General features: G+C 41.2%; 1 long non-coding RNA gene across 1 annotated transcript; it reads left to right on the forward strand.

The window, feature by feature from the left end:
• The first annotated feature begins 56,128 nt into the window (after nucleotides 1-56,128).
• On the forward strand, nucleotides 56,129-111,776 carry LOC134809520 (uncharacterized). The gene is made up of 2 exons (XR_010155448.1): nucleotides 56,129-56,192; nucleotides 109,850-111,776. It is a non-coding gene; the product is annotated as an uncharacterized LOC134809520 (long non-coding RNA).
• Nucleotides 111,777-144,179: the final 32,403 nt, after the last annotated feature.

Raw genomic sequence — 144,179 nt, forward strand, 5'->3', positions numbered from 1 at the left:
CTTTAGGAAAGTCCAAACTAAGATGTCTATCGAAAGGAGAAAAAGGAAGCTCCACAAGAAGCAGGAATTGATGATTCTGATAGCTATGAAAATGACTGATTAGACAAAGTTAAAAGGGGCAAAGGCTGAATCCGGTGAGTCTGGGACTCTTTGTAAGTCCTTCCCCACGCCCCCCCAACAATCACTTTGCTGAAAAAGAGGGCTTCTATGTTTATTAGATATTTATAAAGAAGGTTATAATAATATTTTTGACATGTGGATATATGACACCTAACAGATTTCCCAGCACATAGTAGGTACACAGAGTACTTGCTGAATTCAAGAGTACAGAGCCCCAAGTCAGATTTGTTTTTTCTATTACATCCCGTCAGTCATTTAAACACATGAATTATTATTACATCCATTCTCCACTTCCACCCTTCATCTTGAACTGTCTGGCTGATTTTTTTTTTCCCTCTCCAAATGTGGGTCTTTGTATTCACTTGTATTGACCCTTTTCTTGTTAGATTTACCCAAATTTCTAGTTACTGAGGTTCTTTTGGCTACTATTACTGTCATCTCATTCTTGCATTCTGCTCACTTCACATTCCCCATATTTTCCCTCAGGACACCATCTCAGTCCTCACCTAAGGCATTGGTATAGCTCTTAACTAGGCAGGAGCAATGTTAAGAACCAGAACAGAAAATCATGTGAACTATGCCACTACTTCCTTTTATCTTAGGGGTGTTAGATAGCCAAGGAACAGAAAACTGCTCAAACTATCTTAAGCACAGGAGGGCTGATTTTAAGCACTCTGGGAAACTTCTTGCACTTTGATTTTTCTCTACCATCTGGGTCCTTGTTGTTTCTTTGCTTTGGCAATGGCTGCATTTGCCTCCCCCTGCAGACTTGTAAATCTGCTCATTCACTGAGGCTCACAATGAGCCACTGTGGGTGCCCTCATGGAGTTCCCTCACACTCCAGGACCACCTGGCCTTCCAGCTCAGCCCTCCACATTCACATACTCTTGGGATTGGCCCAGTTTGATACAAATGTCCACATCTATTCCAACTATCTGTGGCTAAAGGCAATATCGTATTGTATATTGAGCTGCCCCTTCAAGAATGTGAGTGGGACAATTTCTCCATGTTGGCATATAGAAGAGAAGAAAACAATTGTGCATATCTAGAGTCCTCCAAGGCCAAAAATACCTCTGTGGTTAAGAGAGCTTTAATAGGGTAGATTTTGGAGACAGCATCATTTCAAGGCCTCATGACTTCTGGGTAGGCCTGCTATGTGGTTCCTACAGAAGACACAGCCTTGTCCATCCAGATGTCTGTTGGAAGCTTACTTTCACTGGGAAGGCTTTTATTTATTCATTACTAGGAAAACCCAACAATTTCCTATGGTCCATTCTGATTTTAATTAGAATATTAATCAGCTGTACCCAGCACAACTTTGGCTAAAAATCCACAATGCAATATACTAAAATTCCCAGGAACAGAGCCAATTTAATTTGTATTAGATATTTTGCCCCAGGATAGCATTAGGGACTTATTATTGCATGTCTTATGTAGCTATTATTATTATAAATGTGCATATTGTGCAAATTAAAATCACATTTCATTCAGGGCAAAGCTCTCTGTTTGTTTGAGTCCCAGTGACTGCTTCCCTGTTCTTAAAGGAATTAAGTGCTTGCAACACCTGTCATGGTAGATCTCACAGGGAACTCCTCGGACACTGTGCCGCTTATCACTTCATGAAGGATGTAGTTTAACCACTGATGCAGTGGCTGTACTCAGGGCATAGAAGAGTAGCAGATAATGACCCTCACTGTATCTTTGTTCAAAAAGCTTTCAGCACCCAGAATAATATATGATAAATATTATGATGGGGAGGTGCAGAATGCTAAGATACATTTGGTGGGGTCCCTAGCCTTGTCTAGATGTCAGAAAAGGCCTCCTGAAAGACGGGATATGTGAGCCAAGACCTGATGACTGAGTAGGAGTTAAACAAGGGAAGAGAGTGTGGTGTATGGGAGGAATGAATAAAAGTTCAGTATGGCTGCACTATAGAGGGTGGGGTGGGGATGGGCAAAATCAGGACTGGAGCTCTGGGGTAGTGTCTGTAATGGAGAAGTTGAAGGCATGGTAAGGAATTTAAATTCTACCATGAGGAAAGGAAACCAGTGAAGCTTTTAGTAGAGGAGTGAGATATGAGATTTGCATTTTAGTAGGATCCTGCTGGCTAAGATGCGGAGCATGAGTTGAAAGGAATTAACAATAGAAGCAGAGATGGTAGTTAGGAAATTATTTTCATGATGCAAGCAGGAGCAGATGATGGCCCGGACTATGAAAGTGGCCATAGAAATGGAGAGAAGTGGATGGATAGAGAGATGTTTAGGAGGTGGAACTAATAGGTGGTGATGATTGGTTAGCTGTGAGGTGGAGAGATAGAAGGGAGAATTCCACGTTTTTTTGAAACATTTTGGTGCATGATGGTGCCCTTTATTGAGATGAGAAATGTTGGAAGAGAGAAGCATTGTGGCGGGAGGAAAGGTGGTAAGTTCAAAATTGGACATGCTGAGTTTGAAGGCCTGGAACACAGGCAGATGACACTGTCTTGGAGGTGGTTACATATATGGGTCTGCCCCTCAGAAAGAGACCTGGCTGAGAATAAAGAATGAGGAGTCTCAACACAAGGAAGGTCTTTGAAGTCATGAATTTCACTGGAATATCCCAGAGCATGTCACATGAAAAGAGAAGTCCCAAGATAGAGCTCTGAGCAAGAAACATCCTAAGGGTGGAGGAAAAGGAGCATGTGAAGTAGACTAAGGAGGAGTGACAAGAGTGGCCCTGGAGGGAAAGCAGGAAGTACTGGTGCCACCTAAGCTCAGGAAAATGTGTAATGGAACTGCAGGCATAGTCAACAGTCTCAAATGCTACTGAGGACACAAACAAGATGGTTCCCAGAGGAACTGAACTCAATTCCCTATGTCTGTCTATGACCCCAGTGTCCAGAGTAGCCAACAGTTTTAGCCCTGATTTGCTGTTGCATATTTACATTCTGCTTATCTTTTTTTTAAAGCTTAAGTGTATCTTCATAATTTAAAGAATTTTATGCAGCATCAATAGGTGTTCAGTGTAGTGGGTAGGTTTCCTCTTGAACTCTTTCTGTCATTTTGATTAGAAATCTTTATCCAGAAATATATAATCATGGCTTTTCTGTACTCACTGTTATCAACACCACATGAGTGTGTATTTATTTATATCTTCCTTTAAAATTGTGGTTTTAAAATGTGATTTCTGGACTAAAATCATCAGTGTCACCTGATGTGGTTGGCGGAATTCTAAGATGGCCCCAAGACTGCTGACTCCCTGGTGTACATCCCGTTTAATCTCTTCTCTAATCTATTCTCTTTGAATGTGAGTGGGACTTGTGAATATGATGGCATATTACTCCCATGATTGTATTATAAGAAGAAGGAATTTTGCAAATGTACTTAAGGTTCCTAGTCAGTTCACTTTGAGTTGATCAGAAGGGAGAGTATTTAGGCTGGGCCCTTCTTGAAAGAATAGATTTAAAGCATACAAGAAATTTCTTCTGCAGGTCTCAAGATAAAGAAAATTGCCTTATTGTGAGAGGCCTTTGGAGGGCTATATAGCAAAGACATGAAGGTGACTTCTAGTCCCTGGCTAACAGACAACAAGAAAACAGGGCCCTAAATCCTATACCCTCAAGAAATTGAATTTTGTCAACAGCCACCACGAGAGCTTGGAAGAGGACCCTAACTTCCAGAATGGAATGTAGCTCAGAGCCATCTTGACTTCAGCCCAGTGAGAACTTGAACAAAGAAACTAGCTTGGACTTCTGACTCATAGAACCGTGAGATGACAAAGGTGCTAAATTTGTGGTGCCGTTACTCAGCAATAGCAAACTAATATACCTGGGAAGTTGTTAGAAATGCAAATTCTGGGCCCCTTCCCAGACCTACTGAACTCTGGGGGAGGGGGAGTGTCTACAAACTGGGTTTTAACAAGCCTTCCAGATGATTCTGATTTTTATTAAAGCTCAAGAGTTGCTGTTTCACACAGTCTTCTAAGTGCTAGATTTGGTTTCCAGGCTACAGATCTTAACTGGATGTCATGGCAATGATTAATAATATAGTATAATAATCATTTATGAATTACCTTACATATGAAGCACTTTCAAAGACATTATCGTATAGACTCCTGCATCCTTTAACTCTTACAAGATTGTCACAGTTCCATTTTATGAAAAGAAAGCTGAGGCAGAGCTGGCATTGAATTCAAATTTTGGATTTGTTGAAGTGGTATTAGAATTAAATCTTGCATTGGGCAACACAGCCCTTATTAGTCATCTGTTGGATTCTGGAACATTTTATAATGTATCAGTCAAAAAATTAATTTGTGAAGTAGAAAAAACTTGTGCTAGATTCGTGTGACCCTTGGAGATCACCCAGTATTTTCTTCCTTGGGTTTATCAGACAGCAGAAGTAAGCTTCCCTCCAAGATAGACCAGGAACTGCATTCACTTTCCACTCATGCACACTCATTAATGATTCCCCTCCATTCTTATAATGGGGCACCTGGCTGGTGGTAAAACCACAGTCATGTCTCCTGGGCCAGGGGTGGTGGCTGGGAGCAAGATGGCAGTGATGAAAATCTGAGGAGCTCACTTGCTTAGAGACCGGAGTCCAGGCTGCTTATGCCTTCAGTAACCCATCTTTAGAATGCGTGCAGTTTGTGTTCTCACTCATAAGTGGGAGTTGAACAATGAGAACGCATGGACACAGGAAGGGGAACATCACACACCAGGGCCTGTTGGGGGGTGGGGAGCAAAGGGGAGGGAGAGCATTAGGACAAATACCTAATGCATGTGGGACTTAAAACCTAGATGACAGGTTGATAGGTGCAGCAAACCACCATGGCACATGTATACCTATGTAACAAACCTGCATGTTCTGCACATGTATTCCAGAACTTAAAGTAAAATAAAAATTAAAAAAAAGAATGCATGCAGTGTGATATTTTCAGAGGTAGATGCTGTGGTGGAAGTCAGGCTGTTTTTTGATTAACGTAAGTAAAAATAATCCCCTCTGTGCACTCTAGTAGTTTCTGGGAGGCTCAGCCTGACTGCACTTGTGATATAGTAACCCTGACACTCATACTCATGCAGACCCACACCAGCCACCACAAAGGCTGCATGTTTAGCAGTCTGGCCATTGATTAGAGATCGCTGGACTGAGAGTTCTGCCTGGTAATGTCAGTTCATTTGTGGCAACCCCCTATTATCCCAAACATCAAAACCACTGAATGCAATGATTCTTATGAAGTGCAATTATTTTGGTAAACTAATTAAAAAGCCATAAGAAAGGAGAGAGAGAGAGGGTGAGAGAAGCTGGGATGGGGGATAGGATACAGAGATAGTGAGAAAAAATAAACTGAGCTGAGGGCCACCAAGTGACTGCCTTTGGCAGGGAGATGGTCCTATGGTTTCACAGTGTGAGTTAGAACTGATAGTTTTCACAGGAGGGGAGTTTAGCAGAAATACAGAATTTGATTCAAAACATATCAAAGAGAACTACGGACTCTTGTCTCAGGCATTAGGACATACCACTGCCCTGAACAACAGTCCTGAGTAAACACCTACCATGTGGGATAAATATTTGAGAATACCTGTTTATGTGCATTGTTGAGCTGGCATGGAAAGTGGGGCTCCTCAAAGGCCAAAGCAGCATGAAAAAAGGAACTAAAAGGGGTTGAGCAAGCACTAAACCTGGCCTTCGCTCAGGCTTTTTCGGAATACACACACAGACCTTGGTGGTTGTAGGAGCACAGGAACTGGCTGACAAGGCCTGGGTCCAAGCCAGGTGGGCTGTCTTGTACAAGGCCTCACCGTAACACTGGGACATCAAAAGTCTACACCTTCAAAGTCAGGATGCATGAGAAGTGAATCTGCCATGTCCAACAACTCTCTAGAGATGTACTGTCCCATATAAGAGCTACTAGCCATGGGTGGCTATTGAATATTTGAAATGTGCCTGTGATTGAGGAACTGAATATTTAATTTTACTTAGTTTAATTTAACTTTGAATAGTCACATGTGGCTCCTGGGTATCCTGTTGGACAGCACAGAGCTACAGGGCATACTAAGAGCCCCCAGAGAACTTTAGGAAATTCTTTAGGTCGCACAGGTGGTGTTAGGGTCTTGGTCATGTCTGCTGACATGGTTACATAACATCCCACACTTGTCTGAGAGTGTGGACCAGCAGGCAGGGAGTTCACCTGCCACTCCTGCTCCTTGGGCTTCAGGGAAGAGAGTTCCAGAAGGGCATGGCAATCTCAGGTGGGATGGGGGTGGGTGCATGGAGAGACCATCTTAGTAAAGGGCTGTGGGGCCATGTGGGGCCACTCTGGGGGAATGTTTTCTGCTGCTAGCAAGGAACACCAGCAAATCCCATCTTGGGTGGCTCTGCTCCCTACACTCGCACTTGTCACTCCCGGTCATAAACCCACTCCTCCTGGGGAAGGTTCACCATGTGCTCCCTGCTGGGTTCATTGTAAGTGATCAGAGGGGTAGTGCCATGGCTAGTTCACACAGCACTAAGTGGTGAGCACTAAGACAGGACCCACGGCCAGGTCTGTGAGCACACCCAGACCTAAATGTAAAACACAAAACTATGAAACTCCTAGAAGTTAACATTGGAGAAAATCTACATGACCTTGGGTTTGGTGATGACATTTTAGATACAACACCAAAGTCAGATCCATGAAAGAAGGAACTGATAAGCTGCACATCATTAAAAAAATTCTTTTCTGCCCAAGACACTGTCATCATAATAAAAAAAACAAGCCACAGGCTGGGAAGAATATATTTGCAAAAGACATATCTGCTAAAGGACTGTTATCCAAAATATACAAATAACTCTTAAAGCTCAACAATAAGAAAACAACTTGATTAAAAAATAGACTAAAGATCTGAACAGACACCTCACCAAAGAAGATTTACAGATGGCAAATAAACATGTGAAAAGATGACCCACATCATATGTCATCAGGGAAAGGAAAATTAAAACAAAAATGAGATATCACTACAAATGTATTAGAATGGCCAAAATCCAAAACATTGACAACATCCAGTACTGGTGAGGATGTGGAGCAACAGACAGGAGCTCCCACTACTTGCTGGTGGGAATGCAAAATGAGACAGCTTCTTTGGAAGACAGTTTGGCAGTTTCTTATAAAAATAAACATGCTTTTACCATAGGATCCAGCAACTGTTCTCCTTGATATTTATCCAAAAGAGTTGAAAAGTTATGTCCACACAAAAACCTGCACATGGACATTTATTGAAGCTTTATTTGTACTTGCCAAAAATTGGAAGCAACCAAGATATTCTTCAGTAGGTGAATGGATAAATTATGATACATCCAGACAGTGGAATATTATTCAACACTAAAAAGAAATGAGCTATCAAGGCATGAAAGGACACGGAGGAAAAAAATGCATGTCACTAAGTGAAAGAAACTGGTCTGAAAATGCTCTAAACTGTATGATTCCAACTATATGACATTTTGGAAAAAGAAAAACTATGGAGATGGTAAAAAGGTCTGTGGTTCCCAGGAGTTAGCAGGGAAAAAGGGATGAATAGGTGGGGCACAGAGGATTTTTAAAGTAGTGAAATTATTCTATGTGATACTACAATGGTGGATGCATGCCATATGTTTATTCAAACCCATGTACGCCACCAAGAATGACCCCTAATGTAAACTGTGGACTTAGGGTGATACTAATGTGTCAGTGCAGGTTCAACAATGGTAACTAATGTACTACTCTGCTGAGGGATGTTGATAATAGAGAAGGCTTTGCATTTATAGGGGCAGGGGATATATGAGAAATCTCTGTACTTTTCATTTAATTTTGTTGTGAACCTAAAACTACTCTTTAAAAATGTCCATTAAAAAGTGCCAGTTTTAATTATTTTTGACAGTGTGTTATTAATATTTACAAATTGAAACTTCCATGCTGTTCAGGGACAAATCAGAGTGTAAGGAAAGCATGAAAGCATCTCATTCTTTTAAAGACAATGACATAGAACCAATACCAGAACTTATACCTGAACTCGTATATGCATGCGTAGAAGCAGAGAGTATATGGAAAATCTCTGTATCTTCCACTGTAAACCTAAAATTTCTCTAAAATAAAATTGATTAAAATTAACTCAAAATGGGTCATAGATTTAAATGCAAGAAATAAAACTATAAAACTTTTAGAAGAGAACACAGGAGAAAATATTTGGCACCTATAATTTGGTAACTAATTCTTAGACACAATACCTAACATATGATCTATAAAAGAAATAAATAAATTAGATGTCATCAAAATTTTAACTTCTGCTCTCTGAAAGATCCTGTTAGCAGATGAAAAGGCAGCAACATGAAGAAAATACTTGTAAACCACATATATGACAAAGGACTCCTATAAAATATATTTAAAATCTCTCAAAACTCAACAGTAAAATCACAAACAATCCCATTAAAAAATGGGCAAAAGGCATGAAGAGACATTTCACTGAGAAGAATATACAGATGGCAAATAAGTACATGAAAAGATGTTCAATACAACTATCCATTAGGGAAATGCAAATTAAAATCACGATGAGATATCATTATGCAACTATTAGAAGAGCTAAAATAAAAAATAGTGACTATCAAGACTGGCAAGGATGCAGAGAAACTCATAAATTGCTGGTGGAAATGTAAAATGGTACAGCCAATCTGGAAAATATTTGGCAGATTCTTAAGAACTAAACTTACACTTACAGAACAACCCAGCAATCACACTCCTGGGCATTTACCCCAGAAAAATGAGACTTATGTCCATATAAAAACCAGAACATGAATGTTCATTGCCATTTTATTTGTAATAGCTGAAACCAGGAAACAACCAAAATATCATTCAACGTGTGAAAGGCTAAACAAACTGCAGTACATCCATACCATGAAATACTAACCATTGATAAAAAGAAACAAACTATTGATACACACAACTTGGATGGATCTCAAGGGTATTATGTTGAGTGAAAAAAGCCAATCCCAAAAGGTCACATACTGTATGATTCCATTTATATAACATTCTTGAAATGACAAAATTATAGAGAAGGAGAACAAATTAGTGGTTGTCAGGGGTTAGAAATGATGAGTGGGAGGAGGTGGGTATGATTATGAAGGGTTAGCATGAGGGATATCTCTGTGGTAATGGAATAATACAAAAATTTATACATGTAATAAAATGATATAGAACTATATATACACACTGTACCAATGTCAGTTTCCTGGTTGTGATAATGTACTATAGTTATACAGCAACTAACCATTAGGAGAAATTGAGTGAAGGGTTCATAGAACCTCTCTGTATTACTTTTGCAACTTCCTCTGAATCTATATCAAAATAGTTTTAAAAATGAAAAAAGTAAAACACTGTATCGTATGAGTTTATATTGATACTGTCAATTCAAATTTAGGATTACAGAGTAAATTTCACTGATCTGACATCTGTGTCTCCTTTCCCCGATACTGAATATCCTGATTCTCAATGACACTGTCATAATTACCCATTTTCTTTCTTTTTCTTTTTCCCACAATATGTATGTATCCAACAGACTCAGAATAATAATACCAATACCTCCACCAACAGGTGATTATTGAAAACAACTGAAGAATTATCTTGCAGTTATTTCTGTCTTTAGGGAGTATCCTACTAGAGATGTACAGGTAATTTAGAATCACTTAGAATATTTTCTCTTTGGAGGCTATGCTACCAATGGCTATATATCTTTGTTCATCTGTTTAATTTTGCTTTTGATTTTAAGAATTGCTTTTTAAAGATTCAATTTTGTTCTGCAACTATGTAAATTTTCACATGGTTTCAAGTGAAATCCTCAAGACTAGATATATTCAAAGAGGCCTACATTTTATCCCTTTTATCCACATCTATCTATAGGCAATCATGTAAAAATTGTATGGTTTTTTCTTCTATTTTAAAATATTCATCTTCAAGGATGGCTTAACATATGCAAATCAATAAATGTGATTCACCACATAAGCAGAATTAAAAACAAAAGCCATGTGATCATCTCAGTAGATGTAGAAAAAGAATCTGACAAAATCCAACATCCCTTCATGATAAAAACCCTCAACAAAATAGGCATTGAAGGAGCATACCTCAAAATAATAAGAGCCATCTATGACAAATCCACAATCAACATCATACTGAATGGGCAAAAGCTGAAAGCATTCCCTCTAAGAACTGGAACAAGACGAGGATGTCCACTCTTACCACTTCTATTCCACATGGTACTGGAAGTCCTAGCCAAAGCAATCAGGCAAGAGAAATAAATAAAAGCATCCAAATAGGAAAAGAGGAAGTCAAATTATGCCTTTTCACTGATGATATGATTGTATATTTAGAAAACTCTGAAGATTCCACCAAAAGATTCCTAGGCCTGATAAATGACTTCAGCAAAGTCTGAAGATACAAAATCAATGTACAAAAATCAGTTGCATTTCTATACACCAATAATGTTCAAGCTGAGAACCAAATCAAGAATGCAATCCCATTTACAATAGCCACGCACAAAAATACCTTGGAATATATCTAACCAAGGAGGTGAAAGATCTCTGTAAGGAGAATTACAAATCACTGCTGAAAGAAGTCATAGACAAAACAAACAAATGGAAAAGCATTCCATGCTCATGGATAGGCAGAATCAATATTGTTAAAATGTTCACACTGCCCAATGCAATCTACAGATTCAATGCTATTCATATCAAATTACCAATGTTATTTTTTACAGAACTAGAAAAAATTATTCTAAAATTCACACAGGACCAAAAAGGAGCCCAAATAGACAAGGCAATCGTAAATAAAAAGAATAAAGCTGGAGGCATCACAACTTCATTGCATTACACAACCTCAAACTATACTACAAGGCTACAGTAGCCAGAACAGCATGGTACTGGTACAAAAATAGACACATAGACCAATAGAACAGAATACAGACCATTGAAAACAAGCTGCACACCTACAACCAACTGATCTTTGACAATTCAACAAAAATAAATAATGGGGTAAGTATACTGTATTCAATAAATGGTATGGGGGAAACTGGCTAACCATATGCAGAAGACTGAAACTGGACCCCTACCTCTCATCATAAACAAAAATTAACTAAAGACAGATTAAAGACTTAAATGTAAGACCCTGAAACAATAAAAATCCTAGAAGAAAACCTAGGAAATATCCTTCTAGACATTGACCTAGACAAATAATTTATGACTAAGTCCTCAAAAGCAATTGCAATGAAAACAAAAATTGACAAGTGAGACCTGATTAAACTGAAGAGCTTCTGCCCAGCAAAATAAACTATCAACAGAGTAAACAGACAACCTACAGAATGAGAAAAATATTTGCAAATTATGCATTCAACAAAGGACTCATATCCAGAATCTATAAAGAACTTAAACAAATCAAGAACAAAAAACCCATTAAAAAGTGGTCAAAATACATAAACAGACACTTATCAAAAGAAGACATACAAGCAGACAACAAACATATCAAAAGATGCTCAACATCACTAATCATCGGGGAGATGCAAATCAAAACCATAATGAGATTTGGTTTTGATCACACCAGTTAGATGGCTATTATTAAAAAGTCAGAAAATAACAGATGTTGGCGAGGTTGAAGAGAAAAGGGAACACATATACACTGTTGGTGGGAATGCAAATAAGTCTAGATACTATGAAAAGCAGTTTGGAGATTTCCCAAAAAACTAACAGTAGAATTATCATTTGACCCATCAACCTCATTACTGGGTATATATTGAAAGGAAAATAAATCTACCAAAAAGACACCTGCACTCATATGTTCATTGCAGCACCGTTCCCAATAGCAAAGACATAGAGTCAAACTAGGGGCCCATTAATGGTGGATCAGATAAAAAAATGTGATATGTACACAGCATGGAATACTACACAGCCATAAGAAAGAATGGAATCACGTCCTTTGCAGCAACATGGATGCAACTGAAGGCCATTATCCTAAGCAAATTAACACAGGAGCAAAAAACCAAATACCACATGTTCTCACTTATAGGTGGAGGCTAAACACACGTACATAAAGATGGGGGTAATAAACACTGGAGATTCCAAAAGAGGGAAGGGATGGGGCAAGGGTTATAAAACTACCTATTGGATACTATGTTTACTACTTGGGCAATGGGATTATTAGAAGCCCAAACCTCAGCATCACACAATATAACCATGTAACAAACCTGCACATTTACTCCTTGAATCTAAAATAAAATAAAAATGCATCTTATTTATATGGATATGCATATATGTTTATATCTTTATGTCTACCACTTTTTAGGAATGATACAAACTTCACTACATTGAAATTGTTATTCAAATATTTATCCCGACAATGGCTTCTTTATACCACGCAGAACTATTCCTTGTTGACAGCTGCATAACACTGTTGTTTGGATGTACCAAATTTACTCAATAAGTTTTGTATTGATAGTTGTTTACACTGTTTCCAGTTATCTGCAGTTGTAAATTACATGGCAGCAAATAGTCATTTGCGTGTATCTTTTCTTACTTTTGCCAGTGTAACCTTGGCATACATACCTAGAAGTGGGATTGCTGGACTAAACAGTAATTTTTATAGATATATCGACTACTTTTGATTTGTCAAAACGAAAACCCAATGAAACACTAAGGTGGAATGTGGAACTCCACTTTCTGTGGAATTTAATTCTGTGAGAATGACCATGAATTTGTACATCCTTGGTTCTTCTTCAGGGTAGTGGAACGCTCCTGTAGTGTGGATCACAGGGTCATCACTGTGAGATTGGGAAGGTGAGGCTTCTGCCTGCCCCACTCCCAGCTCCTGGATGGTTTCTGGACAGTGAGCTGAATCAGGTGAATATCCATGGTGGTGCCAAGCAAGATCTCAAGTCATCCCTAGGACCTCCTCTGATCTCTGGCCTCCTGGGGAAGTCTCAGCACCATCTTTGTGCTGCTCTTTAACCATCTTTTGATGTTACAGGACCTCTCTGAGTCCCAGGCATCACACTTATTCAATCTTCCCACCCTAGGAAATGAATGCTTATGACAGCCAAAGTAAAAAGCAAAGGCTACTTTTTAAATTATTACTATCAAAACACAATTTAACATTTGAAGCTATTTACAAGGAATACCTTAATGGCAACGCAAGAGCAAACCTGGTTTGTCCACTCCCAAGTCTGTTCTCTGAAGCAATTAAACTGAGACAGCTTGAGGTTGTGGAGGAAACCCCAGTGTCTGGGACAAAACCTGGAGGGCTTTGGGAAAATTGTCCAGCCTATCTGGGCTTCAGATTTCTTATCTGTAAAATGAGGACTTGGGGCCAACTCCAAATTCTGTAATATTAAGATTTAGCAATTTTGGAATATGGACTGTAGAAGTGGAGTGGGACAAAGTGGGTGGAAGGGATGTGCATTAAACATTCTGTAAAAAAGTTAGGGCTAAAGAAAGTACCAAGATTTGCTGCTGTCAGAGAATCTTCAATTAAGCATTGCTTCCACTTTTGCTTATTTTCTTCTCCAGTGCTTTGTAATCCTCTCCAGCCAATTTACAAAATTCCCCTCTATGCTCTGGGGAGGATTATATTTCAATAGGAGCAACATTTGATTATCTGGAAGAGCTTAGCAGGGACCAGTGGCCACCACTGGTGACAGTGGCTAATGAAAGACCCCGGCAGACAGCATGTGATCACAGACGAGTATTATGTGTCTGTGCGTCCATCCTTAGTTAAATCAAAGGGTCCAATTTGGTCTGCTGAACAAACATATTTGTGGAGGCTTATTGAACACAAAATTAATTTAGGAGACATTAATCTAAAGAAACTCAACTGACAGCAACAGTAATGGTGTTTAATGGAAGACAAAGTGAAAAAAAAAAAAAAAGAGCCAGGCCTGCCACATTCTTTCCCTTTGTTGAGAAAATATAAGTATCCCCAGGGCTTTAATAGACTCTAATCCTTTCTCTTGAACAATTTGGCCTCTGAATAGACCAAGTGAGCAAAATAGGATCCCGAAGAATGCACAATCTCAGGGAGAAATGTCCTGAAGTCATGCTGGTTTTGGAATGAGAAGCAGTCTGCCCACCAGTGCACCTTCTCTTTCTACTCTTGCTTTCTTGCATATGTTTGAGTTGGGATTTATTTACATTAGTCTATGCCCTGGCTTCTCACAGTGTGGTTCACAGACCAACACTACCAGTATCACTTGGGAGCTTGTTAGAAACGCAGACTCTCAGGCCCTGCCCCAGACCTGCTGAATTAGAATCTACATTTTAGCCTGATTCCCAAGTGATTTCTAAGCACTTTAGAGTTTGAGAAGCCTTGTTTCCTAAAGTTTTCTCCTTGAAGAGAAATTGAAACAATCTAACTTCTGATAATGCAGAAAACCAAGAACTGTCTGATAATTTTCCCATCTACATTTATGACTAACTAAAGACTTGTGCAGAAAACTTGAAAAAAATAGTGGAGAAGCACAAAGGAAAACACAATCACCTGTAATCTTGTGAACCCAATGTAACTATGATTAACATTTTAGGGTGTGTCCTTCCAGTCTTTGTTCAATATATGCTTATGTATTATTTTTAAATACAAAAGGTAATCCCTCGTTCATTGATTGGGGATATCGTAATGAACAAGACTGGTAAAGTTCATGGGGAAGCCAATATGAAAGCAGATGAGACATAACCAGTACTGTACCCTGGACAGGCCCCATCCTGCTTCCTTTTCCCAATCTCTGCTTTCTTGACCCCTATATCCTTGTATTTGACCCATAGTTCCAGAGAGGCAGTAATGATTTCCCCTAATTGGCTGTTATTGCCCTTCCTCTCATTCACTCTCCTTGTAATTCTTCTTTCTTTAGGTTTTGTTAATTATAAGATTAGCTAACATTTACTGGGTACTTACAAAGTGCCAGGTGCTGTTCTAAGTGCTTTGCATGTATGATCTCCAATCCTTGCAACAATTCTATCAGGTACTGTTATTAACATTCGCATTTTACAGTTTAGGAAACTATCCAAGGTCACCCAGATAGTAACTGGCAATCAATCTCCAGGGCCAGAGCCAGCATTGAGCTGATACACTGATTCATGCTAGAGTGTTGATGAATAATAACTAATATGTATTTCATCTTGGCATTTAATAGGCAACTGCTAGAGACCAGACCATTTAATCCAAAAGAATGAACCTCTGATTCTGATATTTTAGAAAGAGAGGATGGTCATTGAGGTGAAAAGATGGTAGAAGAGGATCTTTCATGTATACCCTATTTCGTATCATTTAATTTTCATGATCTTATTGCTTTCTTTTGGTTAAATGGGGAACCCCCAAAAAGAAGCTTTTTTGGAAATTTAGCCTCTTGCAACATTGCCCATTTTAAATTCCCAGCCATACAAATGTTTGCCCAGAAGCCTCCTACTCATCCTTCAAGACTCAGCACCAAAACTTCCTGCTCCTTGAAGTCTTTCCTGCATTACCCAGGCTGAGCAGACCTTTCTCTCTCTGTTGTAACATGCTCTTACCACTTCCTAGTGCTAGAATTCTGAGTATGTCACTTGGTCTTTCCAAGGCTCAGTCCCCTCATCTGTAAGATGGTGATAAACACGGGGTGTATATGATAGGACCGTGGTGAAGGGCTGCAGAAGATATGCACAGTTCCATGACCAACATGCAGAAAACATCCAGTAATGGTGTCTCTTGTGTCCATCTCATAGTGCAGCCTTTTATCTTATTTGCATGTCTATCTTCCGTCTTTGACTGTTTCAGAAACAAGAACTATGTCTTACTCATTTTTGTATCTCTAGGAACTAGTAGAGACCCAGAATTGGTATTCCATGAATAAAAGCAATAGTTGGAAAAAAAAAGAATCAGGCAAACAATGTTACTAGGCAAGAAGTTATATGTTAATAGGAAAGAAATTAAGACAAGTATTTTATTTATGATGACATCTCATGCTCTAGGGCATACAGGTACAGGAGGACACTGTTTATACAGGGTATGAGTAAATATTTTACATGTTTCTAAAAGTTTGACTTAAAAATCCTGATTAAGTAAATGTCCATTGATCTTGCCTCTCCCTTCATATTTGTGGCCATAGTGAGTGGTTTGGTATATTAGTCAGTGTCAGTCTTTGTAATTAGGTTTAAGGAGGATTTGTCATTAGTTTAGGAGTAATTTAAGCTGATCAGTGAATTGAAAAATACCTAGGAAAGAAAGTTAAAAGGATCCAGTACCAACTGATAGTAGAAGAAAAAAGCTTCAGAGCAAGTTATTACTAAGATGATAGAAAAACTGTGTGTGTGTGTGTGTGTGTGTGTACACAGAGAATAGTTTTATACATCCTAAATTACATTTGCATTGATTTGGGTATAGAGTCACCTCAATTCTTTACCATAGACAAAGTGAGAGTACTCTGGTAGTTTGGGGCTCTAGATTTGCTAAAAGGGCTTTAGAATTGATATAAGGAATTTAAATTTAAATAAAGAAGGATCTTTTGAGACCATGTTGAACTATGTTACCTTATTCCTAGGTTATAGAGAAAGGCCTAGTGGTAGCCTCTACCTGAATCTATTTTTTTAAATATGAGTTTTTTGCTCTAAAAAAAATCCTGGTTAATGAATTTCTTTGGGAATTTTATGCAATTTTATGAACAGAAAACAACTACAAGTGACTTCCACAAATTTCCTAGCTTAGTATTAGCAAAGGAAGACTATTATTAGAAAAACAAAGAATAACAATGGCTTGGAACAATTTTAGACCCCTTAAGATTAAATAATAGCAATACTTACTATAATTATATTAAGATTGAATTTCTCCAAAAGGCTCAATAATAATTATCTCCCAGCTTCTGATTGAGCTCTTTGGCCTCTTCTGACTGACAGCAGAGCTTGAAATGGAGAACTTTCCCTCCAGATGGCCACTCTGACATAGCATCTGCAGCCTCTGAAAGTTGGGTTCATGCCCATTGCCCCAAATTTTGTTAAAAAGGAAGTGTTCTTGGCTTGCAGCTAAACTGCATGCTTAAGCTTTGTTTCTTTTTAATTTGTTTTTCCTCTTAGTAGAACATTATTTCTTCTGTTGGCCATAGTCCTGAATGACCAACGGGACATGAAAGATGTTTTGTAAATGCTACCTAGGCTAGATCAACATGGTTACCTCACTTTCCAGTCAGTGTAACCAAGATCCTCCCAACACTCTCAGCCACTATCTGGTGTTCCTAGATGTCCTGAAGGGGAGAGAGGAGAGAGACACAGGCCAAGTTAACTGCAGAAAATGCATAGGTTCCAGATCATCGCTCTGTCAGAGGACTGTCATTCTGGGTCTCATGTTTGGGCTTTTGATAGAGTAGGAGAACAAAACTCATTGAATCATTAATTTATGCTTTGAAGCAGTGAACACTGCATTCCTACTTTGTTCTAGACTTTGATCCAGTTGCTGGAGATATAAATGTACACAAAGACACAGCCCCTTCTCAGAATGAGCAAAAGGGCAAATTGTGACAAGCAGACATGTAAAAACGTATCTGTGGCATAGTGTGTTGTAGTAAGAGAGATATGTAACAGGGGAGCTCCCAGTCTCGCTTTATGAATGAAAAGATAGCAATGGGGAAGTGGCCATTTTCACAGTCAGCCCTCTACTGTCTTCTCTGGGAGTTGGCTCCTGTTCTGTTCTGGTCTAAAGTGTAATTCTTTATCTATTTGTCTATCATTTATTCATCACCCATCCATTCATTTAACAAACATTAAATAACTACCAAGTGTCAGGCACCTTCACAGTTTTCAGGAATATAAATATGAGTTCCTCTTCTCAGAGATTCTATAAGTAGATAAGCAGAAAAACCTTTAGAATGGAATGTGACAAGTGCACTGTTAGGGATGTGTGCATACGAGAGGGCCTGGTGATTAAATCTTTAAAGGCTGCATGGAAAGGGATTGATCTGCTGAGGCTATTGGGTAGGGTTGAGAAGTCTGGACTTGCTCCATTTGCATAATGGCGACTCACTGGGTGAGTGACATAGGCAGAGAAGGCCATTTGAATCACTTTCAGTTGAATAACATACATAACATTTTCTGGTGCAGCATGTATGGTCAGAGATAGAATTTCAAAACAGATGTTTTCCAAAAATGGTATGATATGGTGATAAGATGTTTTATAATTAGCAGAACCCATGTATGTTTCAGGTATTTTCATCTGTAATTACCTTGCAAATCCTGGGGCATTGGTTAAGGAAAGATTTGTTTTCGTCATGACATACCAGCATTACAGATGTGACTCACTGAGATAAACTCTCAAACGGGGTATACCTGGCCTCTACCTTGTGAGGCAATGAGAGATTGGGGTAGGAATGGGCCTCTAAATGAGTGTTGGAGGCTCCTTGACCTGGCTTTCATTCTCAGATCTACCACCTTACTTGGGCAAGTTTCTTACACTTTCTAGTCTTTAGTTTTTCTACTTGTAAAATTGAGAACAGAATAACACCCATCTCATAGGTTTGTATTTAAGAATTAATAAAATAATTCAGGTTACAATGGGTTTTTCAGTAGCGGTTGAAGGTTTAAGTGAAAGTAATTAGGAAGAGAACTTAAGAAAAGATTTTTGGTTTTATGAAAGAAGACAGGCAATTATATATATATATAGATATATATATTTTCCTAAATGAGTCTCTGATTTGAAAGTCCACACTTCAAATACACAACCTTCTATTTTGTTCCATTGTTCAGTCTATCTATTCATTCATTCTTGATTTAATAAATATAGATTTACAGCACATTTAATATTTGATAGAGCAAAGCCCTGTCAATAGTCTTCTTTTGTGAATATTTTCACTCCCCTTACATATTTGGTTTCCCAGATGAGCTTGGGATCATTTTGTCAGTTTGTGAAAAGTTTATCTAGGAATTTTGGTTGACAGTGGTTCACTTTACAGATTTTGGGAGAATGGACAGCTTTTACTCTTCTCGTTTGAGAACATGGTATACCCGTCCACATATTTCTATGTTTTTTTATAGTTTTCATCTTATAGGTCTTGTACATATTTGTTGAATTTATTCATATGTATCATATATAAATGTGAGAGATCTCATTTTGTATTGCATTTTCTAAGTGCATTTGATTTTTATTCTTGGTATGTAAGAAACCTGCCAACTTTCTGCATTTACTTTGTAAATGATCACTTTATTGAATTTGTTTATTATTTTCAACAGTTTTTCAGTTAATTGTATTTGGTTTTTGAGGAATGCAATGACAGTATCTGCAAATAATGGTAAACTTGCTTTCTCATTTAGAATATTAATGTGTCTTATTTTACTTTTTAGTTATTTTATTGTTTAACCTATTTATATTGTTTGGGACTCTAATCAATGCTTATGTTTCACCATTAAGCAGGATACAAGCTATTGGATTTGTTTATGTATATAGTATTAATTGTTTTGATTTTTTTTTTTTTTTTTTGAGATGGAGTCTCGCTGTCCCCCATGTTGGACTGCAGTGGCGCGATCTTGGCTCACTGCAAGCTCCACCTCCTGGGTTCACGCCATTCTCCTGCCTCAGCCTCCTGAGTAGCTGGGACTACAGGCGTCCGCCACCATGCCTGGCTAATTTTTTGTATTTTTAGTAGAGACGGGGTTTCACCGTGTTAGCCAGGATGGTCTTAATCTCCTGACCTCGTGATCGGCCCACCTCAGCCTCCAACTGTTTTGAACTTTTAAAAAATCTGGATGTTATGCTTTTTTGAAATATCTCAAGAAGGCCACATGGTTTCCCTCTTTCGTTTAATGTGAAGAAATATATTGCTAGATTTCCTAATTTTGAATTAACTTAAAATACTCTCAGATTATATTGCTAATATTATGTTTGACTTTTCATGGATATTTACCAATCCTGGAGTGTTTTTAAAAAAATTATCATGGACAAATTCTGATATTGGCACTATATCAGTGTCTTTAAAAGAATAGAGATGCTTTCCTTCTTTCCTTCCTTATTCTCTGATGTGGCCTAAAGAGCATATGAGGTTTGATTTAGAAATAACTCTCCCCTGAAACAATTTAATTCTGGCACTTTTTTGAGTGGTGGTTTCTTTCTGACAATTTCCCCAGTTTTGATCTGTGGAGATAGAAGAAAATGAATTATTTTCAGCTTCTCTTATCAAAGGGAGTTGTCAATTATCACTCCAGCCATTAACTGAACCCTAGAATTGGCTTTTCTGGGAAGCTATTTCCTTTTCTTATGAGAAAACATCCAAGGGGCATCTACAGCCATGTCAGGTGCCTCTCAGAGCTGCGGGATGGCAACTTGGAGTACCAAATGCAGGGGTTTGGTTACTTTATTCCCTAGGACAAGACTTCGTTGAGAAGAGAAAGCGAAGCAGAGACTAGGGCTGGAGCTTCAAATCTCACCCCTCCTTTGCTCTCCCTGCTCCCTGCCTTTAGGAACCCTGTCGCTGGTTGGGTAAAATCTGCATAATTTGCACAAATGTTTCCAAATGCCTCCTAAACATCTCCTAATGGAAATCTGACAGGCCGAAGCCTCACCTCTCCCCTTGCCCTCCAAACCTCCTGTATTCTTTGATCAATTAATGACAATTCCACGTACTCAATTTCCCACATCAAGAACTTAAGCTTTGTCCAGGACGATTCCTTCTTTTTCACCTATCCCATTTGATTTGTTGACAAAGGCTGCAATTCCATCTCCTCAACATCTCTCAGATCTATTTCTTTCTTTCTCTGCCAAACACAGATGCTTTAGTTCAGATCCTTCAATCTGGTTGCCTCATTATTGCAATAGCCTTGTCATCAGTGTCTGACTCCAGTCTTCCTCTCCTATGTACTCCCACTCCCCAAATCTTCCTCGACCTGTCTACCAGAATGAGCTTTTAAAAAATGATTTTGATATTTCTCAAAGTACTATATAGAGTTAAAAATATCAAATAAAGTCTACAGTCACTGGTCTGTATTTTTTAAAAATAAAAAAAGCTTTGAAACGGATTTTTTGATACTTCTGGCACCAAAGCTCATTCTGGTGGCAAAACTTGACCTAAATTTAGTTTCATTGCAAAAATATTGCATTGAATACAGCATGCTTCCCCACACCTTGATGGGAGTAAGTATGATGAGTATGTGCATGACATTCCCTCTTAGAAATCAGAAAATGTTAGAATTCTGAACTACATTTGGCTCTATGGATTCAAGATTGTGGATTGTGCATGTGTAGTATGAATCCTCCGCCCTCATTCCACTCCCCAGGGGCAACTCTTTAAATGCTTTTAGCTTTTAAAAATTATATTTCTTTCTTTATTTCAAATAACATGCTTAGCTTCATATCTTGATTTATAATTTTGGACATTTTAGTGTGTTGACTTCCTATTATAATTTATGAAGATTTGGTCATCTTACATCTTTTCCAACTGTATTAGTTTGCTAGGGATGCCATAACAAAGTACCATAGACTAGGTGGCTTAAACAACAGAAATTTATTTCCTTACAATTCTGGAGGCTAGGAGTCCAAGATCAATGTCTTAGCAGGGTTGGTTTCATTCTGAGGCCTTTCTCCTTGGCTTGTAGATGGCCATCTTCTTTCGATGTCGTCATATGGTTTTCTCCTGTATGTTTCTTTGTTCTAATCTCCTCTTTTTGTAAGGACAACAGTCACTGGATGAGGACCTACCATCATGACCTCATTTAACCTTAATTATTAATACCTCTTTCAAAACCCTATCTCCAAATAGTCACATTCTGAGGTTCTTAGGGTTAGGACTTCAAAGTATGAATTTTGGACACGATTCAGCCCATGACACCAACTATGCCTCTCCCTATTTGGTCGTCTATGTGCTTATCAAAATTTTGGTTTATTCAATAGTCAAAGCTTATATTCTTAGGGGTACAAATATTGTTCATTGCAGAATACAGTAGGGCATTGTATTTCCTTTCTTATTTTTTTCCTAGAGTTAATAATTGTCCCTTTTTCCATTTGCTAGCCTTTGTCTGTGCATATCTTTAATTTTTTTCTCAGATGCTTCATCAGATCTGTCAGTGTATTAAGATGATTTTCCCAATAGTTGGAGGTATAAGAAAGAACAACCAAAGAACAAGTATTGGTTCTATTTGTATGCTCCTCCTGAAATGGTCATTCTCTGATATTGCTGCATAACTGTGATTCTTTTTTTGGATCCACTCTTTCTTGGGTTCCATGTTTTCCTTTTTCTTCATTTTCGACCTCATTTTTAAAAAGTACATTTGTGGTAGCTTTCTTAGAAAAGGCATGGGATATAAGTTATTAGGCTCCTTGCATTAATGAAAATTATTTTATACTAACACATGATTGCCCAGGCATAGAATTCCAGATTGAGAATAATTTCTCCTCAAATGTTTGCAGCGTAGTCCTCCTGCGTCTTCTATGTTTCACTGTGGCCTTTGCAAATACCTATTTATATTCTCCCTGAATGCTTTGGAATCTTCACTTTATCCTTGAGACTCTGACATTTTACAATAACACCCTGTATAATGAATCTTTTTTCATTTATCATGGTAGGCTGTTGGTGGACCTTTCATTTGTTTGCTTGTTTTTCAGTTCTGCTTATTTCTTTAATTATTTCTTTGACGATTTCTATTTTCTGTTTTCTCTTTCTGTAACTCCTTATTCAAATGTTGGACCTTCTAGTAAGATTCTTTAATATTCTTTTCTCTTTTCTACCTTTGTGTTCGTGTTCTGCCTTCAGAGAGATTTTTAAATGCATATTGCTTAATTCCTCCAAAGTATGTCTGTTTCCTCTAAGCACCTACTTTCTGTTGGTTTTGTTCTTTCTCATGTTGTGGGATTTTGTCAACATTTCTTGATCCTTGGGGGATGAGTATATAACTAAGAGTAAGACACCCAAGGGATGAAGGAACTGATTGAGTGTTTAGGTAAACTGTTGGTGCGTGTTGTGAATAGTATAAGATAGTGGCTTTATTGTAAGATAGCTAGGAACCCTGAAATGTCAGTATCTAGTGATCTTTTCCTTTGAGGCATTCAGTTTCTCAAAAACAGTATTCACCTCTTGCCTGGGGTTTATAAATGAATAATTAGGGAAGGGTGTGTATGTGTGCCGGGGGAGGGAGACTGGAAATAGAAAATAGTTTTCAGAATATAGGTTTTTGTTTTTTTTTTTTCAACTTATCCACCTGTTTGTAGCCATGTGTCACATTTCTGGGCCTCCTCCCTTCTTGAGATCTTGAACTCTGAAACCCTTGACTTTAATTCATTCAAAGACCAAACTCCCTTCTCCTTGGATGGGATAGAGGACCAGAAGCATAACTTTATTGTTTACAGATTTTTTCCTCTGCAGATACCTTCTCTGGTAGCTTCGTTTGGACTCCCAACTCAATGACCAGTCCTGTAATGACTTCATTTTCTTAAATAATTTGTTGATATTCTGCTGATATCTCTCTTTCCTTTATGAGTCTGTATATTTAAAAATCTTTTACAAAGGAGTAACAGAAAGAACAGGAGATGCACACATGTGATAAAGACTTTGGATTAAATTGGAGGTCCCACCAGAAGAGTGATCTTTGTGGATGACACCAAACAGATAAGTGGCATAATCATATTTTCATTTTAGAATGTTAGATTTGTAGACCCTTAGGTAGACAGGCAACTCTCAGTCACCTCTCTACTAACTGCTTTCTGATTTGCAAAAATTTGTTGAAATGCGTGTCTCTTTTAGTGGCTCTGTGCAGCTTTTAAAATAAAGTCCAAGCTTCTTTAATCATCAGCCCCTGTCTACACCTCTTCCCTTGCAGTAGTCTGTGCCCTTCTTTTGCTTACCGTGGTATTCATTGGATGCCTCTCTTGCTTAACAAAATGTATTATTGGTTCTCCTCTATTGTCTCCTTACTTTTTTGTGAGCTTCATAAGGACTGAAATTAGCTTCTGTTTGACTTTTGATCCCTGGGTTAGTACCCGATATATTAAAGGAGCTCAATAATGTTTGTTGAATAAATGATAACAAAGCTACTATAACCTTCCTTCTTAAGCTGGTCACCACAGATGCAGGCCTTGAGACAAAGATTGGTATGCAGGTGATTTGTTAAGAAACTGCTTCCAGTAGAACTAGTGTGGGAATGGGAAAGAAAGACAGGGAAGGGAGGGAAGTTAGTAAGGGGTGGAATGTTAGGCAAAGACAGCAGCTACAGCCTAATCCTATAGGGGAACTCTGAAGTGTAAATTATCTCTCAGAGTTTGTCCAAACTTGAGGCAAAGGAGCTAAGTTTATGTAGTCCAGCACTGTCGGTCATGGCTAAGGTCTGATCTGGGATAGAGTAACCAACCACCTTAGTTGGTCCAGGACTATCCTGGCTTTAGGACTGAAAGTCCCATGGCCCAGGAAACCCCTCAGTCTGGGGAAAGCCTGGACATGTTGTAACTGAAATACTTGCAGCTATCTGCTTGTGGGAAAAATGGTATCAGGAGCCCAAGGAAAGTCCTTAGAAGAGAGAAACAGCTGCAGTCATTAGATGCTGTGTTAGGAAGAATAATGGCTCTGAAACCTGTCCACATCTAATCCCGGGAACCTGTGCATTATCTTAATGGATAGCTTGAGTCCAGGAGTTCAAGACCAGCCTGGGCAACATGATGAAATACCATATCTACGAAAAGTACAAAAAATTAGCTGGGTGTGGTGATGCACACTTATAGTCCCAGCTACCTCAGAGGCTGAGGTGGGAGGATCACCTGAGCTGGGGAGGTTGAGGCTGCAGTGAGCTGTGATCATGCCACTGCACTACAGCCTGGGTGACAGAGTGGAACCCTGTCCCCCCCCCCCAAAAAAAAGACCTTGCAGATGTGATTAAACTAAGAATCTTGAGATAGAGAGATCATCCTGGGTTATCTAGGTGGGTTCAATGCAATCACAAAGTCATTATATGAGAAAGAGGGAGGTGGATGAGTCAGAGAAGATGATATGATGACAGAAGCAGAGGTCAGAGTGATTTGATTGCTGGCTTTGAAGATGGAAAGGGACTGTAGGCAGCCTCTAGAAGCTGGAAAAGACAAGGAAATGGGTTCTCTCCTAGATCCTCTAGAAGGAATGTAGCCCTGCCAACACCTTGATTTTAGCCCCATGGGACCCATTTGGGACTTCTGATTTCCAGAACTGTTAGATAATAAGTTTATGTTATTTTAAACCACTAAGAAGGTGGTGGCCGGGTGCGGTGGCTCACGCCTGTAATCCCAGCAGTTTGAGAGGCCAAGGCGGGTGGATCACCTGAGGTCAGGAGTTCGAGACCAGCCTGGCCAACATGGTGAAACCCCGTCTCTATTGAAAATACAAAAATTAGCCAGACGTGGTTGTGGGCGCTTGTAGTCCCAGCTACTCAGGAGACTGAGGCACGAGAAGCACTTGAACCTGGGAGGCAGAGGTTGCAGTGAGCTGAGATCATGCCACTGCACTCCAGCCTGGGAGACAGAGTGAGACTCTGTCTAAAAAAAAAAAGGAAAAGAAAAAGAAGGTGGCAATTTGTTACAGAAGCAATAGGACAAATACAAAGGCAAAGGCTCATTGAAGCTGGGGGAGATGAACAGAGACTCAGTAAAAGGGATCTGAGGGGGATCTGGGCAGTGTCCCAACAATACTTGTTCCCTCCAAATCAGAAAACTCCATCAGAGAGACAAAGCTTTCAATATTGACTACTGATTTAAAGTTTTGGCTCTCTGATGGGGTTTTCTGATTTGGAAGATCAGAAGTTGGCCATCAAACTAGGGAACTATAGCATAGAGATTAAGCCATGGGATCCGGAGTTTGATTCCCATTGAGTAAGTCTTGACTTTCGGCATTTTTAAACTCTGTGAACTTGGCATGTTACCAAAGCCTCTCTGAACCTTAGTGCTTCATTTGTAAAACTGAGATAATAACAAAACTCAAAAGGTATTCTAAGGATTAAATGAATATGCTTGTAAAGTTCCTGGCATACAGTAAAATCTCAATGCAGATATTACTGGTAGCACAGTGGGATCCTGTCTCTATTTAAATGTTACATTCTAAAGACAGTATAAGGTAAAAATCAAGATTGGTGAATATCAGGGATTAAAATCATTTAACTTGCTCAGAAGGTACAGTATGCAGGGTTTAGTGTTCACAACCTTGTAAATATATACATATGAGGGTTTACTCCTCACCACCATAGAAACTTCATAATACTGAGTCCAAGTGCAAAACAATGTTACAGTATTTTCAATTACCTAGAAGAGGGAGGGAGTTGTTGAACTGTGCAATGGTTTACTCTTTAGCATTTGTTTCAGTCCATGGTTTATTTAAAGGGTGACTTTCACCTTCATTTGAATTTGCTCTTTTTCTGGGATCTTTGTTAAGCCCAGCAAAGTCACCCATTGTACCTGTGCCTGCCTTCTCTTCCCAAGGTTACCTGGGGGTATTTTTCCAGCCTTTTGATATGCTAAGCAGTCATAATTGGAGAGAGTTTAATAAACAACCATTAAGTTGCTCTTAGAAGTGTTCAAATTGGTCTAACTAGCAACTATCTAATAATTAATGAAGACCAGCTGTAACTATAAAGCCATTTAGTGACCCAGATCAGTTTCTGCCAGATCCAGAAACAGCCCTACAAACCCCCTTCTGTTATCAAGGTGGCAACTGTTAAGGTGGGCGATTACCTGGGGTCTTTTATTCATTTCCATTAGACAGCAGGGGCTGAAACTCAAGTCAGCTGATGTGAAATCTTTTAAACAGCTCTTCAAGGAGGTCAAAGCCATTGATTATATTAGGGGGTAGGACTCATCTAGAGGTCGGGTATCTGGTCAGTTCTGTCCTCCCCATCTCCCCGACCCAGGTCACACAACACAGAGCTGTTGGACATCCTAGCAGGGCTTTCCTCTATATTTCAAGTATGCTGCTGGTTTGAGCTGACTCTTTTAAAACTTGGAGCTTTTCCCCCCTGGGTGAAATGGTGAGAGAGAAGGGGAGGAAGCCAGGGGGGAGGAGAAGGAAGTCCTTGGCTGAGCTGCCTGGTGCTTGGTGAGGAAGGGAGTGGGTGTGGGCGAGCTTGCTTCACTCTGAGGCCCTGCCAGCTCCTGGAAACGCTGCTGCTGTTTCTGAAAACCCTCCCTGAGGACGACCAGTTAAAACAACAAAAAACATCAATCAAACCTTATGGGGTTATTTTAAGGCCAAAGGGAAAGTAGATGAAAAAGGAGGTGGGCAGGAGTGGGAACTCGACCCACCTCCTTCCATCCCCGCTCCCAGAGCCTCAGTTCATAGCTCTTTACTCCCTCCCCATGCCTCCCCATTCCCATCTGCATCGACTGTGCTGGAACCTGGCTCACCCCCCTTGTTCTCCAGATGAACTGCCTTGTCTCTGCCTTGCCTTAGGCGGGGCCTTTGGGGATTGAGCTGTGTTTCTCTTCACTGTGTGTTGAACTTGGCAGGTGCAGGCGCATCTCATTCCAAGTCAAACTACCACCTTTCAGAAAGGAGGGCTGGGCCTGGAATCCATGGCTTGGGAAGGGCCCTGTATACAACCACTGACCGTTGGAAGTGAATATTGTCCTTCTCCACCACCCGTGCCAGGCCTGCCACTGGTCATGACTGGGAAGGGAAGAAACAGGCATTTGGGGCTGAAGGTCACCCTCCCGCTGACCTATCAGAGGAACCTGGAGGTTCTGTGGGCAGTAAGAGTGGGGTCAGCTTCCCGGCCAGAAGTTCAAGTAGCCCTAGCGAGTCATCTGTTGCTTTAGACAAATAAGTGGTTATTGGCCATGCTGATGCCACTTTGGCACATACCTGAGTGTGCAGAGCCAGTTTAAGAATGAGGTCTTGTTTCCCAAGAACCAACCCTCCTGCCGGAAATGTCTGGAAAGACAATGAGTGCATTCAGGAAGTTTTTTTCCCTTTTCCCATGGTTCCCTGCAGCTGTCATGGGAACTGTTGCTCCCATGCAGAGAAGCTGCTCAGCAAGGACTGGAGAGGCCAGCCTGCAGATCAGAGAAGCAGAGAGACCTCCAGACAGTTTCTCATTTGAAAATTGTTTCCAGAGGGTGAGGTCTCTTGTCCACTCCAACAGTGTCAATGACTCTCTGATAGGTCAGAGTAGAGGTCTAGATGTCAGCCCCACCACCTGCTGTCTGTGTGACTCAGGGAAAGGACCTAGCCTCTCTCTGCCACAGTTTCCTCACCTATGAAATGGGAATATTGCCTCCACATAAGTGTGAAGGTCAGAGGTGGTAACTGTTGGAAAGTGTTTACTTGGCTGATATTTTAATCATCCCTTGTTCCAATGTCACAGAATTTTCACATTCTCTCTTCAGCTTCATAATAGTCTCATGAGGTAGGAAGGGGAAGGGTGGTGTAAAAGTAATTACATTTTGTTTTAAAGTTTGAAGGGCTTTGCCAATGGAAATGATCATATTGGCAGCTCACATGTGGCACAGAGAAAATGACCCCAGCAGTTTTTGTGCCCATGTTGGGTATGTTTTCTATTTTTCTGGTAATCTTACTATGAAACAAAAAACTCCAGTATAGGTAGATAAGGTTGTGCATTTTTCAAGACTCTCCAGGGCTACCAAGGATGAGTGACCTGGTGTAGGGCAAAGAAGTCCTCTCTACCAGTGCTATCCAGTAGACAGATGATGTAAGACACTATAAAAGATAATATGAAAACACTATAAAGACAATATAATTAAAATAATGTAATTTTAGTTTTATATTTTCTTGCAGAATTTTAATTTTAAATTTTCTTGTAGAAACATCAAAAAAATTCTTAAACGGTAAAATTAATTTTTATAATATATATTTTTAATTCCATTATATTAAAAGTATTACCATTTCAACATGTAACAATATAAAAATTATTAGATACTTTATATTCTTTTTTCTTACCAAGTCTTTGAACTCCTGTGTGTATTTCACACTTACAGCACACCTCAATTCCAATGCTAAAAAATAATCATTGGAATTCTTAATTGCATTTCAGTTTCACAAACTTGATAGTTGCCAGAATGGATTCATATTCTCAAGTGGTTCCACATATACTTAAAAGTTTTACAGTAATGGAATCACATATCAGATTTTAAATATATATTTACATTAATTAAAATTAATAGAATTTGAACTTCGGTTCCTCAGTCACTCTAGTGACATTTCAAGTGCTTAATAAGGACAGAGCAGGAGAAGTATCAGCTAGGCTGTTTTTTTTGTTTACTTGTATTTCAGTACTTAGAATTATCTTCAATAACTGTTTCTTTGCAGGAATGTTTTTAATATTCATCTAAAACTAGCCAGTATACTCAGCCTATCCACTTAACCGGTCACACTGCAAGGCAGCATGAATAATGGAGTTCCACTGCCAGCCTCTGCATACTGTGAACGAGTCAAGCCACAGAGCCCGAGTGACATGTGGCTGACATAGTGACTGAGGGAGACCTCCAGTGTCAATTCATATATTAAATAAAGTATTAATTTCTGTCCTTTTTTGATAAACAGAAGTGGATGATCTAACATTCTCTTCCCATACACCTATGGATCACCTTTGTACACCATACTTGAAAGATCATGCTTGGAACCCTACCGCTGTGGTTGCTTCAACCTTTCTCTGAGCTGGGGCTTTAGTCCTAGACTTTCAGGGGATAAGTAGTGTGTATTCTGGGCCATTTTCCTTCTGACCTCCTCTCTTCCTCCCACAGTTCCTTGGTTGTTTTTTTAAGCACTATGTAATACATTCATTTATTGGGTTTTGTCTTCAGATTTTTTTTTTTTTTTTTAAGAGACAGAGTCTTGCTCTGTATCCCAGGCTGGAGTGCAGTGGTGTGATCATAGCTCACTGCAGCCTTGAATTCCTGGGCTCAAGGGATCCTCTTGCCTCAGCCTCTGAAGTAGCTGGGACTACAGGCTAACACCACCAAGCCTGGCTAATTTTAAATTTTTTTTGTAGAGATAGGGTCTAGTTATGCTGCCCAGGCTGGCCTTGAACTCTTGGCCTCAAGCAGTCTTCCCAGCTTGGCTTCCTAAATTTCTGGGACTACAGGTGTGAACCATCATGCCTGGCCTGACTTTTTATTAACTGTCATCTACAACAAAAGCAAAGAAAAACAACAAAATATTTCCAACAGAAGTCCCCAAAAGATGGCCAAGTTTTCACTTTAGAATTTGACCTAATTTTGTTCTTTGAGGATAAATTGTACAGTAGTTTTCCCCTGTCACTCATATTTGCCTAAACACTTTGGCACTCGAATAGGATACCATCATGGGAACTTGTGCTTATGTTTCCAGTATTTGTAGTATTCATTGTGAGTTCCTACAACCCCCGTATTTTTGGGAGTAGAAGTTCCCTCCTCTTTGTGCATGGACTATTTGTTATTGTATCTGTTCAGAGTTCAGTGCTTTGGCAGGGCTGGCCTCCCTGTGTCTTTGCTTAGCAGCATCACCCTGGCTTGGTTCTGGGTGGTCCATTTCTTCTCCAGATTCTCTAAGGGTCCCTCCCCACTCCCACCACTTTTATTTTTCCTTCTTTAGCTATTTTGCTTAAGTCATCTGAGGTGGAATTTTTGGAGTCCTTGGCTTTTTGTGGTATTTTAACACTTATGACCTAAGGCAGGAGGAGCTGCATTTTCAGCTCTTTTCTTCTCTCCTGCTTCCCTCTTGAGGAGGACCCAGATAAAATTCTCTGAGGGAGAGAAAGGATTCTTGGCAAACTATCAGAACTTTCTTCTTCCTTTTTGTCTCTAATTGTATAAACAGAATATTCCAGAGCCCTGCAATGTTATTTTCCACAAATACCTCATGAAGAATACATTTTGCTAGAGGAAATCTAGAACATTCCTATCCAAGCTCACCTGGGCTTCCAGCATATGGGTGACTTTAGCTTGGCTGCATTGGGCCCTGCTCAGAGGCTGAGGCCTGTCTTGCAAGTTAAATGGCCTAGGTCTTGTTTCCAGATTCCATAATCAGCTTTATTCCACAAACCTCTAACATTATTTTATAAGCCAAGAGGTAACTCCTTAATGCTTCTGCTTATTTTCTCTTCTTAGTTCCTCAATTTAAAATATAATTATTTCCGTAGTTTCAGTTCCAGCTTTATCTTCCCAGGGAAGAAACTCCCAGCTGGGAATGGTTGAGCACCACTTGGCTTTTTTAGAAATTCTCTTTTATAAACACTGGTCCAGGGTCAGGATTTGCACAAATCTTTATGCATAAAGACTCCTCTCTGGCTTAGCTGATGACTCTAGGATTCCCATGATCTACCCCCACGGCCCACCTCCAGTAGTCCTATTGCCAAGAGGCAGAGCAGGGGCAGGGCGGGAGGGTGGCAGTGGAGCCAGGGCAAGGGACTAGAGCATCCGGATTTCCACCAACCATGCATCAACCTCCCATCTGCTTTGTAAAAGGTTTTCTAAGGTTAATTATTAGTATTTAAAAATAGTCATCTTTTTATTTATAAATAAAGGCTATTGCTGCTTTTTGTGATTTGCATAGCAGCCTGTAGCCTACCCACAACAGAAACTGGAGGTGGACCAAGCAAAAGAATAAGTGAACATTTATCTATTCATTTAGCAAATGTTGATCTAGAGGACATGCATGATCTATAATACATATATATAGCAAGATATACTGTGCATACTCGCCATATGTAATATATATACTGTGCACACAATACATATACTGTGCACACCCCCCATATAAAATTGCATATATATAATTGCATATATTATATATGGCATGTGTGCACAGTATATCTTACTAATCTGTATGTATATGTGTGTATATATACAGTATGTATATATATAGTGTGTATGTATATACAGTGTGTATACATATAAAAAAGGATTATCACAATGTATTCATACAAGTCAGTGTGGTGTTATATTTAAGAAAGATAGCATTTGGATAGGAACAGGAAAATCACAGAAGAAACATGAACAGCTAATAAAAGTATAAAAAGATTCAGCTCCACCAATGCACTGTGGATTAAGGAGCTGCCTCAGCTCCAAATCCTCTCTGTTCTTCTCTGTTGTGATGCTGGGGCTGTGATTCTGAAAACTGCATTTCTCCTGTGCTAGCTGGCTCTCAATTAGGTTCAGCCAGAAGGACTGGAAGGTAGAGGAAGGGAGAAGGGATCTGCCCTTTCTTCTGCACTTCCTATTTCTCCCATGTCACCAAGAAACAACAACACTGGCTCCTTTCCCCAGATACTTTCCACATTCCGTCAGCTAACCTTGTCGCATCCCTTAGCAGTGTCTGCCATGTTAGGCAAGGGCTCCTTTTCACATTGGAAGTCCTAGTATTAAAGGCCTCTTCTCCAAGCTCCTGAGCTGTTCAACCATCCAGTCAATGAACCCTGTTCTGTAGTCTAAACCCTGACTCTTAAAGCTTCTAGCTTCCCAGAACCACAAACTTTCCCTTTTGTTTCCCCAGCCTTGAGGGTGAACATGCTTCCTGCAATTGCTACCTTTACCTTACCTCTGACTTTCCTAGGCTTCCAGCATCTACCTACCCAATTACCTACATCAAATCCTTGCTGATAAGATAACTAGTGTTGCTTCTGTTTCCCAGACTAAACAATGGTTAATACAACAACTACTGTAAGAAAAGGCAAAAAACAAACAAACAAACTCAAAAAACAAAAAAACCTCAAACCCTAAAACAACATTGATATCTATATATCCATACTCTCAACACATGCATGGTTGTCAATACCTGAGTTTTGGAAGGCTTATGGCCCCATCCTGTAGGCTGGGGATCTCTCTTTATTTCAGAGATGCAGCCTTGGAGTCTGCAGGGTTCTGCAAATGCAGAACTTGTGCCGAACACATGGTTCTGCCTCTGCCTCTGCCCCGAGAGTCCTCATCTCCGGTCACTGACCCTATGCCTAGATGGGCCTTTCCCTGCAGTTCTGCCAAACTATTTTCACTCCCCTCACTGGAAAGCAACAGAGATTTCACAAACCTTGTCAGTTCCTATGAAAGCAATTTTCAGTGGGACTATGGGGATTGTCTCGCTCCTAGATCAGTGGTCCTACAGTTGGAGCTGTGGACCCTGTCATTTAGTGTTCAGGTGGTGACTTGAAGTCTCACTGTCCTGACTAATACTGACATTTCCAGGACTTAGGGTTCTCAGGGAACATCACAGCCATGTGGCAATTTTCGCAGGTCCCCTAATATGGTATAGAGCTTTGGCAAGGTTTGAAGCACTAGTTCATTTTATTCTTTGGGACAGTCCTATTAGGTAGGTACAGTCATGCATCATGTAATAACAAGAATATTTTCTGAGAAATGCATTTTAAGCAGTTTTTCATTGTTGTGTGAACATCATAAGGGTTTACTTCCACAGACCTAAATGGTACAGCCTACTACACACTTAGGCTATACGGTATAGCCTCTTGTTCCTAGGCTACAAATCTTTATAGCATGGTACTGTGTCCAATACTGTAGACAATTATAACACAATAGGAAGTATTTGTACATTAAAACATATCTAAACATAGAAATGTACAGTAAAAATATGGTACTATAATTTATGGAAACACCTTTTATATGCAATCTATCATTGATTGAAACATAGTTATGCAGCACATGACTGTATTATCTCTATGAAATATGTGAGGTCTGGGACATGGGTTGAGTTGCTTGCCCAAAGCCAGCCTAGATGGTGTGTATCTTCAATAAATAATAATCAACATTACTATTATTTCTATAGAATTTCATCAGAGAAGGCAGGTCCCATCCTACTTCTGTGAAATGGGAAGCCCTGATCCAGTCTAGTAGGCTTGTAGACTATCACCTTCCTACAACAACTGTGTAAAGGTAAAAATAGTGAAGGATCAGGGGAATAAGAGTTTCAGCCAGGTCCTGGGGCCAGGTTGTTACTAGATTTTCTAACCTCGACAACTAAAATACAGTTCATTTTATATTGTTTTATTTTCAAGGGAGTTTTATGAAAAAAATAATGTATTTTTAAACAGGTCCTTTTTTTCAGGTAAAAATGAAGAAAACTGGGATGAGGTGGATATGTAATGCTTTGGACATGGAACTGTGAGTCCTTAGAAGCCAAGTGATCTGAGGCAAGGAATACTTTAAGGGGATGGCTCTGAGGCTGGTTTTGTGGCTCTCCTGACAAGCTGAGTTTTAACCAGCTAGAAATATTCTCTTTAGGGACATCTCTCAGTCACTGGGATCTTAGATTATCCTGATCCCCATTTAACTTTTGAGAGTTTCCTAGTTTACTGCCTCTGAGATCATCTCCCGATTTTGGCTTAGAAACTGGAAATCATCAACTTGACTATCTCCCTACAATCTTCAACCATTCAAGGAATTCCTAAATTAATTTCCAACGTCCTTTTCTTAACATAGAAATTCACTGTAAAGAAGATGCTCTATTTCTTTTTCTTTCCAAGCCAAATTGTATCCAGCTTTATTAAAGATACTTTCCATAAACAATCATGGTATTTCAGGCAGGACATGGGCAGACAATCATGAACAGTATACGACAAATTTTAAACTCCCTTCTATCTGAAAGCCACTATAAAACCCAATGAAGTTTTCGTCTGATGATCTGAACAGGGAAAGTTTAGAGTGAGGGTTGACATTTCACATTTAGCATGTTGTTTAACAACTTTTCACAAGCCGACCCTGAGTTTCAGGAAGTGAAATGAAAATGGCAGAATTTATCTGAAGATCCACAGTCTAGAAATGGAACCACCGCTGTTTTGACAGGTGCCATCTCAGTGGCATCACTGGAAAGTCCAGATTGCCTGACACACTGGTAACCAATGACTGGGGGTCAGGTCCCAACAGATGTCTGGGCTTAAGGGAGTTAAGTCTATGCCGAAGGATGGAAAGGGAGAAGAGGACATAAAAACAAATTTGTTTTTCCATACTACAAGGCTTTTGTGCCAAGGTGACCATCTGTGTCAAAGTCAGGGAATCCCTCCTCCTGGGAGCCAAGAGGAAGTCTCTCAAAACTAGAAGGGAAAGGTGTTTTCCCCACATCAATCCAGCTTTTGGGACATTCTGTTAGTGACATATGCCCCTTCTCCCTAAAACAACACTGAAGTGTTCTGTGTGCTAATAGCATAGCTTTAAAAAAAAAAGTAAAACAAAATTCTGCATTTTTATAAAACTTGATAAAAATAGTATTTCAAGCTGTACAGTCATCAAAAGTACACAGTTATCAAAAATGCACATGCTTCACTTGGCACCTCCAGCACCTTCAGCTTTCTGTGCCTGGTCTGTTTTGGCATCTCCGTTTTCTGCAGGGTTATTCCCCTCCTCGCCAGCATCAGCTTTTCCCTTTTTCCCTTTGGGTATCTTCTCTCCCTTCTTTGCAGGGGCCTTTTTAGGCTTGGGCTCTGGCTTTGGAGGAGCAGGTTTAGCAGAAAACCTCATGGATCTTCTCTGTGGTTCGTCCTTCACCTTGGCTTTATCTCCTTTAGCATCCCCTTCAGCCTTTCTCTTGGGCACGGTGGTGGTGACGATGGTGGTGGGACATAGGCACTGGGCGCGGGATGCAGCAACACACTTGCTTTCGTTGTCCGGGGATCATTCTCACCTCTTCTTCTTCTGAAGATGCTCTCTTTCTTTGATGAGATTCTTCCCTTCAGCCCTTCTCTTCTCTCAAGACCTTCTCTCTTCTGTTCTCTGCCTTAGATGGCATTGCTCTTCTATGGCTAAAGTCTCATAGGGTATAACATCCAACCTCATCACTTGGTAGGATGACCAACTCATCCCAGTTTATCCAGGACTTTCCTGGTTTTAACAATAAAAAAGCTTGTCTCCCAGGGAACCCCTCAGTCCCAGACAAGCCAGGATGGTACTATGATTTGAATATTTATCTTCTCCAAAGTTTACATTGAAATTTAATGTGGCAGTACTTGACAGGTAAGGCCTTTCAGAGGTGATTGGACCTAAAGGTCTCTTCCCTCATGAATGGATTAACCCATTCACGGATTACTGAATTAATAAGTTGTCATTGGAGTGGGGCTGGTGGCTCTATAAGATGAGGAAGAAAGAACTAATCTAGCACATTCATCCCCCTCACCATGAGATGCCCTGCACAGCCCCAGGACTCTTCAGAGAGTCCTCACCAGCAAGGTTTTCACCACTTGTTGTCCCTTGACCTTGAACTGTCCAGGCTCCAGGGCTGGAAGAAATATTTTTTCTTATAAATTACCTAGTTTCTGGTATTATGCTATAAGCAACAGACAATGTACTAAGACAGAAAATTGATACCAAGAAGTGGGGTTGTTGCTGATAACAAATATCTGAAAATGTGGAAGTGGCTTTGGAATTGAGTAATGGGCGGAGGCTGGAAGAATTTGCAGGAGCAGGCTAGAAAAAGCCTAGATTCTTGTGAGGGCTTAGAAGACAAGAAGACTAGGGAAAGTTTGGACCTCCTTAGGGATTGGTTAAGTGGTCCTGACCAGAATGCTGATAGAAATATGGACAGTAAAGGTCATTCTTATGAGGCTTCAGAAGAACCGAGAAACAAGGTATTAGAAACTGGTGTAAAGGCCATCTTTATTATAAACTGGCAAAGAACTTGTGTGCATTGTGTTCATGCCCTAGGGCTTTATGGAATGCAGAACTTAAAAGCCATTCATTAGAATATCTGGTGGAAGAAATATCTAAGCAGCAAAGCATTCAGGCTGCTGCATGGCTGCTTTTAACCCCTCACATTAAACTGTGAGAAGGAAAAAAATGACTTAAAGATAGAATTTATAATCAAAAAGGAAGCAAAATGGAAAGATGTGGAAAACTCTCAGCCTGGCCATGTGAAGAATAAAAAAGTGTTTGGGAGAGAAAACCAAGGGTGTGGCCCAGCAATTTTTTGCTAAGGAGATTAGTACAGAGAGAAGAGATCATCAAAAGAATGGAAGAAGGACTTCAAAGGCATTTCAGAGATTTTCAAGGCTGCCCCTATCATCACAGGCCCAGCAGCCTAGGAGGACAGAATGGTCTGGGAGGTCAGACCCAAGGGTGCCCTCCACGGACTTGCCTCCCAGGATCCCCTTGGGTCTCTGTTCCCTACACTGCAGCACAGTGCTCCTCAGCTACCCCAGTGGTGGCTCAAGTGGCCCCACTATTCTGGAAGGTACAAGTTATAAACCTTCGCAGCATCCACATGGTGTTGATTCTGCAGGTCCATAGAATGCAAAAACTATAGAGATATGGCAGCTTTCACCTAGGTTTCAAAGAGTGTTGCTGAAAGCCTGGGGGGCCAGGCAGAGACTTGTCACAGGGACATAGCTACTGCAGAGATCCCCCATTAGAGCAATGCCTAGTGGAGATGTTGGGTGGGACCTGTCACAGAGAGTCACCACTAGGGCACTGCTTAGTGGAGCTGTGGGGGCCGGGCCATCACTGATACGTCAGAACTGTGGAGTCATCAGTGGCATACAGCACCTGCCTGGGAAAGCTTCAGGCACAAAACTCCAACCCATATGAGCAGCCACATGGGCTACACCCAGCAAAGCCATGAGGATGTGGCTGCCAAGCCCTGTGGGGGACCATATCAGGGCCCTCTGGACTTCCACACTCATAGATAAGAGACTACAACAGGGAGACTATTCAGAGTGATGACCTCATTTAACTGGACTGCTTGGTGAGCTTGGCTTTGGAGTTCTCTCTTTATACATGTGTGCCTGAGGAGGGAAAGATGGACAGGGGGAGAGGCCAAAACTGGGCATTTCTCCACCTAAATGCTTATGGATTCAAGGACCTTGAGAGGCAGACCAGGCCTCTGCTGCATATGTAACCACAGAATATGGGCATCTAGGACCCAATGAGCTCCTGAACAAGGAAGGAAATCCAAGAGATATTCAGGTAATGTTTACAACCCACAGAGAGTGTCCAATTTCTGGCTTCTAAGCCATATGGAACTTCCCAGGAGGGGCCAGTGTAAAGTAGTCAGCAAGCCCTGAACAAGTCACAACTGACTTGGAAACAATCCTGATTGGTCTGCCCTGATTTCTTGTCCAAAACCTTCCTAGGACATTTTCCAGTTGCCTCTGATCTTCCTTGGGATTATTATAAGCCATTTCCTGAGTGATTCACATGCCACTTTCAGTCTCCTTCTCAGTCAGTGCCCAAACTCTTCACTGGGTAGATTTTAAAAATAATAATAAACTTTTGAAGAGCAGTTTTAAGTTCACAGCAAAATTGAACAGGACTTACAGAGCGTTCCCATATACTTCTGTCCCCACACATGCACAGCCTCCCCCACTCTCAACATCCTGCACCACAGTGGTACATTTGTTACAGTTGATAAATCTACCCTTACACCTTATTATCTCCCAAAGTCCATAGTTTTCATTAGGATTCACTGTTGGTGTTGTACATTCTATAGGTTTGGACAAATGTACAATGACATGGATCCACCATTGTAGTATCATATGGAATGGTTTCACTGCCCTAAAAATCCTCTACATTCTGCCTGTTCATCCCTTCCTCCCCTCTAACACCTGGCAACCACTAATCTCTTTGCTGTTTTCATAGTTGCCTTTTCCAGAATGTCATATAGCTGGAGTCATACAGTATGTACACTTTTCAGGTTGGCTTCTTTCACTTAGCGATAATGCATTTAAGTTTCTTCCATGTCTTTTCATGGCTTGATAGCTCATTTCCTTTTAACACTTAACAATATTCCATTGTTCAGATGTACCACAGTTTATCGATCCAGTCACCTACTGAAGGACATCTTGGTTGCTTCTAAGTTTTGGTAATTATTAATAAAGCTACTGTAAACATCTATTTGTAAGTTTTTTTGTGGACATAAGTTTTCAACTCTTTTGGGTATATACCAAGGAGCACGATTAATGGATTCTATGATAAGAGCATGTTTAGTTTTGTAAGAATCTGTCAAACTGTCTTCCAAAGTGGCTGTCCCATTTTGCATTCCCACCAGCAGTGAATGAGAGTTCCTGTTGCTCCACATCTTCACCAGCATCCCGTTCTGGATTTTGTTTTGGATTTTGGCCATTCTAATAGGTGCATAGTGACATTTCACTGTTGTTTTAATTTGCAATTCCCTAGTGACATGATATTGAACATATTTTCATATGCCTACTTGCCATCTGTATATCTTCTTTGGTTAGATGTCTGTTCAGGTCTTTGGCCTATATTTTAATTGGGTTATTCACTTTATTTATGTTTTAAGAGTTCTTTGTTTTATAGAACAGTCCTTTATCATATGTGCCTTTTGCAAATGTTTTCTCCCAGTCTATGACCCATCTTTTGATCCTCTTGATATTGTATTATACAAAGCAGAAGTTTTTAATTTTAATGAAGTTCAGATTTTTAATTCTTTCTTTCACACATCATTCCTTTGTTGCTGTATCTAAAAAGTCATTACCAAACCAATGATCACCTAAATTTTCTCGTATGTTGTCTTCTAGGGGTTTTGTAGTTTTTATTTTTACATTTAGGTCTATGATCCATTTTGAGTTAATACCTGCGAATAGTGTAAGGTCCGTTTTTGGATTCTTTTCTTTTCTTTCTTTTTTTTTTTTTGCATGTAAATGTCCAGTTATTCCAACACCATTTGTTGAAAAAACTATCTTTTCTTCATTGTATTGCCTTTGCCCTTTTGTCAAACATTAGTTGACTGTATTTATCTAGGTATATTTATGGGCTACCTATTTTGTTCCATTGATTTATTTATTCTTTCATCAGTACCACACTGTCTTTATTACTGTACCTTTATAGTAAGTCTTAGAGTAGTGTCAGTACTCCAATTTTGTTGTTCTTCAGGATTACATTAGATATTCTGGGTCTTTTGCTTTTCCACATAAACTTTAGAATTACTTTGTCAATATTCACATAATAACTTGTTGGGATTTTAATTGGAATGGCATTGACTCTATAGATCAAGTTGGGAAGAACTGACAATAACAATAAAGAGTCCTCCTATTCATGAACATAGACTATCTCTCTACTTATTTTGTTCTTTGATTTATTTCAACAGAATTTTAAAGTTTTTCTTATACAGATTTTGTACACGTTTTGTTAGATTTATACCTAAGAATTTCATTTTGGGGAGTGTTAATATAAATGGTAATGTGTTTTTATTTGAAATTCCATTTGTTCATTGATAGTATATAGAAAAGTAGTTGAGTTTTGTTTCTTAGTCATGTATCTTGCAACTTTGTTATAGTGGCTTATTAGGTCCAGGAGTTTACTTGATTCTTTTGGATTTTCTACATAGATGATTATGTCATCTGTGAACAAAGACAGTTTTATTTCTTTCTCCCAATCTGTATACCTTTTATTTCCCTTTCTTGTCTAATTGCTTTAGTTGGGGCTTCCAGTACAATGTTGGAAAGCAGTGGAGAGAGGGGATATCCTTGCCTTACTTCTCATCTTGGCAGGAAAGCTTTGAGTTTGTCACCATTAAGCATGCTATCTAGCTGTAAGTTTTTAAAACAGATAATCCCTATTAAGTTGAGAAAGTTCCCCTTTTATTCTTAGTTTCCTGAGAGTTTTTATGATAAAAGAGTATTTTATTTTGTCAAATGTTTTTTTCTGCACCTATCAATATAATCACGTGATTGTTTTCTTTTAGCCTGTTGATGTAATGGATTACATTAATTGATTTTCAAATGTTGAATCAGCCTTACATGCCTGGAATAAATCCCACTTGGTTGTGTTGTCTTATTCTTCTTTTTATACACTGTTAGATTTGATTTGCTAATTTTTTTTGAGAATGTTTGCATCTATGTTTCAGAGAGATATTGTTCTATACTTTTCTTGTAATAGTTTTGTCTGGTTTTGGTATTAGGGTAATGCTGGCCTCACAAAATGAGTTAGGAAGTATTCCCTCTGCTTCTGTCTTTTGGAAGAGATTGATGTGATAGTTAATACTGAGTGTCAACTTGATTGGATTGAAGGATGAAAGTATTGATCCTGGGTGTGTCTATGAGGGTGTTGCCAAAGGATATTAACATTTGAGTCAGTGGGTGGAGAAGGCAGACCCACCCTTAATCTGGTGGGCACAATCTAATCAGCTGCCAGTGAATATAAAGCAGGCAGAAAAACATGAAAAGGCAAGACTGGCCTAGCCTCCCAGCCTACATGTTTCTCCTGTGGTGGATGATTCCCGTCCTTAAACATCAGACCCCAAGTTATTCAGTTTTGAGACTTGGACTGGCTCCCCTTGCTCCTCAAGCTTGCAGCCTATGGTGGGACCTTGTGATCACATAAGTTATCAGTTAATAAACCCCCTTTTGGAATACTACTTGGCCATAAAAAGGAATGAAATAATGGCATTCTCAGCAACTTGGAATAATGGAATTAGAGACCATTATTCTAAGTGAAGTAGCTCAGGAATGGAAAACCAGACATCGTATGTTCTCCCTCACAGGTGTGAGCTAATCTATGAGGATGCAAAAGCATAAGAATAATACAATGGACTTTGGGGACTTGGGGGAAAGGGTGAGAGGGGGTGAGGGAGAAAAGACTACACATTGGGTACAGTGTACACAGCTTGGGTGATGGGTGCACCAAAATCTCAGAAATTATCACTGAAGAACTTACTAATGTAACGAAACACCACCTGTTTCTCAAAAACCTATGGAAAAAATAAATAATAAAAACATGTTAAAAGATAAATAGCAAACTGGAAAAAATGGTAAACATATTTATAAATCTAAATGAACACTGACTATAAAAACTATTGTAAAACATTAAAAAAAGTCCTTTGAGCATGGCTTCTGCTGCAATCCACAAATTTTGATGTTTATATTTTCATTTAGTTTAAAATATTTAAAAATTTTTAAATCTCTTTTTTGGCCTGCATATTATTTAAAAGTATGTTGTTTAATCTCCAAGTATTTTGGGATTTTCTAGCTATCTTTCTATTATTGATTTCTAATTTAATTCCATTGTGGTCTGAGAACAGACATTGCATAAATGCTATTCTTTTAACCTTGTTAAGGTGTGTTTTATGGCCCAGAGTGTGGTCTATCTTGGTGAACTTTCCATATAAACTTGAGAAGAATGTGTACTCTGCTGTTGTTGGAGGAAGTAGTCTATAAATGTCAATTATATCCAGTTGATTGATAGTGCTGTTGAGTATAACTATGTCTTTACTGATTTTCACTAATTTTCTACCTGCTGAATCTGTTTTTTTTTTTTTTTTTTGGAGACAGAGTTTCACTCTGTTACCAGACTGGAGGGCAGTGGCACAATCTTGGCTAACTGCAACCTCTGACTCCCTGCTTCGAGCAATTCTCCTGCCTCAGCCTCCCAAGTAGCTAGGATTACAGGCACACACCACCACACCAAGCTAATTTTTGTATTTTTAGTAGAGACGTGATTTCACCAAGTTGGCCAGGATGGTCTCGATTTCCTGACCTTGTGATCCACCTGCCTTGGTCTCCCAAAGTGCTGGGATTACAGGAGTGAGCCACCGCCCCCGGCCAGATCTGTTCATTTCTAATAAAGGAGTGCTAAAGTCTCCAACTTTAATAGTGGATTCATCTACTTCTCCTTGCAGTTCTATCAGTTCTTGCCTTATGTATTTTAACACTATGTTGTTAGGCTCATACACATTAAAAATTATGCCTTCTTGGCATATTGACTCCATTTATCATTATGTCCCTCTTTATTCCTCATAAGTTTTCTTGCTCTAAGTCTACTCTGTCTGAAATTAATATAGCCACTCCTGCTTTCTTTTGACTAGTGTTAGCATGGTATATCTTTCTCCATCTTTTGTATGTGTCTTTATAGTTAAAGTGGGTTTCTTGTAGACAACACAGAGTTGGGTCTTGTTTTTGATTCACTCTGGCAATTTCTCTCTTTAAATTGGTATTTTTAGACCATTGACATTTAGAGTGATTATTGGTATAGTTGGGTTAATACCTACAATATTTGTTACTGTTTTCTATTTGTTATCTTTGTTTTATTTCTATTTTTATCCTCCATATTTTTTCTGCCTTTTGTGGTTTTAATTGAGCATTTTATATTATTTCATTTCCCTCACTTTCCTAGCATATCAATTATTTCTTTTATTTTTTTTCAGTTACTGCCTTAGAGTTTGCAATATACATGCACAAGAAACCCAAGTCCATTCTCAAATAACACTATACCACTTCACAGATTGTGCAAGTAACTTATAACAAAATACCTCTAATTCCTCTCTCCTACCCCTTGTATATTGCTATTATTATTTTTTTACTTATGCATAAATCTGTAAGAATAATTAATACATTGTTGCTATTATTTTGAACAAACATCTGTTAGATAAATTGCGAATACGAAAAATAAAAATTTTTATTTTACTTATTTATTCTCTGATGTTACTTATTTATTTATGTAGATCTAAGTTTCTGACGTATATCATTTTCCTTCTTTCCGAAGGACTTCGTTTAACATTTCTTGAAAGGTTTATTGGCAACAAATTCAACTTTTGTTTGCCTAAGAAAATATTTATATCTCTGTCACTTTTGAAGAGTAATTTCACAGGGTATAGAATTTTAGTTTTTTTTCCTTTTGTCCCCTTCTCTCAACATTTTAAGTATTTCACTCAACTGTCTTCTAGCCTGCATGTTTACTAAAAAGAAATCAGATGTAATTCTTTTATTTGCTCTTTTATAGGTCAGTTTTTTTTCCTTTATGGTTTCTTCAAGATTTTTTTCTTTATCTTTGATTTTCTGAAGTTTAAATATGATGTACCTAGGTGTAGTTTTTTTGGCATTTATTCTGCTAGGAGGTGTTCTCTGAGCTTTCTGGATCTGTAGTTTGGTGTCTGACATTAATATGGGGGAAATTCACAGTCATTATTTCCTAAAATATTGCTTCTGTTCCTTTCTTCTGTTATTTTTTCATTACATGTATGTTACGTCCTTTGTAGTTGCCCCACAGTTCCTGAATATTCTGTGCTGGTTTTTTCCCCTACTTTTTTTTTTTTTCTCTTTGCTCTTTGGTTTTGGAAGTTTCTATTATCATATCCTCAAACTGAAAGATTGTTTTCCTCAGCCATGTCCAGTCCACTAATGAGCCCATCAAATGCATATTTCATATTTGTTAGTTTTTTTGATCTCTAGAATTTCTTTTGATTCTTAGAATTTCCATCTCTTTGCCTATATTACCAATCTGTTATGGCATGTTGTCTACATTTGTATTATAGCCCTTAGCATATTAATCTTAATTTTTAAAAATTTCTGGTCTGATAAAGATAGCAACAATTGACACTGGGTACTACTAGAGGGGAAAGGGACAGAGGCAAGGGGGCAAAGGTTGAAAGACTAACTATTGGGTGCTATGCTTTGATATCATTCATACCCCAAACCTTGGCATCATACAATATACCCAGGTAACAAAAACCAGCATAGTACACCCAATTCTAAAATAAAAGTTGAAAATAAATCCTTGATCTGATCATTCCAATATTCCTGCTATATCTGACTCTGATGCTTGTTCAGTCTCTGCAAACTACGTTTTTACCTGTTAGTGTATCTTGTAATCTTTTGTTGAAAGGTGGGCACAATGTACTGTGTAAGAGGCACTTTGGTAAACAGACCCCTTAGTAACCCAGTGGTGAGGTAAGGAGTTGGGGTGGGGGTGTCTTCTATAGTCCTGTGATTAGGTCTCAGTCCTTTATGGGCTTGTGCCCCTGGACTGTGAGCTTCATTATGCTTCTTTGATTTTTTCTCCACTTAGGAGGGACGGGATGGCTAGAGAAGGCTAGGGTAGGGTGTTTCCCTTCCCCCAGATGTGCTAAGCTCTGATAAAGCCCAAAGAGATTTGGCTCTGGTAAAAGAGAGTCTAATCTATTAGACTCAATTTCCTCCAGAGGGAATGCTTTGTTAAGAAGAACAGAATGCTGTGGTGTATTTTTAAATGATTTATTCCCCCCTCCTCGTGTTAGACGCAAAAGGGGATTTTTCTTCAATATTCCCTGTGAGGATCTGATGGAGTATCTGGAGGCAAAACTCACAAAAGTGTGAGGGTCACCCATATGAATGGGTCTTCTCAGAACTGTCCACACTCAGCCTCCAGAAATTTGTCAGTTACAGCTTAGGTTTTCCTACCCCGGTACTGGTTTCTGCAAATGTTTCTATTCATGCATTTCTGCTCCAGGAAGTTGTGATTCTCTCTATCTGCCTGTTTCTCCAGTTTTGGGGGCAGCAATTTGCTCTGTAACCTCACTTCCCTGACAGATATAAGAGTTGTTGATTTTTCAGTTTGTTCAGCTTTTTACATGCTAGAATGGGGTGGAAACTTTTAAGCACCTTACGTGCTGGACTGGAAACCAGAAGTCTCCCTGAGTAGCTTTTTCAGCTCCTTGATAGATTATTTCTAAGCTATGTCTGAAACCCTCCTCCAGGCCCTTCACAGGGAAGCTTCCTGGGTGCTCAGTCCATTCCTCCCTAGCTCTTCATTGTTTGGCCTTAAAACTCAGAGTGGTGAGAGGTTTTGTTTAACCTTTGTCTGATATTTCCCTGATTATTTTCTCTGAGACTGCATTCATGCCAGAAACTGTGTATCTGATGGGTGAAGACTCACTGCAGTTGGAAGAGCCCTTTTGAACAGCAGTGATCTAGTTACTTTTGAATCTCATTGCCAACAGAAAATCTTTGAGACAGTGTGGGGACTGGCACAAAGGCCTGGGAGTCCAGGCTAGATGGGGTGGTTGTGAGCTGGAGGACCAAAGGTCTTCTGAGATCTTTGGACAACTGGGACTGAACCCACCAAATTCCCAGCTGCTTCTTCAACCACTGTTGTTTTAGGTGTTGAATTTCAGTCAGTGTCAGAGACTATACCTCCTTCTGGGTTTCCAGAGAAAGATAATCCACAGCCCTAATCTGAGATGGATAAGATCATGAAATATAGGAGAAAACTGAAAAAAATGAATCAACCTTTTTATGAAAAAAAATTAGATTATGTGTCCCATCAGCTCTTCATGGCCAAGTTCTCCAAGCTGACCTTTGAATGTTCCCATTTGCTTCTATGCATTGATGCTGAAAGGCTAGAGTGAAAGGCTAGCACCCGTCTCACTCCTTTTATTAGACAAGCTGCAAACGTTTATAATGCAAGGATAACATGACATTCTACATTCAATTAACAGAGAGTTGTGGATTTTTTCATGTTATTCACTTTTAAAGTGATAAAAATATTTTGTATGTTTTCTTCACTGAAAAACGGAAAGAAAAGTTTTTTGTACTGTATCCTCAATTGGTATCTCAGTTTGTAATCCTCAGATGAAGACAGTATGGAGTTTTAGACCTCCACTTGCTTGATGTTCCATGGGTGAAGATTCTGTTCCCTGAGGATGGGTGAGGTTCTATCATCAGATCAGAGGCTTAGAACCACTTTCCACAAAGGCCCTAACCCAGAGGAAAGGCTTGACTCAGACGTCTGTGACAGGAAGACAGCATGAATGTTGCTCTCTTGCAGGGATCCTGACCTCCCATAACAATTCAGTTCTTGACCACTGAATCCCTGTGTTTGGGATGATATATTTTTTTTTCCTATTTCCTGTCTTAATTATGTCTCTTTGAGCTAAAATAATTAATTTAGAAAAGTGGGAAGAGGAACAGGAAAACAAAAGTGACCTCAGTTGGGGCTGGGGCTTGGCTCCCTTACCTGGTTGATGGGTCCTTTAATCTGAATACTGGTAGCAACTGGCTCCTCCATAGAAAGAAAGATAAAGGGAGGAGTCCAAACCCCTGAAGAAGTTCCATGATGGAATTGATGCCTCATGGCTCCGTCAAGGAGATGGTTGTCCCTCATCTGAAGGCTGAAGCTAACTGCTGCCTTAGGCAATGGACACTGAGATGTCTTTTGTGTTCTAGAGGGTTCCAAGGTCACATCAGAGAGCAATGGAGTAGTCATAAAGGGTTCCCAAGGGCAGGGCAGGGGAATCCACAGCCCTACCCCTACCATCCACCTTCCTAAGACTCTAGATTCCTCTCCCCTTCTCTGGGCCTTCCTATTTGCCAGCCCTGTCCTCTCCTCACATCACATCTATACCTCAGTGTAATTCTATGTATTTTCCCTACAACCCAGACAACCTAGAAAGCCCTTTACCCTTGGAGATCTGGCTTGGACCCCACCAATTCCACAGTCTTTGACAGTCTGGAGTTTTCCCAGGAATTTTACTAATTCCTAGGCAGTTTTAAAAATGAAGAGGTGTGATACAGATAAAGTGCACATATCTTTAACACACTTTTTTTTTTTTTTTTGCCTCTCGTAGATTTTCGTTTTTTTAGTTTTAATTTTTTTTTTTTTTTTTTTGAGACAGAGTCTCGCTCTGTCACCCAGGCTGGAGTGCAGTGGCACGATCTCGGCTCACTGCAAGCTCTGCCTCCCAGGTTCACACCATTCTCCTGCCTCAGCCTCCCAAGTAGCTAGGACTACAGGTGCCCGCCACCACGCTTGGCTAATTTTTTTGTATTTTTAGTGGAGACAGGGTTTTACCATGTTAGCCAGGATGGTCTCGATCTCTTTTGTTGTTTTTATTTTTACAAATTTATAGGGTACATGAGAAATTTTTTTACTTGTATACACTATGTAGTGATTAAGTCAGGATATTTAGGGTGTCCATTACCTGAGTATAATACATTTTTGTTAAGTGTATTCACTCTACTGTGCTATTAAACATTGAATTTATTCCTTCTATCTTACTGTATGTTTGTACCCTTTCGCCCACTTCTCTTCATCCTCCCCCTTTCCTCTACCCCTACTCACCCTTCCCAGTCTCTGCTATCTATCTTTCCACTCTGTACCTGCATGTGGCCAAATGTTTAGCTCTCACGTATAAGTGAGAACATTCAGCATACAACTTGATGAATTTTCACAAGTGGAATACACCTGTGAGACTAGCACCCAGATCAGGAAACAGTGTATTCCCAGCACCTTGCATGCCTCCCTGGTCTCTACCCCCACACTCTCCCCACATCCACTCCAAGGGTCACAATGTGGCCATCCTCTAATGGCAGGGATTATTGTTGCCAACTAAAGTTTGCAGCCCTTCATGTGTATTAACTCACTGAATCCTCACCATGACCCAGAGATGGTTCCGTAACTGACCTATTTTACAAGGAAGGAAAGTGAGGAACACATGGAGTGAGCTGCCGCCGAGACCCCACTGCTAGTAATTAGCAAGCTGTGGTTCAACGCAGCCATCTGGCTGCCTCAGTGGTTCACAGTCTTGAATCACTAAACTGCTGCAAAAATATCATGGCGGCTGGAGAAACAGTGTGAGTCAAACAAAACTAGATTATGTGGTGGCTCATGCCTGTAATCCCAGCATGTTTGGAGGCTGAGGCAGGTGGCTGAGCCCAGGAGTTTGAGACCAGCCTGGACAACATGGTGAAACCTTGTTTCTACAAAAAATACAAAAATTAGTCAGGTGTGGTGGTGCACACCTGTAGTTCCAGCTACTCAGGAGGCTGAGTTGGGAGGATCGTTTGAGCCTGGGAGGTAGAGGCTGCAGTGGGCCATGATTGTGCCGCTGCACTCCAGCCTGGGTGAAACAGTGAGACCCTGTCTCAAAACAAAAACCAAAAAATAAATAAAACCAGATTCTGGGAGAAGGGCCACTCATTTCCACACGGCTCTTTGCAGGTGGCTTTGCTTGTGCTTGTGCTGTTTTCATCTTCCCACTTGCTGCTCAGGACCTGTTGAGGAGCCTTAGGGATGGGGGTTGATGCCGGGGCGGTGACTGGCCCAAGGGCTACACCTGGAAGGGTGGGATCAGGTTTGAGCCCAAACCCAACCAAGGGACATTTTAGTCCTCTCATTTCACAGGGAGAAACTGAGGCGAGGAGGGATTGAATGGGCTACATTGCTCCTCTCTCAGTGGGCCTGGGGAGCACATGGCTTTGCTTATAGCTGAGACTAATTTGTCATAAGTCATCAATCACACCTGTGTCTGAATTGAATGTTCAGAGGCCACCGACCCCTCAGATCCTTGGTGGAGCATGGGACCTCAGCTGCACTTGTGCTGGAGACAGGAGGTTTGCCTGGGAGCCTGGCAGATGGATCCAGGAGGAAGAAGGGAGAGTAAAAAGCTGCATCTATATACTCCTTTGCAAAGTAAAATGAAATAAAAAGGAATGCTTTTGAATGCTTCTCAGTGCTGAGTGTTTTCCGTGATCTTGCACGTGGACAGTGGGAGGAACCTAGATAGATTTGGTGAGAGAGAGCGGCACTGGGTGTGCCCACAGACCCAACCGTGGGTCCTGTCTCAGTGCTCACTGCTTAGTGCTGTGTGACCCTGGCCACAGCATTTCCTCTCTGACCCTCAGAGGACTCCTCACATCACCTCCAGAGGCCTGGGGAGGGAGCACTTGGTGAACCTGCCCCGGGGGGAGTGGGCTTATAACAAGGGAGTGCCAAGTCTGAGTCCAGAAAGCAGAGCTGCCCTTGGTGGGATTTTCTGACATTTCTTGGTAGCAGCAGAAAACACTCCCCCAAAGCCTCCCTACATGGTCAGGGTCCCCACAGTCCTTTACTAAGATGGTCTCTCCATGCAGCCTCCCTCATACCCCCTGAGGTTTCCATTCCTTTCTGGAACTCTCTTCCCTGAGGGCTAAGGACAGGGAGTGACAGGTGAGCGCCCTGCCTGCTGGTCCACACTCTCAGACAAGTGTGGGATGTTATATAACCACATTAGCAGACAGAGTTCAGACCTTGAAACAGCTCGGCTCATGAGACCTGAAACACTTCCTGAAGTTCTTGGCACTCTCGGTGTACCCTCTAGCTCTGCACTGTCCAACAGGGCAGCCAGAAGCCACATGTCACTATTTAAACTTAAGTCAAATGAAGTCAAGTACAATAAAAAGCTCAGTGTCACTAACCTGTGTGACCTTGTCTCCTATACTTCTAACGATCTTCTCCACTGTGGGCCCTTTTCCTCCTCATATCCCTCACTCTGGGTTCCTTTCTATGCATAATCACCAAGCACCTCCGCCTCCAGGGCCTTGGCACTTGCTCTTCATCCCCCTGGAAAGCTCTTGCTCCAGTTCGTCAACTGGCTATTTCATCCTCATTACTTAAGTTCCCAGGGAAGCATCCCTTCGTTAGCGAGGCCTCCCCATGCCCTGAGCTGATGCCCTTCTCCCAGCCACTTTCTGCCCAGCCCGTTACCTCCATTTGTATACTCCCCAGGACCTGGCACCAACTTATTTGCTTAGGTATTTAACGCCTGTGGCTCCCCACCAGAACATAAACCACTTAAAGGCAGAGGCATGGTTTCCTCTCATCACCAAGGTCCATTTCCTGAGACAGCACCTGGGACAGACTTGTCATTCTATAAATGTCTGTTGACTGTCTCCAATTTCCCCCACTTCCACATTTGTGCTTCATGCTCATGATGCTTGCCTCTGTGTACTAGCATTTAACATTTTTCTCGAAATCGACCTACATTCTAACTTGAGTACTTACTTTAGCCTTACCCTAACAAGCGAAGTTGTGTGATTTATGTGCTAATATTTCCAAATGTGCATCAAAATAAATATACTATTATTTTCCTTTTTTTTTTTCAGTGTGCTACCTAAAAAAATCATCATGCTCATCTCAAGTGGACACACTTTTTTGGAAACATTGCTATACCCCAGCCGGCTCTTCTACTGCTGTTCCTCATGTTCCTCATGCTGTTCCTCATGCTGCCAACTCACGGCATGACCGCGGCTCCCCAGCCTCTCTTCCCTGATCTCACACTGTGGGTTCACAGAGCTAGAGTTCCAAGATCCTGAGATTTCAAACACATAATTGGGAACAGTGGTACTGAGGCACCTGAGTGAATAGCTTGGCTCTTTCCCTGTGGAACACATGACTTTTTAGCAATTTGCCCTCTGTGTGGCTATACGACTCTCTGAAAGGGCCTAACCAACAGGCACAGCCCAAACCAACTCACTCACAACCACTGCCCATTTGCCAGTGACCTGCCAGGTGGGCCAGGAACATCACTGATCACAGGCATTTTCTTCTAAATTGAGCAGCGAGCCTCAGATCCTCCTCCACAGGCTGTGGCAGAAACACGAGTTCTGGCCGACCTGATTTCTCCGACACCACTTCCAGCTTTAACTGAGTCAGATGAGGGAAAAAGGGGGAGGTGAAAAAAAAATTACCAGCCTCAGGCACCCTATCTCCACCTTCAGGTCTCCTGGGGAATCCGTCAGGGTTTCCCAGGCTCAGGTAGACCAGTTTGAGCATGTTTTAAGTCATACGTTCGGGATCACCGGCAGCTTCGACGCCTCCACAAACAGGCAGCATCACAATTTGGCTTGTTTTATTTTGCTTTTTCTCAGCAGCATCTCCTTGTTTTGTTTTTACTTCCTCATTCTAGATATGAAGCATGATTCATCACTCTAAGCCCCTTCTTCTTCTTACTCCCTGAGTTTCCATGTCCTCTTGGGAATTCCTCCCTCCCTTTCTTCCCTTTCCACTCACGACCAGCCTCCCCACACACTCCTTTCTCTCCACCTAGGAGACAACTTATTAGGGGAACTTAGGAAGCTCCTGCCTTGTTTCTCATGGTTACATCATCTGAAAGTCTTTTATTCCTTCAAACTCACCTTATGGTCCCCCTTACTTCTAGGCTTTCTCATGTGGGATTCCCTGATCCTGGGTCATCCTTTCCCATCACTTTGTGTGGTTCACTCTCTTAATCATCCTTCAAGTCTCCTCTGAAATGACACTTCCTCCTGAAGCCTTCCGAGGCCCTGCCCACCACAGATTAAATGCATCTCCTATCTGCTTTCATTGCATCTTGTACTTTCTCTGTCAAAATCACAACACTACCTTGGCACCCTGTTTGTGCCAAGGGTGGCTTCTCTCGTGGTGCTAGGGAGCCTCATCCTCCTTATAGTCATGTAGCCTACCCACTAGATAATTATAGAGTCCAAATAAGAAGAGTGCTTTTGCTACACAACACATCACCACCACTTTAGAGAAGTCCCACAGCTCCTGCTGCAGTAAGCCCTGTAGCTGTCAGCCCTGCAAGGAGAAGCTGTGTCTGTCTTGCTCATCCCTGAATCCCCAGTGCTCAGCATAGGGCCGGAATGTGGTAAATCTTCAATAAATATTTATTGACTCAGTGACCAGATGAATTAATTTCCTTAGAGTAACTGATGCTGGCTAGAATTTTGAGGATCTACTGAGTATCAGAGAGACAACAAAAGGGAAAGAATGAATGTACCAGAAGCCCCCACATGGCTTTAAGTAGAGCAGCTTCTAACACAACCAGTTCACTCCCAAGGTCAAGCTTTCCATGGTCTGCTCCACATTTCCTTGCTCACTGAGATATCCTGGAGGGAGGGATTTGGGGATGGAAGTAGGGGGCAGGGGAGGGAAAAGAGAAAGAAGGGAAGAATGACAGAGGGGCACTCTCACACCACTACCCTTCCAGGGTCTATCTGTCCCTTCTATTTACCATCATTGGAAGACTGAGATGAAAATAGTGTGATGGTTTTAGAAAGCTTCTTTCTTGATATCTGCCCCAGATACTTTCAAGCAAAGACCTGTTTCAGAAGAGCAGGTCCAGTGGAAGAATAATGTAATGGAAATGTATAATGTAGTTTAAAAGAGAGAAAGTTTGAAAATAGCATCATAAAAGCAAGATTTCTTCCTCTTTCCAAACACATTTTAGAAAATCTAAATAACAGAAATGAAAAAATATATATCATATATGGAATATAACTAAAGTGGTATACAGAGGAAACTTCTTCCCTTAAATATGTGTTTCAATAAAAAAGGAGAGCATTAAAATAAATGAATTAAGCATCTAACTCAGTAAGTTAGAAAAATAGCAACAAAATAAACCTAAGAAAAGTAGAAGGAATGAATACCATGAAAGGAGAAATAATGAATTACAAAACAGAATAATAAAACAAATTACATACCCAGGTTTGGATTCTTTGGCAAAACCATGAACGAGATAAAGCATTTGCTATCTTAATCCAGAAAAATGTGGAAGAGTACAAAAGCACAAAATTTAAAAAAATGTTAAAGTGAAAATAAAACAGATATAGAGGAAATTAAAAGAATCACAAGGGATTACTTTGCTCAACTGTATGTAAATATATCTGAACACTTAGATGAAATGGATAATGTTCTAGGAAAACATACTTTACAAAAATTGACTTAAGAAAAGTTAGAGAATTTTAATAAGCCAAGTACTACAAAGAAATGGAGAAGTTGTCAAAGAGTTGCCCTTCAAAAAGCACCAGGCCCACATGGTTTCAAGAGAAATTATTCCAAACCTTTTAAGAAGAAATTTTTTCAGTGTTATTTAAACTGTTTCAAGGCATTTAAAAAAGGAGAAAAACTTCCAAATTCTTTTCAAGAAGCAAGCATAATATTCATATCAATCCCCACAAAGTTGCACAAAAAAGAAAGTCATGGTTCAATCTCACTTATACTGAAACAAAAAACCCTAAATACAACAAATTCAAGAGCACATTAGTAGAAAATATATCTTAACCTAGTTGAGTTTAGTCCAAGAATATACTAACAATTTAATAACAACAACTTATGAAGGTTTAATAATAGAACATCTTTTTTTGTTGTTGTTTTAAAAAAAACAAGAAGTTACAAAAAAGTGGCAACCTCATTAAATTTTCTAACATATTTTATTGTTTAGTAGTTTTATTTGAGATACGTACTAGGGTGACATCTTAACAGTCTCAGTGTTTAAGGCCTCTAAACATCTTGACCAGGTCTTGATTGCTGCAAGAAGTTGGGTAGCACTGCAGACTGGCTCTGTTGTATGGGAATCCTGGAGTCTGCTGGTTGACACACTTTTAACACAAGTGGACCTGGAGGCTGAGTATGAGAGAGAGAAAGGCAGCTGGCTAAGGTCCCCAGTGTTAATACAGACCCCGCCCTAACAGGGGATAGACAGCCACAGCATTTCCCTACCCAGCTGAGGTCTGTAGTGCTCTTGGGGTTTGGACTTGTCAAGGAGCTCAAAGAAAAATCCTCTGGCTCTTGTGGTGGGGAGGTTGGAAAAGGGGAATCCTGCAGGGACTGGCATTTGCACTGTAGCCAAGGTGGCAGCTAATTTCTTTTTCTTTTCTTTCTTTTTTTAAAATAGCAAATCCACCTTAGTCAAGGTACTCACTAACCATTGCTCCCTGGAGGCTGGAAGACAGAGCTAATTTTTAGGACATTTAAAATCATAACGTTTTTAGATGCAGTCAAAGAGTGAAATCGACCTTGAGGTTGAGGGGAGAAGTTTAACATTATTGGGGATGAGCATGGAAGTGAATCATGCTAGCCACCACGGTTCAGTGATGGCCTAGAAGAGAATCAATGAGAGCTGCACAATTTGGAATGTTTTCAGCCTGACATACTTACTGGTGTATGTGATAGAGATTAGTGTACATTGACAGAGAGACAGAGACAAAAAAAGGGGTGGGGAGGAGATGGGGAGGGCAAAGGGGAGAGGGGGAAACAGGGTGGGGAGAGAGGGAGAAAGACTCATTTTATCTTTTAAGTAAAGCGTAATTATGGATCAATATTCCATACTGAACCTGCTGGTACTGGTTTCTGGTTTGCAGCAATAGCTGCCATGTACTGAGATTGCTTCCCTGGAGGAATGCAGGAAGCTGCCTCATACCATGCCAGGTTGACTGGGCTTGTTCCTGGGCACCCTCTTGCTAGGCCACATGTGCTAAGTCATTACTCACAAAAGGGCTGGACGGAGAGAACATAGGCAGACTTTTTTTTTTGGTATACGTTATATCATAGAACCTTGGACAACTGGACCCTGTCCTTAATTAGATCTTCAACACATCCACCCATATGCTAGTGCTTTGAGGACAAGCTTCTACCTATAAGCACTGGATTCATTAAGCTAAGAAAAGATAGAAAGTGAGGTCTGGGAGAGCCTGTTTTTTGGAAAGTCTCTGCTTTCATGTCAGCTATGTGGGAATCTAGCTCTGAGACACAGCACTGAAAGCCAGAGAAGCAGAGGAAAGCTTGCGCTTACTGGCCCTAACCTCTCCCCTAGCCTAGAATCCTCCCTGCCACATCTCTGAGGGTTGGTAGCCAGCTTCTCTTTAATCTCTTTGAGGGACAGGGAGCTTACAGCAAAACTAAGCCTTTTTTTTCTTAAATAAGAGAGCCTCTCTTGATGCAACTTGGCCTACTTCCTCATTTTACAAACCTGTCAGTTTCATAATTGAAAAATGATATCTCATCATTGTTTTGTTTTCTGTATCTTTGATACAGAAAAGTTGAATGTCTTTTTTCATATGCTTATATTGGTCATTTATATTCATCCTTCTGTGATTTAACACTACATTTCCTTTGCTCATGTTTTTCCTATTGGTGTGATGTTTTCAAGATTAATTTAAAAGAGTTTAACATGACTTAAATTATAACCTTTGTTTGTTACATTTATTTTCATATTTCTTTCCTGGTTTACAATTTTCCTTTTGTTATTGTTTTGTTATGTGTGAGAGAAAAAGAGAGCTGGTTAAGGTCCTTGGTGTCTATACAGACCCTGCATCCAACAAGGGATAGATAAACAAAATGTGTTACAAAACTTAGAGTAGATATTTTAAATTTTATGTAGTTAAACCTTACTACATGAGATCTTTTGTTGTATTTATTCACAGAAACTCCTTCTCATCCTGAAATAACTTAAATATCATTTTTCAACATTTAGATGTTTATGTCCTTTTAAAAATATTTAGTGTATATTTCACACATCTTAATTTTTATTTATTGTGAAGTCTAGATTAGATATAACTTTTTATCTCCTTCAAAAACAGCCATTTTCCTCAACACCATTTGTTCAGTAATCCATCTCCTCCCCTTAGTTTGTGATACATATGTTAGAGTAGGTAGCGAAGCAGACATGAGCAGGGCAGGAGAGGGCCTCCCCACTATCCCAAAGAATGTCAGGCAACCGTCAGGTGATGGTCAGGTAGTTGTTAAACGATCTCTCTAAAATAATAATTGGCCACAGCTGGCGCCAGGGAAAGGCGGTCTCCCAGTAGATAGAAAACACCTGAAACTGGTGATCAGCAGCTTCCCAGTGAGATTTCAGGAGCTGGGCAAGTGGGCTCAAGCATGCGCACTAAGAGGCAAAATGGCGGAGTTTAACTGGTGTATGACCTTCTTCTGGAAACGCTAAGCTGGTAAGGGAAAAAAACACCTCAAATGGGCATGCACTCAACTTCAGTAAACATACTGCACATGCGGCTCCTCCCAAGTGCTGTCAGGCCACTGTGCATGTGGACAGCCCACCCCCAGGGAAGAATCAGGGGAGAAGAAACGCAAACCCTGGAATCATGCCAATGATTCCCCCAATCGAGGGCTAGATGGAGCTCTTGCATCTCTCAGGTCAACCACTTGGCTCTCTTCCAAATGTACCTGACTTTCTTTCATTCCTGCTCTAAAACTTTTAATACACTTTCAGTCCTACTCTAAAACTTGCCTCAGTCTCTCACTCTGCCTTATGCCCCTCAGACAAATTCTCTGGAGGCAAGAATTGACTTGGTGCGCACCTGTATGAATCCACCCCTCTTAACATATATGATAGGCAAAATTCCCAAAGTCACTAAGGCCCGGTTTTCTGAAACAGCTTTAATCGTTATGCATTTCTTTCTGGTGTTGAATGGAAATCTGTCACCTTTTACCTTTTACTTCTTGAAGCTTCTGCTCCTGTGGCTCCAAAATATGAGGACCCTCATGACATTATTCTGTGAATGTGTGTAGGGGGCTCTGTGGACAGATGTGTCGCCAACAAGGCACCTTACTACAGATTGCACTTTGCTCTGTTTTCTTTAGTGAGAGGACGTTATCTTCTATGTCACATGTCACAGTTTCTAGCTTCGTTAGAAACCACTTTGTTGCCCCTGGGGGTAGCTTTCCCCAAAGGCTATATGTAGGGAAAGTAGCCTCAATTGTTAAGGGAGAAGCATGTTTTCAAGATGTGTTACATTTTAAAGGTCTGAAAATAAGGCAGCCTTACCTATGGGCAGCCAGAGAGGTGGCGGAGATGGAGAAGTGGAGACAGTGGTTCGCAGTCTGCATGAGGGCCTGGAAGCAGACCTGCCTGGGCACTAATGGGGCCAGCTTGTGGCCTGTTTCCACCCTGGGGAAGAGACTGGAGGTGTGCGTGTGGACTAAAAGAGAGTTACTACCTTGGTGCCCAAGCTTGCAAGCCTCTATACTTGCATAGGGATCATCCCTGTGGATGAGCACCCATGGGATAGTGTGGGTCTAAGCTCTAACAGCCATAGTCTGTTGCAGTGAGAAACAGTGGTTGCCATGGGATACCCAGACTCTAGTTCCCTCTCTGCAGCATCAGGGAAGGCTGACTGTTTTGTGACTGGGATTCCTGTTTGCATCAGGGAAGGCTGACTCCTTTGTAACTGAGTAACCCCCCTGGGAATCCAGTGTGGGCATCTGCGAAGCCTCAAGGGGAATATACTGAATTAAATGTTAATAATGTTTGTGTCTACTTAAGTAATTAATCAGAAAAAGTAAAGATTTGACATGTATTTGTGGAGCAGTTCAAACCAGTTAAACCTATCAAAATGGGTCAAATCAGATCAAACAGTTTAAACCACACAGCTATGGTTATTCCTCTCAAATCTTGTGGTCTCCAGACTCAATATTCTGATTTGTGTTATAATAAAGTCATTCTTAAAATGGCTTAACTTTCAGCACTGTTATCACCTTGTCTAATTCATCTCCAGTTTGCCAATATTGCCATTAAACCACAGCATCTAGAATTTACCAGACAATCCAGTGAAGCCAGCAGATTGGTAACCACTCTTGGTCTGTATGCAGTATGGGTTAGATGTTTTCTATTTGTCTCTTCAGATCCACTTTCCACACTTCTCTACCCTAGCCTGGGCCTGGGTGGCTGGCTTGTGTGGACTGAATGGGCTGCATCAAGGGGCTTCCTTGCTCTCTGGCTTCTGGTTGGGTTTGGCCAAGGGGCATCAGTAGAGACAGGAGGAGAGTGAGGTCCCGGTGCTTACTGCCCTGGCTTTCTTTTGCTTTGTCCCTCTACCCAAGGCCACAGCTCTTTTAGGCAGGTGTCTCTGATAACTCTTCTCTCCTGGTTTCCTTCCTTGGTCCTTGAGACATAGGGATGACAACAGCTTCCACTCTTATACCGTATTTTGTGTTTTTCTTAGTTTTTCCTGCACTTTTATAAATAGTTCTCATTAAATGCTCCCTAATTACTCCATTTGACATTGTCATTTGTTTCCTAGGCATATGCATTTTGTGAAACATCCGGGTGTTTCTTATGCACATTATATTTGAGAACCATTGAGTGAACAGTGCTGAGGTGGCTAAATGGAATTCCCACCAGCTTTTTAAATTATATTATAGAAACAACGGTACATATGTTATGAGACTCCTCCTCTTGCTTTCCAGTGAGGAGGCAGAGCCATGTACATTATTGTTTGGCTGGATCTCTACACAGCCATCAGTGAATTGCTCTGAAATTGACCTTCTTATGGTAGAAGGTAGGTCCTGCCTGAAAACCAAAGGCTGGGCAAGAAGAAACTGGGACTTTGATAAGCCAGGGCTGGCAGAGTTTCAGGAATTAAGAGCTGAGCAGTCACGACAGAAGTGATTCACTTATATCCTTCTCTGCTGGAGCTTGTATAGGGATAGCAGTATCCCATTGAAGAGGCCGGTGCCAGGGTCCCAGGGGTGCTCACTGAGTGAGAAGGACCCTGCTACTGGGTGGACAGCCTAGGTGGGACATTGGACATCCTGCCTTTTCAAAAACTGTACTAGGAAAAGTTACCCTTGAGGTTGGGGGAAGGTGACACTTATTTATAGTTGCTTTCTCAGAACTTTGTTTTGTTAAATGCAAAATTCTTCTCAAGGTAAATGTACGTAACCCATAATAACTGTGCCTGAGTTGCAGTAAAGACCTATCCACAGGGCCCCCCATTCTCACTCTCTTTCCATTAGTTCATTCTCCCTGGAGCAGCCTGAGTGACATTTTATTTTATTTATTTATTTTTTTGAGACAGAGTCTCGCACTGTCGCCCAGGCTGGAGTGCAATGGTGAAATCTCGGCTCACTGCAACCTTCGCCTCCCAGGTTCAAGCTATTCTTCTGCCTCAGCCTCCAGAGTAGCTGGGATTACAGGCACCCGCCATCACGCCCAGCTAATTTTTTGTATTTTTAGTAGAGATGGGGTTTCACCATGTTGGCCAGGCTGGTCTCAAACTCCTGACCTCATGATTTGCCCGCCTTGGCCTCCCAAAGTGCTGGGATGAGTGACATTTTAAAGTACAAATTGGACTCCATCACCTCTCCCAGTAAAGATTAGGGCAGGTTACTTAGTGCACTTAGGGAAGGCACACAGAAGAAACACACCCGAGTCCTGCTTCCTTTATGTGCTTGTTTATTTGTTATTTCTTAAATTTCTGATTGGATGACTTTGTTAGACAAACAAAATGTAACAGCTAAGCTTACATGAACACAGTTTGTGTTGATGCATATAAAAGAATGACTGCCGAATTGCACAGCCCTGCCCCATCTGCAGGGAGGGAGCAGGACAGAACAGAGTATGTGCATTGGCATCTTAGGGCAGGGCTGTTCAACAGAAATAGAACGCAATCCTTTCTAGTAGTCATAGTAAAAACAACCAGGTAAAATAAATTTTAATTATTAACTTTAATAATATCAAATATATAATAATATAAATACATTTGTTTTCAATAGAAAATATTTTTATTCTGCTCCAGATTTTCAGTGTGCACTTAAATTAATCAAAATTAAATAATATTAAAAATAGAGTTACACCACAGTAGTCACATTTTAAAGGCTCTGCAATCACATGGACTAGTGGCTACTATAGTGTAATATGGTCATAAGGTTCTGCCACAGCAAATAATCACAGCCTTACCCAAGCTGCACAGGAGGCTACCCTTGTCTCTGCTGCTTTCTTATCTCCCTTCAGAACCTCTTTCCATTGCTTTCCTTTTCCCTGTGATCCTTGCAGCTCTTAAGAACTGTCAACCTTCTTAAAGTCCCCACTTCATCCATCCCTTCTCCCCAAACACCCCGTGGTGTTCCTCTAACATCTCTCTTAGAAGGTAAGAAGATAGATTAAAGGCATTTGCAAAGAGGTGGGAATGAGGCTTCAGACACAAATCTCCTATCTAAAATTAGCCTCTAATTGCTGAAAAGGGGTGGGAACCAGTTGCAATGAATTCTACTACACAGCTTTTAATCTTGGGGTCTAATATTCAAGGACTTAGTTTGCAGACCATCAAGCCTCCCTGCCCTCTCCTAAGCCCCTCCCATACCCTTCCTCACCCTTGCAAGCCAAGACCTCTAAGCTCAGTCAACACAGCTCTTGTTCACAAATAATAAAATAGGTGCCATGTATATAGCATGGATAATGTCAGATTTGTATACTGATATCTGGAATCCCCAAGATGACCCAGCAAGGGAACCATTATACTCCTGTTCCCTTGGACTCAGAGGGTGCAGCCAGGATGGAGATATGGGTCTCTCTGACCACAGTCATGGACTGCTTCACACCAGCCTGCCCCTGGGACCTCAGCTGTCTGGTAGGCGAGGAGAGAAATCTGAGCAGCAAAGTCATGGGAAAGAGCTGGTTCCAGGAGGGCTTCCAAAGGGCTGTAGATTCACTGAGTGTCCACGGCAAAGTGTGTGCAAACTTCTGAGAGCAGACACCTTGCCTCCTACCCACAGGGCTGTTGCACCCAAAGAGGACAGATTCACTGTTACCTGCATCTGGTGGAGATTATCTCCAAGATGGTTCAGTTATGTTCCCTACAATGGTTTGTTTTGTTATTGATAATATTCTTTTACTTAAAAAAATTGAGATAGAATAAAGAAATATACCTCTTTCTATGTAACCATCACCCCAACCAAGGTATAGAACATTTCCTTTGCCACAGAAAGTACTGTTTTGCTTCCTTGAAGATAGTGTTTCCCACAGGGATGAAAACTACTCTAACCTCATTACTATACATTAGTTATACCTTTTCTTGAACTTCATAAACATGGGATTATGTAGGATGCATTTTTTGATCTGACCTCTGCTTAATTGTTTGTGAGATTCTTCTGTGTTCTTTTATTGGTAGTTTATTCTTCCATTAGAAAAAAAATACCTAATTTTATTTTTTTGTCATGCCCTGTTGATGGACTTTTGGGTAATTTCCAGTGTTTGTGTACTATGACCAAAGCAGCTATGTCTTTAGGGGGACATATGCATTCATTTCTTCAGGATACATACTTGGGAGTAAAATTGCTGGTCTGTAGGATAGGCATATGTTTAACTTTATTAGAAACCAGCAAGCATTTTTCCAAAGTGGCTGCACTGTGCCTTCAACAGCTTTTATAAGGTCCTGGTTCCTGGCCAGGCAGCTGGCAGGTCCACCTGGCAACCAGATTGTAGTAGCCTAATGGGGTTGTTTGTGCATCCTCAATCTGGATGCAGGTCAACAGAATCCAGCCTGAACCACCTTAAATAAAAAAAGGGGGTATCACTGGCAAATGTAGTCCAGTGTGGGAAGGCCAAGATGTTTGGAGCCAGGAACCCTCTCTCCCCTTTCTGTCTCTCAGTTCTACTTCTCTCTACCTGCACTTGGACTTCTGCCGAGCTGGCCATTTCCATATGACTGAGGTATGGCCTGGGGTCCCCTCTTTAAAGCTTTGCAAGCATTTGGAGTCCTCCAACCCAAAGATAAAAGATGGTGAAAATTAAAACTACCCCCAAGATGCCATTTTTAACTTGTTAGATTGGCAAAATTCCAGAGTTTGATAACACTTTTTATTGACATGGCTATGGGGAAATGGGCAGTTGCATACACTGCAAGTGAGAGTGAAAAATTGGTACAACCCATAGAGACAGAAATTAGCCTGCATGTATCGAGAAAAGTAATCCTATTTCTAGCAATGTATCATACAAATATTCTCAAAATATTGTATGTTGCATATGCAAAACAATATACATACAAGGCTAGTTACTGCAGTGTTGTTTGAAATAGCAAAGACAGGAAATACCTAAATGTCCTTTGAAAGGGCACTGATTAAGTAACATAATACATATATTTAATGGAATACTCTGTAGCTGTACTATTTTTTTAAAATAAAGATACAGGTGAGGAAGTACTTCATCTACTGATGTAGAAAGATCTCTGCCAAGATACAATGTTAAGAGAAAATAAAATTCAGCAGCAGAAAATATGCACCTTATGCCACAATTTGTGTAACAAAAGATAGAAAACAAATTTGTACTTGTTTGTGTATGCACAAAGAAACCATGGAAGGATACCCTAGGAAGGACCTGGTTATGGGAGTAGAACTAGAGAAAGGGAGAGAACAAGACTTTTTACTGTATACTTTTTCTTTTTAGACATTATGATTTTTGAACCACATAAATGTATTGCCTAGTTAAAATAATACTTTGAGTTTTAAGTTGTAAATTTTAGCCTTGATTGTCCAGCTTAATAATGTGCCTGTCTCTGCACCAATCACTATGTCTAGGGTGGGGTGCTATTTTTAGTACCTAGAAAAGGTTTGGAGGAACTTCTCTCCTCCCAGGAGAAGAGTACTGTTCTGAGAAGATGAAACTAAAAATGCTCATTATACCCAGGGAGCAGGGTCAGATGGATCCCAAAGTTGTGGTGTAAGGTTGCTTGTGAGGACTTTCGAGGCTTCGAGGACGGAGGTCTCTGGAGCCTCAGATAAGATCCTTCCACAGTGCTACTTAGCTAATCTACTAGATCCCTTCCCCTTACCTGTCCAGCCCCCTGGAATTAAAGGCACTGATGGAAGCTCCCTTTCCTGCTTGTATAGGGGAGCTCTAAGGGGAATTTGAAGGTACAGGAGTATCCTGCTGCTGCTGACATCCATATCTCCAAGCCCTTCTATTTTATTGATGTAACTAATTCCACCATACCCCAACCACTCACACCTAGCCTTTTCTTCCAATCTTAGTTGGCTTTGGTCCTTGATTTTATCCTTTATTTTTGCCTTTAGAACAGTCTTGCTGTATTCTTCAGAACAAGTATGTCATAAGCAAATTATAAGATGGGGATTTTTCTGCATGTGATTTATTAGGGCAGAGCTCTCAGGAGAAAGGGGGGAAAGAAAGTAGGATAAGGCCAGGAACAGAACTGAAAAGGATGAACTTGGCTTCAGCCTGATCTTTCTGGAAGCTTTGGAGTATCAATTGTACCACAGAGTCATTGTCACTTTGAGGCAAATGCACCTGCATTTTGTATTCCTGTGTTAATAAGTCATTGGTTGATGGCTTGTGAGGAGGGGACATGCCTAACCTCCTGTCAAGATGGCTGCTGTTCCATTGGCCAAGGGCAGTTTTCCAGAGAAGGGGCAGTGGCCAATACTCACAGCAGCTGGGGGACAGGCATACCTGCTTAGATTGGGATCTGAGCAGGGTGCTCACAGTGTTCAGCATTAGTTTTGTTGGGTATCTTTAGGGGGCCACTTCTTTCTGAGCACTTTAAGATGAGATTTGCTTAATTGCTATTCTGTCCACTCCTTACTTACCTCTCTCACACACTGCTGCATTATTTTTTTAATTGGTTTTTTAAAATTTCTAAGTTTTTTTTTATTTCAATAGCTTTTGGGGTACAAGTGGTTTTTTGTTTCATGGATGAATTATATAGCAGTGACTTCAGAGACTTTAGTGCACACATCACCCCTGTAGTGTACATTCTACCAAACGTGTGATTTTTAAAATCCCTAATCCCCCTCCCACCTTCCCTCTTCTGAGTCTCTTCTGAGTCTATTACATCACTCTGTATGCCTTTGCATACTCATAGCTTAGTTCCCACTTATAAGTGAGAACATAACAGTTTTTGATTTTCCACTCCTGTGTTACTCCTCTTAGAATAATGGCCTCCAGCTCCATTCAAGTGGCTGCAAAAGACATAGTTTTGTTCCTTTTTATGGCTGAGTAGTATTTCATAGTATATGTATATGTTTTCTTTATCTGCTCATTAGTTGATGGGCATTTAGGTTGGTTCCACATCTTTGGAATTGTGAATTGTGCTGCTATAAACAGACATGTGCAAGTGTCTTTTTCTATAATGATTTCTTTTCCTTTGGGTAAATAGCCAGTAGTGGGATTGCTGGATTGAATGGTAGATCTATTTTTAGCTCTTTAAGGACTCTCCATACTGTTTTCCATAGAGGTTGTACTAGTTTACATTCCCACCAGCAATGTATAAGTGTTTCCTTTTCTTCACATCCATGCCAACATCTATTGTTTTTTGACTTTTTAATTATGGCCATTCTAGCAGAAGCAAAGAGATATCTCATCATGGTTTTGATTTGCATTTACTTGATGATTAGTGATATTGAGCACTATGTTGAATAGAAATGGTGAAAGTGGGCATCCTTGTCTTGTTCCACTTCTCAGGGGGAATGGTTTCAACTTTTCCCCATTCAGTATAATGTTGGCTGTGAGTTTGTCATAGATGGCTTTTATCACCTTGAGGTATGTCTTTTCTATGCCAATTTTGCTGAGGGTTTTAAATCATAAAGTGATGCTGGATTTTGTCAAATTCTTTTTCTGCATCTATTGAGATAATCATATGATTTCTGTTTTTAATTCTGTTTATATGTTGTACCACATTTATTGACTTGCATATGTAAAACCATCCCTGCATTCCTGGCACGAAACCCACTTGATTATCATGTGTTATCTTTCTAATATGCTGTTGGATTCAGTTGGCTAGTATTTTGTTGAGGATTTCTCCATCTATGTTCATCAGGGATATTGGTTTGTAGTTTTCTTTTTTTATTATGTCCTTTCCTGGTTTTGGTATTACTGGCTTCATAGAATAATTTAGGGAGGATTCCCTCCATATCTTTTGGAATAGTTTCAGTAAGATTGGTACCAATTCTTCTTTGAATGCCTGATAGAGTTCACCTGTGAATCCATCCGGTCCTGGACTGTTTTTGTTGGCAATTTTAAAATTACTGTTTCAGTCTCGCTACTTGTTATTGGTATGTTCAGCATTTCTATTTCTTCCTGGTTTAATCTAGGAGAGTTGTATATTTCCAGAATTTATCCTTATACTCTAGATTGTATAGTTTGTGCACATAAAGTGCACAGTACTTTTCATAGTACCCTTAAATGGTCTTTTGTATGTCTGTGGTATTGACTGTAATACTTCCCATTTCATTTCTAATTGAGCTTATTTGGATCTTCTTTCTTCCTTTCTTGGTTAATCTCACTAAAGGCCTATCAATTTTGTTTATCTTTTCAAAGAACCAGCTTTTTGTTTCATTGATATTTTGTATTTGTTGTTGTTGTTTCAATTTCATTTAATTCTGCTCTGATCTTGTTATTTCTTTTCTTCTGCTGGGTTTGGGTTTGGTTTGTTCTTGTTTCTCTAGTTCCTTGAGGTATGACCTTAGATTGTCTATTTGTGCTCTTTCAGACTTTTTAAATCTAGGCATTTAAGGCTATGAACTTCCCTCTTAGCACTGCTTTAGCTGTGTCCCAGAGGATCTTGATTTCATTGTTGACCCAAACATCATTAAGGAGCAGATTATTTAATTTCCATGTATTTGCATGGTTTTGATGGTTCCTTTTGGAGTTAACTTCCAATTTTATTCTACTGTGGTCTGAGGGAGTACTTGATATAATTTCAGTTTTCTTAAATTTATTGAGACTTATTTTGTGGCCTATCATGTGTTCCATCTTGGAGAATGTTCCATGTGCTAATAAAAAGAATGTACATTCTGCATTGGTGGGTAATGTTCTGTAATTTCTGTTAAGTCCATTTGTTCTAGGGTACAGTTTAAGTTCATTGTTTCTTTGTTAACTTTCTGTCTTGATGATCTGTCTAGTGCTGTCAGTGAATTATTGAAGTCCCCAGCTATTCTTGTGTTGCTGTCTATCTCATTTCTTATGTCTAGTAGTAATTGTTTTATAAATTTGGGAGCTCCCATGTTAGGTGCATATATATTTAGGATTGTGATATCTTCCTGTTGGACTGATCCTTTTATCATTATGTGATATCCCTCTTTGCCTTTTTAAACTGTTGTCTGTTTTAAAGTCTGCTTTGTCTGATGTAAGAATAGCTACTCCTGCTCACTTTTGGTTTCCATTGGCACAGAATATCTTTTTCCACTTCTTTACCTTAAGTTTATGTGAGCATGTCTATGTTAAGTGAGTCTCTTGAAGACAGCATATACTTGATTGGTGGATTTTTATCCATTCTGCCACATTTTAAGTGGAGCATTTAGGCCATTTACATTCAACATTAATATTGAGATGTGAGGTACTGTTTTATTGATTATGCTTGTTGTTGCCTGAATACCTTAGGTCTGTTATTTTATTTAGGCCCTGTGAGGTATATGCTTTAAGGAGGTTCTATTTTGGTGTATTTCTAAGTTTTGTTTCAAGATTTAGAATTCCTGTTAGCATTTCTTGTGGTGCTGGCTTGGTGGTGGCAAATTCTCTCAGCATTTGTCTGAAAAAGACTTTATCTCTCATTCATTTATGAAGCTTAGTTTTACTGGATACAAAATTCTTGGCTGGCAGTTATTTCGTTTAGAATGCTAAAGATAGGACCCCAATCTCTTCTGGCTTGTAGGGTTTCTGTTGAGAAATCTGCTGTTAATCTGATAGGTTTCCCTTTATAGGTTACCTGATGCTTTTGCCTCACAGTTCTTAAGATTCATTCTTTCCTTCATCTTGACTTCAAATAACCTAATGACTATGTGTCTGGGTGATGATCTTTTTGCAATGAATTTCCCAGGTGTTCTTTGAGCTTCTTGTATTTGAATGTGTAAATCTCTTGCAAAGCCCAGGAAGTTTTCTTCGATTATTCCCTCAAATATGTTTTCCAAACTTTTAGATTTCTCTTCCTCCTGAGGAACACCAATTATTCTTAGGTCTGGCCATTTAACACAATCCTAAATTTCTTGGAAGCTTTGTTCATTTTTAAAAATTCTCTTCTCTTTGTCTTTGTCTCCTTGGGTTAATTTGAAGGCTTGTCTTGGAGCTCTGAAATTATTTTTTCTACTTGTTCAATTCTATTGTTCTAACTTTTCAATGCATTTTGTCTTTCTCTAAGTGTGTCTTTCATTTCCAGAAGTTGTGATTGTTTTTTCTTTATGATTTCTATTTCTCTGGAGCATTTTTCATCCATATCCTGTATTTTTTTAACTTATTTAAATTGGTTTTCACCTTTCTGTGGTATGTCCTTGAGCAGCTTAATAATCAACCTTCTGAATTCTTTATCTGGCAATTCAGAGATTTCTTCCTGGGTTGGATGTATTGCTGGGGAGCTATTGTGGTCTTTTGGGGTTGTTATAGAGCCTTGCTTTGTCATATAACCAGAATTGCTTTTCTGATTCCTTCTCATTTGGGTAGACTATTGCAGTGGAAAGATCTAGAATTCAAGTGCTGCTATTCAGATTATTTTGTCCCATGGGGTGGTCCCTTGATGTGGTGCAGTCCCCCTTCCCCTAGGGATAGGGCTTTCTGTTAGCCAGACTGCAGTGATTGTTATTGCTTTTCTGGGTCTAGCCACCCAGTGGGACTACCAGGCTCTGGGCTCGTGCTGGGGAATGTCTGCAAGAGTCCTGTGATGCAATCTGTCTTTAGGTCTCCCAACTGTGTATACCAGCACCTGAGCAGGTGGAGGTGGTAGGGGAGTTAAATAGAGTCTGTGAGAGTCCTTAGTTGTAGATATGTTTAGTGTGCTGGCTTTCTCAAATGCTGATTATGCTAGTAGTGAAGTTGTCACATGGACAGACTCAGGACCACTGGTTAGCCAGGATGTTGCAGGAAGTTGAATTTGCTGTTGTTTTCTCCTTCCTTGGAGCAGTTATTCTGTCATGAGTTGCTGTAATGTCTTGAGTTGGTTGGCCTCCAGCCAGGAGATGACACTTTGAAGAGAATACCAGCTGCAACTGTAGAAGGGGGATATAGGCTTGCCCTGAGTTGGCCAGGATAAGCATTTGGGTTTCTCAGGCAATGGTCAGGGTCGTAAAGCTTCCAAAGAGCTTATGTCTTTTGTGATTGGCTACTGGGGTGGGTAGAGAAATACCATCAGGTGGGTGAAGGGTAGGGTAGGTCTGAGCTTAGACTCTTCTTGGGCAGGGCTTGCCATGGCCACTGAGGGGGATGGAGGGTGGTTCTTGGGCCAATAGGGTTATGTTTCAGAGGGGATTATGGCTGTCTCTGTCACCAGGGAAGTGGGGGGAAGCCAGTAGCAATAGGCCTCACCCAGCTCTCATGCAGTTGGCAAAGCCAGTCTCACTAACACTGCTGAGTTTATCTCCAGGCAGCCTGGGCACAGGACTCAGACCTAGCTCCAGGCTATAAGTTTTCTCACTGAGAAAACAAGCATGGCTTTCAGGCCACACCTCTCCCCAACTGCCCACACTATTGGATGCAACTCCTGTTCTCCTGCTCTCCTTTCCTCAGCAGTTCCTGTTTGCCACTGGATTCTGCTCAAGAGAGTTTGAGCCCAGTCAAAATTATGCCAAAGTTCAGTCAGAAGCTACTTTCACCCTGTGACCTTTCTCAAATTCCACCAGCTGATTTCCCAAGGGCCCCTGTGAGATATAGTCAGAGATGGCTTCCCTGGGCTCAAGCTGGAGAATGGGAATACCTACAAGTCTCTTCCCACTCTTGCTTCTACTTTTATATTTCACACTAAATCCATTTCAGCTCTAGGTAAGGTTAAATCCTTCCTCTATAATCTGGACTTTTGCATTCCCCAGTGGGGATGTGTTTGGAGGCAGGTTTTCTCCCCTCACACTTTGAGAACTCAGCTTTTCACCTGTCTTCTGGAATTTGCAGTGGCCTGCTGCTGCTTTCAAAGGATCTGTTAATTCTTTGTTTTCCTGGTACCTGGTGGTTCCTGGAGCAAAAGTCCATGGTGTAAGTCTCCACATACTATTCCATCCATCCAAGTGGGAGCTGTATGTCAGCCTTATCACCTATCCACCATCTTCCCCAAGTTTCTCCAGTTTCATTTCTAATTGAGGTTTTTGGGATCTTCTCCTTTTCTTGGTTAATCTAGCTAGTGGTCTATCAATTTTTTTTTCAAAGAACCAGTTTTTTTATTTCATTGATATTTTGTATTGTTTTGTTGGAATTTCATTTAGTTCTGCTCTGATCTTTGTTATTTCTTTTCTTCTTCTAACTTAAGGTTTAGTTTGTTCTTGTTTCTCCAGTTCCATGAGGTGTGACGTTAGGTTGTCAATTTGTGCCCTTTCAGACTTTTTGATGTAGGCATTTCATGCTATAAACTTTCCTCTTAGCACTGCTTTTGCTGTATCCCAGAGGTTTTGGTAACTTGTGCCATTATTATCATTCAATTTGTAGAATTTTTACATTTCCATCTTAGTTTCGTTATTAACCCAGGTATTCAGGAGCAGGTTATTTAACTTTCATGTATTTGTATAGTTTTGATGGTTCCTTTTGGAGTTGATTTCTAGTTTTATTCTCCTGTGGTCTGAGAAGATACTTGACATGATTTTGATTTTTTTTTCAGCTTATTGAGATTGGTTTTGTGGCCTATCATACAATCTTGGAGAATGTTCCATGTGCTGATGAGAATGTATATTCTGCAGATGTTAGGTAGAATGCTCTGTAAATATCTGTTAAGTCCATTAGTTCTAGCATGTCATTTAAGCCCATTGTTTCTCTGTTGACTTTCTGTTTCAAAGATCTGTCTAACAGGATGGGGAACATCACACACCGGGGCCTGTCGTTGGGTGGGGGCAGGGATAGCATTAGGAGATATACCTAATGTAAATGATGAGTTAATGGGTGCAGCAAACCAACATGGCACATGTCTACATATGTAACAAACCTGCACGTTGTGCACATGTACCCAAGAACTTAAAGTATATATATATATATATATATATATATATATATATATATATATAAAGATCTGTCTAGTGCTGTCAGTGGTGTATTAAAGTCTCCCACTATTACTGTTTTGCTGTCTATCTCATTTCTTAGGTATAGTAGTAATTGTTTTATGTATCTAGAAGCTCCAGTGTTTGGTGCATATAAATTTAGGGATTTAATATCTTCTTGTTGAACTGATCCTTTTATCATTATATAGTAACCATCATTGTCTTTTTTGTTTTTACTGTTGTTGCTTTGAAATCTGTTTTGTCTTTGAAGTAGCTATAAGAGTAGATACTTGTATTAATCATTCTCACATTGCTTTAAAGAAATACCTGAGACTGGGTAATTTTAAAGAAAAGAGGTTTAATTGGTTCATAGTTCTGCAGGCTATGCAGGAAGCATAGCAGCTTCTGCTTCTGGGGAGACCTCAGGAAACTTACAATCACGGTGGAAGGTGAAGAGGAAGCAGGCGTGTCTTACATGGCTGGAACAGGAGGAATGGGGGTGGGTGTGCTATAAACTTTTAAAACAACCAGATCTTGTGATAACTCACTCACTCACTATCAGGAGAACAGCACTGTGGGGATGCTGCTAAACCATTATTCAAGGATCTACCCCAATGGTCCAATCACCTCCCACCAAGCCCCACCTCCAACATGGGGGATTATAATTCAACATGAGATTTGGGCAGGGATACAGATCCAAACTATAATACTACTCCTGCTTGCTTTTGGTTTCCATTTGTGTTCCATTTACCTTGAGTTTATATAAATCCTTCCATGTTAGGTTGAGTCTCTTGAAGCCCGACATGCACCAAAATAGAACCTCTTGAAAGCTTAAAACTCATAGGGCCTATAAAACAATAACACAACAACAACAAAACTATCTAGGTAACAACATGAATAAGAGACTAGTACCTCACATCTTAATATGAATGTTGAATGTAAACTGTCTAAATGTTCCTCTTAAAAGATACAGGATGGCAGAATGCTGCATTATTTTAAAGCAGATTCCAAACATCATCTGATCTTGTCTGTATATACTTGAATATATATATCCTGAATAGTTGAATGTATTTTTCATAACCCCATACCATTGTAATACCTAAAAAACAATATTTACTGAATATCATTTTATACAGTCTGTTTAAATTTCCCAGATTGTGTCAAAAGTGTCATTTTATAGTTATTTTGCTTAAAGTAGGATGCAAACAAGGTCTGCACATTGTATTTGACTATTTATCTGTAACATATTTCCCTTGACTTTTGTATGCCATTATTTGTTGAAGCAATTAGGTCATTTGGCCTGTAGAATTTCCATATTCTTATCTTAGCTGGTTGCCTCTTTACTGTGTTGTTTACATGCCCCTTTAGACTCCACACTTCTTGTAAACCAGTAGTTGGGGGGCATTAAGGGTGCCATTGCTACTGAGTTGTTGTTGCTTCTAGGCCCTTCCAAAGAACAAAGGTAGGAAGCAGACATTTTCTAGAGAAAGAAATAGATCATGATGTTACCTCCCATTTAAATTTAGAATTATGTGATTTTCTGTGAAATATTTTAATTTTATATTAGTTCCATTTTTATTACGTGGAAAATCTCTATCCCTAACAAGACTTACATAATCACTTACAATCTATCTATCTAGATACATTTCTTTCTGAATAATCAATATTATTTCAATCTTGGCCAAAGCCCCATGGCCCTGGAACAGTCACCTAATATGCCTGAACTCTGTCTACACAACTGTAAAATGGACATGGGAGCTCTTGCCCTCCCCCTCAACCCACTGTGGCAAGAGCAAATGAAACAATGGATGTAAGCGTCATTTGTAAAGACAGGAAAGCACCTAGGGAAGAAAAGCAATCACCTATAGGGGCCTGTGAAAAAGTTCCAAGGAATACTGAGCATGGGTTTTTCAGGGAACCAGATTTCCAGACCCTTAATTTTCATCCACATACTTTTCTGGTTTTATTTGCCTAAGAACACCTCTGAGTTTCCATTTGTCCTCTCACTTTATTGTTTTAAAAAAGCAAAAAGGCATACTCCTCACTCACCCCTGATCTGACTATGGTAATATTGCTATGAGGTGTGCAAACCTCAGGGAGAATGGAAAAAAATAAGAGGAAGAGTTCTTTATTGCTTAGCCAAGATTCCATTAACTCCTGAGCTCTCATGTTTTCCCATCTTATGCAATTTATGTTAAGGAAGAAGATATTCTAGAAAATAGTATTTTGACATACATTAGGATGTTCTGAATATAGACATATGGTAACCAGAATGGTAAGAGACAAGATATTTTCCGTCTTAAAGGAGAGTCCAATGACAGTAAAGCAAAGAGAACATCAGCTAGAAACACTGAATGCTAGAGGAAAAAAGAACGTGGCTTTTTCAAATATGTTTAAATGTAAGCAATACTTTTCAGCCACCTTCAGTACTAATCCTAGGTCAGGTCTCCAGCTCAAAGGAAGAGTATCAAAGTACAGTCCAGGCATATAGGTTGGGCTGTACTGATGCATTTAAATATAACTGCACGTTTTGCCAAGACTTTCACAATTCTCAAGATATATCAAATAAAATGCACAGATACCAATTTTAGGTGACTTATTTGTATGTAGTATATGTTATTCAATAAGGTAATTGAAAATCCATCTTATGAAATGATATGAAATAATCCAATGATAGCTATTGCTCATTTTAATTTACCATATAAGATATTTAGCATTTTCTACTTCCTATTAACAGGAATAATATTATCCTAGCTTCTGGACTGATTCATTTTTAGCAGAATATGTCTTTCTCTTTCTTTAAATACATATGAAAAGTTAGAAAATCGTTCATCTCATTAGGAGATGCACTTCCAATTACATTTAACTTTATGTTTAAAAAATGATCAAAATTGGTAACATTTTAATGCAATTTTGATCAGTTGTATGATAATTCAATCCAGAAGCAATTTTTTAAAGCATAGGGAGCCTTAAGGTCACAAGAATAAAATATATTTTTTAATGTATTATGAATACATATGTAATATATTTTAATGTGTGATAGGATGATCAATAAAATATCTTCAAATTTTAAAAGTATATTAAATTATGTTAAAGGTTCACGGAGGAAGTACAAAAGAAATATAAATTCAAGGAGAAAAAGGGAAAATGTAAAATTTCTCAACAGTAAAGAAGAGCCTATTCATATATTTTAAATGGGATGGTGATGAGCATGAAATCTTTATGAGCTCCAGATTCTCTTTAATATTTTAAGATTGATAGTTGTATGTTTAAATGTCAATATTTGCAGTAAAATGAAAATTATATCCCTTGCAATCACTTAAACTTATCGTGAAAACTTTTACCTATGAACTTAAAAATATGTGACAGTTATATTGTTTTTTGAGATTCTTTTTTGCGATGTGCATGCAAACAAAAATTTGAAGACGACAGAACTGTGGGAAGGCCACAGTTGCACAGACAGGAGGTGCTATCTTCTCCTTCCTGGCCCCACCCTCTCTGCCTGTGTCTGCCTGAGCAGCCTCCAACCAGCCTGCACACAGAAATGCTCTTTTCTCTTTAGTCAACTCCCTGTTTAAAAAATAATAATAAAAAACACATAGCACATCAGTTAGCTATTGCCACAATTATATTGCATGAAAAAACAACCAGAAAACCTCAGTGGCAGACAACAAAAAGTACTTATTCCAGTTCATGAGTCCTTGGGTTGGCTGAGCAGTTCTGTTAATCTTGCCCAGGCTCTGTTGACCTCTGGTGGGCTCTCTCATGCATCGGCAGTCACTGGGATGACTTGTCTCTGCTCTACATCATCTCTCATTCTCCAGGAGGCCAGTTTATGCTTATTATGATGGCAGCTAAACAGGCTTCTGAGAGAGAAAAGCATGCAAAGCTGCTTGAAGCCCTCGCTCAGCACTGGCATTCCATCACTGGCATCTCCCCACATCCTGTTGGCCAAAGCAAGTCACAAGGTCTCCCAGATCCAAGGAATGAGGCAGTAGTCTCCCCCGCTTAATAGGAGGAGCTACAAAGTCACATTGGAAAGGGGCATGGATGTGGGAAAATATAGAGAATTGGGCCTATGTTTGCAATGAATCTATCACAAACCATAATAGCTACTATGACTTAGGTCCTTGTAATGAACCAGACACTGTGATTAGAAACTTTAAATGTGTTAATGCTTTTGTTCCTCAAAGAACGTAGAGAATCTATATATATCCTGTTTTTTTTATTTCTACTCCTCCTTTTCTCTCACAGGTACCCTGAAAGCCACTTTCTTTCCTTTAATGGGACTGAAACAAAGACTTGAGGAGGCTGTAGGCCAGAGTAACCAAAAGGAAAGTTAGGATGGCAGAGCAAAGTTTCTGCTGCCTCAAATCAAGTAAGGCTGGGGCTGGTGGTCAGGAGAAGAGAAGGTACACAGGAGGAAGATGCAGAGGGACTGTGAGTGCTCAGAGTGAGGGAGAGAAGGCTCTCCTGTCTTTAGGATGAGGAATGGGGAGATGGGGACTGTACCCACTCCCTTTAAGGGTCCATCCCATTTCTCTCTTTTATTTAGCCAATATGAAGCCTGTATTGATACTTTGCTCACATCTAAATGAGTCCTTCTACTCCTAAGTCCAAGCACTCATTGAAGGGAGTGTGATGGTTTGAGTCTGCTGAAGAAATAGGCAGCCTTGTCATGACACTTCTTTCCTGAGGGATCTCCAGGACTCCTCATTACTTGTATAGGGCTGAGACTCTGGACAGGGGGTGCTGAAAGGCTAAATCTCCATGGCCTTTGGTCTCTTCCCCCACAGAGATTCCTCTGTGAGAAGATGCCAATCAAAGAGGGTGAGGCTTCCTCACAACCATGGGGAGGTTACCTGATTCAGGAAGAATGGGCAATTAAACATGAATTTGAAGATTGCTTTTTTGAGGTAGGCCAGTCTCACTGACAAATGATCATCTACCTGGAGACAAAGGAGGTGTTGGTGAGTTGGTGACATGGGTATAATCTGAGCCCAAGCAGTTTATTTCACTGGCTCTCTGCATTGTGTTTTTGAGACCTTCAAAGTCTCAGTATTATCCTGTTAGTCTCACATTGTCTTGGCCTCTGTGGTATGTAAATAAAGCCAGCATAGGGTATTCTGAAAGTTGAGGGTGTCGAGGATGTCATAAGAGTCTTGGTTCTCCCAGCAACAGATCTTGAGATCAGGATTCTAATGCAGGTAGTTTACTTGGGAGAAGATCCTAGGAAACACTAGAGGAGAGTGGGGAAATGGTGCGGGAAAGGGAGGGAAGCCAATACAAGGTGCATTTTCAAGGCTCTTACTACTGTGGGAAACTGGGGTTTAATCTCTCTGGGGAACTCTGGATGCTAGTGTAGAACACACGCCTCAGAGTTATTCCACTCAAGAGATGAGAGAACTGCCATATTTATCCATCACCTCCCATTGGTGCAACAACAGGGTACCAGTTGTGGGCACTCTTGTGGCATAGCTGGCTCTACTGGCCAGTAGAAGCCTTTAGACAAATAGACATCAGGGCTAGCATTGAAAAAGGGCTGACATTAGTGGAAATGATAAGAAGTAAGGGGATGTGGGTAAGGCATGTTCCATAGAAGTCTTCTGTGATTCACTCCCTGGAAGTTACAAGGAAGGTACCTTGGTTAAGCTGCAGGGGTGTCAACATCTATAGGAGCAGGAGCATCCAGGAGAGGAAAATCCATCCCAACACCTAGAGAATGGTGTCCTCACTGCATAGGCAGACATTCAAGGTCCAGCCTGACCGGATCCTATTGTGTCCCACATGCTCCTTTTGGTTTATTCTCCCCAGTCTCCTTGTTGGCCACAGTCTTACACAGACTCTACCTCCACTATGCTTTGTTTGTCTGATTGTCTCCCTTTCCTCTCCTCTTTGCCTTGCCTGGCTCCACCCAATCCTTAAAGCTTCAGGTCAGGTCCCGCCTTTTTTCTCAAGTCTTCTTTTTTCAATACCTATCCTTCAGGCCATGGGCTTGTCCAAACCCCTTGTGCCTTTTTGTCATGGCCTTTCCTTTGTCATATTGTTTATTGCATTGTGTTTTCATGTAACTGAATGTGTGTGGGTCTAGTTTCCTCCATTTGATAACATATTATATGAATTTGTGCATCTTTTCATTGTGACTTGATGGTCAGCACAATGCTATGTGTATAACAGATGCTTTGAAATAGATGCTTTTCCAATTTTGGGTGATGTATTGAGCAAGATATTGGCTTGGCTACCAAGAGAGGCCAAAAATAACAGTGGCTTAAAGAAAGTAGATGTTTTAATTCTCTATTATTAAAGATAAGTAAGTTTTATAATTACAGATGTCTTTGTTTTAGCTGGTGGTCCAGGGCAGCTCTACCACCTGAGGGTAAACATGGACCCAAGGTTCTTTTATTGTTGTCTCATCAAGCTGTTGGTTTTGTCAGCATGGTCAAACTGACTGACTTCTGAGATTGTGGTATCTGACACTTGGACAGTGGGAAAGAAGGAGTGAAGAGCAAGCAGCTTCCTTTTTTAAGAATGTGATCTGGAAGTTAGTTAGACAAATCATTTCTCAACTAGAATTTCATCAAACGGCCACACTTAGCTCAAGGGAGCCTGGGAAATGTTTTATCTAGCTTTGTGGCTAAAATTTGGGATGACTGTTCTGAAAGGAAGAATAGAAGAATGGATGTTGAGGGACAGCCCTCTGACACAGAGTGCTTACAAATCTAGCTTTACTTTGAATAACATATGCCATTGCAGCAGATCTGAATAGTTAAAATATTAACACATCCCATTTACTTATTCCTATATTTCTCACAAACGCAATTAGTAATTTCATTATGCTCAGATACAACGTGTAGAGGAATAATATTTGAAATTTTAATGGAAGTATCTTCATTCTTGCTAATACATTTTAATCTACAGTCTTTCCTCCACTAAAATTAGACCATGAGGTGGGGGCTTATCTCCTCAGGAGCGAACTGAAATGTGGAGATAGAAATGAGCCAGTGCTCAGCTTTGAGTTTTGAAACAGACTTTTGATGCTCACAGCAGATGCAGTAACTTTGAGAGACAAGACTTTTAAAGTTCTAGAGTGCTTGAATACCAGAAGCCTAAAGTGTATGCCCTAACCAATAATTTTTGAAGGAGTACATGAGGATAAAAGAAATTGTTTTCCTATCCAAAAGGAAAAACAGACTGTAGGAGGGGTGAGGAGGAGAGAGATAGCTAGAGAGGGGCAACAGAGGAAAGTACTGGGGAAGGCTCTGAGCAGAGGTTCTGTTTCTTCCCCCACCCCAGGCAGACTCTTGGTTTGGGGAGGACTCAGAGATGGGGTCATCCGATTGGGTGGTGGAGCCAGACCACTTGGTTTGAATCCCGGTTTCACCATTTCTTAGTCTTGTGAATTGGGTAACTTGTCTCTGTGTTTTAATTTCCTATTCTTTAAGATGGAGATAGTAACAATAATAATAATATCTACTTTATGTTGTTATCTTGAGGGTTCAGTGAGTAAGTACATGTAAAACACGTAAAGCCTGGTACATAATAATCACCAATTAAATTTATTGTTATTATTAATACCTGAGAGAAGAGGGATCTGTGTAGGGTTTCACTTTGTCTCTAATTTTAAACATCTCTAATATCTAACATTTCTTCCACATTTTTTTTCAGTTACATATGATTCAGACTTTTTACATTTGGGAGTTTAAAATTTTATTAAGTAATACTACTCATTGCTCTTTAATTATACAAAGAAGCACTGAGAATGACGAAATTCTTACAAACCCTGAGTACGTTGCATGAGATCCAAAATCTGTAAATCATGTTTGATGATATGCTTTGTAGAAATTCTAGATATAATTTCAAAAAGATCAAGTGAATTAACATTCAAAGATGAACGCGATTATTATAAGCAGTCACAGCATCCCTGCCACCTGCCATTAACAACATTTACAGGCAGAATACACATGCTATTCATCCATCTGTGGATACCTGCAGGTTTATTGGACTGAAAGATTATGAGGCAACTATATCCCGATAAAACCTGGAGGAACCACACGTTGAGGAGAAGATTTCCACAAGCATAGAGCTGATGCAGACAATTTGAAAAGGATTGGCTTCATGCTGTCATGAAATTACAATTGCAATTGACTCTGGGGGAACACTTTAGTGGACTTGAGGGAAATGGCTTATGGGATAATCCCAGGGCCTTACATGGATTGACTAGCCCCTTCTTGGTAGTGATGTCATTCCTTTCCTCTGTGCTACACACATTCATGTGCAAACACAAACACATCCCACACTCCAACAGGAAGCACAGTTCCCCCAAGTGCAGCTGCTTAGGTTACCATAGCAACCCTTGTAGCCAAGTTCCCAGCTGAACAAGTTTCACAAGACACCAGAATGTTTTCTTGCACTGCTCTCCCAGAATTGGGCTGAGATGGATCCAAGAATGGCCTGCAGTGAGGGCAGTGGGAAAGGCCCCCCCAAAACACCAGACTGACATCAAGTGTGGCTACAGGGAAGGAAGACTGCCTATGTACTTGGAGTGACTTACCTGGGAAGGGTGAAATTACACATCCAGCCCCTCTCAGGACACTCTGCAGGACTCATGGTTCAAGGAGGTGAGAACGGCTCTGTGCAGAACCATGGCTGCTAATACCTAAGTTCCAGCCTGCAGATAGGTGTTCACTTTCAGCCTCGTGGTTGGAGGGCTTGAGCTGAACAGAAAATCCCCATCTTCTTCTAAAAAAACAAAACAACCTAAAAAAACAAAACAAAAAATCTCTAATAAAATTCATGGTCAAAACAGATGAATGTCCCTTATACCTTGTCTCAAGGTTTTTTGCTGCCAGTTGCCTGTTACTGATTTAAACCAACAGTCCCCCCCTCAGTCCCCAGCACATTCATTCTGTGAACTGGACCCTGGGTATGGGGACTTGGCACAAGAACTAGAACAAGGTAAAGGAATTCACTGTGAGATCTTGTATTCCATGGCCTCCTTATACTCAGACCATGATCAAAATCTATTTAGGCCTCTTTAGGGCTGGCCAATACCATCTAAAAAGCTATAGTCTTGTGATAAGGAAAGCTCTGTAAGCTCCACAAAGTCATTTCCCTCAACAGTATCTTATTTAAACCTAGCAACAAGTTTGCAAGAGTAGGGAAGGTTTTCTTCTATCTGCTTGATGGAGAAACTATACAAACTACTTTTACAAATACATGACAATATGTTAAAATCTATATCTATGGCAGTATTTCTCAATTTTTGTTTTTTAGTTTTCTCCTCCAAAAAGCCTTTTTACACTGTTTTTCCTAATCTTATTCTCAGATGAAATTTTTACCACCAATATTCTGTATATCTATCTGTTTATGTATGATATGAACGTCTGTGCTTTATATACAAAAAGAGTAATTTTTTTCTCCCCATGGGGACCAATTTTTGTCTCTTGGGGTTATATCGCCTCCACTGGGAATGTGTGTTCTATGGGTAGTGGAAATAGAGCAGATTGTGTGCTTCTTTTGCATTGCTTTATTTCTCTTCTTCTTTTTTTTTTTTTTTTCAAGACAGAATCTTGCTCTGTCACCCAGGCTGGAATGCAGTGGTGTGATCTCGGCTCACTGCAACCTCCGCCTCCCTCGTTCAAGCAATTCTCCTGCCTCAGCCTCTTGAGTAGCTGGGATTACAGGTGTCTGCCACCATGCCCGGCTAATTTTTGTATTTTTAGTAGATACAGGGTTTCACCATTTGGGCCAGGCTGGTCTTGAACTCCTGACCTCAGGCAATCCACCTGCCTCAACCTCCCAAAGTGCTGGGATTACAGGCGTGAGCAACTGCACCTGGCCCTCTTCTTATTTTTTATTGTTCTCTTCCTCCTTTTTCTTTCTCCTTGTGTTCTAATTCCAAATAACCTGTATTCCTTGTGTAATTTAAAATATTATAGTGATTTCAAAAAATAAAGGTGCGTGATAAATGCACTGGACAATCCAGACCCCTTCTTTAAGTGTTGAAAGTTAATTCAGTTTAAAAGCACAGAGTACCTGGAATCTAACTGCCTGGATTTGAATCCTGATTCCATCTTATGCTGTGGGACCTGGAGCGTGGTGCTTAACCTCTCTAAGCTTCAGTTCATTCTTTTGTAAAACAGCGATACCTGCCGTATACCTTCCTAAAAGTGGCTGATGTTAAAACCTTATTCACACCAAGATAGTGCATACATTTTCCAAGGCAGAAAATGCACATAACTGAGGCCTCCTGGATAAATTGCCTTAACCTACAGGATGCTCTAATGGACAGAATTTTAGACACTACGGCAAAAAAGGAGACTTGTCATGTCTGCATCAAACCATGTAGGTGCTTATTTGCCTACTACTCTTCCATCCTTCCTCAGCCTTAATTAAAAACCTAATTTCTCTATTAACATAACAATGAGTGAAACAACTACTGATTTGTTTCGCCAAATTAATTCTCTTTTTGGGAACCTGGGAGAACAATATTTATCAGAACAGCAGGCAGAGATTTAAAAATGGAAACATTTTTCCAATATGTATGCCAAATTCAGAAAATAACGGGATGAATATTTCAAGGTTTGAAGGCATCTTGGAGATTTGTTCACTGCTATGTCCCCAGCACTCAGGACAATGCTGGCACATGGAAGACCTGCAGTAATTACCTGTTGAATGGGTGAGTGAAATTAGTATCACGAAGATCTCACTTTTCATGGTTTTTTGCTGTTGCTTACACAAAGTACTGTATTTACAAGCCGGACCAGGAAATTAATTTGTTTTGACATTCCATTATGTGTTTCACGTATTATCTCCTATTGGCAATGAAGAAAGAACAGGCTTACTTTTCATGCACAGTCAAAATGAACAAACTCCTCTAAATCATTCTATTTGCCTGTGATGAAATGTTTCCAAAGAACTAAAAACATATGATATTTCCAATGTAGGTTCTGAAGTCCCTCTTTTTTCCTGAGGAAACATGACTGTGTCATGCGATATGACCTTTGGATTAAACAGGCTTGAGATGGTGAACTCACTAAATATTTTTAAACTTAAGGTAAATATTTTGATGGTTTGGGGGACTTCCCCACATATTCATTTTATCCTTTAAAGGATCAAGAAAATTTACCTCAACCTCCAAGTTGTACCCAGAGTGAGAGAGGACTAGATACTTTTAACATCTCATAATTTCATCTTCATTTCTCATTTTTGCATATCTAAGAGTTATTCTGAAGAATTATTGAATGGAAATGAAATAAAAATACATACCACCAATGAAGAAAATTTTGCAACATGGGAACCAACACCTACTCACTTTCTTTTATTAGCTAAAATCTCTAGAAAAGCAAAGAGTGATGGGGGTGGGGGTGGGGACCAGCCACAATGCCTGCTTTTCTGTGTGTCATCTCTGATGGATAGATTCAGTAATTCTTATATTTTTGTGACTAGATCTTTCTGAGCTGGAAATTGCTGCAACCAGCTATGTTTGGGCCTTTGCTTCAGGCACTCTTAGGGTGTGATTTAGGAACTATTTTCAGTCCTAATGGGATAATTTAGCACCCAGTCCCCAAAATCACATGATCTGAAGTTCTGTGTTGAAGAATTAGAGACTTTCACGCTGAGAGTTAAACAAAAACCCCTGAAATTATTTAATCCAGCAGTATCCAAACTTTTTTTTAAGCAGCAGAACCTGTTGTTAAAATGAAAGTTTATCTGCAATTGATAGCAGATAATGTTGGTGCCCCATCCAGGGCCCATCAAATCCCCTTGCCATGGTTTAGGCACACTTTTATTTTCAATGGCCAGCACTTACAGTTGGGCTAGTAGAGGTCACTTTGCCCACACTGGTGGAAAGCTGGAAAGGCCTGGGAATTTACCTCCCTCTGGAGTGGCCCTGAGCCAGTGATTCATCAGTACAGGAAGATGAGAACCCAGTTATCTTGCCTCTGGGTCAGGACAACTCTGAGATGTAACTTACACTCCAGAGCTCCCCATGGGATCAGGCAGAGGCCACCCCAGAGGGACTTTGCCTGAGATAACATCCTTCCTTGTCTTCCTCCCCTTCCCAGTCTTGCTTCTCCATCTTCCTTAAAGTCTCGCTGGGAGTATTTCCTTACCAAATGACTAGCACATACAATTATTCATCTCAGGGTATCTTCTGGAGAGCCCAGCCTGAGACAGAAGCCTGACATGAAAGTGGAATGTGGAAGGGAAGTCTGTAGACCACTATTGTGCCTGACTTTATTACTTTGTCCTTTCTCAATTTCTCACTTTCTCTCTTGATGAGAAAAATCAAGACCAGGGTGGTAGAGGAGAGGATGGAGGGGAAAACCTAACATTATAAAGGCTCAGGGTAGAAAGGGCTCTTCCAAGCCCAGAAAAACACTTTATTATTCCAGGAAGTTTGTTCGTGACAGCAGGTGCTGCCAACTCTGATGCTGTCACTTCTGCCACCCTGGAGGTCAACTGAGCTTCAGTTGATGGTTCCTGATACCCTGTTTATACCCTGGTGCCTTCTTATCTTGAGCCCCTGCACCTCTCTCCACCTGAAGGCTTTCTTGGCCACAGAAGTAACTTGCCAGCACATGGAGAGAGTAGGAGTTCTGAGAATTAACTCTCCCAAGATTAATCCTTAGCCCTGGTGGATGAATATCTCAGCCTCTTCCCTTCTTGGTGGCTGAGTTTTAAGGGATATGTTCTACATTGTCTCTCTGAGGATTCCTGGCCAGATTGAGTTCCAGGTGCCTGCAGTGGTAACCTGCTCATTAGCCCATGCTTTCTAGACTTTTCTTCCCTTCCTGCCTCCTTTCCCTACTCTCTCGTTATGCTTCCTTAGATAATCTTCCAACCAAACTACCTTCCCCCTGGTCTTTGCCTCAGGGTCTGCTTTTGGCAGAAGCCAAAGCAAGACCTCCAGTTTGGAGTTGGTGCAGTCCAAGACTGAAATCAAGGTCAAGCCCTAGGGACTGGACCTTGATTTCACACTTGGGCTATGTATGCCCCCGGTGGGGAGGAGGAAGCCTGGTAATGGGTGTATTCTCAGCAAACAATAGCAGAAACCTCACTAGGGACTGGGTGGTCATGATTTTGATCAGAGAAGGTTGTATTTGGTTGACTTCAGAGCAGTAAGGCTAATTCCTGATACCATCAGCTGGTGGGCTGGAGTTCCTAACATGACCCTGTCTGGATCAGGGCTCACTCTGGAGCTGGTGATGAGACCTGCAGGCCGCATGCTAAGCAGAGCTAGAAAGGCAGGAGAGACAATGGGTGGCACCCATGCATACGAGAATGCAGGCTTTTCAAAAGGGTGGGAAGCTGAATGGTTAGCTTCTCCTGGATGAGAAGTGGAGGGAGCACTGGATCTAGGGCTGTGGAGTTTGAGATCAAGAGCAGATGCTCTAAGGAGGAGTTGTAAAGAGGCAGGGATGCCTTCACCTGCTGAATTAGGCTTTTTGTCCTTATTGAGGGCAAGTCATCGCATTTCTCTATGGGCTCTGGAAACCTTCTGCACAGGTCAATATCAAACTATTTAACAACCAGTGAGACCAACCAAAAGGACCCTTGTGTGATTGGCCAGAAGGCCCTATGAGTGCACCTTTGATGGGCACCAGTCCTGCTCAAAGTCCAGTGGGGTCAGTTTCTAAAGTAAGGTCCATTCACAGGTAGTAGAAGAATTCCAGTGGGGTAAATCTTTCTAGGTGCACAAGAAGTCACCGTCTCTCTGTTCTGCAAATTATTGGCATGATTGCAGGAACAAGCTCACATTATCTGGCTTTGTTGCCCTCTCTTTGAATCTCCACACTCAGACCCAGGAGAGTGGAGCATGGGAGAAGGGAGGAGGAGGCTCTAACTTGGAACCTTCAGCGTTCCCATGTGCAAACTGTGAGATCCAGTTTCCTTAAATTTCTCCGTTTTCTCATTTGACGTGTGTGTGTGTGTGTGTGTGTGTGTGTGTGTGTGTACATCAGAGTCAAGAGTAGGGCAAGTGTCTAGGTTGCAAAATTTAATTAGGCACTCCTTCTCAGATTTGCACAGACCTGGGAGTGATTTTGCACCCTGGATTCTCAGCTTGCCTTTCCCTAATCCTGACCCTGGTGTGTGTGTGTGTGTGTGAGAGAGAGAGAGAGAGAGAAAGAGAGAGAGAATGAGATAGAATAATGGTGATGGGGCCTTCCTACTCTAACAAGAATACTTATTGCTATCATTTATGGAGCATTTACTATGGGTCTGACACTGTCTGAAGTGCTTTTCTTACATTATTTCCCTTAGCCCTCACAACAACCTTATTTGGTGGATATTATTCCTGTTTAACAGATATGAAAACTAAGGCTCAGCTAGAAAGAGATTTGCTGCCAGATTCTGAGCACACTTAACCTCCAAAGCACACAGACCCATAGCACTTTGTTTCCACAAACCTCTATGGGTCTAAGTCCTCATGTGATGTACAACCCCTCTGCCTCTCTTTAAGGAGAAGCAGAATGCCAAATTATAAACTAACATAACAGATCAATAAAGAGTGGATGATTTTATTTTGAAAGTATTCTCCAGTTTATGGAGCAATTCCCATAAGAAGTTTTCCTTGTGAACTGAATTCAGAATCTGATGTGTAGTTCTGTTTCCATGGGACTTTATTTCTATCTCCCCTATCACTTATTCAAAGCAATAAGAATGATTTTTATATATGGACCTGTTTTGAGAAGAGTAGAATTTTTCACCATTTCTCCTCAAGTCTTCAAGCCTTTCTTCCATGCAGTGGTTATAATCCCCATTTAGCAGATAAGAAAGAGGCACAGAGAAACGAAAGGCTCAGACCAGTGAATGGGGGCAAATCTGGACCTAGAACACACAGACCCTACACACCTGCCTGAGTACCCATGGACTCTTCCTGGCTGCCTTTCCTAACCTAAGCCTTGAGGAAGAAGAAATTTCATTTGAGAAAGTTCCTGGAAAGTCTGCATGGTCAGCATGGAGTAGCTGCCTGTTTCTCTTAAACTCCTCAAGGAGTGATTTTTCTAGTGCCCAAAGGGCGTTTGTTTCTAGCTCAGCTTCACACAGGCTTCCACCTATTCGCATGTCCAGAAAGCTATGAAAAAAGGTTGGGATGAAGCATGATTTTAGGCAGCTCATTGGTACTTTCCATGCCAATCTGCAGGAGAAAGCAAGCCTTTAGGGGGCAACTGTGAGTCACCCAGGAATCTTGATGTATCTGTGCCTAGGAAAATCACAGAGCTCCAACTGGTGCCTGAAATTCTCATGTGGCTTTAAGAGCTGCTCCCCATCATTGCACATGCGGTTATGGCTTTCCTCCATGGGCTGGTTTATGTTCTCACTGGCGCCCTGTGCTCCAGGCAGCCACTGCTTTAGCCACTGCTTAAAGAGCATGAGCTGTTTAGTGCAAATTCTGCCCTTAACAAGCACACACCTTGCTCACAAAGGCTTGGGAGCACCCTCATTGAATAATAAACTAGTTTTCAGTAGGGACAAATGTTGTAAACAATGGCACCTTCTCTCCTGTGAAATGTATCTGCCCAAGCACCAGTAGGCCAGAGCAGGTGTCATTATTATTCTTATATAAGCTTTGTGATCAGCTGCAAATCAGGGGCACTCCACTGATTGGTAGACAATGACTTTCATTAAGGCTTAATGTAATAAATGGCCATCTGTGGAACGTCTTGGTATTTCATAGGATTACTCACAAAGACATGCTCCACAGACTTTATGTATTTTTATTTTGTGTCTATTTTTATATACTCAGCCTCATTCCACAGTGGAATTGAGTTAACATACAAAAGAAACACATACAATAAAATTGTAAAATATAGCTTAGAGTTAAAAATTCAGGTCTAAAGAATATAAACAATCACCTCTTTTGCTTTTTCTCTTTCTTTCCTATTTTTGGGGTCTCTAAAAGTGAGCTTAATTTTTTTTTGGACAATCAGAGCATAAATAAAATAGGCAGAAAAGCCAACAAGACCTAATAATAAGAAGTCAGGAATAGGAAGGAAAGAAATTCAAATACACAGGCTATCAGTGTCTCCATGTAAGTGCTGGAATCTTGCCTCAATTCTGGCTCTGAACTTTATGACAGCCCAAGTAGAAAGGGAAAAAGAATCAGTCATACATTTCTTATTTATCAGACAGAACACAATATATATCTGTTTTTTTAGGAGGGTAAAGATTTTGGTACTTGACTCTAAAAGAAATTTCTCAGGTGTAAGATTTCAGAGGTATCATTCACTGCTGGGGTGGGCAGCAGCTTCCCAGAGCAATTCTTTGGAGGCCAATGGAGGATAGGGAGTGGGAGCTGGGGACAAGATCAGCTTTCTGGAAACTGGTTTCATTCAAAGATGTCAGAAGCCCTGGGGAAATTCCAGCTTGTTTTCATAAATGTCTCTTGTTCTGGGGGGCCCTGGGTGGAGGTTGGGCAGCTCCAACTGGCTGTTGGAGGCTGTGTTCTCTGAGAAGGGCCTGGAGGGCAGGGTCATGCTTATGCATAAGAGTGGAGCCTCAGAAACGGAGGCAGGTTCTGGACCAGCATGGGCTGCTGTTTTCATGCCCAAAACCAGAAATGCCACAGGTACAAAAAAGAAGTGTCTGGATTTCAGGAACCAACACAGGCGGTAGGAGAAAACCCTAGGACAGTGAAGGTGGTAGGGTCCCCGTGTGGGGTAACAGTGGCAGGGCTGGGGCCACAGGTGGCAGCAATGCCCTTTTTCTCCCACATTTCCTGGGTGGAGGATTGCCCGCTGGGTCCCTCTCCCACAGGGCAGGAAGGGATCCTGCCAGAGAGAGATTCTAGAGTGATAGCAGAGCAGTGGATGGTCCCCCAACCCAGCCCTGAGGGTCATCCACTTCAGCAGAGGGTGGTCCCCTCTGGGGGGCAAGCTTGCCTGGGGGTTAAGCCCAGAGTGTGCTCTACAGACTCTACCCTGAAGAGGTGCCCTGGAGGAGCACTGGTGAGTGTTCTCCATTCCCAGCCAGGTGGCAGTCCTAGCTGTCAGCTGACAATCCCAAAGTGGGCAGGGTAGGTACTCTCAGGGAGACATCTGAGAGGAGTGTGTGTGCTATTAAGACACCCAACAAAAGGAGCAACTTGTGCAGGAGGAGCAGAAATAATGGAACAAATAGAATAATAATTTTAAAAAACATCATGAATATCCTCAGGGAGATCAGGAAGTAGGAATAAGCGGTTATAAAGAAAACTAGGCCGGCTGTGGTGGCTCATGCCTGTAATCCCAGCACTTTGGGAGGTGGAGGCGGGTGGATCATGAGGTCAGGAGTTCAAGACCATCCTGGCTAACACGTTGAAACGCCGTCTCTACTAGAAATACAAAAACTAGCCGGGCGTGGAGGAGGAAGCCTGCAGTCCCAGCTACTCAGGAGGCTGAGGCAGGAGAATGGTGTGAACCCGGGAGGCGGAGCTTGCAGTGAGCCGAGATTACGCCACTGCACTCCAGCCTGGGTGACAGAGTTGAGACTCTGTCTCAAAAAAAAAAAAAAAAAAAAAAGAAAACTAATTGGAGGTAATAGAGACAAAAGTAGAATTGTTAAAATAGAGCACTTAATGGACGGGTTGAAGAACATAGGGAATTCGACAGCAGCACAAATTAGTGAGACAGACATGTAGGTCATTCATCTTAGAGAAGGTAGCAGAAAGGCGTGGAGATGGGAAAAGATGAGAGAAAACAATACGGAGGTTAGAATTGGAAGTGTTTACTTTTTTTTTCTAAAACTTCCAGCAAAAGGGAAATGAGTCTATGGAGGGAAGAGAATACATATTTGAGGAACTAATGACTGGGGATTTTCCAGAATTAATGACATAATTGAGGCCTCTGATTAGATAGGTAGATGGTGCACCAAACGGGACAGAATTACACACACACACCCTTAGACATATTATATTGATATTTAAACACATCAGAGACAGAGAAGTTTCCAGAGACAGAATGCAGCTTCATGCAAAATACTTCATTTAAAATAGATATTAAACTTCTCAATGGCCACCTGGAAAGCAGGAAGACAATGGAGTGATGTCTCCGAAGTGTGGAAGGAAAATATCAGTACATCTAGAATATGTATATACCTGAATGGTCATTTAAATGTGAATAGAAAAAAAGGCATCCCCAGAGATACAAAGTCACAGATACATACTATGTAAAGTGCCTTCCTGAAAAAACCTGAGAAGGTGTCTCCAGGAGGAAGCAAGGAGATGTGGGAGGAGTAAAGGTGAAGACATAATCCAGTACAGTTTATGACTGCCTAGATAAGTAATGACCTAAGCACATGTCCATAACATTGTGGACCTAAAATGCCAGATCGCACCAACATTGCAGGGGTGTTGGTGTGGGCTGGAGAAGGGGCAGAGCGGGAGAAATCAGAGGGAAGTGGGAGAAGGTTAAGTTGCTGTCTTATTCCAATGGGACATACATGTGGACATGTATGTCCATGGAGTGCTCATGAATTGCAGCCTCAGGCAGTAGCCACTTTCCACTCCCTAATCCTGCACCAAGGTACCTGAAGCAAGGCAGGCTTTCTTAACAAGCACCAACTATTATGGACTGCTTGTGTCTCCTCCAAATTCATATGTTGACATCCTAACCCCCAATGTAATGGTTTTAGTAGGCTCGGCTGTTGGGGCTATTAGGTCATGAAGGCAGAGCCCTTATGAATGAGATTAGTTCCTTTTTTCCCAGAAAAGATATGAAAGCTTGCTCTCCCTCTCTGCTCTCTGCCATGACAATATACAACGAGAAGATAGCCATTTGCAAACCAAGAAGTAGGTCAGACACCAGATCTGCTGACACCTTGGTCTTAGACTTCCTAGCCTCAAAAACTGTGAGAAATAAATGGTTGTTGTTTAAGCCACCCAGTCTATGGTAATTTATTATAGCAGCCCAAATGGGCTAAGACACCAGCCATAACAAGCATCATTACTCTCTTCCTCCTCAATGACAGTGGCTCTGAATCATGCTCCTTAAATAAAGAAGACTCCAGAACAAATCCATGGATTCCCCAGAATTGGGGCTGCGAAAGCCTCTTTTGTGACTAATTGGATTATGACACTCTTATTAGGTGAGGGCTGGACCACTCCCTGCCTATCCTTTGCATCCATTCCCAGGAAGCTTAGAGCTTAGTCGTCTGGCTGAATGCAGTCCCTCAGCTTGGCTTCATTTTTCTAGGGTCATTTTTTCTCTCCACCCTCTCCATCCTCACACCCTCTCTACCCAGCCCTTCTCTTCTACTTATCCCTGGACTTCACTTATAAAAGTTGTTTTTTGACACACTTTTGAAGACTGTATGAGGCAGGGCTAAATTGGAATCTCTGTCTACAATAAAGTGGTTAGAGACTGAGTTTTGGAATCTCACATGTATTGGCTGTGTGATCTCAGACAAGTTAGCCCCCTTCTCTGTGTTCCAGTTTCTGTATCTGTAAAAGGAGGAATGCAAATAAGCCTTGTATCGGGGGTTGTTGCGGGACTGAGATCATGCAAGGAAAGGGCTTGGCATAGTGCTTGGAACATGTTAAGTGCCCAATAAATGTTAATTCAGGGGCCAATACCATATCCTTTCTCTGTCTAGTCTTTTGTTTTTCCCTGGTATGACAAAACTGTTTTAAAATATGCACCAGTGACCATATAGAAGTCTTGCTGTTGGGTCTTTCTCCGCAAGATGGAAAGTGGTCTTCTCCATATTTTAGAGAAAAAAAATACACATATACACATATATGTATGTGTGTGTGGTTGTGTATATACACACACATATATACATACATTTTACATATGTGTGTGTGTGTACAGAAAGAGGGAGAGGTGGAGAGAAAGAGACAGAGCTGTGAGCTTGTGATAGTTGGCTGAAGTTGATACTTTGGCTTGGAGCCATCCACACATTCAGTTTGCAATTGAAGTTGTTGCCATGCATGAACCCACTAGATAGCATCTCATTTTCCCAGCAAGGGCATCTTATTTTCATGCTAGTGGGTGCTTTATGAGGGACATCCTCTCTAGTCCCCCAAGCCTGTCCACCTCTCACTAACATGATGCTGGCTTTGGGCCACTTTCTCTGCTTCTCAAAGCATCCCCTTTATCATTCTATGATGAGGAATAACTTTGAACTTTGAAAAAGGAACATTAAACAACCTGTTTTAACTTCCCTCTGGCTTCACAGGGCTGTGGTCCTCCTCTGTTGTGGCCCCTCCCTCACTGCTGGATGTCCACCTCCTGGCAGGACCCAGATCTGGCCCTGCTTCTGAGGCTCACAGTCCCAACCACACACCACCTCCTCTCTAGCCTCTAGGGCCATGAAAGCTGGTCCTAGGCTGGGCAAGTGTGAGCACCGAGGCCCTTTGGAGAAGCTCCCATTGTGGTAGGGGCAGCAGAGATGAGTAGAGATGCAAGTTAAAAGGTGAGAGGGGAGGCACATGAGGCTTTGAAGGCAAAAGACTGCCTGCCCAGCAAATGTTCCCTCTCCACCTGCCAAGTGGAATTTGCTCAAACATATGGAGGCTACATTTGGCTGCACAGCAGGCTTCCTGGCCAGAAACTCCTGGAGAGTGGAGCCAGACTTGCCTCCGAATTGTACCAGTGTGGCTACTGCATCTCTGCTTGAATGTGCTGCAGGCATTTCACGACCCAACATGTGCAAACCTGAGCTGCTGCTCCTCTCATCCTCCCCAGCCTTGTAGATGCTTCCCAGCACAGCTGATTGTTAGCTCCTCCGTGGGCAGGGTCTCACTGGAGCAGGAATCCAGCTGTTCTTGAGAGAAGTACCAAAACCAGACTGTTTGTTGTGATTTCAGGGAAGCCAGGTATTATATTCCAACACCCAGAACAGTGCCTAGCAGGTAGCAGGGGCTCCATAATACAAGTTGAGTGAATGGGGAGGGCTTTACAGAAAGCAGGATCTCTCTTCTGTTCTCAGCAAGTCTCCTCTAGGTGGAGGCCTGAGAGAATTAATGTTTGCATTTCCCTGGCAATGGTGGCTGTGGTTCTCCCCTCCTCTAGCTACTGTGAGGGGCTGTGATGACTCATAGCAGCCCCCTTTCTCTGGAGAATTAACCTTGGGCCACCTCACCCAGGAGGTATGCCCACCCTCATCTAAAGGCAGCCCACAGAGGACAACTTCCTGATGTTAAAGGGCTGTAAAGCCCTTAATTGCCTCTGTGGTGGGATTTATGTTCCAAAGCCCCCTTAGACTCAAGCCACGGCTAAATATTTTGAGACCAGATGTCTTTGGCCCCTTGCCTTTCTGTCCTGCTTCTCTCCTTCCCATGCACCTGAATCATCCTCTCTATCTCTGCTTCCAGCAAAACCCACTGGAGACATCCCCCCAAAAGACTCCTGCTCTTACTCTGAGCTCAGAACTACTGAATTGGGAAGAGACTTTAGAGACCAAACTCCTTTAGTTGGAAGGCAAGGAGACTGAGGCCCACAGTTGGGGAAAGCCATGTGGTTGGCTAGGAGTACAGCCCATGCTGTTTAGTCTGGCAACTGCTCGAGAGCTCAGGGCATGAGGGTTCTCACTCTATCTCATAAACCTGTATGCTGTGGTGCTTGGGGGAATTCCCTCACTCCCTGATCTGACTTCATCCTCTTCCTCACCCCTCAGGATTGCCAGGCCTGGGAAGCTCCACCTTCTGTACCAAGACAGCTAGAGGGACTCTGTTCACAGCAAGGAGACACTGTCCCTGTCCTGCCTCTGACTGCAGGAAGGATCCTGTGCACACTGACAAGGCTGTTGGTGTTTCCTTGACAATGTTGAGGAAGAGGTCAGGTCCACCCCTGGTTGACTGCCCTGGGGGGCCATGCTTTGGAGTGGGGCACATCTTGGAGCACTCTACCTTTCTTTTTTTCATTATTAATATTGAAATTCTAAGTATTTCTGTTTATAATTATGCCCACAGTGGACTCCTTTGAAGTGTGATCCCTTTGGTGGCTGACATGGTTTGGCTGTGTCCCCACCCAAATCTCATTTTGAATTGTAGTTCCCTTAATCCCCATGTGTCATGAGAGGAACCCAGTGGGAGGTAGTTGAATCATAAGGGTGGTTACTCCCATACTGCTGTTCTTGTGATAGTGAGTAAGTTCTCAAGAGAGCTGATGGTTTTTTGTTTTTTTTTTTTTTTTTTTTTTGACGGAGTCTCGCTCTGTCACCCAGGCTGGAGTGCAGTGGTGCGATCTCGGCTCACTGCAAGCTCCGCCTCCTGGGTTCACGCCATTCTCCTGCCTCAGCCTCCCAAGTAGCTGGGACTACAGGCACCCACCACCACGCCCAGATAATTTTTTATATTTTTGGAAGAGACGGGGTTTCACTGTGTTAGCCAGGATGGTCTTGATCTCCTGGCCTCATGATCCACCCGCCTCGGCCTCCCAAAGTGCTGGGATTACAGGCATGGGCCACCGTGCCCGACTGAGATCTGACGGTTTTATAAGGGGCTTTTCCACCTTTTGCTTGGCATTACTCTTTGCTGCCATCACGTGAAGAAGGATGTGTTTGCTTCTCCTTCCACCATGATTGTAAGTTTTCTGAGGCTTCTCCAGGCATGCTCATCTGTGAGTCAATTAAACCTCTTTCCTTTATAAATTACCCAGTCTCGGGTATGTCCTTATTAGCAGAGTGAGAATGAACTAATACAGTGGCCCTGCCTGACTGAGATGCTGCGGGCCCAGAAAGCTTTTAGGGAAGAACCTAAAGGAGGCTGATATGGGTTATATTATGGCCCCCACAAAAGATATGTTGAATTTGTAACCCTAGTACCTCTAAATGTGACCATATTTGGAGCTAGGGTCTTTGCAGATGTAGTTAAGATGTAAATTAGGATGAGGTCCTACTAGACTGGGGTAGGTCCTTGATTCAGTATGACTAGTGTCCTTATAAAAGAGGAGAAGAGAGACATGCAGGGAGAGCCCTATGTGACAAGAGAGGTGGAGGCTGGAATGACACAGCTGCAAAGCATAGAGACGCCAAGGGTTGGCAGCCACCATCAGAAGCTAGGAAAGAGCAAGGAAGGATTCTACCCAGTGTCTCAGAGGGAGCACAGCCCAGGTGACATCTTGATCTCAGGCTTTGAGCCCACAGAACAGTGAGAAAATTGATGACTTTGACATATTTAGTTTGTGGTACTTTGTTACAGCTGCCCTAGGAAATTAATAAAGGGTTGTTTCTGGAACCCCAGGTTACCACATACTCTATTATCTTTTGGGAAGTGGAGCACCTGAATGGGAACCAGTAGGAGAATACCAGTTAGCCTTTGGTTCTACTTTGGACCCATAGGGAAGTCACAGTTTTCAGAACAAGAACCCAAGAATTAATGTTCTTGCTTCTCTCCATGGAAATGTTCTTGGGGATTGTTGTGAGGAAAAGGGCCTGTGGAGCAGAGCAGGGAGGAGGGTGCTATCTGGGAATCAAGTTGTGTGAGTTCTAATACAGGTTCTGCTACCAATAGCTGGGGCCTTTGGGTGAAACCTTTCATGCCCTAGACTGCTCTCAGTTGTAAAATGGGGAACTGGGTCACACATGTCCATCTGACTTGCTTTCTCTGGGGCACCAGTGAGTTTGGTGATGAACTCTGAACCTGGTATCATAACATTCCCAAGCCCCACATTTTCCAGTTTGTCTTGAAGGACTTCTCCTGCCCTGATCATCTTCTTGAGACCTATAGGTGAGGAAAGACAAATGGTTCCCAAGAAGTTTTGAGTTCAGATTCTGAATAGCCAGTGTTTCCCTCCCTACACTCAGTTCTGCTCCAAACTTTAGCTCCTTTCATAACCAGCCTCTCCACATGCATTTGTGCCTCAATGGAGGGTTCCCATGAGGATCCAAAAAGGGTCTCAGCCCTTCATTTTTAACTTTCCTGCCTTTTTAAGCCTGGTGAAGCTGTTGGCTTATCAAGCTGTTCCATGAGTTCTGTATAAAGATCTATGGAAAAATTGTCCCTACTATGCTTATTAAAATGTTTTTAACCAAAATACATAGAATGGCTGAATTGATTAAAAAATAGATCTATTGATCTGTTGCCTACAAAAACACACTTCACCTATAAAGACACACTTAGACTGAAAGTAAAGGGATGGAAAAAGATATTCCATGCCAATAGAAGCCAAAAAAGAGCAGGATTAGCTATACTCGTATCAGACAAAATAGATTTCAAGACAAAAATCATAAGAAGAGCCAAAGAAGGTCTCTATATAATGATAAAGGGGTTAATTTAGAAAGGGGAAATAGCAATTGTAAATATATATACACCCAACACTGGAGCACTCAGATATATAAAACAAATGTTATTAGAGCTAAAGACAGACTCCAATGCAATAAGAGCTGAAGACTTCAACACCCCATTTTCAGCATTGGACAGATCATCCAGACAGAAAATTGATAAAGAAACATCAGACTTAATCTGCAGTATAGAACATATTCTATAGTGCAGGTAATATGTTACAGAACATATTCAATGACTGTGGAATACACATCTTTTCCTCAGCACATGGATCATTCTCAAGGGTAGACCATATGTTAGGTCACAAAACGAGTCTTAAAACATTTAAAAAATTTGAAATAATATCAAGTATCTTCTCTGATAATAATGGAATAAAATGAGAAATAAAATGCAAGATAAATTGGTAATTAAACAATATACTCCTGAATGATCAGTGGGTCAATGAAGCAATTAAGAAGGAAATTGAAAAATATCTTAAAGCAAATAATAAAGGAAACACAATATACCGTGCAGAAGCTTTTTAGTTTAATTAGATCCCATTTGTCAATTTTGGCTTTTGTTGCCATTGCTTTTGGTGTTTTAGACATGAAGTCCTTGCCCATGCCTGTGTCCTGAATGGTAATGCCTAGGTTTTCTTCTAGGGTTTTTATGGTTTTAGGTCTAACGTTTAAGTCTTTAATCCATCTTGAATTGATTTTTGTATAAGGTGTAAGGAAGGGATCCAGTTTCAGCTTTCTACATATGGCTAGCCAGTTTTCCCAGCACCATTTATTAAATAGGGAATCCTTTCCCCATTGCTTGTTTTTCTCAGGTTTGTCAAAGATCAGATAGTTGTAGATATGCAGTGTTATTTCTGAGGGCTCTGTTCTGTTCCATTGATCTATATCTCTGTTTTGGTACCAGTACCATGCTGTTTTGGTTACTGTAGCCTTGTAGTATAGATTGAAGTCAGGTAGTGTGATGCCTCCAGCTTTGTTCTTTTGGCTTAGGATTGACTTGGCGATGTGGGCTCTTTTTTGGTTCCATATGAACTTTAAAGTAGTTTTTTCCAATTCTGTGAAGAAAGGCATCGGTAGCTTGATGGGGATGGCATTGAATCTGTAAATTACCTTGGGCAGTATGGCCATTTTCACGATATTGATTCTTCCTACCCATGAGCATGGAATGTTCTTCCATTTGTTTGTATCCTCTTTTATTTCCTTGAGCAGTGGTTTGTAGTTCTGCACAGCAAAAGAAACTACCATCAGGGTGAACAGGCAACCTACAAAATCAGATAAAATTTTCGCAACCTACTCATCTGACAAAGGGCTAATATCCAGAATCTACAATGAACTCAAACAAATTTACAAGAAAAAAAAAAACAACTCCATCAAAAAGTGGGCAAAGGACATGAACAGACACTTCTCAAAAGAAGACATTTATGCAGCCAAAAAACACATGAAAAAATGCTCATCATCACTGGCCATCAGAGAAATGCAAATCAAAACCACAATGAGATACCATCTCACACCAGTTAGAATGGCAATCATTAAAAAGTCAGGAAACAAGAGGTGCTGGAGAGGATGTGGAGAAATAGGAACACTTTTACACTGTTGGTGGGACTGTAAACTAGTTCAACCATTGTGGAAGTCAGTGTGGCGATTCCTCAGGGATCTAGAACTGGAAATACCATTTGACCCAGCCATCCCATTACTGGGTATATACCCAAAGGACTATAAATCATGCTGCTATAAAGACACATGCACACATATGTTTATTGCGGCATTATTCACAATAGCAAAGACTTGGAACCAACCCAAATGTCCAACAATGATAGACTGGATTAAGAAAATGTGGCACATATACACCATGGAATACTATGCAGCCATAAAAAATGATGAGCTCATGTCCTTTGTAGGGACCTGGATGAAATTGGAAATCATCATTCTCAGTAAACTATCGCAAGAACAAAAAACCAAACACCGCATATTCTCACTCATAGGTGGGAATTGAACAATGAGATCACATGGACACAGGAAGGGGAACATCACACTCTGGGGACTGTTGTGGGGTGAGGGGGGAGGGGGGAGGGATAGCATTGGGAGATATACCTAATGCTAGATGATGAATTGGTGCAGCACACCAGCATGGCACATGTATACATATGTAACTAACCTGCACAATGTGCACATGTACCCTAAAACTTAAAGTATAATAATAAAAAAAATAAAAAAACACAATATACCAAAAGCCTATAAGATACAGCAAAAGCAGTACTAAAAGGGAAGTTTATAGCTATAAGTGCCTACGTAAAAAAGAGGAAAAACTTCAAATAAACAACCTAATGATGCATCTTAAAGACCTAGGAAAGCAAGAGCAAACCAAACCCCAAACTAGTAGAAGAAAAGAGATATTAAAAGAACAGAAATAAGTGAAATTGAAATGAAGAAAACAGTACAAAAGATTAATGAAACAAAGCTGGTTTTTTGAAAAGTCAGACAAAATTGACAAACCTTTAGCCAGACTATGAGAAAAAGAGAGAAGATACAAATAAACAAAATGAGACATGAAAAAGGAGGCATTACAACTGATACCATATGATCAACTATATGCTAATAAGTTGGAAAATCTAGACAAAATGGACAAATTCCTAGACACATGTAACCCACCAAGATGGAACCATGAAGAAATCCAAAACCTGAACAGTTCAATAACAAGTAAAGAGACTGAAGCCATAAATGAAAGTCTCCCAGTAAGAAAAGCCAATGGCTTCACTGCTGAATTCTACCATTTAGAGAAGAGATAATACCAATCCTACTCAAATGATTCCAACAAATAGAGGAGGAGGGAATGCTTCGAAACTCATTCTTTAAGGCCAGTAGTACTCTGATAGCAAAACCAGAAAAAGACATTTAAAAAGCAAAGAAAACTGTGGGCCAAATATCTCTAATGAATATTGATACAAAAATCCTCAACAAAATACTAGTAAACCCAATTCGACAATACATTAAAAACATCATTCATCATGACCAAGTGAGATTTATCCCTGGGATGCAAGAATGGTATGACATACACAAATCAGTCAATGTAATACATCACATCAACAGAATGAAAGACAAAAACTATATGATCATGTCAATTAATACTGAAAAAGCATTTGATAAAATTCAATATTGCTTCATGATAAAAACCCTCAAAAAACTGGGTATAGAAAGAACATACCTCAACATAATAAAAGCCATATATGACGAACTCACAGCTGGTATCACACTGAATGGGGAAAAACTGAAAGCCTTTCCTCTAAGATCTGGAACACAACAAATGATGCCCACTTTCCCCACTGTTATTCAACATAGTACTGGAAGTCCTAGCTAGAGCAATTAGACAAGAGAAAGAAATAAAGGGCCTCCAAATTGGAAAGGATGAAGTCAGATTATCCTTGTTTGCAGATGATATGATCTTATATTTGGAAGAACCTTACTCCACAAAATTCTTAGTCCACAAAGAACTGATAAACAAATTCAGTAAAGCTGTGGCATACAATATGAACACATAAAAATCGGTGGTAGCATTTCTATATGCCAAGAACGAAGAATCTGAAAAAAATTTAAAAAGTAATCCTGTTTACAATAGTCACAAATACAATTATGTATCTAGCAATTAACTTAACCAAAGAAGTGAAAGAGCTCTATAATGAAAACTATAAAAGACTGAGAAAGAAATTGAAGAGGACACCAAAAATATGGAAGAATATATCATGTTCATGGATTGGAAGAATCAATATTGTTAAAATGTCCATAACTACCCAAAGCAATCTACAGATTCAATGTAATTCCTATCAAAATACCAAGGACATTCTTCACAGAAACGGAAAAACAACCCTAACATTTATATGAAACCCCAAAAGACCCAGAATGGCCAAAACTATCCTAAGCAAAAAGAACACAACTGGAGGAATCACATTACCTGACTTCAAATTATACTACAGAGCTACAGTAACCAAAACAGCATGGTACTGGCATAAAAGCAGACATATAGACCATATGGAACAGAATAGAGAACCCAGAAACAAATCCACATGCTTACAGTGAACTCATTTTCAACAAAGGTAACAAGAACATATACTGGGGAAAAGACAGTTTCTTCAATAAATGGGGCTGGGAAAAATGGATACCATAAGCAGAAGAATGAAACTAGACCCCATATGTCTCACCATATACAGAAGTCAAATCAATATTGGCTGATGACTTCTACCTAAGGCTTCAAACTATGAAACTACTGCAGGAAAACATTGGGGGAAACTCTCCAGAACATTGGTCTGTGCAAAAATTTCTTGAGCAATACCCCATAAGCACAGGCAATCAAAGCAAAAATGGACAAATGGGATCACATCAAGTTTAAAAGCTTTTGCACAGCAAAGGATACAATCAACAAAGTGAAGAGACAACCCACAGAATAGGAGAAAATATTTGCAAACTACCCATCTGACAAGGGATTAGTAACCAGAGTATATAAGGAAGTCAAACAACTCTACAAGAAAAAAACTCTAATAATCCAATCAAAAATGAATGAAAGATTTAAATAGACACTTCAGATGGCAAACAGCCACATGAAAAGGTGCTCAACACCATTGATCATCAGAGAAATGCAAATCAAAACTACAATGAGGTATCATGTCACCCCAGTTAAAATGGCTTGTATCCAAAAGACAGGCAATAACAAATGCTGGTGAGGGTGTGGAGAAAAGGGAACTCTCATACACTGTTGTTGGGAATGTAAATTAGTACAACCACTATACAGAACAGTTTGGAGGTTCCTCAAAAAACTAAAAATGGAGCCACCATATGACTCAGCAATCCCACTGCTGGTTATAGAACCAAAAGAAAGTAAATCATTATATCGAAGAGATATCTGCACTCCCATGTTTGTTGCAGCACTATTCACAATAGCCAAGATTTTGAAACAACTTAAGAGTCCATCAACAGATGAATGGGTAAAGAAAATGTCATACTCATGCACAGTGGAGTACTATTCAGCCATAAAAAAGAATGTGATTCTGTTATTTGCAACAACATGGATGTAACTGGAGATCATTATGTTAAATGAAATAAGCCAGGCACAAAAAGACTAACATTGCATGTTTTCATTTATTTGTGGGATCTAAAAATCAAAACAATTGAACTTATGGAGAGTAGAAGGATGGTTACTAGAGGCTGGGAAGGGTAGAGGTGTGGTGGGGCATGGGGAGGTAGGGATGGTTAACGGACACAAAAATTAGAAAGAATAAATAAGACCTAGTATTTGATAGCACAACAAAGTGACTATAGTCCAATAATAACTTAATTGAACATTTAAAAATAACTAAAATGATATAATTAGATTGTTTGCTGCACAAAGGATAAATGCTTGAGGTGATGGATACCCCATTCTCCATGATGTGATTATTATTCATTGCATGCTTGTATCAAAACATCTCATGTACCCCATAAATATATCCACCTAGTATGTACTGACAAAAATTAAAATATAAAATTAAAACATTTAAAAAAATTTTAAACTTTCCCAAACTTACTTTAAAAATATTACTCAGTACAACTAACAAAGTAATACAAAGTAACACATATATAGAGAAAAATGTTTAACCATTTCCACCTGCTTGCCTCTCCATTCCTCGCTTCTCTGACAATGTCACTTCCTTATTCATACTTCAAATCAACTGTTAACTTGTAGAGATTGCTGAAGACTTCTCAGTGTCCATTCTGACTCTTCATCTTAGTTTAACAAACCCCATATTTTTAGCTGGTACATTGCTTCCCAAATAAAAGACTACGTTTCCCAGCTTCCTTTGCAATATCATATGGTCATCTTTCTAAGTTCTGGCCAATGAAATGTAAGTGGAATTGTCACATGGGGCTTCTTAAGCCCTCCTTTAAAAGCGAGACTTTCTTTCTAGCATCTTTTCCTCCTTCTTGCTTCTTTGAATGTCAATATGATGGCTGGACTCTAGCAACCATCTTGGACCATGAGGAAAATAGCCAGGCCATGAGGATGAGGACTATATCATGGGACTTTGCAGTGGTGACCCCGAAGAAGCCCTATCCCTGGTGACTTTGTAGAGCCACTATACTGGACTGCCTGGCTCTAGGCTTCTTTGCTATATGGAGAAATGAGCTTCTATCTTGTTTATGTCATCTGTTGTTCCAGTCTCTGTTGCTTATGATCAAACCTAATTCTACTTGATAGCAAATATTGGCAACTTTGGTGTTTCCTTTCACATATTTCTGCAGGCCATACAAACATGTACAAACACATATACATATATGTAAATTTTTTTATGCCCATTGTTTAAAAATGGAGTTAATAAATGTCTCTGCTTCTAGCTTTTCTCTGTTGATAATGTATCGTAGATATTGAAGTATTGCTCAAGTGGTCCAGAAAGAAAAATTAAGCAAAACTTGAAACAACTTGAAAGCCATCAATAGGTGACTGATTGAATAAATTATGAGCCATCCGTACTATAGAATATGCCAACATTTAAAAGAATTAGTTGTATCTATATTTATTGATCTTTTAAAGCTTATCTCCCTTGATAAAACATTTTTTGATCAATAAGGTTCTAAAGGACCCACAAGGTTTCACTTTTACCCCCATCTCAGGAAGCTCAAAGCTCCTGATTAAAGCAACTCTCTTCCTTAGTAAATGAAACAATGATCCTCTTTGTCCACATAATACCCAGTATCTTTCTTATCTTTATTGCAGTCTTCCCAAACTACCCTATGTGCTTTTATTGTAAGTTCTTTTCAGTCTTTTGTGGGAGCAAGTGGAACACAAACAATACATTAACCAGTAATTCAGGCGTTTAGTTTCCCACTGAAACTCTCCAAAGCAATTGGAAAGATCAACTGCAAAGTTGGGTGGATGGAGACATCTTTTCACTCTTGATCTAAGAAAGTGAATTGGTTCATAGCCCTGGACATTCTACCCTGGACTCATCTGTTCATGAGATGAACAGTTCAAGAATAGAATGAAGAATTTTGAGTCTTGGATATGGCCAATACCACAGAATGGTGGTTCTCACTGGGAGGGTGGGATGCCTATGCATCAGGAGCATTTAGGAGTCCCTGCCTTGCCTGCGTAAGATTCTCGTTTGTGTCCCAGCTCTTATCTTGCAGAGAACCACTGCTGTAACGTGCTTTCCAGATGCCAAAAGAAAAAGCTGAGGGCTTTTGGCCGGCTTCTTCATTCCCTCCTTCCATTCCATCCCTTCTTTATCCTCAGGCTCCTCCTGAAATTTTTCTAAAGAACCAGAAGCAGTTATTGTCCTCAGAGAGTTCTAGAATCAGAGCAGGTGGTTCTTAGCTTGAATTATCAAACCCATCCATCTATGTGGATCAGATTGACCGAATGCTTGCTGGGTCTCTGAATTGGTGAGGCTTAGTGGTTAGTGGAACACCCAGGCTTCTACATTAGCTAAGCCTCCCTTATTGACTCTGGACACTCTTCCCAATCTTGAGGATATGGGGTTAGAAGATCCATTCTTGCTCCTTCTTTGGAAAAGCTGAAGCTTTGATCGGGTCCTAAAAAGAATATGCAAAGGCTGATAAGAAAGAAAAATACATGTGATAATCCCTAGTAAAGATTTTTTGATTAAAAAATTATTTTTATGAAAAGAGATGTGTTTGGCCCTTGGAAAGAAGAGAACTTAATTGATAGATCTGTCTAAATGAAGAAAAAGAAAGGCTTGAAGAAGAAGAAAAGGATTTTAGTGGGTTGATAGGGTGTGACAAATGCTTGATTAACTGAGTTGAGGGTTTCCAAAGATCTAAAATCAGCAGCTGCTAACTCGACATGTGACTCAGAGTAAACCACTTTCCTGGTAGGTCTCACTTTGCCCAAAAATGTAATAAGAGGATCTCTTGGGACTCTTGGCTTGAATACTGTTGGGTTGTGAGTAAGCTGGACTCATTTCAGGACTCTGAGCAGAGTTCTCAGGTCTGTAAGCCAAGCCACTTCTGTTTCTCTTTGGGTTGCTATAAAGTACAGACGATTCTACCAACCTTGACACAAATGCCCAGCTGCCCCCAGTTCAGTGCCACAGAGAGAAGCCTTGCAGAACAGGTTGAGTTTGTGGATGGGCATGCGGTAGACGGTATCATCTCTTCTCTATCAATGACTTGGGGGATACTTCTGGCAACAAAACAGACAGGTAAGTGTTCCTAATTTGGTGTGATGTGAGATATGTCTGGGTATGGTGGGACCCCAGAGGGGATGCTGAGGATATATGTGCTGCCTCAGGGGAGATGGACCAGATCATGAAGGGTTGTGCCAGCAATGGACAGAAGGGGTTTTTTGTTGAGGGAGGCAGGAAGAGAAAGCAGTAGCAGGTTCACGACTGGGGCTCTTAGTTGCATATGACAGAAATAGACTCTGAGTGATATGACCAGGAAAAGAAATTCACTGAAAGAATATTGGGTAGCTGACAGGATCCCTGAGAGCTCTAGAGACTCAGGCTTGGGGTTGTATGTGGATAGATGGGTAGCTTCACTGACAGAACCACAGCCAGTTTTGTGCCACAGAAATAGGTGTGTAATGGGGGATGCCCCTGCTAATGTGAATGGGTCACTGGCTTCTGAATTCTGCATTCACACCACCCCCACCATCATCAAAAGAAATTTTCCTCTGTTTCTGCTTCTTTGGGTGGCCAACTTCCAACTGAAAGTCTATAGAGTGTGGGTGACCAAGCCCTGACCACTGGCTTGTGCCCTACCTGCATGGCTTATTGGCTTCTATTGTGAGAAATAAAATGGTGGAGAAGACCCTAAACATAGGACAACGAGCTTGGGACACTCACAAGCTTTCTTCCTCCCAAAAAGACAGAAGCGGCATATAGTTATTAAACATGTTAAATTAAATAAACATGAACTTAGAAGATCTTTCAAGGTTTAGAGGAAAAAAAATTGGAAGAGACTAAAGGTCAAGTTACAAAGAAGGGAAAAAGTGATTTTGAGGGTCCTCAAGTTTCCATACATTAGTGTCTCCTTAGTTTGGATTTAAAATCAGAGCTTGGATATAAAAATGTGATCAAACCTTGTGTCCACCAGTTTTCTATATGATTAGGGTGACACATGTTTTTAAAGGAAGTACAACCTGGGGTGCATTCCTGTTTGAAATGTTAGGGAATTAACAAGGGTGACCTGGCACAGGGACCTGTCATCACAAAACTTGGGAGACCCAAGAGAGCTTGGCAGCAGGTCAGGTGTCAGGCAAGGAACTTTCAGCCACTTTCATGGGGCAGGAGGAACAAAGTAACTTCCCATCCAAGTGGCAACCAATCACATGCTTATAAACAGATAGCACTTTTATGAGAAGCATGACCCCAACCTATACCTTTCTCCTAACCTTCTGATAGTGTGGGAAGGTCTTCAGGCACTGTGCTCAGGTCTCTTAGCAAAAAGAACCACACATATGTGTATGTGCTTGTACACACCCACACACATACAGCCAGCTCTACCAAGGTGGCCAGGTCTACTTTGGGACAAAGGAAACACAAAGATGGCAGGTTAGGTCACAGGATGACCTTGAAGGGCTGTACTCGCGACCTTGGACTCCCTACTCATTCTCTGGATTCCTGAGACAGAGGAAGAGGACCTCCAACAAAGAAGACATCTGGTCCTGCCCAGGAGAACATGGATTGGATTCAGAAAGGTGCTATCTGCAAGTGAACCTTGAAAGAGGACAGGATATTGCTACTTGAGGGAGCAGGAGAGATGGTGGACCACATGGGGGATGGGCATGGAAAAACTCCAAGTCCCCTGCCCTTCTCTTACAGTGATGTTCAGTGAAGGTCTGGGCCTTCCAATTATTCACTGAAATAATGAATTCCTGCTACTCTGATGGCTCTCCACGCCATGATTTGAAGACAAGCAATAAAAGGTATTTATGGCAGCATGAGATTTTATAGAGTTGTAAGGGAAATCTTAAAAATGGAAGAGGTTGCTATGAGATTTTCCAAAGCACCTCTGAGTTTTCATGAGTCAAGCATGGTGATGATATGGCCTTTCCAGAGATAAGGGCTGTACCAAGAGAATTAACAGATCCAGAATCTTAATCCTGGGATTTTCTGCAGTTTCTCTGAAGGGTGATATAGCCCTGGGACTCAAATTGTGGAATGTCCCCACTGGAAGAGGCCCCTGAGAGGCACAGCAGGAGTGGAGGTCTTGGAGGGTGGGAGTCAGGATTTTACCTAAGGTTACGCAGCTAGCTGTGGCAGGAGCGGGTATAACGTGAACACAAATATGCTAGACCCAATTCTTCCAGATGCAAGACACAGAATGTCTTGAGGAAAAAAGGTTATTTGTTGGCTTACATCCCTGAAAACTCTAAGGGTAGGCACAGTTATGAGGGACAATTGGATCAAGGCCCTTGAAAAATGTCCCTAAGAAGCTGCCTCTCCCCTGCTCTTGGCTCCGCTGCCTTTCAGATTGCATTCATTCTCAGGCAGGCTCTCTGTCATGGTGACTCCTGGAAACTTCACATGCTCATCCTTACAGCTCCAGGTTTAGCATAAACAAAGTGTCTCTTTCCTGGTTGACTCAGTAGAAGTCCCAGGATAAACTCTGATGTGATGACTTAGGTCATGTGCTCATCTCTGAGTTAGTCATTGGACTGGAGTTATGAAATATGCTGATTTGGCTGGGATCAGGTGGGCCTCACTGTCTCAAACCTTTGGGATTAAGAAGGGGGAGGTGTGAGATTTCCAAGGAAAATTTGGGAACTGTTTCTGACAAAAGGGCATCTGGCTACTTAGAAGATAAACCCACAGATGCCCACTACATTAGTTTATCTGCGAGTGAGCCTCATGGATTTCCTCTACACCAGCTGCCCTTTCCAGTACCATGGGAAAGCCTGGGTTTACTTTTTATGACCAGGTACCCAGAAAGTTCAACCAGCAATCAGTGGTCATTGCCAGGCTGTTCAGGGAAAGGGCGGGAGGTAGGAGAACAATTAAGTCTGCCCTAATGCATCATCCTACCCCAAATGAAGAGCTTAAGCAGCTTATTGTTTTAACTGCATAACTCATTAAAAGAAAATGCATAGTTTTATAGCCCTCCTTGATTGAGACTACGTGGCTCATTAATGTTTGATACACCTGCCAAGGACTTAGAGGAAGGCAGTGAGCCTGGTGCCTGTGGGCCAGTGGGCTGAGAGCCCCACCCAGGATGCCCACCCTAGGGAGCCTGAGAGCAGTGGAGCACACTGCTTGGCACTCTGGGGGCAACACTTGCCTGAGCAAAGTAGCACCTTGCAGGGAAAGACTGGGCAGGGGCAACAAATGTGAACATTGGTGCTTTCTCAAACCTCTGCTTTCTCAGAACTCTGGTTGGGGCTGAACGTTTTCACAGGCTGTGACTGAATGTGATAACTTGGATTTAACTGTCAGGCTGCAAGGCTTTTGTGGACAGAAAATTGAGATTTTCAAGACAGGCATGACCTTGGAAATCTTCTAGCTGGGATCCTAGAATGGGTAAGAGATTTGCTTGAAGTCACACAACCATGAGTGCAAGAGCAGCTGGAACACTAGTGCTTTTTTTGTCACTATGGTTTAGTGTTCTTTCTGCCTCCCTAACTAGGATATTATGACCTGGGGCCACAGAGATACACCATTCCTTCAGGTGGTGTGGCCCCAGCACTCTCTGTTCTCTGACGCTCTGTGGCTCCTTACAGCAGTGCCTGAGTGCTTCCTCTGGCTGCAGGGCTATGCATGGTGAGTACACAAGGCACCAAGGAGTTAACCATCCCAGGAGCAGCCTTCAGCCAATGAGAGATGAGAAGTGGCAGATGAATATGCAATTCTTTACCCCTAGGCAGGACCACTCTGAGGCATGTGCTTCACTGTTACTCTCAAAAGTATGGTCCCAGGGCCAGCAGCATCAGCATCACCTGGGAACCTAAAAGAAATTCAGATTTTCAGGTCCCACTCACTTCAGACCTACTCATCAGAAACTCTGAGGGTGGGGCCCAGCAGTCAGTTTCAATATCCCTTCCAGGTGATTCTGACGCATGCACGAGTTTGAGGATCTACCCTTTACAGTCTCCAGCGCTTCCTCAAAGCCCTGTTTGCTCCCATGATAACCTGCTTATTTATGTACCCTGCTTGTTCTCTCTGCTTCTCTTACTTCCCTAGTTTTTGACTGGTGCTTTCTGAGATCATTTCCTGAATAAACAACTTGCCCTCAAATCCTTGTTCCCCTGCTTCTGCAGGAAGCTGAATAGTACCAAGAGCTCCAAACACATCTGAGGTTTCTTTTTCTTTATAGCCACAGCTGGTCCTAGAATCAATGCAGGCTGATGCAAAGCCCTTGATAAGTCATAACATCTTGGGCCAGTAACTTAACCTCGTTGAGCTAAAGTTTTCTAACCGAGAGTCTAAATTTTGGTGACTGAAGGCCTAAGAATCAAAAGATGTGGGTGAGTGGAGTACAGTATTCTTTTCTAGTACACTCAGTATTTAGGGACTAAATGATGCCTCCTAGAGGAGGGCAGATCTCCTTTCCTAATACATTTCTGCTGCAAAAATTTTCCCAGAGGCCATGAAAACTCTGGGAGAAAGGGACTGGGATGCTGGTCACTCACTTGACATCGAGTTTCAAAGGTAAATTGAATTATAGGAAAGTAGTTACAAGAGAGGGCTGCCTCCCTGAGGGCTTAGGACATCTGTATCAGTAAACCGCATTCCTTGAGGGTTCACTGGAGAGGACTGCTGGTCCCAGATATAGCATATGCCCAGATCCACCACCCCAAGGGCACGTGCCAGACCAAATGGCCACCACTGTGTACTGTAATTGTTGTAACCTGTGTATGAGCTGTGACACTAGGGGCTCAGGCGGTCAGCTGTGGAGCACCCCTCACCAAGGATGATACAGAGGGATGAGTGTCCTGTTTCTCACCATGGGAAATCCTCAGGATAAGAAAGAAGGGTCTCCACCTGAGCTTTCAGAAGCAGGCAGCTTAGCAGTAAATGTGGGGTTGAGGAGTAAGATCTCAGTGCCAGTGGGAGGGGATGGTTTGGTAAAAACCAAATTCCTGTGATCCTGCCAGAAGGTTTAAAAAGCACCACAGATCGCTGACTCTCCCTTCCCCCCAGCAGCCTGGCAGACACTGAAGTAACTGAAGCCAGAGGCTGGCAAGGATGTTGGGAGCCAGAAGTTGCTGAGCTCAGTTTCAAGTAAGGCTACCACCATCCAGCCCTTCCGCAGGCCAAAGCAGTGAGCACTTTGTATTTTGGAGAAAAAGTTATGAGAATTTCTGGCAATAAAGTAGGTAGAGTTGTTGCAATTTGGAATACTCATGTATACATATACACGCAATATACATTCATGTATATATATTCACACACATACACATATATCTGCATGTATACATACACAACCCCACTGAGACCCTCAATAGATAGAAAGGCAGACAAACCTCAGCTGGCTGTAGTGGGAACTGAGTAAGTTAACAGTAGTGCAACAGCTCAACACAGTGCCTGGCATGCAGGAGACAATAAATGTCAGGAGTATCCCCATAAAGGCAGAGGGGCAACCATATGGAATACAGTGAGGAGCAAGAATGTCTCAGACTCATGGATGCAGGAATCTGGAACACAGACATCCAATCAGCCAGTCTGACCTCTCGGCCCCCTCCCTCAGGTCCTCCATGGTCAGCCCAGCAGGCTCCATTCACAGATAAGGAATGCAACAGGCACCCCTGGAGCGTACATGTGGTGACCTGGGCCCCCAAGATTTTCCACTTTAATCCTGGTTTCACTCTCCACTGGAGACACAGGATTCCTGGTGTTAGGTCAATGGTCATTGCTATCAAAGCCAAGAAAAAGAAAAGCTTACAGCTTCTCAGTGTTAGCCTCTAAGACCCTGAAGATACACTTCATATCTCCCAGGGCTGCAGTAATATGCTATCCCACATACCAACATTGAAACTGGCTGTTCCAACCAAAGGCACCAACCAGTACCAATGTGTGGCCAGGCCACTCTGAAAAATGTACCAGGGTCACCAAACCACAAAAATCACTTCCTTTAAGCAACAACAACAACAATGCTGGGCGCGGTGGCTCACGCCTGTAATCCCAGGCTGAGGCAGGTGGATCACGAGGTCAGGAAATCGAGACCATCCTGGCTAACATGGTGAAACCTCGTCTCTATTAAAAATACAAAAAGTTAGCCGGGCGTGGTGGCAGGCACCTGTAGTCCCAGCTACTCGGTAGGCTGAGGCAGGAGAATGGTGTGAAGCCAGGAGGCGGAGCTTGCAGTGAGCCGAGATCGCGCCACTGCACTCCAGCCTGGGTGACAGAGCGAGACTACATCTCAAAAACAACAACAACAACAACAACGAAGAGTTGCTTTGTCACATTTTCAATTACAATTAAATGAAGAAATGGAATCAGCCACCACAAAATACTAACTATGAACTTCACATTTGCAGCCCTGCAAGTGTTGCTCTTCCTCAAAATACAACCTTGCTGGAATTTTCCCCTTCTCATCCTTCATTGGCGAGAATTAGTGATGAAACACTCCCATATGTTACTGACAAGAATGCAACCTTCTAAAAGGCTAGTATTTGGCCAGGTGCAGTGGCTCACACCTATAATCCCAGCACTTTGGGAGGCCGAGATAGGTGGATCACATGAGGCCAGGAGTTCAAGATCAGCCTGGCCAACATGGTGGAACCCTGTCTCTACTAAAAATACAAAAAAATTAGCCTGGCGTGGTGGTGCTTGTCTGTAATCCCAGCTACTCGCATGGCTGAGGCACAAGAATTGCTTGAACCCAGGAGGCAGTGAGCCAAGATCGTGCCACTGCCCTTCAACCTGGGCAACAGAACAAGACCCTGTCTCAAAAAAAAAATTAAATTGAAATAAAAGGCTAGAATTCATCCAGCTAGAATGGGGATATGAGAGTGAGGGTTTCTGCTGCACAACTGAAGTCCAGTGGACTCAGTAGCCCTGGATTGGTATAAAAATGCTAATTGCCTTGATTTATTGAGTGTCAGACAGGGTGGTACATGCCTTCATACAGTATTGCTAGTTGTCACAGCAGCCATGCGGACTGCTAATTCCTTATCCTGTGATCTTAGGGTATGTAGGAGTTTCCAGATCTCTAACCCTGCTACTAGTGAGAGCCTACAATGTGCCACCCCCTGTACCTGCTATTAACAAGTGGTACTTCTAATATTGACCAGTCTCATGGCTGCCAAACTGTAGTCTTACAAATGAGGAGAATAAAATGGAGCCGATATTAACTGTGTTGCTAATGAACGGTTACTGTAGAGGAAAGTTGTCCCTTCTATTTTTTCAAATCAGTAATTACAGGGCACACATTTTAAAGGAAATAAACTAATATGAATTACTTCCAAATATGATTGGTAAAATAGATAATTCTTTCTAAGAAAATATATATTTTGTAATCTTGGCTTTTTAAAACAGCTTTAGCCAAGTCTATTTTACATATCATAAAATTCATACATTTTTGGTGTATAATTCAATGCATTTTTAGTAAATTTATAGAGTTGTACAACAATCACCATAAATCAATTTTATGAGATTTTCATGCCCCAATATGATCCCTTGTGCCAACTTACAATTAATGTCCAGTCCCACCCCAGCCCCAGGCAACTACCAATATACTTTCTTTCTCTGTAAATTTGAATCTTGGCTGTTCTTTATTGCAGTTCTCGGCCTCTGTGTTTTCATTTGTCCAACTGAAGATTAGACAAGAGGCAGCATGGGGTGGTGGATAAATCGTGGACCAGGGTTGAAGCGAAGATCTGCTCATCTGGGACACTCACCAGGTAAGTGAGATTGAGAAGGGGACTCCTCTTGGATCTTAGTTTCTTCACTGACTAGCAGGCATTGCAAGACCAGTTTTCCAAGGCTGCTGAGAGTCTTTCAGTTGACTCTCAGCAAACATGCTGTGAACTAGGTAAGTGGCATCATCCTTATTTATAGACTAGGCAACCAAGGCTTAGCAGGTTAAGTAATAGTCCCAATGTCACTCAGTTAGAAAGTGATGGTGTTGGGATACGCACTCAGTCTTTCTAGCCTTGAAGCACATGTGTTTTCTAGTATACCTCACTGGTCCCCAAAACTCAATCCAATATTGAGCTGAGTAAATTTTCTCGTCTGTCAGCTGTATGGAGTAATTCCCCCTGAGCTTACTTACAGTCAACCTTCAGTGTGAACCAGAGACTGCTGCCTCCCCAGCAGCTCTCATTGGCAGCTCTCCGGTGATGCACATATGCAGACAGCAAGAACTTCGAGTCTCTTCTAGGTTTACAGCTTCGTCTGTGGGTTCTCTAGGGTCCCAGGTATGTAGCTGCGGACCAGGCATCCAAGCTGCCTCTCATCCAGCGTGTTTATTCCCATCACTTGGAATTTCCATTTCAAAGTGGGTTCATGGCAACTGTTCCTAATCAAAGAGAGTCACTATTCTCATCTTTGACTCTCCAGTCTGTATCCAAACATACAGGACTCACCTTCCCACAAGCACAGGCAACTCTCATAAGAGGCAGACTCAGATCCTGCAATTCTGACCTTGATAATTGGACTCTAAAGTTGTTCTGCTAATAGTCATTTGCCAAGGAGTCAATCAACAGATTCTGCCCTGGGAAACAAAGGGGCCATGGCTCAAGGTTTCTGGGACTTGAAACCTCCAAAATGACTATTTGGCTTGGTTCATTTTCCAAAATGGTTACCTGAAAAATATTAAAAGCCCTAGACTCAAGGTCTCTGTGAAATTCTGAACTTGCCTGCAAGGAGTAAGGTAGGAGGTGCTGAATTCTGCTGTTGGTTCTATACTAATGCACACTTCTTTGCAATATAAGTTTGGTCAGGTCAGTTTTTGTTATTTTGCTTTGTTTAAGTTATTTTTCATTGCAATTCACCCTCCACCCACCAACCCACATTTACCAAGTTCTGTTTTTATGCATTTTATATATTTGGGTTTTATGTAAGACTTTATTCAAAAAAGAATTCCACTACAAAAAAGAATGGAAAAACACTGGGTTTGATGCCTCCAGCTCTAACAAATAATCGAAGACTTTGTAAAAGATTTCTTTCAAAACTGAGAGCCATCCCTATGATTGATGTGAAGTAGCACTTAGTCGACAAGCATTCTATTACAGCTTTCTTTACAAACAGTGTTTTAGGAATTCACCAATCCATGATCCTTCAGGAATTTTACTTGGAACAACAGATAAAGTAATAAACACCATGGACATCTGTGCAGGACATTCAGCCATCACATTTGTTAATGTGTTTTGGTCCTGTCTCTTATGTGCAGGTTATTGAAGGAGGACTCGATAACAAGAGAGTCTCGAGAAAGCCAGTGGAAGGGATGTAGCGCAAAAAGCAGAAGGCGCTTCGATAAAGCTGTACTCATGTTTAAGCTAGGGACCTTGTTTATTTCTTCAGATCCAAGTTCATACACTTTCAGCCACAGGTGTGTGCAGGACTCCCTTACAGGATATCCTGGCTGTGTGTGTGTGTGTGTGTGTGTGTGTGTGCGCATTTGAGACACAAAGACAGACAGGACTTGGGAAGGAGGGAGAGAGAAAAAGAGAGAGAGGAGAGTAAGATACAGATAAAGGCACAGAGAGACAGAAAAATATTCACAGAGAGATAAAGTTACACAGAAACAGACATAGACAGACAGAAACCAAGCCTGCAGAAACCAAGATGTTTATAGAAGGGAAGACAGAAAAATAGAAAGACACAGAGAAACAGAAAGAGATGTGGTCAGCCAAAAAATATTTGGTGACGATAGCCTAACAAGACTTATTAACACAACACAATGTATGAATCTTATTTAGATGCTGATCTGAATGAACAAATGGTAAAAAAAATAAAAATAAAGCGGAGTCACTTGAATAAATCTGAAGCACTGATTCAATGTTTGATAATAGCAAGAAATTATTGCTAACTATTGAGTGTGTTAATGGTATTGTTATGTTTTAATTGAGCCATTATCTTTTAGAGACAATTTCTGAAATGTTTAGGGGTAAAATGATACAATGCCTGAGCTTGTTTCAAAATAACATGCAGGGAGGGGTGGGTGAGGATGTCAATGAAAGATTATTAAAACTGGGTGATGGGATCATGGGGGTTCCTTATATTATTTTGTAACTTTTGTGTATGTTTGAAAATTTCCGTAATATGAAGTTTAAAAAATTGTTAAATGCCTACCATGAGTCAGGCAATAGTGTAGGGAATGGGAAATAGGGTGAACAGGATAGAGGCAGGGATGAGAGGGACAGACAATGGAGATGGAGGGATGGTGACAGAGGCAGACAAAAATCCAAAGAGATAAAGGAGAAAGGGAGGGAGGGGGTGGGGTGGATGAAGGCGTGAGTGCTGTGCTCACCCCCATGTACAGAAAAGAGGCTTCATCCCAATGATATTAGGGTAGTGACAAATATTTCAGCATTCCAGGAAACCCCAGGGTTAAAAATGAGACTTCAGCAGAAAATCACTCCACTCACCACCAGCCATGACAGGAGTTCAGGTCCTGTCAAAGCCTCCCATATTGTATTTATTGGAGTCTTTTGGGAGCTTGAGCCCAAGTTCATTCAGCTGCCACACAGCGTTCCCCCAGACTCCTTTGTCTCTTTCTCTGGCTTATGGTCCAGGCTGGGCCTCTGCAGGGCACTGCTGTTCTTTCCTCTCACTGGTCACTGGGGTTTCTCCTGGTCACCACTCCCACTTCCAGTGGGTCCTTCTCTGCATAGTGGGCACCTTCATCCTTCCCTCCTGCTGGGCACCGCAGCCTGTCCTGTGCACTGCCATGCTTTCTGGGCATGGCCACCTCTTCCAGGTTTTGCTTTTGCCCTACACTGATAGCTGCCACCCTAGCCAGAAAAAGTGCTAGAGCCTTCCATATGACAAAATGCATAATGGCCTGTGGCAACATGGAGAAGATGAAGGCACTGCTCCACTCTGCCTCACACAGAGGCCAAGGACAGCCAGAGCTGGGCTGCTCATGCTCCAATGCCTCACCACTCTTCATTCAACAGCCCTTTCCATTTTCCCTCGTAGCACTCTTTCTTCCAGCGATCACATGAATCCATGGGGCTGGGTGGGGCCAGACCCAGGGCCAGCCACTACACTGCACTCTGCATCACTCTGCCTCTAATAATCACTCCACATCACACTGCTTCTAATAATCAAGGCCAAGCATGACCCGCCCTGCAGATGGAGTAGTAGTCAGGGTTCTCTAGAGAACTAGGACCAATAGACTATATCTAGATATACAGAAAAAGATGTATTAGGAAGGATTGTCTCATGCCATTACGAAGGCTGAGGAGTTCCACAATCTGCTTATTGCAAACTAGAAGCCCAGGTCACGTAGGTCCAGTCCAAACTTAAAGGCCTGAGAACCAGGAGAGCCAGTGGCATAAGTCCCAGTCTGAGTGAGAAGGCTCAAAAACTAGGGGCACTGATGTCTGAGGGAAGGAGAAGATGGAAGTCTCAGCCTAAGCAAAGAGCAAATTCAGACTTCCTCTGCCTTTCTGTCCCAGCAGGGCCCTCAATGGATTGGATGATGGCACATTGGTGAGGGGAATCTTCTTTACTCAGTGTACTGATAAAAATGCTCATTTCTTCCTGAAACACTCTCACAGGCAAACCCCAAAGTGATGTTCTACCAGCTATCTGGGCATTCCTTAACCAAGTCAGATTGAGATAAAATGAGCCATCACAGATGGCTTTCCTCCCTTGAGGTTCTGTGGTCTTCAGAAGGTCTGCCCCACTACTTCCCATCCCAAAATGTCTCCAGACATGCAGAGACCATGCTTGGCAGAAAGCAGATCCCTCCTACACACAGTTTTCAGGAATGAGAACTCCGAGAGGCAACACTGCAATTCCTTGTGCCCTGTGCTATCATATTCCAGAGCCATGGCTCCTGCCTAGCTCCATCCTTTCCCTAGAAGTCTTCCTGTGTATTTAAATTCAAAGAGACACTCTGAGCCTGCTGGACTTACTCCTCCAGACTTACTCCTCCAAGACTTAAGGGGGAAAGATCTGTTTTCCAACAAAGGCAGAAACTTCCAGTGATGAAGAAATGATTCCTCAAACCATACTCTGAGAGCATGGGTGTGTGCAAAGGGTGTTATCATGCAAAGGGAGGTATTTCAGCTTAAGAAGCAGATGCTGCCCCTTCCTTTGTATGTAAGGAGGAAAGGACACTGGCATTGACTGAGGTAATGTCTATAAAGCACCTGGTATTGTCCTCTTCACTTACAGGGTCTCTGTAAATAAGCGCCCCTTTCCCAAGTCCTATCCTTTCCTCCCCCCCCACCAGGAAGATCTCTTTTCTGTAAAGCAGGCAGTCGTCACACTTCTTCCAGGGGGAGTTTGCATTCTAAACCTTCTCTCTGCATTTGCAGGGTGATTAAAGAAGGGGCAGGAAGATGGAAACCAACTAAAGGCTGATAGATACCCTAAGAAAGCAAAAGAGAGCATAAAAGAAAAACTTATCTTTGGCTTAGATTTTGCAACTGTTTATTGCACATATTCTATGTGCTAAGCATTATGCTAGTTTTCACATTCTATGAGATGAATATTATTTTAATAATAGTAATTATTATTATAGCAGCTAGCATTTATTGAGCATTTACTATTTGCCAACTGTTGTGCAATGTGCTTTACACACACTATTTAATTTTCATATAATCTGAAAAGGTATATACTTTTGTTAGGCCCATCTTACCAATGAGAAAATGAGGCTTGGGGAGAACTATGAGTCCCAAATCCCACCTGTATCAGTGCCTTATTGCTTTGGTCCTTTAGACCAGAGGGTTTGCTATTGTGGCTCAAAGGCTCTGGATGTTGCGGCAGTGTAACTCTGAGAAACCTGTTATGAGGCTCTGATGTTATTTGTATTTTTGAAGGCACTGACTAGCTCTGAATCAGAAAGGAAATAGGCAACAAAAAGGATTTCCCTGTTGTAGACAGAGCACGTCAGCTGTATTTGAAACACCGAGACACCCTGAGAGGAGGAACCACCTTTGCCTCATCCCCCTCATTGCTTGAGCTCCCTGAGATCCCATGGCCCTCTTCAGGCCAGACGGTTTTTGACAATCCCAAATAGGGCTTTATGTCACTCAGTGGGTCAGTGTAAGACTGTCACTATCCTTAGCGTCAGGCAAAGAGCTAGAAGGTAGGAGGTGATTTCCTCCCATGTCAATTCTCTTATCCAAGCTTTGAAAGGTGAAGTTTATATTTTACTCTATCCCGAATTCAGACACTGACCACCAGATCTCTCTACCATTGAAGATATTTCCCAAATGCATGGATGTGACTTCTATCTCAGCAATCCCTTCAAGACCTAGAAGTCCACAAGTCCTCTATAGGCCCTCCCATCCTATCTCCTTGTTGTTTCTGCCCATTCAACCAGGGAGAGGTACAGGGTATCATTAAAGACTCTTAGGCCTGGCTGCTTGAGGTGTGGTCCATAGATCGGCGGAGTCAGCACTCCTTGTTAGGCCTCCAGAATCTCAGGCTGAATCAGAACTTATGTTTTTAACAAGATCCCAGGTGGTTCACATATATATTAGAGTTTGAGAAGGACTGCTAAGCCAGTGGTTCTCAAACTTGGCTGCATGCTGGAACCATCTGGGGAGTTTTTTAAAAATACCAGTGCCTGGTCCTACCCCCTGGAGATTCTTATTTTCTTGGTTTGGAGGTTGCTTGGGTAAAGAAGTATTGAAAGGTCCCCTGTGATCCTGGTGTGCCCCTGGGGTTGAGAACCACTGGCTTAGAGAATTGGATAACACCTACTTTAGCTACACTGATGAAATCTAGACGAGCGACACCCTTGCGGGTGTCCTATCACTTAGAGTGCCGAGGGTGACTACCCTCCAGGACTCTGATTCCAGAGTCAGCCCTGCCTCCTCTCTCCCTGGCAAGGAGGAGCAGGCACCTCTCTATTCTGCAACAAAGGGGGCTTCTTTGGCTTGTTTCATGGGAAGATGGGAGGTGAGGGAGCAGTAGTTTCCAGCTGAAGTGCTTTCATCGCCCTGTGGCCAGGTAACCACAGTCTCTGTCAAGAAAGAAGGCATTACTGGCCAGTGCATCTGAAGGTCAAAAGTACTTGAACACCTTTCCTGAAGGACGGAAAAGCAGTGAAAGGAGTCAGACTTGGCTGCTGCCTGGCCTTTCTTTTATGGGAAAAACAGAAGTTATGGGATGGGAGGAGCGTGAAGAGTGGGTGTTGCCGGCCCTCCTGGCATCACAGCTTGTGAACCATAGCAGTGATGGGCAGTCGCTGTCTTCACTGGCTCTGCCAGGTCCGGAGATCCCTGCAGGGGCGCTAAGAATTCACCCACTGCAGAGGCCCCACCTCGAGGCAGTTTCCTGTGGGCAGTTATTTTGGGAACAGGAACTGGATGTTTGGGAGGAAGAAGGGTAGCCAAGGGCCTGGAGGCAGGCGGTGGAGAGGTGAGGCCCAGCAGCTCAGCAACACTGAAAGGGCCCCAATGTCCAGACACTGAGGCAGCTTCCACTTGCCTCCACTCCCGGCACAAAGGCGCAGTCACGTGGCCGCTGGGGCTGCGACTTGAAAGAGCTCCCATTGTCCACGCTGCCTCAGGTTTCAGGGAACCAGACGCTGGGAGGACGGACTTTTTTTTCTTTTTTCTTTTCTTTTTTTTTTTTTTTTTTTTAAAGTAACAGGGGCGAAGGCCAACAGCATTTTCGACTCCGGAAGTGGGGTCTACACATGCACACACGCCAAACAGACTTCTCCAAGTTTGTTTTTCTAACACATTGGAAACCACACAGTTCAGGAGAAAATTCATCTCACATGCTGTAGCTTGCTTTCCCGGAACGTGTCCAGAGACTGCTGTGTCAACACTGCCAAACTCAGCAAGCCACTCTCCCAACGGAATGGTGTGATTTGCCAAGGAAAAAACTGAACCCAGAGCCTGGGAGGAGGGAGCCGGGGGCCGGCGGCTAGAGGGGATTGCGCATAGTTCAAAGGGAGGGTGGGCTTCCAATTGGACAAGGCACTTCCCCGATTACACAGCTGTCACTGACCCCTCCAAAGGCCACCGCTGCATCCCCTTGGGCTCCCTGTTCCCAGACAGGGCTGCATTTGTGTGCTCAGCTGCTGACTGTCCTACTCTTAAAGCACTCAGGGTGGGAGTGTGCGGAGGGAGGAATGAGGATGTTTCTCAGCCTTTCTAAGTTCTGCCCCGAGGCAGCTTGGCGGAAGAGGAAAGGGCTTTGGCATCACTGAGACCGGATATTAATGTAGCTCATAGGTCCTAGCTGCATTTGCCTAAAACAAGGATGAGCTCTTCCTCTTTGCAGAGATATTACAAATAGAAAAGATGCTAAGGATGGCGAAGGTGTTTACTACAGGGCAGGGACATAACAGGCGCCCACTGAATATCCGTTTCCTCCCACCAGTTTGTCCCTGGAGGTTGAGTGTGTGGTTCTATCTCTCTTACTTGGTTTTCAGGAGATAGAGGACAGCTCACCCATAAAGGGAATGTCTTGGATATGGAATTTCACAGTTAAAGCAGCCCCCAGACACCAAGTACAGCGACGAAACTCCTTTTCTTTCTTCCCGTGGAATATAAGCCCCAGTTCTACTGGGTGGCAGGAAACATCATCCAGTTTATGTAATGACTCCAGTCATTATTAGGGTTAACTTAGGATCTGCAATTTGCAATTTGGTCACAGTCTAGCCCAAAATGACTGTGGGATTTCTTGCCTCTACCCCTGCTTTTGTCCTAACTTAGTCTCTGAGGAGCAGGTGGTGAATGGAGGTCTTCGTGACTGGATGTGTGGGAGGGAGCAGCCACCTTGACCTCTTCTACTTTGGGTGCCTGCATGCAGCGTGGTAACCAGCTTCTCCATGCAGGTGGACTGGACGTGGGCAGCCTGCTGAGGAGTGTTGCTCATGTAATTCACACTCTGGGTGTGGCAAGTGGGTGGTCTGGTTTCCAAAAAGTTCCCTTAGAATCAAATCAGTCATGCTTCCTTTCCTCTACCCATCCCAACCAGCATATAAGCTGCACCCTTTTTTGGTGTTTGTCTCCCTGAATTACCTCACTCATCTGGCAACTTTCAAGAGCATGCTGACTCTTTCTGCTGGCTATGTGGGACCTGCAGAGTCTCCTCCACACCACTTGGGGGCTGAAGACAGCCTGATGCCTGCCTCCTGTACCTCTCCTGTACCAGCTCTCTAACACTCTGCTGGCTCCAATGAGGTAGTTCCATGAGATTGCCACTGTCAGAAACCTCTGGAAGAGAAGCAAAGGCCTTCCTCTTCTCTCTCAGCTGTCCTCAGCCCTCATGAGGAACCCTCTCCCATTTCTTGCTGCTTCCTTTGATGATAATGATAATGATGATGACGATGATGGTGATGATGACAACCTCTGTGTGTGTACGATGGAATATATCGCTCCTCATTCTTGATCTTTAAACTCTTCTCTCCTCAGGCAGAGGGAAAACCTGTCTCTTGCTACCTCTTTGCATCAGGTCTGTCTAGTCTCAAACTCAGAGCTGTGTTCTTTAGCAACTTTAGTGTTAGGAGTCTCTGCTCTCAGTGCTGGGGGGATGTCTGCAGAAATGGATGATCTTGATTTTAGTTTCTATTTGGTGGAGAGTCCCAACAAGAAGCCACCAGGGATCACCAAGGGACACATTTAATTAATATCTCACTTATCAACCTGCCAGTTTCATCATTTTAAAATTGACTGGTTTCAGGTCCCCTCTCAAGTTGTTCACTAGCTACTGGCAACCATCTCATGGTATGACCTTGAGCACATTGCTGCAGATTTCTGAGCTTCGATTTTCCAAGGCTGGATCATCTATAAGTCCCCTTCCAGCTCCAAACTTCTAACATGTATGTGTTTGAGATTCTGGACAAGCCTCTATGTGCTGAGCTCTGGCATCCATATGAAATACAGACAGACCCCATCAGACTCCAATTTCTCTAGTAATGGAGGGGAGGTCTGGTATAGATTAAATATAATCCACTGATAATCCAAAACCCCACGTTAGCCTTTGGTTTTGATCTCATGTATTAGAGGAGTGAACAAGCTACAAAATTGACCAATTTGAATTCTACCTGTCCCTTCCCCTTCTATCCTCTCAAAGACATGCTAATTTGATCTGTAATGTGGCCAAAGGGCAGACAGTAGAAGGGAGGAGAAGCCAGAGGCATGAAAAATCCCCAAACTGGATCATCCACCCCCTGGATAATGGGCAGCTACCTGAACAGAATGCTCAATGAGGGCTCATCTTTTTTCAAGCCAGCCCTGTCCCCATGCTGCAATAGCTATAATCTCCATGGCAAAAGGCATTAAGCCGTTGAGTTCCTTAGACAAATTCCACCATTCCTCACTCAATTCACAGGCAGGCTAGATTTATTGAAATTGAGAAATTGGTTAATTGTCATTTGGAAGTAGCAGTCTATTTAAAAGACCTAACCAAAATGTCCATCTGGGGGCCCAGGAACCCGGTTTTCTGCTATCTGGATAAGTACAAGCAAACAGAAACTTGCATAAATTTTTCATGATTGCCTCCATAATTATAAATGTTTTTCTATGAATACCCCTTAAGCTATAAATGTACCCGACTTGTAAATATTGCTAAAATCCCATATGACCTCCTCTGGTCTCTCTCTACACCATAATCACTTTGGAGTCCTGGGAGTACCCATTTTTGCTAACCATAATCTCTCTCTATATCTCTCAGTTTATATCTTTGAAGGAGGAAATTTGATTGGCTCTTGGCTTGACAATGGATAGGCTGCCTTTGGGTCAGAGGAGGATATATTCATTGCCTGCTGTACCCACAGACCCTGCCTGGACAAGGCTGCTCCATGTACCTTAAAACTATGACAACAGTTACTTATACTAGGAGTGGACATCTGAGCTGGTCTGTGCTTACAAAATTCTTGGACTCTATGGCAAGAGACTAAACCAGCATGTAGCAACGTCCTTCCCTACTGCGAAGAACAAGGTAGACTACATGAGACTCTGAAGATCCCTCAAATTCGAATGTTCTATAATTTCTTTCCTAAGCCTAAAGATTCTTACAGCCTCTTGAAACCTGATTCCAGCAGAGATGAGGACTCACCAGGATATAGTGCGGCCAAGAGACTCTAAGCCGAGGTTAAGGTGGTAGAGAGGACTGGGAGTTAACAGGAATGCATACAAGTCAGGGCCAGAACTGTGATGACTGTGGCCCTCAGGAAGGGGGAACAATCAAAGATCAGGTCTAAAACTGGTGTCACAGCTGTCTTGCTGGGGCTGGACACCTGTATGCTTCTGGCATATGGAATTGGATATCCCTGGTCTCTATCCTCTGATTTATCTGGAGGTTGAGGAAACTCCTGGGAAAAGATTCAAACTCTGCTCACAGTTGGAGTTAGACCCCACTCAGATTTCCTTTACCTGCTTGCGCACTCCTCCCCCAGCTCCTATGAGTGGCTCGAGAGAATTGCCTTTGGCTGAACCAGAGATTTTGCATCTCAGCCCCAAAATGCAGCATAACTAACTTCTATAGGGCTACAAAAGGCTAGCTCCCAGCCCATTTTTGGGACTAGACTGAGGCTGGTATCCATCTGAGACCACATCCTTGATTAGCTGCTTTCTCACTCCATCCTGTTCCCCTTCTCCTGAAGAGCTTCTTTCAATAAATTGTGTACCTTGAAATTTCTGTCTCAGCTTCTGTTTCTAGAAATCCTGACCTAAGTGATATTTTGTTGTTTAATACTGGGGAAGACTTGTATTTGAGAGATTCTAAGGAGACCACCTTTTTAATACCTGCTTCTTTTATGTCTTTGGGATCTTTCATTCTAATAAGGGGAAAATGTGTTAATTCACCAAAATGGTGGATTTGTTGACTGTTACGGAATAAGATAACCACTGCTCTACAAAGTTAATTTATTTAAAGCAGAAAGATAATTTTTTTTGGTGTTAAGGGATGTTTTAATTTAGTATGCAGTAACAAAAATTTGTACACTAGCAATTGAGTTTAAAAAAAGTATTTGTTATTTTGAATTGCTTCCCAAACACACAAATTAATAGAAATTGCTTAAAGACTTTAATACGGGCATTTTTTTTTTTTTGATGGAGTCTCACTCTGTCAACCGAGCTGGAGTGCAGTGGCGTGATCTTAGCTCACTGCAACCTCCGCCTGCTGGGTTCAAGCGACTCTCTTGCCTCAGCCTCCCGAGTAGCTGGGACTACAGGCATGCACCGCTATGCCCAGCTAATTTTTGTATTTTTAGTAGAGATGGGATTTCAACATATTGGTTGGCCAGGACGGTCTTGATCTCTTGATCTCATGATCCACCTGCCTTGGCCTCCCAAAGTGCTGGGATTACAGGCGTGACCCACCATGCCTGGCCCTGTATAGGCATTTTTATTGTGGACACCTTCTTTTTTGTTTTCCTTATAGCCCCATTCCCCTCTCCTTCTTCTCCTCCTCCTCTTCTTTATCTTTCTCTCCTTCAGGTTAGCTATTACCTTCTTATTGCTATACTCATCTCAAAAATTTCAGCTCCTTGAGTCATCCCAGTTGTATATTTTCTCACAAAAGTCCTGTATTCGCGTCTCTTCCTTCAAATAGTGATCTCAAGCATAGTTCTTGCTCTTAAGAAAGAAGCCCCCTTTTCCTGACTCACCCCACCAAGCTGCTGCCAAGCGTTCCGACGACTGCTTTGGGTTCCGAGTGGTTCCTCTGCTTGTGCAGCTGTTTCATCCAGTTAGCCAGCACAGCCTTACTCTGCCTCCCTTTCCTCTTCATTTCAATCCCCTAGTCCTGCCTCATACCCAAGGCTTTTCTTCCTACTTGGTTCTCCTTATAGTGGTAACGGCTGCTCCTTGATAGTCATTGGTGACCATTGGTGAGAACAAGTGCAAACAGGTCTAGAATTGCTTTATGGGTCAGTGTATCAGTTTTCTATGGCTGCATAACAAATTACCACAAACTGAAGGATTTAAAATATTTAGGTTGGTGCAAAAGTGATTGTAATTCTTGCCATTACTTTTAATGGCAAAAATTGCTGTCAATTTGCACCAACCTAATAACACCCATTTGTTAGCTCATCGTTCTGTAGGTCAAAATTCCTGGCCCATCTTGACAGAGTTCCTTGCTCAGGTCCCACTTTAAGGGGTGCCTTCTTATCTGGAGGTTTCAGGGTGGCGAGGAGGGGTGGGCAGAAATCCAAGCTCATTCTCATCGAACTCATTGGCAGAATCCAGTTCCTCAGTTACAGGACTGAGGTCTCCATCTTCTTGCTAGCTGTTGACCAGGACTTGTTCTCAGCTCCTAGAGGCCAGCTGCCTGCTGCATGCCATATGACCCCTTCATCTTCAGGTAGGCAGTGGAGACTCTCCCTTGCAATGATTCCCTCTTATATTAATATATTGGGTCTCTTATGTCCCCTGTCTCTAATCTCAAGACCCAGATTTAAAGGACTCATGAGATTAGGTCAGGCCCACTTGAATAATCTTCCTTATTTAGCATCAACCATGGCATATAATGCAACCTAATCACATGAACAATACCTGCAATCTTTGCCTGAGGACTTCAATCAGTCCATGTGGGAACAAGCAAGAAGTGTTAGGGACCCCCAAGAGCAGCCAGCAACCAATAACAGATGAAAACTCCAACTTTCCTGCCCTTCAGTTCCTAACAGGGCATGGACTGGTACTGGTTTGTGGCCTGGGGGTTGGGGACCCCTGGCCTAGGGTATCAGGTTGAAGAAATTGCTAAACAGCAAAGGATTCAAGATGTGATCTGGCTGCTTCTAATGGCCTACAATCAGATACAGGAGCAAATAAATGAGTTAAATTTGGAACTTAAAGTTAAAAGAGAAGAAGAATATAAAAATTTGGAAAATTTGCAGACTGGCCGTGTGATAGAGAAGGAAAAATCATTTTCAGGAGAGGAATTCAAGCAGTCTGTGGAACAACCACTTGCTGGAGAGATCAGTGTAACTAAAAGGGAACCAAGTGCTAATATCCAAGGCAGTGAGGAAAAGGCCTCAAAGGCATTTCAGAAATCTTGGAGGCAACCTTTCCCATCATAGGCCCAGAGGCTTAGGTGGACTGAATGGCTTCCAGGGGCCAAGCCCTGGGTGCCATTGCCCTGAGCCACTTTAGGAGGCTTTCCTCCCTATCCCTGCTGCTCCAGCTGCAGCTCAAAGGGCTTTAGGCACAGCTCAGGCTTCCACTTTGGAGAGTAATCCTTGGTGGCTTCCATGTGGTGGCAAGCCTATAGGTGCACAGAATACAAGAATGAAATAGGGTTGGCAGTTTTTAATGTAAATTCCAGAGTATGTATGAGAAAGCTTGGCTGCCTAGGAAGAAGCCTACAGCAAGGTGGGAGCCCCCACACAGAATCCTTACCAGGGCACTTCCTAGTGGAGTTGTGGGAAGGGAGCCATTGTCCTGCAGACCCAAAAATGGTAGAGCCACCAGCAGCTTTTAATCTGATCCTGGAAAAGCCACAGGCACTCAACTCCAACCTGTGACAGCAACCATGGTTGCTGCACCCTGCAGCTACAGAGGCAGGGTTGCCCAAGGCCTTGGGAGCTCACCTTTTGCACTAGTGTGCCCCGGATGTAGGACATGGAGTCAAAGGAGATTATTTGGAGCTTTAAGGTTTAATGTCTGCCCTGCTGAGTTTCGGACTTGTATGGGGCTTATTGCCCCTTTTATTTGGCCAACTTCTCCCATTTAAAATGGGGATATTTACCCAATTTCTGTTCCACCATTTTATCTCGAAAGTAAATAGCTTGTTTTTTACTTTACATGCTCATAGGTAGAAGGAACTTACCTTGATTCTCAGATGAGACTTTGGACCTTAGACATCGGACTTTGATTTGATGCTGAAACAAGTTAAGTCTTTGGGAAACTATTGAGAAGGGATGGTTGTATTTTGCAAAGTGAGAAGAACATAAGATTTGGGGCCCCAGGGGAAGAATGATATAGTTTGGTTTGGATGTTTGTCCCCTCCAAATGTCATGTTGAAATATGATCCCCAATGTTGGAAGTGGGGCCTAGTGGGAAGTGTCTGGGTCATGGGGGCAGATCCCTCATGAATGTCTTAGTGCCCTCCTTGTGGTAATGAGTGAGTTCTTGCAAAATCTGGTTGTTTACAAAGGGTGTGGCACCTCCCCACTCTCTCTCTGTCTTGCTACGTGGTATGCTGGCTGCCTCTTCACTTTCCACCACGATTGTAAGGTTCCTGAGGTCCTCACCAGAAGCCAAGCAGATGTTGGTGCCATGTCTGTAATAGCCTGAAGAACTGTGAGCCAAATAAACCTCTTTTCTTTATAAATTACTCAGCCTTGGGTATTCTTTTATAGGGATGCAAAATAGATTAAGATACCTGCTGAGCCACCAGCTTGAGCAATGTGGATGGCCAAGCTCTACTTTCCAAAGGAAGCACTTCATTATAAGACAGACTTACATGCTAGAAAATCCTTCTTTGGAATGATCTGAAAGCTACCTTCCTGCAATTTCTGCTTGTAGGTACCAGTTCTGTGCTCTGGGTCAGAGGGAGGGGCAAATCTGTGTCCTCTGCCACACAGTCACTAGAGAAGACCCTGAAATGCTGAGGGGAACAATCTATTTAATCTGGGTAGCATCCCTTCCCAAGCATGTAGATCCTGACTGACTCTGTACTCTTCCATGCCATGTGATTAGCTGCACATAAGTCCCCATTGCTTTAAGTTCCTAACTCAGATAATGAAGTTAATTCTTCCCTGGAAGGAGAGACAAGAGGTCATCTGATCAGGAAGAGGGAATTGTCTTTGGGTCCTCTGGAGAGGCAGCTGCAGAACAGAGTGTGGTGATTAGACAGGAAATCTCAGTATCCCTAATGCCTACAACAGCTAATTGAGGCAAAGGTATATTTACTGAGCCTTAAATTATATACTTAATTTTTTTTACCACTACATAATAAGTGTAGACTTAGTCAAAATAATATATAACCTCAAAAGACAAAAATAATTTAATAAGCAATTTTAACTTGTTATCTCATTTAAACCTTTTAACAACCCTGGAAGTTAGATTGAAATATTTTCATTTTATAGGTGGAAAAAATCAACCCTCAGAAGGCGAGTGAAATCAGCATACTCTCAGCAAGCTAGGCCAGCCTTATTCTGGGCAAGATGGAATACAGTGCCCACCTGCCCCTTGTGGAGAGGAATTTGGGAGAAGACCTGGATCCAGGGTACTAATCCACGTTCCACATGGACCATGCAGAGTAAATGGTGGCAATAGTTCCAGTTTCAAAGTTGTAATTTGGACCTTTGAATATCGTTGATAGGCAAAATAACAACCCCTCCCCCCAAATCCATGTCCTAATTCCTGAAATCTGAGAATATGTGATCTTCTATGGCAAAGGGGACTTTGCAGGTATGATTAATTTCAGGATCTGTGAATAGGAAAATTATCTTGGATTATCTGGATGAACCCAACATGATCACAAGAGTCCTTATAAGAAGGAGGCAAGAGCATCAGAGAGAGAAAGATTTGAATATGCTATGCTGCTGACTTTGAAGAAGGGGAAAGGGATCACAATCCAAGGAATGCATGTGGCCCCTAAAAGCTGGAAAAGGCGAGGACATGAATTCTTCCCTTAGGCCTCCGGGAACAACAGCCCTGCCAATACTCTGAGTTTAGCCCAGTGAGAACTGTGACCTACAGAACAATACATTTATGTTGTTTTAAGCCAATTAATTTATGGTAATTTGTTACAGCAGCAATAGGAAACTAATACAGTATACAACCATGGTTCTGGCTTGCTTGGTATGAACCAAGCATGAACAGATAACACATGTCAGCTTGTGTCTTTGTCTGGGTTCTGCAGAAGCAGACCCTCAAACTTATGTGAATGCAGTTGCTTATTTGGGAGTGTAAAGAAGCAAAGAAGACAGAGAGGCAAGGAAAGTTATTCTTGCTGAGCAAGTTACCAACTGTGGTTAATTGGGGGTGAGGCTGATGGAGGGTCTTTGGGAAATGAAATATGCCACCTGAAGGGCAGGAAAGCTGGAGTTTTCATCTGTTATTGGTTGATGGCTGCTCTTGGGGGTCCCTAACACTTCTTACTTGTTCCCACATGGACTGATCAAAGTCCTCAGGCAAAGAGTTGCAGGTGCTCACATTAAGAAGTCATTGGTGTACAGGGGAATGTTGAGTGCTGAGGCAATATGGTGGGCCCATTAACATCTGCTGAGGCTGATTTCATTGAGAGTTTGCCAGAAAAAGACAGGCTGCTCCTCATTCTGCAGATTCATGTGGATCCTTTCGGAATTAACTTGGAATGTTGCCTTGGGGTCTGAAATCTCAATAAAAGAACAGAAGGGCTTGGCCGGGTGCCATGGCTCACGCCTGTAATCCGAGTACTTTGGGAGGCCAAGGTGGGTGGATCAAAAGGTCAAGAGATCAAGACCATCCTGGCCAACATGGTGAAACCCCGTCTCTACTAAAAATACAAAAATTAGCTGGGCGTGGTGGCATGCGCCTGTAGTCCCAGCTACTCAGGAGGCTGAGGCAGGAGAATCACTTGAACCCATGAGGCGGAGGTTGCAGTGAGCCGAGATCACACCACTGCACTCTAGCCTGACAACAGAGTGAGACTCCATCAAAAAAAAAAAGAACTGAAGGGCTTGAAGGCTCAGCACTTTTACTTCTTCTACCTGTCATACCTAAGTAATAACTGGATCATGTGGGCTGTGAACAGCTGACTCCAGCCACCAGCAAGGAGAAGGCATTTTTTTTCCTGGACTCTGACCTTTGATGACCCAGCAGGGAGTTCCTGGCTAGGGATAGGGGGCATTTCATGAAGAAAAGAAGAAAGGTGTTTCATAAGGACTTGCTTAAAGAGGGAGCTAGACTGTGTCTTGACCAAGGGAGGGAGGAATAAAGCTCAGGGAAAATCAAGATGACCTAAAATTTTAATGTAAAGAGGGAACAAGAGTCTCATAAAATATACTCAGCTCTGGTAAATAAATCACCTGAAATACAACTAGAAGGACACTGTGTTCAGAAGAAGGGCAGACAGAATCACACTATAGAAGATGACCTAGAAACTCATGGATCCATGTGGAGAAACACAGTGGAGACTATTCTGGTGAGACTAAAATGTGGGAAGAACAATTGTTTTAGGGGTTTTAGCAGTGGGGCTGGGGCTGGGGCTGGGGCTGGGGCTGGGGCTGGGGCTGGAGTGTCAGCTCTCCAGCATTCTGCACAAGCCTCATTCTGCTGAAAACAGGGCACATTCCTACAGTGCCCTGCTGACAACTTCCACTCCTAGACAGGCAGGGGAAGCCACAAGGGAAGAAAGATTATTCTGGAATTGATTATGACCACCAACAAAAAAACTAATTGGTAAAATGGAAGCGATAAAAGCTTTGCATAAAATGACTCTTTTACCCCAGGATTCATAAACGAGATATTGAGGATGGTAAGAAAATGGATTCTAGACTTCGGAAGGCAGATTTCCAAAACACTCCCCAAAAATGGATACAATCCTGTGGCTAGAAAATCTAACTGGTGATATGACATAAGAAAAAATGGAGACTTTAAATCTAAAATTATTACAATCCAAGAATATGTCACCTCCAGAAAGAAATGTGCCTGTACATCACGCTTTCAGATGAATTCTACTCTAGAGTATATAAGGAAAAGCTAGAAGAAGGGGCACAGCCAAGGTATATGACAGAAGTAAGACATGGGCCAGGAGGGCTTCAGGAAGACTAAATTCCAGGAAAACCATTGACTACCCCACATTCTCAAAATAGTAATAACAACTGAACATTTATTGATCTCCTTCTATATTCCAATGACTGTGCAAAGCATATTATCCCATTTTATCCTCATATCAATCCTATGAGGTAGGAAGAGGAAACTGAGGCTCCGAGTGAACAAGTGGCTGGTTCAAGTCACACAGCTAGTAAGCAGATTAAACAAAAATGTTGACAAGTAAGATGGACTGACAGCTAGTTCAACCTGGCTCAAAGGGCACTGCTTCCTGCCTCCACATGAACCTGGAGAAAGGTTTCTAGTAGTTGCCAGCAGGCTCTGTCTTTGGCATAATTGTGGCTAACATTTGAGTAAATGACCTGAATCTACATATCATAAAGCCCGGAGGCACAGAGAAGGAATGTTGATAGATAAAGTTTCAAAATTATTGCAAGCTGGACTTCTTAGACAAAAGTAAACTGGTGCTCATGCACAGGTTGAAGGGCCTTCTGAGGAAATTTCTGGGGTGGTTTCTAGTGGGGGCCTGATAACCACAACCTCACATGAGACAGGGTGTTGTGGCCAGTCTCATGAAGGCCTGGTGGTCTGAACAACTGCTTGGAGCTCCTGCACTCACGTTTGTGGTGGGGTCGCTTAGGCCTGATGGTGGCGAAGAATGTCTGGGGTACCCCATGTGGTAGCTCGATGGCAGTATCCCAGCTAAGGGTCCCCCTTCTTTCTCCTGGATTCCACTATGTTGGTCCTCATTCTGCCTTCCCTTTCTGCGGCCACACTGTCTTGCATACCCTCCCTCCTGTCTTCCTTTTCAGTGTGATCCTCTGCTTTCTGTTGTTGGTGAGTTTCTCATAGCTTTTTGTCCATTGCAAACCCCTCTTTTTATTTTTTAATGTGTTTATGTAGATATGTAATATATTATTTTTATGTTTTCTATCCTTTCTAGGATTTGGCCTAGGAAGGGCAAAATGTAATGTTTGCCCAGTGACTGAAAGCAGAAGTTGTTGCCTGAAATAGACTGTTCAAACTATCTCTGAAGTCTCTGTTTGAGAGCCGTGGAAAATGGGAACATTAAGTTATTTAATTTCAAATCCAACTCAAAAAGCACAGAGAGCTGCTTATGCTCATTGCTCAAGTGACAGCCTTTTTGACAGACCCACATAGGTGCCTCTCTAGTCAAAGACTGAAAAGACAGTCACTATAATACTTCATCAAACACCTTCTAGACATGGGGCAAACTTTTTCTTCATGAAATCTCGGAGGAAGCATTGGAATATCTCCCAGAACAACTTCTTATAAAATATCCAGTGAAATTATAATAACTGGAGGCTGCAAAAACTAATCACTTATTTTGATGATTACATAATGTTTTTATTTTTAAACGTAGATTACAAAAGCCAAAACTTAATTTTTTCTGCACACTTATTTGAGCTATTAAAACTTCTTATAAATGCCTTATTTTCCTTCCTTCATTCCTTTTTTCCTTCATTCCTTCTTTTCTCTTTTTCTTTCTTATATTTACAAGAAAAAAATAAGAAAAGGGAAATTAAATCAAGTCTTCCTTATCTCATCTTATTATTAAGAATATGTTCTACAAATATAATGTGGCATAGTATCCAAATGTGGTTTTGCAGTTAGTGGAACTAGCAAGATTCCCAGAGTCCAATTTCATCCTTTGATATAAATTTCATATTTTTTTAAAAATACAAAACCACCTTGGAGAGCTAAATTCATCAGAATCAACCATGAAAGATAGGTAAGGAAATGTGGATAATGCAGTGAGGGCCAGAACTCTTATCATGCATACAAGAGTTTGAGAACATCTTATAGTGTGGAGAGGCCTCTTGTTGCCTGCCCAGGATTTAAGGTTCTTGATGAGCCAACATCAACTTCCCTTCCAGGCTTATCTCTCATTATTTTCTCTGCTCTCACTTTTTCTCACACACTCTTTTTCTCTCTACTTACATGCGCGTGCACACACACACACACGGAGAGAAAGAGAGAGAGAGAGAAAGGGGAAGTTAAACAATTCAGAGAACAGTCCTACAAATTAGGACCGTATCTGCATCATGAGCATTAATATTCTGTGACTGTCATTAACCTTATTCATTTCAGGGATAAGCTGAAGTTCACCAAGATTCCCAAAATATTTTCATAGTTGATGGCAAGGCTAGGGTTGCCAGATAAAAACACAGGGTGCCCGGTTAAATCTGAGTTTCAGATAAACAATGAATATTGGGAACAGTTTATACTAAAAAAATTACTGTTCATCTGAAATTCAGTTATAACTGGGCATCCTGTCTTTTGATTTTGCTAAATCTGACAATCCTAATAGGGGTGGTATGTCAATCAGGGTCTTGCCAGAAAAGAGATGAAACACTTAAACGGGGTAGTTCAAGGAGGGTTTTGAGAAGAGATTATTTACAAAGGTGTAGTCAGCCCCAAGAAAACAAGGGATGATGCAGTACCTGGAGTTAGAAACAGCAGGTTCAGTTTCCGTCCCCACAGGAGCAAGGAGAGGGTGAGGCTTTCAGAACCGAAAGACAGGGAGGCTCCATGGGGATGGCTGCCTGAAGAGCAATGACCTCTGCATGAGAGGCTGGACCCAACTGGTGGACAGCTGGAAGTAAGAAAACCCTGTAATGTGGCTCACAGAGATCAGTGTCTTGGCCAGAGAGCTGGTAAAGGCAGGTGGATATTGGATCTAAAGAGGCAAATAAAACACTTCCAGCATGAGACATCTTGGGGGCTCTGGACATCCGGATGACATGGATCCAGCATATAATTAGGCCACAACACTGGGGGTAGAACCTACTTGACTGTGAAATGCCTGCTTGGGAAGTGTCCCTTTGCTCTGGGACAGCCTCAGGGTCCCACTCCGTGGGTCTGTGTTTCTTGGGTTTTCCTTTTCTCTCTCTCTGTGTGTGTGTGTGTGTGTGTGTGTGTGTGTGTGTGTGTATGAAGTCTGGCAAATCCAAAATCTGCAGGGTGGGCCGGAAGGCTGTATGTAGATCCAGGAAGAGCTGATGTTTCAGTTCAAGACTGAAGCCTGTCTGCTGACAGACTTTCTTCTTGCTGAGGGAAGTTCAGTCTTTCGTTTTATTCAGCCCTTAAACTCTTTGGAGGTTCACCCACATTTGGAGGGCAATCCATTTTAATCAAAGTTCACCAATTTAAATGTTAATCTCATCCAAAAACACCTTCACAGAAACATAAAAAGTAATGCTTTACCGAATATTTGGGCACTGTGACCCAGCCAAGTTGACACATTGTGTTAGTCCATTCTCACACTGCTACAAAGAACTGCTTGAGACGAAAAGAGGCTTCATTGACTCACAGTTCCACATGGCTTGGGAGGCCTCAGGAAACTTACAATCATGGCAGAAGGTGAAGCAGGCACATCTTACATGGCAGCAGGTGAGAAAGAGCAAGCAAGAGCAGGGAAAACTGCCTTATAAAACCATCATATCTCATGAGAACTCACTCACTGTCATGAGAATAGCATGGGGAAACTGCCCCCATGATCCAATCACCTCCCACCAGGTGTCTCCCTCAACACCTGTGGATTACAATTCAAGATGAGATTTGGGTGGGGACATAAAGCCTAACGATATCACACATAAAACTATCACAGCTGACTTTTAGTGTAGCCTTGGTCAGATGCACAAAGGTTGTCCTTCTCACTCTCTTGTGGTCCAGCTCAGCTACCAAGGTTGGACTCTTCCTATATGGTTTTGGGGACAAAGCAAGAGAAAACTTGCATTTTTTTCACCCTTACCTCTTTCTTATCTCTCCTCTAGGAACCTGAAGTAGGTGCAAGCAAGTGGCCAAGGAATGGGGGATTAGGAGTCTTGGTCCTCTCTTCCTCAATTTTAAATAAATCAGAGGAATTTTGAATAAGAATCTGCCATGATCAAAAAGCTGTTTATCTGAAATGGTTGTTATGAGTTCTTGATCAGAGAAAATATTAGATGCCAGTGTCATAAGTCCACTGGCATAAGATATATGCCTTGTAAGTGTTTGCAATATTGGGATTAATAATGGGACATCAAGCCTAGGGTTTCTCCAAGCTTTCATGTGGACATTTCCTAGAAGGACCACTTGTATGATGGCTAGACTAACATGGTGAGTGTCTTTTGGAGAAAATGTGATGCTTTGGGGGCAGATATAAACTGGCCCTAATATTTAAGAATGACTCAAATCCTTTTTATTAGAAATAATATTCAAGTGACATTATGAACCAATTTTGGATTTCACAGAATTAACTGTGCAAAATGATCACCCTGAGAATATCTAAATCTGGGACACACTGTGACCTTCAAAGTTTTATGTTAGGAATTCCTCCTCTAGGTGTGTCACTAAGTCAAAGGATTTCAGCATTGCATAAATCACAGCAAAAATTAAATCTATGGCATTTTCTTTAGATAAAAGCTTGTGATCAGTGCTACCCGTAGTGTTCCAGTTGTCCCAGGAGCTACAGACGTTTTTAACTACTGAGATGAGAACAAAGGTTTACACTGTGTTCCTGAAGAATGAATAATGGGAGCTACATTGTCATTCTTATATTTTGTGGCAGGAACTTCCTGCCATCTTGCCGTGAGCTAATTATTGGTTTACCTCATGAATGGGCAAAGTCAGTTAATACATTCCCAAAAGATGGTACCCTCCACCCCCTGCCAATATTCTAGATGGCAGGATGTTCATAAAGTATTAGAAAATCCCAAGGTCAGTAAAATTCCCAATCAAGAACTCAGAATGTAGTATGTTGAGTTTGATTGTGTTTTTACAGTAATATCATTAATAATCAGTTGTTGATAAGCTTAGCCAAGTCACATTTTACAAAGATTTAAATTCCCCAACAAGATCAGCAAGAAGTTCAATGACTCTCAGTAAAGGTAATGTGTAAGTGTCTCAGCTAAATTGTATTTTCAGTCTCTATAGAGTCTTACCTCACTCAGACTAGAGTGCTGGAATAAAGTATGTTACCAGTTCAAGGGCATCTTGTTTGATTAAATATTCAATCAATCTCTTATACAACGCAAGAGCTCCATTTATAGATTTCAAGGGAATTAGCAAAATCATTATTGAAGGCTTTAAGCAGACGATTGACATGTTAGATTTGTACTTTAGAAGGGTCTTTCTGACTGTGGTGTGGAAAAAGGCTTGGAGTGATAAAGATTAGCAACAGGGAGACCAGCTGAGGTTCTACAGAGAATGGAAGGGTCTGAACTGGGCCAGTAGTTGTAGAGTTGATGAGGAGCTATGTACCTGGGCATCAGTCTAGACTCACAGCTCCCCAGTTACAGGGCACATAATGGACCATGGGCACTATTGCTGTGATCTAAATCCAGCCTCACGTTTGTGTTGAAGCCATGCTTCCCATGAGCTAATGTCAGCCAGTTACCAAGAGTGGCAGTAATACAAGTACGGGGATGTTTCTGGGAGACCTGGAGCTCCCCTAATGGTGTTTGTGGCTTAAAACTCCCCAGTGGCTTTGCGGAACATTCCTTGCACTGCACAACAGTGTGACACTTCCACCCAACCTTCTCTCCCTCTTTTCTTCATTCGAGGTCGCACTCATCGTGAGCTTCTCCTGGCTTCCTCCACATTTTCTCTCATAGATATTTTCCTTAACAAAAATCCTTGCATGTTTAACCTCACCTTGGTGTCTGCTTCTTAACGAAGGTGGAACAACACAAGGGCAATTTCAAAAAAATTTTTTGTGTGACGGAGTCTTGCAATATTGGCCAGGCCTCAAGTGATTCTCTTGCCTCGGCCTCCCAAAGTGTTGGGATTACAGGCATGAGCCATGGTGCCCAGCCAAAAATATTTTAAAAGTAGAATTGGCAAAGGAATGAGGGAGAAATGAGTTCCTACCTCTCCCCTGTTTCTGAGTAGCAGGAGGGTGAATGGTAGAACCCAAGAGAGGAGCAGGTTTAGAGTTGAGGGTTTCTTTATATCTCTATGGTTTCTGTGATGACAGAGGAGACACTAATGCCTGAGAGACCACTCTTTGCCTTTTCTTACTTCTAAAATGTATAAAAATGTTGCTGTTGCTGCTTCTTCATCACCTGAGGTTTGATTGTAATGGTGCAAGTGTTACACTACTGTTATTAATTAACTTCATTCCACCCTTCAGTTGTAATCCCTGCACTCTTCCAAGAACATGACCATTCAGGTCTCCATGCTTTTTCTCTTGCTGTCCTCTATAGTTTTTCTAGGCTGTCCTCAGCCTGGAAAGCTCACCCAGAATTGCCTTCTGAAATATTTGACTTGCTGGAAGTGGCTATGTAGGAGAATGGGAAAGCATAGTGTTTCAGTCGCGAGCTGGGCTCTTCAGCTCCAGCTCTGCTGCTAAGAGAGGCAGCTGTGTTGGTCCTGGAGAGGACTACAGGGAGTCAAATTCTTGTTCTGTCACCCATGAGCTATATGACCTTGGACAAGTTATGTCATCTCTCTGTACCTCGGTTTCTTCATCCATAAAATGGGGATGGCAAGAATCTCCATCTCATAGGGTTCTTGTGAGGTTTAAGGAGTCAAGCTTACAAGATCAAGAGATTGAGACCATCCTGGCTAACATGGTGAAACCCCGTCTCTACTAAAAATACAAAAAATTAGCTGGGCATGGTGGCAGGCGCCTGTAGTCCCAGCTACTCCGGAGGCTGAGGCAGGAGAATGGTGTGAACCCGGGAGGCGGAGCTTGCAGTGAGCTGAGATCACGCCACTGCACTCCAGCCTGGGTGACAGAGCAAGACTCTGTCTCAAAAAAAAAAAAAAGAAGAAGAAGCAGCAGCTAAGCTTAACAATGACTGGCACATGGTCTGTGGTCAATATGTGAGTGGAGAATTTTTAACCTTTTTTAACCTGTCTGGGTCCTTAGTTGTAAAGCAAAGGTGTCAGACTAGATGACCTTATCAGATGGTAAAACCTAATTCACATGCTGCCTGACCTGCTCCCCCACTCCCGCTCTGAGAGCTCATCATTCCTTCCTAGGCCTTCCCACAGTGTGCTGGGACACCTCTAGTTGGTTCTCATGCCAGTTTTGCTTTATGTTTTACTTGGTTGTGTGCAAATCTGTCTACTCCACTGGATAGGAGGCTGTTTGAGTGCAGGGAATATTTTTCCTTGTAACCCCAGAGTGATCAGCACAGCAGGAACACAAAAATTCTTGTGATTAATTAAATGATTAAGAATGGCTTCTAGAGAGAGATGGTCAAAAGTGGGATTCTTTTTAATAACAGATATGTTGATTAAATTCTCACTTGTACCAGTCACTGTGCTTAAGTACTTTTTAAACATTATGTCACTTAACTGTCATCAGCCCTAAAGATAGGCATTATATTCCCATTTTGCAAATGAGAAAAGAGGCTCACAGAGATTTAGGAACTTGCTAAGTGAGTGGCAAAACTGGGATGGAAACCCAGCTCTGTTGGCTTCTAAAGACCATGTTATTCACGCTACATTGCCAGAGTCTTTGATGCTAAACATTCCTCAAACTCTTATAGACTAATTTGTGTTCATTATGGTCTGAATGTTTGTGTCCTCCCAAAATTCATGTGTTAAAGTCCTAATCCCCAGTGTGATGGTATTTGGGAGTAAGGCTTTTGGGAGGTAATTAGGGTTAGAACAGGTCACGAGGCTGGGGCTCTTATGATGGGATTAGTGCCCTTGCAAGAAGAGAAAGAATCTTTCTCTCTTTCCATGCTCATACATGGAGGAAAGAACACGTGATTACACAGCAAGAAGGTGGATGTCTATAAGTCAGGAAGAAAGTCTCACTAGGAACTGAATCTACCAGCACCTTCTTAGACTTCCCAGCCTCCAGAAGTGTAAGAAATGTCTATCATTTAAGCCACCTAGTCTATGATAATTTGTTATAGTAGCCCAAGCTAAGACAGTGTTGTATTTCACTTCCATCTTGGCCACACACTCAATAAACACTATGTTGTCACCTGCCTGCCAATTGCACACCTCCCCATCCATCCCTGGCAATTTTGGTTGTCATTCCAGGCTGGCTCTCTCCAGTGGTCCATGCACTAGACCTCTCCCTCCCCATCAAAAACATCCTGTCCGCTCAGAACCTTGCCGGTTGGATGCGTTAGTGCACATTAAGGTATTAAACACTTCAAAGGGTTGTTTCTTTGGGCCAAGACTCTTGCTCAGGCTGTTGATAACTTGAACCCCACATAGCAGCTCTTTGAGTTCAAGGCAGGCTGGTGGGGAGATACAAGGGGAGCAGAAGGGCCTTTTTGTCCCTCCTGAATAAGATCTCAGCTCTCAGACACTGTTACTTATGCAATTCCATCAGTTTCTTGAGAGAGGTATGATCCTGGGGGGAATCTGTTAATAGAAACATAAATCTAGGAAGGCCTCAGAGCCTCTCATTTCACAGTTAGGTAACTAAAGCCCAGCAAGGTTACTCACAATGACACATCCAAAGTGGCAGAGCCAAGGCCAGAAGGAAAGCTCCGTCAAGGAAGGCACATCCTTCTTAGAGCAGGGCTCACTCATGCATGCATTCCCTGCTTCCCTTTCTTTCTCCTCCTCTCACATACTTCCTTGTTGCTTTTGTTGAGCAGGAGGGCTAAATCACAGCCAGTTTTCAGAGGTCAGTTTCCAGGGTAGGCAGGTGCTGAGGTTATGCAACTACATGGTGAATCATTCTGGAAGGACAGCTCAAGCACATTCTCATGTGGTCAGCTCCACGGGATGTGGCATTTTTCTACAGCTGCAGAGAAGCCGGAACAATCCTATCTGCAGGATAAAACCCCTCTTAAGAGTTTTAACTGTTTTAACCAAGCCTTTGAGGAGCCCTCCGCGCAGCAACTACAACAATCCTATGGGCAGCCACGGGGGATGGAAAAACCCTTTACAAAGACGATTTAACCCCCAAGTTTGGGTAAATAAAATGTGGATCTACCAGGAGAAAATAAATATCCAGGAAAGGAGCCATTCCTTAGAAAATTATAAGTGACCCAGATTGGCTCAAAATTAGAAAACCTGTTCAGACCAATAATTATAGAAGACCCAGAAACATTGTCCAAGAATTAACTGAAAGAAAAGTCACCAGTTCCTGGTAGGAATATAATTGAGTAATTAAAAAAAAACTTTTAAGGAATCATTTTTTGTTATTGTATAAATTATTTTAGAACATAAAAATGTGAAAAGCTCCTCTGATTGATTTCACAAAGCAAATTTAACCCTGGTACTAAACTATGACAACTGGCATTCCCAAAAGAAAATGCTGAACCAATCTTCTCATTTACAAGTATAGATATAAAAATTCTAAATAAAGAGGCTACCACTCAAAAGTATACTGAAAAGAATATGCAGGTATGCAAGTAGGGTTCAGGGTACTAGGAATGCAAGAATGTTTCAAAATCAGGAAAGCTAGAAATAGAATGAATCACGTAAGTAGACCACAGAGCATTAACATAGTCTACATCTATTCCTGATGTTTAAATACGAGTAGAATGATATTTACTTGAGGTGCTGGTTATTCCCAGTTTTTGCTCCCAGATTTGTTTTTCTCCTCCCTTTTCAATTCCTGTTTTGTGTCCTTCTGTGGCTGACCTCCACAGACCACATCTTTCAGGCTCTCAGATCCTCTGTCTTCAGACTGTGCTCAGCCATTGGGTATGGGCAGAGGAAGGAAGGTGAAGGGAAGGATGCTTGGAGTGTTTGTCCCCTCTATCCCTTTCATCCCCTGCGGTTTCAGCAGTGGCAGTGTTCAGCAGTGGATGTGTTCCTCCTCAACTGCAGCTCCTCTAGGCAGACCTTCCGGCATGGCTATGACTCTCACAGGCTCCAGTGATATTTTTCCCTCCCTTTTTTCCTTCAGGTTTACGGGTATTAACAGATTCCCACAGTTGCTGTTCCCTGGACACCTCACCATCTTTTTGTGGTTCCCTTAACCCGCCCAATCTCTGTGCTTAGTTTCCTTGTTCAATTCTGTTTAGTTAAATATTTTTCGGCATATTGTCTTACTGCCAAGATCTTGACTAATACATCCAGCATGATGAATACTATTTATCATAGATCAATAAACAATATTATATTTATTAGAGTAATTAAATTATCTCATAATGTAATAATAGATGGAAAACCCTGAATTTTCCTCTTTGACAATTTTTGGGTCAATGAGAAAATTGAAACTGAAATTTCAAACTCCAAGACTTAGCAATAATAAAACACTGCATGTCAAAATTAATGAAAGATGGCCAAAGCTGATTTCACAGAAAAATAAAGCCATAAACACATATATTAGACACTACAAATGAAAATTTTAAAAAATGTGCTCCAGAAGTTAGGAAAAAATATCACGAGTAGCATATGGAAAGCATAAATAATAAAGTAAAAGCAGAAATTAATGAATTACAAGACTGAAAAAGAAAAAACAAATTTTAAAAATTTGAAAAAATCATATTAGAAATAAAAAATAAAAAATTAGAAAGAAGAATTAATGAAATGTACAGAGGACATTCAAAAAAGTTTCAGGGAATGTTTGGCAAACCTGGGTACAAATTAAATTGAAACTTGGATGAAATAATTAAGTGTCTTAGAAAACACAGAAATTACCAAAATTCACCCTAGAGAAAATAAGAATTCTAAATAGACGAATAATCAGAAATTGAGACTAAAACATACCCTAATCACCAGGCCCAGATGGTTTCTCAGGTAAATAATTTCAAATGTTCAAGGAACAAAGAATTCCAATACTTAAACTGTCTCAAAGCACAGCAAGATAAGAAGAGCTTCCACAGGAAGCCAAAAATAACACCACCACTCAAATCAGAGTACAAGGAAGATGACCAAACTCATTTATGAATATTGCTGTTAAAAATGTATGAATAATAAAAATTAGCAAGTAGACTGCACAGATAAAAAAAGAAAAGGTGTCTGTCATGAAAGCAAAAAAAAAGATGGGATACCTCGGTAATAAAAATTCTGCAGGTTACTGGGATCCAAGCAGTCCATTTTGATACCCAGAGATTTGCAACAGCTTAAAAGAACTTGCAGATGAATCATATAGCCTACAAATATGGAAAAAAATAAAGTAAAATTTTGGTATGTAATCAATGCAAAAAATATATATAGATGGTAGTCGATTTTTATCATTTACTATCATAAATTATGTTCATCTATTATTAAAAGTTTAAATTTATCAAAACTTATGCATACACATACAGGCCATACATGTTGCCTTTTGCATGTAATGTAAATATACAATACATGCAATATATTGTATTTTGAGAGAAATGTAAATATACAATATTAAATCATAACTGCATAAACTTAATTAGAATACATACTGTACTACTGTAATAATTTTGTATTTACCTCTTGTTACTACTGGGTCAGCTCCAGTGTTGGGGATATCTGCTTAAAACACCATGTGCTGCTATTCATCTCCTTGTGAACAGTTTGTCTCTCCAGTAAATTGCATATCACATTAAAAAATGATCTTTTGTGGTTTCCATGTATTTTTCATATTGCAATACCATAAACCTTGAATAACATCATGGGACCCATACAAACGTGCCAGTACTTGAAGTGCTCCCAAGTGTCAGAGAAAAGTCATGACATCACCAGAAAAGACAGAGTTGCTTGATATGCACCATCAATTGAGGTCAGCAGTTGCAGTTGTTCACCATTTCAAGATAAATGAAACCAGTGTAAAGATCAAAGAAAGAAAGAGAAAGGAAGAAGAAAGGAAGGAAGGAAGGGAAGAAAGAAAAAGAAAGAAAGAGAAAGAAAAGAAAGAAAGAAAGGAGAGAAAGAAAGAGGAAGGAAGGGAGGAAGGAAGGAAGGAAGGAAAAACAATTTCAAGAAGCCATCACTGCATTAAAAAAAAGTGCATGAAACCTTGCACTTTTTGTGAAGTACTTTTTATCACATATTGAAAATGTGGCTTTTCTGTGGGTGCAGGATTGCTATAAGAAAGGCATACCTTTATACTCTAATATGATTCAAGAAAAAGTGAAGTCATTATATGAAAACCTAAAGCAAATGGAAGGCAAAGAATCTAAAGCCTGAGAATTTAATGCCAGAAAAGGATGGTCTGATAATCTTAGCGAAAGGCCTGACTTTTAAATGTTAGACCTAAAACCATAAAAACCCTAGAAGAAAACCTAGGCAATACCATTCAGGACATAGACCTAGGCAAGGACTTCATGTCTAAAACATCAAAAGCAATGGCAACAAAAGCCAAAATTGACAAATGGGATCTAATTAAACTAAAGAGCTTCTGCACAGCAAAAGAAACTACCATCAGAGTGAACAGGGAACCTACAGAATGGGAGAAAATTTTTGCAATCTACTCATCTGACAAAGGGCTAATATCCAGAATCTACAAAGAACTCAAACAAATTTACAAGAAAAAAACAACAACCCCATCACAAAGTGGGCGAAGGATATGAACAGACACTTCTCAAAAGAAGACATTTATGCAGCCAACAGATACGTGAAAAAATGCTCATCGTCACTGGCCATCAGAGAAATGCAAATCAAAACCACAATGAGATACCATCTCACAGCAGTTAGAATGGCAATCATTAAAAGGTCAGGAGACAACAGGTGCTGGAGAGGATGTGGAGAAATAGGAACACTTTTACACTGTTGGTGGGACTGTAAACTAGTTCAACCATTGTGGAAGACAGTGTGGCGATTCCTCAGGGATCTAGAACTAGAAATACCATTTGACTCAGCCATCCCACTACTGGGTATATACCCAAAGGAATATAAATCATGCTGCTATAAAGACACATGCACACGTATGTTTACTGTGGCACTACTCACAATAGCAAAGACTTGGAACCAACCCAAATGTCCATCAATGATAGACTGGATTAAGAAAATGTGGCACATATACACCATGGAATACTATGCAGCCATAAAAAAGGATGAGTTCATGTCCTTTGTAGGGACATGGATGAAGCTGGAAACCATCATTCTCAGCAAACTATGGCAAGGACAAAAAACCAAACACCGCATGTTCTCACTCATAGGTGGGAATTGAACAATAAGAACACTTGGACACAGGAAGGGGAACATCACACACTGGGGCCTGTCATGGGGTGGGGGGAGGGGGGAGGGATAGCATTAGGAGATATACCTAATGTAAATGACGAGTTAATGGGTGCAGCACACCAACATGGCACATGTATACATATGTAACAAACCTGGACATTGTGCACATGTACTCTAGAACTTAAAGGATAATGAAAAATATATATATATATATATAAAATAACAAGTGAAAAATTATGACATATATAAGGTATTAATAAAAGTGCTTCTTAACACCAAAAAAAAAAAAAAGAAAGAAAAAGGCTTGACTTTAAAAATGTCAAGATAACAGGAGAAACATCTTCTGCCAACTAAGAGGCAGCAGACAAGTTCCCAGACACCTTCAAGAAAGTCACCAAGGAGAAAGGACATTTGCCTGAACAGATTTTTAATGCAGATGAAAGTGCCTTATTCTGGGGGAAAATGCAACAAAAGAGATTTATGAGTAAGAAGAGAAGTAAGCACCAGGATTTAAGGCAGAAAGAGATAAGCTAACTGTATGTTGTACAAATGCATTCGGGTTTATAATCAGGACTGCCTTTATCTACAAAGCTGCTAACCTCTGGGCCTTGAATTGAAAAGACAAATATGAGCTGCTTGTCTTTTGGTTATACAACAAAAATGCATAAACAATGAGAACCCTTTTTCTGGATTACATCCATTGATGTTTTGTCCCTGAAGTAAGGCAGTATCTTGCCAGTAAGAGACTGCCTTTTAAAGTTCTTTTGATATTCGACAATGCCTCTGGCCACCCAGAATTCCACAAGTTCAATACCAAGGGCATTAAAGTGGACTATTTGTCCCCAGACACAATGTCTCTAATTCAGCCTGCAGATCAGGGGACCATAAGGACCTTTAAAAAATCATTACATATGGTACCTTATGGAAAGGATTGTCAATGCTATGGAAGAGAACCCCGTTAGAGAGAACATCATAAAAGTGTGGGAGGATTACACCACTGAAAATGCCATCGTTGTCACAGGAAAAATCGATGAAAGCCATCAAACATAAAATAATAACTTTCTGCTGGAGAAAACTGTGTTCGGATGTTGTGCATGACTTCACAGGATTTACAACAGAGTCAGTCAAGGAATTCATGAAAGAGATTGTGGATATGGCAAAAAAAAAATAAAGTGGTGGGTGAAGGGTTTCAAGATATGGATTTTGGAGAAATTTGAGAACTAGTAGACACCACACCATAGGAATTAACAGATGATGACTTGATAAGGATGAGTGCTTCTGAACCAGTGCCAGATCATGAGGAAGAAGATGTAGAAGCACCAGTGCCAAAAACTTTAGACAATCTGACAAAAAAGTTTTAATTATTCAAGAGTAGTTACGACTTCTTTTGTGACATGGGCTCTTCTATGATACAGGCACTGAAGCTAAAGCAAATGGTGGAAGAATAATTGGTACCATACAGAAACATTTTTGGAGAAATGAAAAAGCAAAATATCAGACAGAAATTATCATGTATTTCCATGGTTACACTAAGTGTGCTTGCCTCTCCTGCTTCCCCTTCCACCTCCTTCATTTTGTCTGCCTCTGCCACACCTGAGACAGCAAAACCAATCTCTCCTCTTTCTCCTCCTTAGTCTATTTAACCTGAAGACATCAAGGATAGAGACCCTTACCATGATCCACTTCCACTTAATGAATAGTTAATATATTTTCTCTTACTATTTTCTTAACATTTTCTTTTCTCTAGCTTTATTGTGGGAATACCGTATATAATATGTGTAACATACAAAATACATATTAATCAACTGTTACATAATCAGTAAGGCTTCTGATCAATAGAAGGCTATTAGTAGTTAAGTTTTGGGGGAGTAAAGAGTTATATGATTTTCAGCTGCATGGAAGGTCAGTTCCCCTACCCACTGCATTGTTCAAGAGTCAACTATATATTAGTAGAATAAGTATCTAATTTTGGAACACTTTCATCACCCCAAAAGAAAACCTATACTCATTAGAAGTCATTTTCTCCATCCCATTCCCACATCCCCTAGGCAATCACTAATGTACTTTCTATCTCTGTAGATTTACCAATTCTGGACATTTCATGGAAACAGAATAATACAATATATGACTTGTGACTGGCTTCTTTCATTTAGCATCATGTTTTCAAGGTTCATCCATGCTGTAGCCGCTATCAATACGTTATTTCTTTTAGTGTTGAATGATATTCCATTGTATGACTATACCACATTTTATTTATCCATTTATCAGTTGATGGACTTTTGGGTTGTTTCTACTTTTTGCCTATTACGACCAAGGCTGCTATGAATATTGCTATTTGTGTACAAATCTGTGTGTAGAAATATGCTTTAATTCTCTGGGTATATACCTATGAGTGAAACTGCTTGGTCATATGGCAACATTGTATTTAAACTTTTAAGGGAATGCCAGACCATTTTTCAAAGCAGATGCAATATTTCATATTCCCACCAGCATTGTATGAGTATCCTGATTCTTCTACATTTTTGCCAACATTTTCTATTTTCTGATTTTTTAAATTATAGCTGTCCCAGTAAGTGTAAAGTAGTATCTCATTATGGTTTGATTCACATTTCCTTGATGGCTAATGGTGCTGAGCATCTTTTCATATGCTTATTGGCTATTTTTGGTATATTTTTGTTAGATAGATGTTTATCCAGATCCTTTGTCCCTTTTTAAATTGGGTTATTTGTCTTTTTATTATTGAATTATGAAGGTACTTTATATGTTTTGGATGCAAGAAACTTAGATGTGTGAGTTGAAAATATTTTGTCTTAATTTATAGATTGCCTTTTTTACTTTCTTAATGATATTCTTTGTAAAAAGTATTTAATTTTGATGAAGTCCAATTTATCTTTTTTTGTTGCTTGTGCTTTTGGTGTCATATCTAAGAAACCTTTGTTTAACTCAGGACACAAAGATTTACTTCTATTTTTCTGGTAAGAATTTTATAGTTTTAACTCTTACATTTATGTTTATGATCCATTTTGAGTTAACTTTTGTGTATGGTATGAGGTAGAAACTCAATATCATTTTTCAAATGTGAATAACCAATTGTTCCAGTATCATTTGTTGAAAAGATTTTCTTTCCTTATTGAATGTCTTGGCATCCTTGTTTAAAATTGATCGCAAATGTCAGAATTTCTTTATAGACTCTCAATTCTATTCCATTGATCTGTATGTCTATTCTTATACCGCTACCAATCTG

The sequence above is a fragment of the Pan troglodytes genome, chromosome 2 (genome assembly GCF_028858775.2).
Source record: "Pan troglodytes isolate AG18354 chromosome 2, NHGRI_mPanTro3-v2.0_pri, whole genome shotgun sequence".
Classification (NCBI taxonomy): domain Eukaryota; kingdom Metazoa; phylum Chordata; class Mammalia; order Primates; family Hominidae; genus Pan; species Pan troglodytes.